This window comes from Polypterus senegalus, chromosome 11 (genome assembly GCF_016835505.1).
Source record: "Polypterus senegalus isolate Bchr_013 chromosome 11, ASM1683550v1, whole genome shotgun sequence".
Taxonomy (NCBI): domain Eukaryota; kingdom Metazoa; phylum Chordata; class Cladistia; order Polypteriformes; family Polypteridae; genus Polypterus; species Polypterus senegalus.
The window spans coordinates 115,012,038-115,156,216 of record NC_053164.1 but is presented as its reverse complement, the minus strand read 5'-3'; the positions used below and the strand labels follow the sequence as shown (position 1 = coordinate 115,156,216).

Here is a 144,179-nt window from a genome sequence, read left to right as displayed (position 1 = left end):
TCTTTTAATATTGTGGCTTATTAAATAATTAAACAATATCATAATATACCAGAAAAGGCGATATCCCTCCCATAGTGATTACGGTACAAGAATCACATGAGACAAAATATCTTTTAGCTTACATTTACTGACGTTTTACGCAGTTACAGACGGGGAGGCATATGGACAGACTTTATCCAGGTGGGAATCTGGATCAACACAGTCAGCCATTTTCTCCGTCCCTACGCTGGGAGGGTTTCCAACACCTATGTTGGCACAGCCTCGAAGGGTCTGGCCACTGTCCAGACCTTTTATATGGTTCTTGCTTCATTTGCTGGTCTTCTCCGTCTCCAAACAAGGGCTGAATTCCTCTCCCACAAAATACAGAAATATCATAGTGCTTACATGTCGATTCTCATTCTCCCAAGAAGGAAAGAAGGTTTGTGCTGATAGAGGACAGAAATACCCTAACCTGTGTTTAAGCTGACTATACAAGCCTCCAGTTGTCTTTGGCTATCTAATCCAATGCTTGGTCAGCAATTCTAACTGCTGAGCCTCTGTGTGCCACAGTTAACATGCACATGTGAATAAAACTCATAACAGTATTGTCCAGATACAGTGACATAAAGAAAAATGTAGTATTACAGGTGCAAATTAGTATTATTCATTAGATTCTAAATAATATCCTACTGATACATTTAGCTTAATTCGTAGTTGAAAAAAAAAAAACTATTTCAAAACTAAGAAATAAACTGGTCCACAATTTTACACATTTTATTCTGGAAACCCATGTAAAGGAAACGTATCATAAATGAAAATGTGAACTAGTTAAGAGGCAGAAGAGTGATTTTTTTAAAGGTTGTTGCCCCAGGGAGCTCACTGGGAAGTTCTGAGGCACCAAACGGGTCGCCCCATTTAATATGTACACTTAAGGGCGCATTTAATAAAGCAAAATGAAAAAAAGTAGGTGAACTACAAATCAAACAAGATACATCTTTAGACTTTTCTCAGGTGCTTCAATTTCAGGTAGGAGCTTCAGTCATCAGTAGTCTGCTCTCTCCTGAGTGAGACGTGTCATGCTGTGTCACATTTTTATAGCACAGAACACGCAGGAGGCGGAGTCGGTTTCTCTCCATGGGCAGTTTCTCAGGGCTGTTGGAGAAAAGGGAGATGTTACCATGCCCCCATATGCCCTAGAGTGGTAGTGCTTATCTTTGGTGACTCTGGAAGGCAAACCTTAGACATACAGTATATGCTTTTCAAGCAAGTTTTATTTCTGGATTGAAAACTAAACCTTGTGAAGCATTTAGTTATTGCAAATCATTATTATAGAGTTGGGATCTTGCATGTAACTTTGACTTATGACTTTTGGTAAACATTCAGAGCTTTGGTATCTTGGTATATTTTTGGTTTTCTGACAAAGACCCCTGCTTATTTTTGTCCATGATTTTTCTTTCCTCCCCCGGTCCATTCTTGTTCATTCTGATCTTACCATTGGCAGCGTGATGTTTAGCAGCTACACCACAGTAAGAAAATGTCCATTGAAACCAGCACTGTGTTAACACTAAAGGATGTAGTAAATAAAACAAATACAAAGTTAAAGTAAACAAAAAATACAAACTCATGGAAAATCTTGACAGCTTTGACCTGGCAAATGATGATTAAGCTTTGGCAGGCATTTTGGTTTTAATGGTTCAAGTAACGTGTAAGTACAGAGGCACAAATTACATAAAAGTCTTTTTGAAGGGAATGTTTTTGCAGATACTTATCTAAATGTAAACTGAAATTCCTTAGCTGCATCCATCCTGGAATGGTACTCTTTAGAAATTTTCTAAAGATATGTATGATAGTAATCTTTTACCTTTGTGGTAACATTAATGTAAGCAGAAAGACCTACCAAGAACAGAGCAAAAGTGCACAACCTTGCAACATTTTGAAGACAAAATTAAGTTATGGCCATGTTAACAGAAGCCTCAAGGACTTTAAAGATGAGTTTTGCAAAAGTATTTCTTTGATCCTCTTTGCTGTGCCAACAGTGAATCTTATATAATTGTTATCTTCTGTGTGTTTTTTACACAAAAAATTAAATGTAAATGTTTTGCAAGAAAGGTAAAGCCAGAGGTTCAAGGACAATTCCTAAGATGCTTTCAAAGTTACCATTTTTCTTAATGTCCTTTATTAATAATCGGGCTACTGTATGTAATGAATATTAATTGACCCATTTTGGGATTGTACTGGTTTTCCGTCTTTTTATACTTAACTACTTTAAATCATTTAAAATTAAATTTTATTTGTCACATACAAATTATACATACGGTACAATATGTTGTGAAATACATAGTTGCTCAGCTTCAATGACTGTGCCTTTAAGATGAATATAAAAGGACAATAATATATGACTAAAAAATATCAAAAATCTTTAACAAATTGTTAAACATGCGATAAATAATAAGTAATATCTACATTAATAACATAATAATGAAATTACCTTAATGTAAAAGAGTTAACAGTAGAGCATCATATACAATATTTATAGACATGTTCCTTATTCAAGATAAAAATGGACTGTGGAAAGATGTTCCTCCTCAGTCTCTCTGAACTGGACTTCAGGCAGCACTAGTGTTTACCTGACTACTGCACAGAATGGGATGGCTGGTATCTCTGGCAATTTTCTTTGCCCTGGTCTGACAATGTTTAGTTATCAACTGTGTAGAGCCTTATAATCCTGCTGTGTGCTGTTCTCAAACCAGGTAGCAATAACAAGAACATTTATTTGTATAACACATTTTCATACAAACAATGTAGCTCAAACTGCTTTACAAAATGTCAATATTTCAAATCAAGATACTTTCAATGGAGAATAGTAATTGGGAGGGCAGCCTAAAATCCCCGAGGCAACTGAGGAGGTAAAGACATTGTTATGTCTACTTTAACAAGGTAGAGGTGTGTTTAGATCAGGTTTGGTCCTCTGTGATGTGGACATCAAGATATCTGAGACTCTCCACTCTCTGCTGTTAATACTAAGGGGGTGGTAGTGCCTCTGCTGTTTTCTTCCACAGTCATCTCCATTGTCTTGGCCACATTCAGGAGTAGAATGTTGTCTAACACCAGTGTGACAGACTCTCCACTTCATCATCCTCCAGGAACACTACTGATGTGAAAAATCTATGAATAAGTAAGAAAAATACACAGTGAGATTTTAATGGCATAGTTGTGTACAGGTATACACATGTAGCAGACTAAAAAACCCAAGTAAGATTCATACCGTTGATAGGACGATGATTTATTTATTTTTTCGGTGGGGATCCCAGGAACGTGTCCAGCCTTGGCTCAACTCACACACACTCCCTCAGAGAGACAAAAAAGCAACTAGTAAAAAACAAAAACTGAAGACTGTATTAAACAATAATAATCAAAATATAGGCAAACTACAACGATCCCACCCCAGTTCCCTTCCAGTGATTATGCAATAAACACAAATTAAGCAATAATGAACCACAAACAAAAACCACACACGATGAAGTCCATGAAAAATGGCAAATGATGAAATGAAATGATGGAGGTAGATAGGCCAGAGATCAGCATGCTGTATATAAATGTAAAGGTCAGTCATACCGGTATTTTCTGATGAGATGATGACGTGTGAATGAGATCAGGAGCGCTCCTTTCTTCACAGAATGACAACAAATCCTCTGACAGTCCTCATGCAGCAGGAAGACACCAGACAGTCCATACACCCAAAACAGGAGACGATCCAGGACAAAACAAAAATCCACAGGTAGCAAAATATGAAGGCAAGCAAAGAGGAAACTCCAGACATGAAACACAAAAGACTTCTTCCTCTTCTCTGTAGAACTGGCCTCCTTTTAAATCTCGTGCCGCCTCCTTGTCACCAGCAGCCCCTGCACCCTCAGCAGATGACCAATCAGAGCCACTGCTGGGGCTGCTGGGAGTTGAAGTTTCATTCCCTAGTAGCACCGCTACAGACACATCCTTTAACTAAAATATTGTGAAAAAACCTACTTTTTTGATTACAGCATATCAAACATACACTTGAATTTTTCAATTTTAATTCCTCTCCTCTACAGAGGAGTTCAAATTTAGCTAAACTGGAGGGAGGTTTCAGGTACATCCACAGAATTTCTTCAGGAATCAGGTTTGGGCATTAACTGAGTTGTACTGGAACACCAGTAGTCCTTTTTTTGCCTGGGTTTGGTTAGTGGCAAGACTGATCGTTGTTGCATTGACAGATGAACTTCATTTTTGACCCTTCTTAAACAGACTTTCTTTTCCTCCGACAGGACACAGAATCCATTACATTTGGGATATTACAGCTTTCTGAATAATTAAAATACTGAGATGTACGATATCATTTTCATGATGATAGGAGTTAAAGCATGTTATTAAACATGGGAACAGCACGGTGGCACATTGATAGTGACGAGCTGGTGCCCTGTCCAGAGATTGCTTCTGCCTTCCACAAGATGCTTGCTGTGGTGTGAGTGACCCTCGATTAAATAACTTTATTGTAGCCTTACTGTCTCTTTCTCTTTCGCCAAGTAACCAATCGGCACACAATAACCTCTTTAAAAAAATGTCGGAACGCTGATTCTTCAAAACTTTGAAAGAATATTAATATCTTTGCAGTACATGTTTAAATATTCCATCCATCTGTCCATCCAGGGTCGCGCCAGTCCCAGCAAGCATACAGCATGATGCAGGAACAATCCCTGAATGGGTGTCAGCTCATCGCTAGCGCTGTCCACTGTGTCCAGACTGTTTATTAACAACAATTTACATTATTAAAATTAAGTTAAAAATATATCTGTATAATGTAATATACAGTATGTACTTTATTGCATTTCATCTTAAAAATAAAATCAAGAGCTCCAAGAAGATAGAAGAAGAAATCTAAATCGACTCGAAGGCAATCGTCATCATCTGTAAATACGTGCTCTCTTCTGTTGAACTGAATTGAATTCCTTTATTGTTATTGTATGGTAATGAGATTTGATATGCAAATCCTCCATAAACTTATTCTATAAAATGGTAAAATAATAACAATAAATTGTACTTAAAAGTACAAACAGTTCTACCGGGAGCACTTGATGGACTGAATGAGAGCGTTTCGAGCTCTTGGGAGGAGAGACAGAATATCAACCAAAAGAAAAAGCACATTACATAAAAGTTATAAATTGATTTGCATGTCATTGAGAGAAATAAGTATTTGTTCCCCTACAACCCAGCCAGAATTCTGGCTCCCACAGATTACAATCAATCAATCAATCAATTACAGATACTCCTGAATTAAACTTGTTATGTGTGTAAAGCACAGAATCAGTTTCTTCCATTCCATCCTCTACACCACCATGGGCAAGACCAACAAGCTGTCAAATGACGTCAGGAACAAGATTGTAGACCTGCACAAGGCTGGAATGGGCTACAAGACCATCAGCAAGAAGCTTGATGAGAAGGTGACAACTGTTGGTGTGATTATTCGGGAATGGAAGAAATATAAAATGACTATCAATCGCCCTCGGTCTGGAGCTCCATGCAAGATTTTGCTTGATGTCAATGATGTCATCAGGGTTTGACGTAAGTAGTGTCTACAGTGGGTGGACCAGTGGTGATGTCATTGAGAGGCAAGGTCTTTGGCTGAACTGCAGAGGAACAAGAGGAGAGAGGATCAGGTCCACCCCTGGTCTGGCTGACGATTAACGCTATTTGAGCCTGTAAACTGTCCCCCATGTGCATGTGTGTGACAACATTTACAAATAGTTAAAAGTAAGGTGGAAATTTGATGTTCAACATTGAAATAAAAAAACATGTGAAACACAAACACAACGTGTAATATGTACATATTTTATCAATATAAAGTTGTATACAGTATACTCATATCTATATAATTTATATTTTAAAAGGGAACCAAAAGCTTCTAATTGTAATATAAGTTAATAGTAATGTACGATATCAATACTGTGCATTCTTCTACAGCAAGAAGGTACAGACCAGGAGGTGAGTTAGGACATGGAGATGTAAACATTAGTTATGAAAACCAGTAGTTCAAATCATTTGTCGACACACCAAAAGGGAGTGGAAAATCAACAGTCAAAAAGACATGCTAACTTCTCCTGCCAGAATAATACTAAGCAGACAAAAGCAGATTATATTCAAGACTCCACAATTTCAAATAAAAAAATACCACAATTCAGGTTTTTAAACTATCACAACTTCATGACTTCTGAAGACATACCCCTGACTACATGAACCTGCATTCTAACAATGGACAACCAAAATGCTGTTGCCCATTAGCATATAGAATCGCAACAGTACAAAGCTAAGGCTACTAACAATGAAAGACCAGTGTTGCATCTGATTCTTCTTTGTTTTTTTTTCTTTCATTCATTATTTTCCACCAATTTTATTTTGGAAGTAGAAGAGACAAGTCTTAGAATCCAGTGTGTTATGTGTGTTATTTCCAATTGGAAAATTAGTCAAATTATCTGACCTACTTGTCGATGGGGTGATCATTTGGCTGGGTTTATGGAAATCAATTTTAAGGGAATGTTGAAAAAAGGGTGTGCCAAGAATCAGAATAAACCTGTCTGTCTCTTTCCCTCTTAGTCAAAAAACAAACAACTTTGAAGAGGAACTGTGACTCCAAGATGTCTGTGACTTTCAGCAACTACAGTAAAGCTTTAAAGAACTGTTAGAGTTAGAAATCTCAAAGTCATACTATCACTTTTGATCAGTGGTTCCCTAAAGTGTGGTATGTGCACCCCTAGGGGTACGGAAAAGCCCTCCAAGTTGTACGCAATTAAACAATAAATATAAGGGTGAATTTTACAAGATAACAATCATTCTCTCTATTTAGTTACAATTTTTTGCACATTAAGCTACACAAGGCATTCATCATGTAACATCAATTACAATTACACAAACCAGCAATCTAATTTCAAATGTACCAATAAGGAAAAATAGGGTGACTACTTACTGTTTGTACTGTATGAAGCATTTGGCAGACTAAGCTATCTAGTTTAAACAGATTGGATAGGTGGTTAAAGTTGTGTCTGGGAGTGAGAAGAGCTTCTCATCAGCTTCTGTCACCATTTCACAGCAAAAAAGATCAACATACAAGCAACTGATCGATAAACAGTCTGTGGCTAGGAGGCATTAATATTATGACAAATACAGTATTTTGAGCTGGGCTTCACTTGTATTGGTGATTACCCTCAACCACAGAGCGTGGTGTGTGGGAAGGTACTCTCCAATAATAGTATGAAACTGTCACTACTATGGAGACACCTGGAAACAAAACATCCGCAACATAAGCATATTTTTTGAAAACGCTCCGTCTCAGTTTTCCTTATATAGTTCCTCTGTGTTCCGAGACCAGTCCAGCATGCATGTCATTAATTTGGACCCCCAAATACTTGTAGGAGTGGAACACCCCTATATCCATCCATCATCCAACCTGCTATAGCCCAACTACAGGGTCATGGGGGTCTGCAGGAGCCATTCCCAGCCAACATAGGGCACAAGGCAGGAAACAAACCCTGGACACCCACACACCAAGCACACACTAGGGACAATTTAGTATCGCCACTGCACCTAACCTGCATGTCCATTGACTGTTGGAGGAAACCGGAGCACCCAGAGGAAACCCATGCAGACACGGGGAGAACATGCAAACTCCACGCAGGGAGGACCCGGAAAGCGAACCTGGGTCTCCTAACTGCAAGGCAGCAGTGCTACCACTGCGCCACCATGCTGCCCACACCCCTAAATCCACTCCTTAAATAGTGACCAGACATATAGTCTATTTGGTGTGGTGAAAGTCAATAATCAGTTCCTTGGTTTTGTTGATGTTAAGATGCAAACAATTTTCTTTGCACCAAGAAACAAAGTTCTCAACTGACACCTATACTCTGTCTCATCCCACTTATCAGTACACCCCATAAATGCAGAATCATCTGAGAATTCTGCAAGTGATATGACCTGGTGTTATATTTGTAGTCGGAGGTGTGTGGATTGAAGGGAAAGGGAGACAGAACTGTTCATTGTGGTACTCCAGTGCTGCTCACATCTGTATCAGAAACACAGTCCTTGAGCCTCAACACATTGTGGTCTGTCTGACAGATAGTCCATTATCCAAGACACCATAGGCTCATCCACCTGCATATCTCTGAGTCTACCCCTTAACAGGGATGGCTGGATAGTATTGAAGGTACTGGAGAAATCAATAAACATAATCCTCACAGTGTTGCCAACTTTGTCCAGGTGAGAATAAGCCTTGTGAAGCAGATAGAGAATTGCGTCCTCCACTCCAATCTTTGTCCAAGAGGCAAACTACAGTGGGTCTACATGGTGTACCACAGGAGGACTCAAATATTCCAGGACCACTCTCTCAAAGGTCTTCATGATGTAAGACATAAGTACCACTAATCTGTAGTCATCAGGTTAAATATATAGTTAAATAAAACACATCCAGAAAATGCTCGCAAATTTTTTCTCTGCCATCATTGCAAACCAAATAGGGTAACTAACATAAAAATATTTTTGGGTGGAGTATTCTTTTAAGGGTCTCAGATTTTCCTTTTTTGTTTTTTCAAACTAAAGTTACACATGATGTTCCAAAAAAAGCTATAAAAGACTATACATTTTTTAAATTGATTGATGCAATTATTTTCAATCTGTGTCATTCTGCAAATAACAGAAAGGCAAACTGTATCTCCATAGTATTGCTCTACCATACAATGAAACTGAGCCGGTACACAGGAAAGAAGAAAGCATGGAAACCATTTAAATGCATGTTGATCACCTAGTTTTAACTTTGCAATATACTGGGGAAACTAAATTCCCCAGCTATTGAAAATTAACGTCCTCCCCATTTTAAATTGGTGGGAAAGCCAGGTAAGAGAAAAAAATGAGATTACATTGATTTTTTCATTCATACAGTTTTAATTGCTTACATAGTAAACAGGAGATTGTGGGTTTGAGAATATTTTTATTATTTTTAACTATGGTTACATTATTTCTGTGTTGATGACCACTCTGTAATATCTGTCGTTTGAAGGGTAGGGCTAGGTTTTATAAAAGGATACCACCACCATACCAGGGATGCAAGTTCAACTGACTCTCCTTTCTTTTTTCACTGAACATCAGTTATACACATTCAAGAAAAAACCCTCACCCCCCCAGGCTTCATGGGTAGTGTAGTTCTTTAGCTAGAGACTTAAGATGCAATATTACATCCCAATTTTTTATAAATAACAAACAAAACATTATTTGAACCATACATGTTACATGCATTTCAGGCTAATTAAATATTAGTATATTAACTATAAAGTGGCAATGTTGCATAAATATTTTGTTAAGTAAGGTATACTAAACTCTGCGGTGGGCTGGCGCCCTACCCGGAATTTGTTACCTGCCTTGCGCCCTGTGTTGGCTGGGATTGGCTCCAGCAGACCACCATGACTCTGTAGTTAGGATATAGCTGGTTAGATAATGGATGGATGGATGGTATACTAAACTAAAATATATATATGTGTGTGTGTGTGTGTGTGTGTATTTCCTAAGATACTAATCCAGGTATACTTTTGCATTTAAAAATCAAGTACACATTTAAGACTGGATTGTGGTATTGGCAGGCATTTATGCATCTGTGCTGAGAGGGTTCTGTTGTTGGCTACTGCTCTGGGGCCTTATGTATAAATGGTGTGTAGATGCAAAAATGTTGCATATGCCCATTTTCACACTCAAACCAAGATATAGAATCTAAACTTGACAAAAGCTATATACATTTTCTCTGCAGCCCTCGGTTTTCTAAACAGGAGTACCGAACATCACTGTTTCTGTCCGGTTTCTCTTTCTTTTTCATATTTACATTCCATGATGTGGGCTTTATCAAATACACCAAAATTAATTGCATGTCATTTACAAATTTAACACTAGAATTACCAGAGCCTACGAAAAACTCGTAGATTCGTTCCACCTTAAATCGCTTCTCACCTCTCCATCAGCGTCTTTTGTCCTGTAAATGTGTTGATAAGCAGCAAGCAGTCTGCTATGACATCCCCCACCGGCGCACATTTTCCTCAGCTCAAGTCTGTTTACTTTCGTGTCAGTTGCTTGAAGTTGTATAGCGTGAGAAGTCAAGCAAAATCACACCTTTTATAAATACTATATCGTTATTTGGAACACATGCATTTCATGTGTGTTCCATGTCTACAACGATCTATTGAAACACATCGTTAAAAAAGAAACATTTTTCATGTTTTAGTAATAATTGACAAAATGTAGACATGAAGTTTATAATGTGTGAAGCCTGAAGTCCAAACACTTTCACAAAATATAGTACAAATATAACAGAACACGTGCACTTTTATTCAAAAATAAAATTGCAGAAAAAGAAACCATGTTAGCTGCAGGTGGAAGCTGCCGTCACTGTACTTTGTATATAAGAGCCAGATCGAATGTTATTTACTTATTTACCTTGGTTAATTTACTTACTTCCTACAGCATAAAGTCACAAGTACAGTGCAGAGCTATAGCGCGTGTCAGATGGGGGTATAGTGTATGATTGTGAATGCGACTGAGAGAATGAAAACAAAGCTAACCTTTACAAGTATCATACATTTACACCAGCTGTTACAGACTGAAATCAAATGTATGTTTTTATTCTAAAATAGTAAGAATAAGAACAGCTCACTTCTCAATACAGACTCGTCAGGGATCGAAATCGTGAAGTTTTGATTACCAGTCAACAGTTGATACCATTGCGCCACCAAAGCAATCATAGTAAATGCGTGCCAATGTCACACCTTAACACGGGTTCTTTTTCTGCAGTTATATTTTTGAATAAAAGCGCACTTGTTTCTTTGATATTTGGATTTCAGGCTTCACACATTATAAACTTCATGTCTACATTTTGTCAATTATTACATGAAAAACATTTCTTTTTTAACGATGAGTTTACATAGATCGTTGTAGACATGGAACACACATGATATGCATGTGTTCCAAATAACGATATAGTATTTATAAAAGGTGTGATTTTGCTTGACTTCTCACTCAATTCAACTCCAAGCAACTGACACGCAGGTAAACAGACTTGAGCTGAGAAAACTATGCGGGGATGTGATAGCAGACTGCTTGCTGCTTGCTGCTTATCAACACATTAAAAGGACAAAAGGCACTGACAGAGAGGTGAGAAGCGATTTAAGGTGGGATGGATCTACAAAGTTTTTTCGTAGGCTCTGGTAATTCTAGTGTTAATGTGCTTGATTGTAATCCGTCTGTAACAATGCAATGGTGCATGGAATGGCCAAACTATTCCAACTACCATGGCTACTATAGCATTGTTAGAAGACATCGCAAATGGAAGAATTAGAAGAAAGTGTGTATTAACAGATGATTATGAATGGCTATCCTCTTGGAGCTGTGTGCTGTTAGCATACACTTGATATCATTTTTATGATGAAATGTATTAAAGTATATTACATTTTACAGATAAATTGTTAACTTTGTTTAAATAATGTATAATGTCAATAGCATGTGGAGGTACAGTGACATCAATCAATCAATCAATCAACATTTATTTATATAGCACATATTCATACAAAAAAATGTAGCTCAAAGTGCTTTACAAAATGAATAGAAAAATAGAAGACACAATAAAAAATAAACATAAGTCAACATTAATTAACATAGAATAAGAGTAAGGTCCGATGGCCAGGGTGGACAGAAAAAACAAAAAAAACTCCAAAGGCTGGAGAAAAAAATTAAAAAAAATAAAATGGTAGAAGCACTACTGTCTGGGTGTTCCCTGTCTGGAATTTGAATGTTTTCCTGGTGGGTTTCCTCAGTGTCCTTAGGTTTCCTTCAAAAGAAATGCAGGATGGGGGATTTGGTGATGCTAAATTGACGCTACTAGTGTATGTCTGTGCTTGTATTCACCCTGTGATGAGCTGCCACTCTGTCCTGTGAATGTTCCTGCCCTGCACTCAATGCTTGTTTACCACCACTTGTTTAATACGTGCTTTAATACATTACGTCATGAAAATGATATCAAGTATACATCTTTGTATTCTAAAATGTTCAGAGAGCTGTAATATCAGGAATGTAATGTACTCTGTATGGCGATCATTGCCAGTGCGCTCCTGCCAGCCTAAGAGAAACCCCTTTTAAGAAGCATTTAACGCTTAACAACTGGGTTGGGGAACACTTAGTATACGAACCATTAAGTGTTACTTTAGTTAGAATGGGGTTTGAGAAACTCTAGTTCATTAAACATTGATTTTAACATGAGGTTTACAATGTTCAACTTTAATGAAAAAATAAACAATATTAACGATGAAATTTTTAGACTAAAATTGACATTTCAACTTTAATTTTGACATAGACCTTTTGTTTTTGTTCACTGTGTCCTTATTTTTATTTTCTTCTCTGTGGCCCTAATATGCTTCTGTGTTATGATGCGAATAGTCTTTTCATGTTGACTTTGATATATAACCACTTCTTTTTTATTTCAGGCACTGTGTGACTTTCTGAATTTGAACTTTTGAGCGTCTTTGCCACGCTGTGCCACTCCATCATTTTCCTTTTGCTGCTTATACCACTGCTTAAGCCACCAAATAGTACAATTTTCCCTTACCTCCACTTCAGTGAGCAAGATCTCCATTTTGCATTCACAAAAAATGTTTCTTTTTTAAACATTCTTTTGCCATTGTCTTTTAACAAAACACGGAATGGATGTATTTATATTGATTTGCATATTCACATAGGCAAAATTCTTGGAAGAGTTGGGGTGGGGCTGTTGGATCAGGTATATATGTTAAAATTTACGTTGAAAGTGCGTAGAATTTGCTTACGCACAGTTTTATGCATCTGAATTTTTTGTATGTACACACAATTTCTAGTTTTGTCCGTTTACCATGTTTTAGTATGATTTCTACGTACAACGTTATACATGAGGCCCCAGGTCCGATTCTTGAGTTATGGTGGGCTCATTGCATTTGTCATCAGGTTCTCTCTGTCTGACTGCCTTCTGTCTTCAGAAGATGGTTGAGGCAAAGAGCTTTTCTTCACTAATTTGAATGAGTTAAAACATTTAATCTGTCACAGGCGGTAGCAGGTGTGCACCTTTGACATGAGGAATTGAATGTAATCTTCTTCTTCTCATCTGTAGCTTTTTGTATGGATTTAACTGTTTGTACAGTGAGTCCATTACATTTTAGGGTTAAAAATATAATTTAATGGGAACTGAACTCAAACAGCCATTAAGCATAGCTTTTTCCATTTTTGAAAATATGTGCATATCTGCAGAATTTTATTATTTTCTGTATAAAAACAGGAACAAAGATATTTCACAAGTTAAGGCTACATTTGAAACTCTGTTTTAAGAAAAATTACTAAAAATTTACTAAAATATCAGACCTCTTGCTCAGTTTCATAAGTCTTTTAATACTATTTTGTGATGATTATTAGTGTGGTAAATACAATATCATTTTCAAACTGAACAATTCAAAATAGTGCTTATGTCATTTATAATTTTTATACAATGCTTATTTCCTTACTATGTTTTTACTTACCATAATTGTTTACAAATAAACTAGATTACAGTAACACTTTGAGTAAAAGCACTGTATAAAGATATAAATTATGCACATGCTGTACTTAACAGATTAATTTCTTTAGATGGCTATTAAATATTATATTTCCTGTTAATTTGTATACTTTAATATAGACAGAAATGACCACTGTAAAAGTTTTAGACAATAACCAGAGTGATTAACCAAGTAGAAATATTATGTGGATTTAAACATTCCCAGTAAAATAGATTAAATGATCATATAACTAAAGCTAGCACTCTCATGTTAGCTAGCCAGGCACGTAATCCAGTATCTGTTCAAAGTTAGACTCACAACTGCTATGTCCGTTCATGTTCAAATACTGCGTAATGTTCAAGAATTGCTCTGCTTGTACAAAGCACATTTGGCACCAAAAACACACTGTACACTTTTACAGCACCAATGGCCTGGATACCCAACACGGTTGATAACGGACCCTTAGCGCTTTGACTAAATTCTAGTCCTTGTGACGATGAGGGTTCTGCTCCAAAGCTCCCATCTCCCTTTTGGGAGCTCTTGAACCCAACACTGTTGGTAATGTAACCAGATGAGCTGGACAGTGAGGACACAATGAAACAAGGGGATTGTGCAAAAAGGTACAAGAGTGCTTTTATTAAAAAACAACAAAATCAACACAGTGATCAAAATAAAGTGCAGCACTCTTTATAAATAATCCATTAAAAACAATAAAGCAAAGTAGAGGTTAAAATCTAATAAATAATTCCTTTAAAAGCGAGGTTAAAACAACAGCCGGAAGCAGACCTTTCTTTAAAAACTAACACGGTGCCTTCTTCAACCGGTGGCACTCCTGCTTCTCCCATCCAGGCTCTGCATCAGGAGAGTCACCCTACCTGCAACTGAACTTCTCCTGTTGCTGGTCTGGAAGCCTTTCGTTCCCTGGATCCGTAGGGCTCCACTAGACTGAGACTTGGGTACCCCAGTGACCAGGGCACTCATGCTGGGGCATCCACCTTCCAAGCCTCCTGACTCCCGATGCCATATGCGGTGAGCCTACCTGCTTCTGGTCACTCCTGCTCCTCACTAACACTCAGCATAAGTGACCACTACCAACTTCCCCCAGGTGCCGGCCAAACACTCTGCTAGGGCTCACTTCCCAGCTGCCTCTTCATCTCACAGCAAGCCAGATCTCGCTCTCTTACTCACTCGCTCGCTCCTTCTCTTCCTGCCTCCTTCTTCTCCATTAACCTCTGTTTTTTTCTCAATTTTTTCTCTCCCTTCCGCACTCGCGCTCCTATCATATATAATAGGGACACTGCACAGGTGTGGCAATTAGCAGCTCTCTGCATCATTACGGATGCGGAAAATTCCTCACCTGTGCACTTAAGTGAGGAAATGCCCACAGTACGTCGCAACCGAGAACCGCTCTGGCCACACTACCACGCCCCCAAATAGCCACGTGTGCAGCAATTATTTATTTTAAAAACTGGGCTTTCCTTCTGAGCCGTGGACCCACTATACCACAGTCCTTCCACTAGTTTGAATCATTAGAAGTTGAGATTCATGAGGCTAAACATTGTTTTCTGGAGTGACTGAGAAGTTGGCATGAAACATTGGTTAGTCCTTTTGCTTTTTTTTACTTTGTCTTTCTTGTAATTCTGCCATTAACTAAACCAGATCACATATGCTTGAGCACTTTAATAAAGTGCCAGTTCAACTGGCATACAAATAAATAACCAAAAAAAAATTAACAAACATAGAAAAATAAATAAAAACACTCATATAGTAGTGAAAGAGTGTCATGGTAAGTCTCAACAATTCTGCGACTATCAGTTAACCATTTCCTATCTTTAACCTGAATTGCTTTCAGAGGGTAGTACCTTCCACATTAATTTTACCCTGCATGTAAGTCAGATATACTGTATTTTTAGATTTACACTTAACAATGTAGTCATCAACAGCATGTTAGGAAAGGTCGATCACTTCTGACATGCAGGTGCTGACATCTTTCTTGTCACACTGCTCTTGTTTATCAAGCACAAATACGGTATCTTGGCCACGTCCTAAAGTGTAAGCAATAACAGACTTACTGTATACTTAAAGTGATTGTTGAAAGAAAATAATAACTGGATTAGTCACCAGACTAAGATAAAAGAATATGGCATGTGTTTTTATCATTTATAAAACCCAAAAGATTTTTTTAGTGACAGCTTTGTAAGTTAGCAAGTACGACTAATAGGAAATATGAATTTGTCTGTTTTCTTGGGAACTTTAAAATGATTTCAAACAAGTGTCGACTTTTCACAGTAAGGCAAATTATCAGTTAGACATATTTAAGTCATTAAAATATGCATTGAGAAGAATGGTAATGTGGGACTGAATGTGCTTCAAATTCACACATGGGCTTGGATGCCAGCTGGGTATTATTTGCAGAATCTTTCCATTGACATGATTGGTACAGTTAAATTATCTTTGTGTGTTCCATGCACTGCTTGTTTATATATCCTAACATGTTGCAACTTAACGTATTCACAAGTAGTTAAAAATTATTTTCTGACAATCGGCTATTAAGTGCCACATAGGTAAACAGCAATTGATAAGTTGTGGACATGTAGGCATAGGGAGTGTCCTATGGACTTATACTGGGCAAATATGGGAACGGTGTTCAGGGCATGTCTGTCCCCTTAGACTGAAGGAAGAGAAAACCTTGAAGGACAAGTGATGCCATTTACTAGCTGGGTGGAGTCCCTTCCCATACAGTCCAGATGATGCAAAACAGCAGGTTCCTCTGGAAGTCAACAACCAGAGGACAGACCAACTTTGGAGTGATCTAGAGCTCAGAGACACTTTTTTTTTTTGAACAAGATGGTGAAACACAGAGGCTATCGTGAGGCAATCATGAGCTCATCTTAATTTTTTTTTCTTGCATACCGTCATGAAACGGAGGTTCCTTTGGGACCCCAACCATCATTTTCTTTCTTTGTCTTCTTTGTTGCATGAGCTAAGTATTGTAAAGTTGAGATTTCAAGGTCCAGAAAATATGACAATCTACTACATGTCTAGGTAACTGTAATATTTGTAGGAAATGTACAGTTAACTATGTTCTTCTTGAGTTACTTATTTTAGAGTCACAGTTCTCATCTATCGTACTAACAACCTTTACAATTTTAAACACACTTCCTAATCATTTTTGATGCAACCAACAACAATCTTCAGTTTTCCCCTAATGTTTCCGTTGCAAGGTGTGGACGCTAGGTGTCACTGTTGCCACCCTTTAACCCCAACAGATACAGAAACAGGTTAAAAGCACCAAGAAGTTATTTTTATTCTTCTTTCTTCTTGTACAGTGCTCCAAGCACCACATCCACAAATAAATAAGCACAATTCTCTCTCTCTCTTTCTCCACCACACCTCCCAGCAAGCTTTGTCCACTTCCACCCGACTTTGGCTCGCCTGTTGGGTCTTCAGCAGTCCCTTATAAAGTCCTTGACCTGGAAGTGCTTCTCCACTTCAGTTCACGTGCCTTGCCAGCACTTCCGGGTCAGACGGAGAATTCAAGTTCTTTGATCAGCACAGAACTACTTCAGGGTTTCCATCTTCGTAATCCCCTAGTACTTCCGGACTCGGAGACAACTTTGTCTCCCACCATTTTACCTACAGCTTCCCCTGGCGGCACCCACAGTACCCAGCAGGGCTGTATTGCCGAACTCCATGTCCCATAGTGCCCTGTGGGAATCCGGGGCACTGCCGCAGTTCAGGGAACTGCCATCTAACGTCTTTGGGGAGGCAGTGTCCTGGAAAAGCTGCCGTCCCCCATCCTTATATTTCAGGGACGTCCCAACCGTGTTAAGCTGCCAGCCATCTCCTACACCATATACCCCCAAATATGGATATCCACTCTACTAACTTCTCTGGTCTTTCTCTGGAACTTTTATGGCTCTTTTTGCAAAATAGAGATCAAAACCACTTACAGTACAGTTGTGCTTGAAAGTTTGAGAACCCTTTAGAATTTTCTATATTTCTGCATAAATATGACCTAAAACATCATCAGATTTTCACTCAAGTCCTAAAAGTAGATAAAGAGAAACCAGTTCAACAAATGAGACAAAAATATTATACTTGGTCATTTATTTATTAAAGAAAATGATCGAATATTACATATTTGTGAGTGGCAAAATTATGTGAACCTCTAGGATTACCAGTTAGTTTGAAGGTGAAATTAGAGTCAGGTGTTTTCAATCAATATGATGACAATCAGATGTGAGTGGGCAACCTGTGGTATTTAAAGAACAGGGATCTATCAAAGTCTGCTCTTCACAACACATCTTTGTGGAATTGTATCATGGCACGAACAAAGGAGATTTCTGAGGACCTCAGAAAAAGAGTAGTTGATGCTCATCAGGCTGGAAAAGGTTACAAAACCATCTCTAAAGAGTGTGGACTCCACCAATCCACAGTCAGACAGATTGTGTACAAATGGAGGAAATTCAAGACCATTGTTACCCTCCCCAGGAGTGTTGGACCAACAAAGATCACTCCAAGAGCAAGGCGTGTAATAGTCGGCGAGGTCACAAAGGACCCCAGGGTAACTACTAAGCAACTGAAGGCCTCTCTCACATTGGCTAATGTTCATGTTCATGAGTCCATCATCAGGAGAACACTGAACAACAATGGTGTGCATGGCAGGGTTGCAAGGAGAAAGCCACTGCTCTCCAAAAAAAACATTGCTGCTCATCTGCAGTTTGCTAAAGATCACATGGACAAACCAAAAGGCTATTGGAAGAATGTTTTGTGGACGGATGAGACCAAAATAGAACTTTTTGGTTTAAATGAAAAGCGTTATGTTTGGAGAAAGGAAACACTGCGTCCCAGCATAAGAACACGTGAAACATGGTGGTGGTAGTATTATGGTTTGGGCCTGTTTTGCTGCATCTGGGCCAGGACGGCTTGCCTTCATTGATGGAACAATGAATTCTAAATTATATCAGAGAATTCTAAAGGAAAATGTCAGAACATCTGTCCATGAACTGAATCTCAAGAGAAGGTGGGTCATGCAGCCATACAACGACCCTAAGCACACAAGTCGTTCTACCAAAGAATGATTAAAGAACAATAAAGTTAATGTTTTGGAATGGCCAAGTCAAAGTCCTGATCTTAATCGAGTTGAAATGTTGTGGAAGGACCTGAAGCGAGTAGCTAATGTGAGGAAACCCACCAACATCCCAGAGTTGAAGCTGTTCTCTACGGAGGAATGGGCTAAAATTCCTCCAAGCCGGTGTGCAGGAATGATCAAAAGTTACTGGAAATGTTTAGTTGCAGTTATTGCTGCAAAGTGGGGTCACACCAGATACTGAAAGCAAAGGTTCACATACTTTTGCCACTCACAAATATGTAATATTCAATCATTTTCCTTAATAAATAAATGACCAAGTATAATATTTTTATCTCATTTGTTTAACTGTTTCTCTTTATCTACGTTTAGGACTTGAGTGAAAATCTGATGATGTTTTAGGTCATATTTATGCAGAAATATAGAAAATTCTAAAGGGTTCACAAACTTTCAAGCACAACTGAATGCCAGATGAGTGCTTAGAAATGTAATATATAACTTAAAAACAACCTGTCTTGACTTGCATCCAACAGTTTGCTGTGTCGCACAACATCTTACTAGCTTGGGTATTCTACAGTACAATAAAGTCAATACTGGGCAACCTACTCTGATGACAGAATCTTTCAGTCTGTTGACCTCAGGGCTCCCATTGTCTCAGCTGTCTTTTTCATGGGCAGGAAAACAGTTTGGCAGTAGAGTAGTGGCACTAAGTGCCACAGCAGGCTCCCAAAGAAGAAAAACAGAATAGAAAAGGTTTAGTAATGGTTCATAATGAGATTCAATATGCAGAGCTAATCAGCAGCTATAATCCTGGTGTACTACACTAAAGAAATGATGCTTCATCTTGGATTTAAAAGCAGAGACCAAAGGGGCATCTTTTAATGTATATGAGCAGATTTGGTGGCCTGTAACTTTAAGCTTGACCTCACACTTATTTAGTAAGCAGGCATCTTAATGTGCATTCTGGTATGTAAATTATAGTACGTTCAGATAAGTAGGACGGGCCTTGACCATTTAAGGCCTTATATGTAAGAAGAAGGATTCTGAATTCACCCCTATGCTTAACTGGAAGCCATTGAAAACAGTTCAGCACAGGGGTTATATTGTCATAATTACATAGTTATTGTAAAGATTCTTGGAGCAGAGTTTTAATAAAAAAGTAATATGAAAAGAATAACATTGTAATAATCAATCCTACTAGAAATAAATGTACAAATACATTTTAAAGTATCCTTCATATTTTAAAAAAAGTGTTAAGTTTTCAACATTTTTAAAATGGAAGAACATGTTTTTTGGTAATTTTGTAATATGTGCTATAAAAGACAGGCTAGTGTCAAAGAAAATGCCTATGTTGTCTGCTGATTCAGTAAAAGTAATATTGATTTTATTCTATTAATGATTTTTAATATTTATATAGTCATGTACTATTATTGCTGGCACCCTGCCCAGGTTTGTTTCCTGTCTTGTGCCCTGTGTTGGCTGGGATTGGCTCCAACAGACCTGTAGTTAGGATATAGCACATTGGATAATGGATGGATGGATGGATGTATTATTATTGCCTTTTCATATTCTTAAAGAATGTCATTGGAGTTGAGCAACTAAGCATTTCACCACATATTGTACTGTATGGAAGTAGTTCTCATCCATCCACTCTTTTAATTCACCGTCACCCTTAATGGACACCATCACAGAAGCATCACTTGATCGAAAAGAAAGGTAAAATTGCATGTTGTCTGCAAATTAGTGAAAATTAATGTTGTGAATGCATTAGAAGTGGGAATGGTAAAGTCAGAGTAAGCCGTAAGAAACACCCTTTTTAAATCCTGAATAAAATGACGTTGTACTGTCAGCATATTTCTGTACGTACTGAAATTGATTTTATTAATATAAACTAAACTAGGCAAGGACAGTGCCTGAGAGCCCAATATCATTTCACAGCCTTTGTAATAAAAAAATGGTCAATGGTATCAAACACTGCACTTAAATCTAACAACTGTGAAATTTCCTTCTTTAGAGGATATCAGAATGTCATTTGAAACACAGCTTAGCACTGTTTCTGTACAGGGACTGGCGCAGAAGCCTGAGTGGAAATCTAAAGTAAATTGAAATTAAATTAAAATAATTTTTAGAAAAAAAGATAAATTTGGAATCAGTATTTAATTGTTAAGTGTATATGGATCTATCTCTAATTTAACTTTAAGTACATCAATATTTGCACTATTCAATAATAAGCAATTGACAATGCTAAAAATAGATGCTGCCAGAACAGCCACTAAGATTTTCACTAATTTTGTTGGGATTGGGTCTAAGGAACGTGTAATACATTTCATTTTCTACTGCTATCAAGGTAAAATTACTTAAGGGGTGTGTGCAAGGCGAGACAGGATTTGACAATGTAACATTTAGTTTTCGAAGTGTTGCTGAAATCAAGGATCTTAAATTGTTGATGGTGAAATGACTTGTTAATATGAAGGATTCACAGATCTTACACTAAATATGTAATGGCAAGAGAAATGTTTCTCAGTTAAGCCACCTCAGACCACTCCAAAGTGAAGTTTTTTTAGAAGGTCTCATTACAGAGATAAATAAACATTTAAGTGATGCTTTGTAAGTGGTATGAAGGCCCAAAGAAGTGTATGTTAAGGTCTTGTTACATTAGAGTAAATGAGTAATAGAAGCATTTTTCCAGTACCTAAACTGAAGTGTTACAGATTTCATGAATGTGACTTCACTTACCTAAGTGACTTAAAATCATACATAAGACCCTTTAAGCCCTTCATTCTAAGATATCAAAATCTTCTTTCTTTCCACTTTTCTCTTTTGTGACTTTCAGTGCCTATTTCAGGGTGGTATATTAACCATGGAAATTGTCCTTTCAGTTGTAATGCAGGCAGGTCTCCATGCTAGGCAGCAGATCTTTATGAATTCATCTAAATTCAATGTCTGGAAAGAATTAATGGGTGCTTTTCCTTTTTTGCTATGCTATATTACTACTTCATGGAGAAAATCTAAACAAACTCAAATCTCAACAGCCTTATTCTTCTTTTACTTTATTGGATGGACGGAGTTCTCTGCTTTCTGTTGGGTCAACTAAAAAAGAAAGAGCAATTCGAATTGTTTCCTTGTTGTACCCAGGATGGCCCAGGTTTTGTTTTGAGTGGTGTAGGTAAAATAACAGAGAACACACGGCCCAAAAACAAAGCAGCATTCCAATCAGTATTTTATTAGAAAGAACTTTTTAATTCTGATCAGAGAGACCTGTATGCTTTCACAAACAACTGGTGATTACAAATAATCAAGAAATATTTGGAAACACAGAAGACAGCTCACACTTAGATGTGACTGGGCTGCCATGCAAACAAACAGATAGGAAGCAGCTGCTAGTTTGTTGCGTTCAGAGGAATACACACACAAGAGTCAGACAACCATATTAAGCTCCACTGTTCAGATCTACAGTATATTACTAAACAAAGGTTGTATATATGCACGGATGCCAGATGCCAGAAGCACCTGTAAACTAAACTTCAGGTCACAATACAACCGCCGCCGCGAATGCGTACACCACTGCATATACAACCTTCGTTTAGTAATGCTTGTATATATGCACGGATAGCAGAGGCCAGAAGCAAGCTATGCATAATACAACCACTGCCCAAACACAAACGCCCATACCACCACAATACAACCACCACCTGAAGCGAACGCACACACCACCGGATATACAACCTATTGACGTTGACCAGTGTGACAAATAGGGGGCGCTATCGCTCCCTTGAACCCCTGTCCAAGACTCCAGACACCAAGTAAAAGTCCAAAAGTTGACTTTATTCTTCACCAACAGTGCACAAAGCCCCCTACTCTCCACAATACTCATACAATACACCAATAATCACTACAATAAATTCTCCACCACTCCCAGATGCTTTGCCACCCTTCCACCCAGCTCAGCTCACCTTCTGGGAGCTCCCACAATCCTTTTATAGTCCCTGACCTGGAAGTGTTCCAATCCCCAGTCCATGTGATCTTATATCACTTCCGGGTCAGATCAAAAGTCCTTTTCTTCACCCCGGAAGTACGTCACTTCTGCCGTTGCTCTGCCTATGATGCACTTCCGGGTTATAGGGCACATATGACTCTTTGCTCCTCCATGCAGCTCCCTCTTGCGGCCCCTGTGGTATCCAGCAGGGCTGTGGATGAAAACTCCATTGTCCATGATTCCCTGCTGGTCTTCGGGGCTACTCCATAATGCAGGGAGGGCTCCATCTGGCGGCCTGGGGGTATTGGCCGGGATGACAAGCCGGCCATAGACCACACCAGATAAATAACCAAGTGATTGGATTACTTCCTGGAGAAAGCCACGTCTTTCTAAGTACTGACAGTGTTGATTCTGAAGACGAAACTGAGCATCTTAATTTCCCAATAGAATATTTAAACACTATTAGCCCGGACGGATTACCACAACACAATCTTAACCTTAAAGTAGGGACATCCAGCATTCATGTGACGTTAAAGTGAAGGTTTTAACTACTCCATACCAAGGAGAGCTAATTCAAGGACAGGAAACCATCTTTACCAAAAATGCTGTTTATAAGTAAATTTTTGATTAACTATTTTGAATTTACCATTTTATGAATTTTTTGTTTCCAATTTACTTCATTTACACCTTTGCACTCCGATATTTTTTTTACTTATAAGTGCAGCAACTCAAAGATATTTTGGACTTAAATAATATAACAATTACATTTCAATTCTAGTTTTAATAAATTGGTTAATTTGAGTACAAATATATTTATTTAATTAAATGAAAACTTTCCCAGGACACTCCCAACCTCCATCATTTTTCATCCCTCCAAAGATCAGAGGAAACAGAAAGTGATTGCCATTCTTGGATTTGCGATTCTTTAGAGAATCGGGGGTTTACTGGTTAAAACCTAAACGGGACATCACCTTGCAGAATAAGCATCCAAGCAAAAAAATAAAAAAAAAACAAAACAAAACTGCAGAAGATGAGTAGGATAGCTTAAAATCACAGAATCTAAAACTGCCGTTACCAAACTGGCAAGCAATTTTACAGTAATAAAAAAGGGCCACTGGAACATCCCTCAGCATACTCAAAAGGTCTGGACTGCTGTTATTAATGCCGGCACAAGGGCAATAGCAGAAAAACTGGAGGGGCTCAGTTCAAAACACCAGCGCCCTCCAGCACTACAGCTGCCATTCAGCGAAAAAGAAGAGAACATGCTCTAAGAAAATAAAACAAACAAACAAAACAAAACAGAAGAGGAAATTGTTTTGAAACAAACATAACAAATCCAGATATGCTTGATTTTTAGTTTTGTTTATTCTATTTCAAACTAAAGATGTCTTTTTTACCTTCCTAAAGAAAAAAAAACATAACTTTGAAATTATTCTTCTAAGGAAAGACTTTCTACTTTTGTTAAGCAAAGTCTTTCCAAATTGGTGGCTTTTATTCAAAATGCTACCCGTAACATCATATGAACATCATATATGAACAACAAGATTCATTGTTTTGGGGATTTAGCAAACGAATAGTTAGAACTGAAGATGGAGTCTGTTACGTGGTTATTGTATTATCCTCACCAAGACCAAATCGCAAAACAAAGTTGTGAGTCAAAACAAAACAGCAGTTCAAAATCAGATCCGTGCACAAATCTTTCTCAGGTCTTCACAATAAGGATTCTTAAAGTTCAGACGTTTGCTTAACATACTGTATGTGGTCATACATTATGACCTCTATAATATCATGGGTCACTTGGACATTTGCATCATATGCTCAACAACCATGAAGAATCATGGCAACCAGACATACACAGAATGGTGCTGACAAGACAAACCCTCCTACTAAAAAAAACAACAAAACAAACATATTATATGGAGATATGATGGCATCCCCTAAATAATGATGACAAAAATGAAAATTACAAGTTAAAATGAATAGTAATGTAATAACTAGGGCTGGGCAAGTTAACGCCTTATTATCGCGTTAACGCATTAATTAATTTACACAGACAATTATTTTATCATGCATTAACGTGGTTTTTATTATTATTATTATTGTTCTGAAAGCCTCAGTCTTGCTAGCGATCGATAGAGAGCAGTGATCTTCTTGTTACAGCACTTTTCGATCCGCTTTTGGTAGAAGGAAAGTTAGCTGTGTTGATTAGACCTCGATTCCGTACGCATGCATGAGTAGCAAAGAGCAAACAGCTTCTAAAATTCTGATTTGTCGGACTCCAATTTTGATGCAAGTGATCTGGAGATGTAAATCGAAAACGAAAGCGAGGTACCGGCATCAGCTGATCAGTCCCCAGTATACTGTGGTGCTGAACATGTTCATGTAGCTGATGCACCTATGGAAACGTTCACCTGGAAGAACAGATACTTATGATGACAGGAGGTACAAACCATGTTGTGTCTCACTGCAACTGCCGCCCCCGCGCACCTGTCTCACAAAGACAGCCAGGCAGCCAGCACAAGGTGCATTCCTATTGGCTGTTCAGCCATCCCCCTTTGCTGCCGCAAACTGCAAACAGGCGCCCACAACAGGCAGCAACAGACTTTTTAATGCTGATTTATGTGTGAAACCATTGTTTTGTGCGCTTTTCAGAAAACTGAGTTTTTTTGGAAAAAATATTAGCCCTCAAAGAGTTGCTACTGAACATAGACTGTTTAGGCTGCTCCCTGATAAAAAAATGTTTCTGCTGGTATCTGTTCAGATAAAGAAGAAAACAGATTTAGAAATGTTAACTTGCTGTTGCACGGAAGGTGCCCGTTAAAATGTTATGGTCGTGGCTCTGGACTCTGAGGGTAACTTGTTTTTTTATAACAAACTAGATAAAACATTAATGCCCTGGCAGTGTCAAATAGCTTTGGTTTTATATTTGATTTCATTACATTAATGTTTAAGTTGAGATTTACAAGAAATATTTGAACTGCTACTTTGTAAAGGGAATACTGCTGTTAAAAAGCACCTTATTTGTTTAAAGTGTTTGCAAACCAAATACATGGAATACACTACTTTTGAGTTAATTATTGAATTTTGCACATAACAATGTGATTGTTGTGACAGTCTGCAATTAATCTTGCAGACAATCATGTGATTAATCACAATTAAAAATGTTAATTGCTGCCCAGCACTAGTAATAACTTATTCCTGACAGGCCTATGTTACTCATTGGTAACATAGTGAGTGCAATTTGAAAAAAATATTGAGTAAGAAACCATCATTATAAACATATTATTGTTATGTGAAAGTTAAAAAAGAATGTACTTTATTGACTTCTGAAAAATAAAACAGTCACCTTCAAGACAGATAGAGGCACTTTTTTCAGCTCACAGTCATCAGCTTGTACCATATTGTGTAACAAGACCATTCCTGTCTTTACCATCTGTTAAGATGTTTGTTTGCAGAAAACACAACAGGAAAAAGAAACAAATGTGGATAAACACTGGGTACTCAAGAATTTATTTTGTTTTATTTTAGATGGAAACATTAACCAAAAAATCCATCCATCCATCATGGGGGTCTGCTGGAGCCAATCCCAGCCAACAGAGGCCGCAAGGCAGTAAACAAACCCCGGGCAGGGGGCACAAACACACACACACTAAGGACAATTTAGAATCACCAATGCACCTAACCTGCATGTGTTTGGACTGTGGGAGGAAACTGGAGCACCCGGAGGAAACCCACACAGACACGGGGAGAACATGCAAACTCCATGCCGGGAGGACCCGGGAAGCGAACCTGGGTCTCCTAACTGCGAGGCAGCAGCGCTACCACTGCACCACCCTAACCAAAAAATGTTAAATGAAATTAAATATGAATTTTTAATAAAAATAATAATTTACATAGCAAAGAACAAAAAGGATCAGGTTTTGAAAATGCAAAGGCAAAATCAAATACTGTGGAACCTCGGTTTGTGAGCATAATTCATTCCAGAAACGTGCTTGTAATCCAAACCACTCGTATATCAAAGCGAATTTGCCTATAAGAAATAATGGAAACTCAGATACTTAATTTCACAATCCACAAACATTTATATAAAAATGATTAATACAAAATATAAAGTAAAAATATGTAAAACAAATTAACCTGCACTTTACCATTGGGAAAAGAATCGTGGCTGGTGTCAGGGAGACGAGAGAGAGAAGACGAGGAGGAGGAAGAGAGTTATAGTGTAGGACGACTTTCACTCTAACTAACGGAATCCCTGCTATCTGTTGGCTCACTGGAATCTTTTTCTTTTTGTGCGACTTTAACAAGGAAACCTATCCAATGACAGTTTCACTACTACTCTTGGACACAAAATAAAAAAAATGCTTTACGCACTGTAAGGTTTCTAAACTCTTTTGGGATTCCCCTCCAACGGGACAACACGCGGAATAGCATCCTGAAGCAGAAAAGATCGTGGTCAAGCTATAAGCGCCTGCCATCGATGGGTGATGCCAGAAACATTATAAATGCAAGAGCACAATATTACTTAGCCACTAACCTCGTCACGATTCTGCCGAATTGCTGTGTCTCTGTATAGGAGAGCAGTAGATCCCACTACAATAAATAACTGTGCTGATCCTGTTTCACGCTGAGTAAAGCTGGTTTTGCTAAAGAGACTCAGTCTTGTGTTTTGGGGTACATGACAGGGACTCACATGTTACAGCACACACACATGGTCACCATGCTATAATAAACAGTATACACTCATAAGGATGTTGACTATATGAGTGAGGCATGCCGACTCAAAGCGAAAATGGGAGTCGATTACCCACAATCCCCATGTGGCGCTCGGCAGACAAAGCATATACGTACAACTCGTATTGCAAGCCCTCACTCGTTTATCAAGTTAAAATTTATTAAAAATTTTAGCTCATCTTGCAAAACACTCGCAGACCAAGGTAATCGCAATCTAAGGTTTTACTGTAAGTTAGAAAATGTTCCATGGTGTAACATTCAGGTGTGATCAAGGGCTGTGGAGGCACTGTAGCCCTCCATGGATTGAGTTCAGGTGAGCTCAAGAACCTTCTCAATCCATTTCAAGGTTGCAGGAGCAAGAGGCTCTCCCACCAGGATTGAGTGAAAGGCTAGAAATAAGTCTGAACAGGATGCTATCCTATCATAAGGACCACTCTCTCCGTCTCTGCCTCTCTCTCACATACACACACACACACACCCCATTTCATACACAGTGACAATTTATAATTGCTGATTAGCATAGCCTAACAAATAAAATATTAATACCCTTTTTGCATGAGCATGTCTGGCACTAGTAATATTCATGAAATGGCACTTACATAGCTATTCAGTTATGACAAATTTGAGGGAACAGCAGAAGTGAAAGGCAAACTTTATTATAGTGAGTGACCATTACGGACATCAGGTGACTGTGGCATTCTGATGGTAAATTGTAGTTTCAGTGAAATAGTGAATCATTATAACCTGTAGATAATGGAGTTGTGAGATAGGTTTAGTGTAAGGTTCATACCAAGTTAAGTGTTTATTTACTCTACATAACAGCTCACATGCCACAGGGTACTTCATTCATATATAACCCTTTGTTTATCTTGCTTGCACTTTATACATTTACAGTTAAGAGATCGTTTAAGTTACTTGTTATGACTTAAAGCATTGGGAGGAGTGGAATGATGATGCACTAGTTCTCTTCTGTTTGCATTCAAGCAGCTGGGAAGACTTAATAAAGCAGAAACAATCTGCTGATGCAGAGGTTTCTGTGCACACCTTGCTGGATTTGAAGATAGAGGATTGCAGGATTGCTGCCCATGCACAAAGAAACAGCTCAAGACAAAGCGTTCCTGTTCAGTGCTTGCAGTCTGCTGGGGCCTCATGCATGGCGTGCCTAGAATTCACACTAAAACATGGCATACAGACAAAAGTGGAAATGTCCGTACACACAAAAAAATTCAGATGCCTAAATCTTTTCGAACGCCAACTTCCAGGTTCTTCCGCTTCATAAATCCTGGTCAGTGTGAAAAGTAACGCACATGCCTGCTGCTCCACCCAAACTCCTCCTAGAATTACTCCTCTTTGAATATGCAAATCAATATAAATAGCCCTTAAGCTGAGTGTTCTGTGAAAAGGCAATGGCAAAAGCCTGGGGAAAATACAAGAATTTCAGCGAATACCAAGTGGAGGCAAGGAAAAAGATACTATTTGTTGGTTTAAACAGTGGTATAAACAACAAAATGAAGTTGATCAAGTGACATAGAGTGTTGGAGAAACTCAAAAGCTCAAGTTCACAAAGTCGCACGGTGCTCAAAATAAAAAAGAAGTTGTCAGATATCAAAGTCGCGGTGAAAAACCGAGTCATAGCGCACCGTCTGAGTGTCATATGAAAGCTTATTAGGGTTACGGTGAAAAAGAAAAAAAATAAGGATGAAGTGAGAAAAAAGCTTGAAATGTCAACTTTAATCTTGAAATTTCCACTTTAATCACATAGTTTATTTTGTCATTATAAAACTAAACTTCATCTTTAAATTGTTTAATTTACTAGTTTCTCAAATACCATTGTAACTAAAGTAGCACGTTAAATGCTTTGTTTTGTATGTGTTCTTTTATGTGCTCTATGTGTGTGAATCACTACGTGCTTCTGAAACGGGCTTTTTTTTCCTCCGACAGGACACAGAATCCATTACATTCGTGATATTACAGCTTTCTGAATAATTTAAATATTGAGATGTATACTTGATATCATTTTCATGATGATAGGAGTTAAAGCATGTTATTAAGCATGGGAACACGGTGACGAAGTGATAGTGACAAGCTGGTGCTGGTTCCTGCCTCCCGCAAGATGCTTGCTGTGCTGTGCGTGGCCTTCGATGACATAATTTATTGCACCAGTACTGTCTCTTTCAAACATACTAACCTCTAATTCCTGTCCTTCCTTTTCTTTCTCCAAGTAACCAATCGCCATACAGTCAGCTCTGTAACAGATGTTAAGCCATCTGTAAGCTTAGAATGCAAATTCTTCAAAACTTTAAAGGAACTGAAATATCTTCATAGTGCATGTTTGGTTATTCTGTCCATCTATCCTTCCAGTGTCGCGAAAGCCCCAGCGCGAGGCAGGAACAATCCCTGCACTAGTTAGTGCTGCGACACTGTCCTCACATGTTTAATTATTAATAATATAGATTATTTAAATGATGTTAACATTTTATCTGTATAATGTAATAAACATATTTTTCTGCATTTCATCTTAAAAATGATATTGTCATCATATGTAAATACGCGCTTTATAAAGTGGCTCAGGTTGTGCAATATTATAACTGTATCGTAATTTTACAGTGAGGTAATTGTACTAATAAGTACAAACAGTTCTACAACTACAACAGTTCTACAACACTTGATAGGCTGATTGAGTGCATTTATAGTTCTTGGGATGAAACTGTTTCTGAACCACGATGTTCATACAGGAAAGGCTCTGAAGAGTTTGTTGTATGAGAGCAGTTCAATAGACTGCACGGGTGTCTTTGTTGTCAAAGCGCAAATGCCGCATGATAGTCTTATAGCGGTGATGGGGCATCGTATCTTTGATTGCCGGTACAACAAATAGTTCTGACCAGGCATCAGCCACAGCACCAACTGTAGTCATCGCTGCTCTTGTCAAAAGAATGGAGATAAATCCTTTGACAACAAAGGAACCCATGCAGAACGTGTGAAAAACAAAAGATGTGCTGCAATTTCGGACATCTGGCAACGTTTTGTTGAGAACTGTGTTCTGAGTTACAACCCAGGGCAACATATTACAGTTGATGAGCAACTGTTTCCAACCAAGGTCCGTTGTCCTTTCTTACAATACATCGCGACCAAGTCTGACAAATTTGGCATAAAGTTTTGGATTGTGGCAGATTTGGAGGCAAAGTACATGTGCAATGCCACTCCTTATTTAGGAAAAGATCCCAGTCGTCCCACGGGAGAAAGACTTTCCGAGTCTGTGGTCATAAAGTGGGCATGCTCAAAAAATACATGTGTAATGCCACGAGAAGTACACACAGACTCTTCAACTCGCAAGCCTCCTACAGCGTAAAGTCATAAGTACAGTGCAGAGCTATACCGCGTCTTTATGTGAAAACAGCAGTGTCAAATGGGGGTATTTTAGGATCGTGAACACTCAGAGAAAGCTAACCTTTACAAGTATCATACATTTACACCGGCTGTTACAGACTGGAAATGTATATTTTTATTCTAAATTAGTAAGAATAAAAGCAGCTCATTTTTCAAAAGGGAGTCGTGAAGTTTTGATTACCAGTCAACAGCTGATACCGTTGCACCACAGAAGCAGTCATAGTAAATGCATGTCAATGTCGCACCCTAATGCAGGTTTTTTTTTTTTAATAAAAGCACACTTGTTCTGTTATATTTGTACCTTTTGTGAAAGTGTTCTTCTGATATTTGGACTTCAGGCTTCACACATTATAAACTTCATGTCTACATTTTGTCAATTATTACTAAAATATGAAAAATGTTTCTGTTTTAACGATGTGTTTACATAGATCGCTGTAGACAAAGAACACACGTGAAATGCATGTGTTCCAAATAACGATATAGTATTTATAAAAGGTGTGATTTTGCTTGACTTCTCACTCTATACAACTCCAAGCAACTGACACGCAGGTAAACAGACTTCAGCTGAGAAGACTGTGCGCCGGTGGGCGATGTCATAGCAGGCTGCTTGCTGTTTGCTGCTTATCCATACATTTACAGGACAATAGCCGCTGACGAAGAGGTGAGAAGCGATTTAAGGTGGGACAGATCTACGAGTTTTTTCATAGGCTCTGGTAATTCTAGTGTTAATCATCTAATGTATGTGCTCCAAGAACTGAAGACAGACTTGAGGACAAACAAAATTGGTGAAATCTGGTGTTATTTGTAGGGTCTCTCATCGTTTCAACATCAGCATAATTAAAAATTCTTCTAATCTGTGCCAGGCATTAGTCTCTTAGAACAAGTTTTGAAATAACGTCAAAAAAATGGCAAAAGGTAGTGTGAGACTTCTAACAGATCTATAAAGTTGGCAGCAACCTTTACTGACCTGCCCAGAAGAGCTTACTATAACCCAGCCAGCCCCCAAATACTACTTGCTGGCTTTAGCCAAAGAAGCCCGACCCCCCCCAAATGTAAAAGTTCAAAATACAAGGATAATACCACACCATATTAAAATGTCTCATAGGAGAGAGAAAAACCATCAAACTCTGGCTTGTATATAGATATGTTTCTCAAGAAAATATTTATTAACAAAAACGAAAAAAAAAGATTCTCACTAGAGTAAAAAGGCAAATACACAGCAAACAAGACGCAGTAATCCCAAAGCAGAAGAATACATCCAGAAACCAGAAAAAAAAAACAAGAAATGCAATACTCAAGCAAAACTCCAAATTTAACTTAATGCTCCTCTGCTGAGACCCCTTCTTCTTCTAGTGTTGTATGGTGGTTGGCAGACCAATGTAAGATGCATTACTGCGCTGGAGTGTGGAGCAAGGTGCAAAGAAAAAATTCATATGACATTATTAAGCCCACTATGTTTCAAAATCACAAATAGACATCCATGTATTGGGTGATGGCAAGTCCTTTTTAAGTATCTCCATTGGACCTCATATGGTCTACATTCAAATAAAACATACTGCATAGTTTCTGGCTCATTACAGTTCCTGTCTCACATTTATTATTTTAAGTAATTTGTTATTTAATCCAGACTGTTCAATTCTAAGCCTTGTCAGTAATATGTTTTCCTCCTGTTATTCCACTCAACCACCAATATCTACCTCCTTTTAGATATTAAACAATGTTCTTCCTTTTTTTCCCTTTATTCTAATAATTCTGCCATATGTTCGTAATGGATTTTTTAATTGCAGATTTGCACCACAACATCACCCATCAATGACCTTACTCCTCAGAGACTGATTTGCTAAAAGATCAGCAATCTCATTTCCAGCCAACCCAGCATGAGTTGGCATCCATAAGAAATGCACACTTACACCAAGATCCTGCACTCTTCACAATTGCTGCTGAGTGTCTAATAAAATATTTGGTCATCCTTCTGATTGTCAAAATTTAAAACTTTTCAGAGGTGATAATGAATCAGAACATATTAACACAAAATTTGGGCATGCTTCATTGAACCCACCTAAACCTAAGACAATAGCAATTCTGCTGCTGAGTCTCTATCCTGACTGAATTTAGACAATGCAGTGGGGACATCAGGGTGGCACCGCCTCCTATATTTCCACCCACAAAGTTCACATTTAAAGTTTCAGGACACAAATTACTAAATCAGAGACAAACATAATAGAAATTACATAAAAACATGAAAAATAATAATTCAAACAATAACAAGAACAGCAATAATGCAAAATATACATAGAGTAAATCCATGTGGTAAAAAAAGCTGTGTTAAAATTCTTAGGCTAACTTAACCATATAAAAATCAGTGATTACTTATAAACTTTCAAAATCATTCTAACTATCATAGTAGCTGTTGGACACTACAGCAATGTAAGTACAATTTACATTTGTAAAATAAATGTTATTCAAAAATAACTTCATTATGTTTGTTTTCTTGAGTGTCATTTGAAATATTTTAGTCTTTATGCTGTAAAGTGACACATCAATCTTGATATATCTTTGTGTTTTTCATAATGAGAATATGTACAGCAGTTTAATTATTATTTGTGATTGTGCCAATCAATTTCTTTGATTAATTAACTTTCTTACAATTAGAACAATCAACTTTTCTCTTTAGAATAGGAACTTATTTAAATAATTTGTAAGCTATATCCAGGCAGGATTCATTAGGGCCAAGTGGAGCTCACCTGGCAAGGTTTGAAAGGAGCACCAGGCAGAATGAGAAGAAGCATCTTGAAGTACGGAAGGAACAAAGACAGATAAGGAGTGACTAGTGATGTGATAACAGATAGAATACATGACTGTTGATAGATATATTATGAAACATTTCTGCTGTACTTGCTTTGTGTTTCAGTGAAAGCCTCTGCAAGTTTTAGGGGCATGGCTGTATGTTACACATACCAGACGTGCAATATGAATGAGTAGAATTTTACACATTGTAACTGTCGAAATGGTACAGTTAAAACCATACTATAGGTATCTGTTAATACAGGTTCTGGTCATAATATTAGAATATCATTAAAAAGTTGATTTATTTCAGTAATTCCATTCAAAAAGTGAAACTTGTATATTAGATTCATTCATTACACACAGATTGATGTATTTCAAATGTTTATTTCTTTTAATTTTGATGATTATAACTGGGGGCGGCACGGTGGCGCAGTGGTAGCACTGCTGCCTCGCAGTTAGGAGACCCGGGTTCGCTTCCTGGGTCCATCCTGCGTGGAGTTTTCATGTTCTCCCCGTGTCTGCGTGGGTTTCCTCCGGGCGCTCCGGTTTCCTCCCACAATCCAAAGACATGCATGTTAGGTGGATTGGCTATTCTAAATTGGCCCTAGTGTGTGCTTGGTGTGTGGGTGTGTTTGTGTGTGTCCTGTGGTGGGTTGGCACCCTGCCCAGGATTGGTTCCTGCCTTGTGCCCTGTGTTGGCTGGGATTGGCTCCAGCAGACCCCCGTGACCCTATTTGGATTAGACAATGGATGGATGGATGGATGATTATAACTGACAACTAATGAAAGTCCCAAATTCAGTATCTCAGAAAATTAGAATATCAATTAAGACCAATGCAAAAAAAGGATTTTTAGAAATGTTGGCCAACTGAAAGGTATGAACATGAAAAGTATGAGCATGTACAGCACTTAATATTTAGTTGGGGCTCCTTTGGCCTGGATTACCGCAGCAATGTGGCGTGGCATGGAGTCGATCAGTCTGTGGCACTGCTCAGGTGTTATGAGAGCCCATGTTGCTCTGATAGTGGCCTTCAGCTCTTCTGAATTGTTGGGTCTGGTGTATTGCATCTTCCTCTTCACAATACCCTATAGATTTTCTCTGGGGTTAAGGTCAGGCGAGTTTGCGGACCAATCAAGAACAGGGATACCATGGTCCTTAAACCAGGTACTGGTAGTTTTGGCAATTTGTGCAGGTGCCAGGTCCTGTTGGAAAATGAAATCTGCATCTCCATAAAGTTCGTCAGCAGCAGGAAGCATGAAGTGCTCTAAAACTTCCTGGTAGACGGCTGCGTTGACCTTGGACCTCAGAAAACACAATGGACCAACACCAGCAGATGACATGGCATCCCAAACCATCACTGACTGTGGAAACTTTACACTGGACCTCAAGCAACGTGGATTCTGTGCCTCTCCTCTCTTCCTCCAGACTCTGGGACCTTGATTTCCAAAGGAAATGCAAAATTTTGTTTAATCAGAGAACATAACTTTGGACCACTCAGCAGCAGCTTTGTCTTTAGCCCAGGCGAGACGCTTCTGACGCTGTCTCTTATTCAAGAGTGGCTTGACACAAGGAATGCGACAGCTGAAACTCATGTCTTGCATACGTCTGTGCGTGATGGTTCTTGAAGCACTGACTCCAGCTGCAGTCCACTCTTTGTGAATCTCCCCCACAGTTTTGAATGGGTTTTGTTTCACAATCCTCTCCAGGGTGCGGTTATCCCTATTGCTTGTACACTTTTTTCTACCACATCTTGTCCTTCCCTTCACCTCATTATTAATGTGCTTGGACACAGAGCTCTGTGAACAGCCAGCCTCTTTAGCAATGACCTTTTGTGTCTTGCCCTCCTTGTGCAAGGTGTCAATAGTTGTCTTTTGGACAACTGTCAAGTCAGCAGTCTTCCCCATGATTGTGTAGCCTACAGAACTAGACTGAGAGACCATTTAAAGGCTTTTGCAGGTGTTTCAAGTTAATTAACTGATTAGAGTGTGGCACCAGGTGTCTTCAATATTGAACCTTTTCACAATATTCTAATTTTCCGAGATACTGAATTTGGGACTTTCATTAGTTGTCAGTTATAATTAACAAAGTTAAAAGAAATAAACATTTGAAATACATCAGTCTGTTTGTAATGAATGAATCTAATATACAAGTTTCACTTTTTGAATGGAATTACTGAAATAAATCAACTTAGTCATGATATTCTAATTTTATGACCAGCACCTGTATATTTGCAATAATCAATAACAAAACAGTGACTCCCAACCTTTTCTGTGCCCCTAGAAATAAATGTATGATTTATGTTTGCACCCCTTATAAAAGTACTAGCACATTTAAAGATTAAGAAGTCCAATTTCGAATTTTTGCACCACAAATTGAACCACATACCCGTATAGTACTGCAGGTGAACAAACTGAACTCAAAAAATAAGGTTTTAACTCAGTGCATAAATTTTAAATATAATTTGAGCAATTTTCCTTTATAAATCTCAGTAATCTTGTAAATGTGTCCCCAGTTACCCTTAGACACTTGATTGTAAATCCAGAGGTTGGGGTATGCCACAAAGTATGAAGCTCTCTGAGGAAATGAGACACGATCAACAATCAAGGGATTTGGGGAAGCAGCAGGTGCCAGCGCGCTGCTGAGCAATAAAACACAGTTGATGAGCTTTGTCTCCCAGTAACACCTGCACTGCAATTCAAAAACAGATGTGCCACACACTTAAAATTACTGCATTACTGCTAGACCGCCAGCAGGAGAGATGGGCTGAGTGTAAGCAGTAGTTGTTGCATTCAAATCAGTCTCCCATGACCCGACAAAAATGTCAGTCAGACATCAAAAACAGTGATGTTTCACGATGAGGACTTAAACAAAAATCAATACTAGAAATTGCCCATCTCTATGGATCATTGCAAGCTCCAAATTCCAATCTCTTAAAAAAAATCATTCGCCTTTATGAATGCTCCATTCGCAGAAATAAACCCATGGGAATTCACAGATGGCAAATGTTTCTACAATGCCTGATTCTTTTCATATCATATAACAGGAGCTCTAACTAAAAATTGCCATACAATGTTGAAAATGTCCTCAGTATCATGGACAACCCCTCTCTGCCCATGCACGCCTCCGTGAGGAACCATCAAAGCACATAAAGCAAAAGACTCATTTCTCCCAAATGCAGAACCGAATGCCACAGGAGATCTTTCCTACCTGTGCCAATAAGGCTTTATAACTCCTCTTTGTTCTGTAGGTGATCTTCTTCAGCCTTTATGGCGGTATGTTAGTCCCATCCTGTCATCACAAGCGGCTAGCTCATTTTACTCAGGCACAAGCATTAAGTCACTGTTCATAACCTACACTAATAATTTGTATTTAATAATAATCTGTTATATTTTTGTATATTGTACAATTGTCATATGCTTGTCATATGCTGTCATATTTTGTACATTTGCACAACTGTCATATTTTTGTATTGTTACACAATTTTTAAATTTTTTTTTTTATCTTTATTGTACTATTTTTATTTTTCTTGTTGCACTGAACATGCTAATGACATAAGAATATCCCTTGGGATGAATAAAGTTCTTATCTTATCTTATATTATCTTATCTTATACAAATGACAGCACACTTCAAAACACCAATTGCACTAAAATAAAGCTGGATGGTATACCTCATTTAATTATGCCTTCCTCTTTGTTGCACACCCTGAAAAGACATCTTACACTCCCTAAGGGTGCAGGAACCCCAGGTTGGGAACCCCTGATTTAAATTAATTCAACCATCTTCTTTTTAAGTGGTAATTTAACCTAGAATCAAAACAATGTTTACATATATCCAGCATGTTTTAAAGTTTTAATATTTTTTTTTACAGCCATGCTCACAACCTGGATAAGATTTCAGTCTACTGCAGGAAATGCATATATTGTCATCCATCAATTTTATGGACTGGCTCCCAGCACTACATGAAGTAATTTTTTCTAATCTAAGATGCACAAGGTTTTTAAAGAAATCACCAGTCCCCAGAAAAGATTCCAGTACACCATGAAGCACATACAGTACTTAGCCTATCATTTTCAAACCAGTCTTTTTCAAACCCACTTATTCATTCCATGGGTAACAGGGATCCAGAGCATAGCATCAATGGAAGTACAGGAAATAAAGTCTGGACAGGGTGCCACTTACACATCCATAGTCAATTGCACAAGGCCAATTTGAAGTTGTCAGTTAGCATAACCTGCACGCCTGTATGAGAAAACTCCAGTGAACTTCTTCTTCTTTCAGCTGCTTTTGTTAGGGGGTTGCCACAGAGGATCATCTTTTTCCATATCTTCCTGTCCTGTGCATTTTGCTCTGTCACACCCATCACCTGCATATCCTCTCTTACCACATCCATGAACCTTCTCTTAGGCCTTTCTCTTTTCCTCTTGCCTGGCAGCTCTATGTGGTATAGTGGGACTGCGGCTTCAAAAGAACGGACAGTTTTAAATAATCTAAATAGCCATGTCAGTCTCCGTGGGCGTGACTTCACAACCATGGGGAATTAATGATATTAGGGGTGAGTCGCACCTGCATGAGGGTGGAATTGTTCTCAATTGCTTCATCGGCTTCCTTCAGTGCTGTGTAAGTACAGGCTGGCACAGAGAAAAGGAGGGAAAAAAACAAAAATGAGAGAGAGAGCAGAGGTTAGAGAAGGAGGATGAGAAAAGATGAAGAAGAAGAAGGAAGCTGAGCGCCGGTATGGGAATGAACGAGAGAGCGAGAGTAGGCTTGCTAGAAAGCAGGCAGCTGGAAGAAGAGCCCCTGAGGAGGAGTGTGTTGCAGACACTCAGTAGAGGGACAGTTGGAAGCCGTCGCTCCAGCTGAACAGTCCCGAGGAGCTGGAGTGACCTGTAGTGAGGATAAATTGCCGCAGAAGGTAGCGGGAGTCGGGGAGGCTTGAGAGGCTGATCCCCAGTGTGAGCGCCCTGGCTGTTGGGGAAACCCAAGTCTTGGTCTGGCGGGAGTTGTACATAGCCAGGGGATGGAAGGATACTAGACTAGGTCGGAAGGCCAGCTGCACCTACGGTGATAGAGCCACTCCCCTGCTGCAATGCCTGTATGAGATGAGCAGGGGAACCGCCAGTTAGAAGGCGAAGGCACCAGATTTTTTTGAAAGGACAGTTTCCTGACTTTGTTTTAACCTTGTTTTAAAGGATTTTTGTTTTCAATTTTAACCTCAATTTTTTGCACCTGTCTTATGGATAATTTATGACTGTTTGTTGGAAGACTGCAGTATTTATGTGAACACTGTTTGGTTTTGATCATTTTTAATAAAAGCACTTTTGCACTTTGCACCTTCCCCTTGCTTCATTTGGTGTCCTCATTGTATAGCTCATCTGGTTACATTACTGATGGTGTTGGATTCGAGACGCTCCCTGAAGAGAAGTGGGAGCATGGAGCAGTACCTGCATCGTTACAATCTACCTGTATTCTTAGCATGCTTTTCCCAATATACACAGCATCTCTCTTCTGCACATGTCCAAACCAAGGCAATCTTGCCTCTTTGACTTTGTCTCCAAACAAAGTTTGGACCCTCTAATGTACTCATTTCTAATCATGCCCATCCTTGTCACATCCAGTGCAAATCTCCTCCAGTTCTGTTTCCTATTTTTTGGCCAGTGAGTTGAACTACTTGGGATAAACAGTGCAGAGTAATGGGGATTGGGGAAGAGATGTGAAAAAGAGAGTACAGGCAGGGTGGAATGGGTGGAGAAGAGTGTCATGAGTAATTTGTGACAGACAGGTATCAGCAAGAGTGAAAGGGAAGGTCTACAGGACAGTAGTGAGACCAGCTATGTTATATGGGTTGGAGATGGTGATGCTGACCAGAAAGCAGGAGACAGAGCTGGAGGCAGTAAAGTTAAAGATGCTAAGATCTGCACTGGGTGTGACGAGGATGGATAGGATTAGAAATGAGTACATTAGAGGGTCAGCTTAAGTTGGACGGTTGGGAGACAAAGTTAGAGAGGTGAAATTGCGTTGGTTTGGACATGTGCAGAGGAGAGATGCTGAGTATATTGGGAGAAGGATGCTAAGGATAGAGCTGCCAGGGAAGAGAAAAAGAGGAAGGCCTAAGAGAAGGTTTATAGATGTGGTGAGAGAGGACATGCAGGTGATGGGTGTAACAGAACAAGATACAGAGGACAGAAAGATAGGAAAGAAGGTGATCCACTGTGGTGACCCCTAACGAGAGCAGCCGAAAGAAGAAGAAGAAGATAGTGTGAAAGCAGGATTTTAGAAAATTTTACTAACATATTAAAAACTAGCAAAATACCCGCGCTTCGCAGCGGCGAAGTACTGCCTTAAAATTTTTATTAAGGCGAAAATTAAACCTTTTAAACTGAGGGAAAATATACCAATAATTATTTGTTAAGGATCTCTTTGTATACCACATTGTGAGTTCGGCCCTCTGGTTGTAATATGACCAAGCTGTGCGCTTACTGAGCTTACTCTTAAGCATGCAGTTTACAGTTGGCAATGTGAACAGTAATCTTGTTTCAAATCTCACAGCTTGGATTGCTGCTGTCATAATTGGTTTGAGTTTCATGGTTTGTTTCAATTACGACAGTATTTGTAGGACTTGTGTTGAAGAGACATTCAGCATCTGTCAAGCGTTGTAAGTATACAACCAGTTTCATTGATAACTTCACATCCAGCTTTTGAGAGATTAAACATTTCTAAACATCAAAGTGTCCACTACTGAAATCGTCACCTGTGAATCTAAGATGTTTAAGAGGCATTGGCAGTTGACCGCTATGTGTAGAATTTCAAAATGAAACCTGCTTAACTTTTGTAAGTAAGCTGTGAGGAATGAGCCTGCCAAATTTCAGCCTTCTACCTACATGGTAAGTTGGAGAATTAGTGACGTTGGAGAGTTCAATATGGCGGCTGACAGTGGCGTAATACCACCGAAATAAGTACAGTACGTACATTAGTTTCGGTTAGCGCAGGGAAGCCGCCTACCAAATTTCGTGAAGATGAGGCCATGAATAAGAAAGTTCAACATGGCGGACGTTGTTGACCGTTATGACCGTTACGCGTAGAATTTCGAAATGAAACCTGCTTAACTTTTGTAAGTAAGCTGTAAGGAATGAGCCTGCCAAATTTCAGCCTTCTATCTACACGGGAAGTTGGAGAATTAGTGACATTGAAACTTCAATATGGCGGCCGACAGTGGCATCATACCACTGAAATAAGTACGTACATCGGTTTTGGTTAGCGCAGGGAAGCCACCTACCAAATTTTGTGAAGATGGGGCTATAAATAAGAAAGTTCAACATGGCGAACATTGTCAACCGTTATGACTGTTACGCATAGAATTTTGAAATGAAACTTGCTTAACTTTTGTAAGCAAGCTGTAAGGAATGAGCCTGCCAAATTTCAGCCTTCTACCTACACAGGAAGTTGGAGAATTAGTGACGTTGGAAAGTTCAATATGGCGGCCGACAGTGGCGTCATACCATCGAAATAAGTACATACATTGGTTTTGGTTAGCACAGGGAAGCTGCCTACCAAATTTCGTGAAGATGGGGCCATAAATAAGAAAGTTCAACATGGCGGACATTGTCGACCATTATCGACCGTTATGACCGTTACGTGTAGAATTTTGAAATGAAACCTGCTTAACTTTTGTAAGTAAGCTGTAAGGAATAAGCCTGCCAAATTTCAGCCTTCTACCTACACGGGAAGTTGGAGAATTAGTGATGAGTCAGTGAGTGAGTCAGTCAGTCAGTGAGGGCTTTACCTTTTATTAGTATAGACTAGCAGAATACCCGCGCTTCGCAGCGGAGAAGTAGTGTGTTAAAGAAGGTACGAAAAAGAAAAGGAAAAATTTAAAAATAACGTAACATGGTTGTTAATGTAATTGTTTTGTCATTGATATGAGTGTTGTTCTCATATCTATCTATCTATATATATATATATATATCTATGTATCTATATATATATATATATCTATGTATCTATATATATATATATATATGTTGTTCTCATATCTATCTATATATATATATCTCTGTCTATCTATATATATATATACCCGCGCTTGGCAGCGGAGAAATAGTGTGTTAAAGAAGGAAAGAGAAAGAAAAGGAAACATTTTGAAAATAACGTAACATGATTGTCAATGTAATTGTTTTGTCACTGTTATGAGTGTAAGCTGTGATATATATATATATAGCAAAATACCCGCTTCACAGCGATGTCATGTGTTAAAGAAGTTATGAAAAGAAAAGGAAACATTTTAAAAATAATGTAACATGATTGTCAAAGTAATTGTTTTGTGTATTTGGTGGCAGCGTCACGAAGTTGTTTTCTGCAGCTGCATCAGAAAATGTACCACGACGTCTGATACGCCTCCTTTTTACTGTTTTCTCACAGCTTGTAATCCTGCTGTTATATATATACACACACACACACACACACACACACACACACACACACACACACACATACATACATATATATATATATGTATATATATACATATATACACATACATATCTTCATATCTACATATCTATATACATATCTACATATACACATTATATATATATATATATATATATATATATATATATATATATACTAATAAAAGGCAAAGCCCTCACTCACTCACTCACTCACTCACTCACTCACTCACTCACTGACTCATCACTAATTCTCCAACTTCCTGTGTAGGTAGAAGGCTGAAATTTGGCAGGCTCATTCCTTACAGCTTACTTACAAAAGTTGGGCAGGTTTCATTTCGAAATTCTACGCCTAATGGTCATAACTGGAAGGTATTTTTCTCCATTAACTGTAATAGAGTTTAGCTGGAAAGATGTGGGGGGCGGAGTTTCGTGTGACATCATCACGCCTCCCACGTAATCACGTGAACTGACTGCCAACGCAGTGCGTAGAAAATCAGGAAGACCTCCAAAAAGCGCTTAAGAAAACTTGCATTATATAATTGAGAAGGCAGCGAAAAACCTCATATTTTTTCATACTTCTTCTCAAACTAAGGTGGTGCGAGGGTAAAATGAATTGGGATGCGCTGATCAATGTAATCGGTGTACCAGGAAATCATGCATTGACAAAAGCTCCCCTTTGCTTGTAATGCAAAGTGTGATTAAATGCATTATTTTTAGCAGCGTTATGGAGCACATGCATTGAAGCTTCTCAGCTGTGCTTGTGCTAAGAAAAGGAAAGATTTTAAAAATAACGTAACACGATTGTCAATGTGACCTTTTGTAAGTAGTGCCTGGAGGATTCAGTGTGTAGAAACTCTAGAGACAGCGTGTGTATTAACTTGTGGATTTTTCTGTGAGTATTTGGTGGCAGTCTGACGAAGTTGGTTCGGAAGACAGCGTCAGAGCAAAATGAGGTGGGAGGGGAGATGATGACGTGACTCCCCCACCCGTCTTAACTGTCAATCCCCCACAAACACAGTCTCTCGGAATTTGCATAAGCACACCCCTTCACCTACAATTTTAACTTAATTACAAAGTGATCAAAACTCTCGTTTATATCCTGCGTCCTCTCATTAAACTTGTATCCTTGTTACCTGTGGGCATGTGAAACACCAGCGGTAGCCTGTCTATGAACTTAATTTAAAGTTTAGGTTTACACCTTGCTTTCTTTCCGAGCTGGCAGCGCTCATGAATATGGTATTATATGTCATTCGCTCACTTCTTATTGTTTCGCTGCCTTCTCAATTATAAAATGCATGTTTTCTTAAGCGCTTTTTGGAGGTCTTCCTGGTTTTCTACGCACTGCGTTGACAGTCAGTTCACGTGATTACGTGGGAGGCGTGATGATGTCACACAAAACTCCGCCCCCACGTCATTCCAGCTCAACTCCATTACAGTTAATGGAGAAAAATACCTTCCAGTTATGACCATTAGGCGTAGAATTTCGAAATGAAACCTGCCCAACTTTTGTAAGTAAGCTGTAAGGAATGAGCCTGCCAAATTTCAGCCTTCTACCTACACGGGAAGTTGGAGAATTAGTGATGAGTGAGTGAGTGAGTGAGTGAGTGAGTGAGTGAGGGCTTTGCCTTTTATTAGTATAGATTAAAAAACTGAAATATCATATTATTATCACATTATAAGTATTCAGACCCTTTACTCAGCACTTTGTTCAAGCACTTTGCTAGAGTGATTACATCTTGGTGTTTTCTGGATTATTAAAGGACAACCTTTTGCTCCTGAATTTGGGGATTTTCTGCCATTCCTCACTGTAGATCCTCTCAAGGTCTGTCAGGAGACTGTTGGTGGACAGCTATATTCAGGTCTCTCCAGAGATTCTGTTTGGATTCCAGTTTGTCTCCGGTTGGGCAACTTAAGACATTCCCAGAGTTGTCCTCAAGACACTGCTATGTTGTTTTTGCTTTCTGCTTAGGATCATTTCAGGTTGAAATGTAAACCTTCAGCTTTGTCTGAGGTCCAGAGCACTCTGGAGCAGGTTTTCATTAAGGATAGCTCTGTACATTGTCTATTCAACTTTCCATCAACTCTACCAAGTCTCTCATTTCCTGCTGCTTAAAAAACAACCTCATAGCATGGTACTGTGAACACCATGCTTTACTATTGGAATCGTATTCCACCAAGCATGACTATTACCCAGAGGGGTCTGGGCGGTCTCTTGGTCTGGAATCCCTGCAGATTTTATTTTTTTTCTCCAGCCGTCTGGTGTTTTGTTTGTTGTTTTTTCTGTCCACCCTGGCCATCGGACCTTACTTATTCTATGTTAATTAATGTTGACTTATTTTTATTTTTTATTGTGTCTTCTATTTTTCTATTCATTTTGTAAAGCACTTTGAGCTACATTGTTTTGTATGAAAATGTGCTATATAAATAAATGTTGTTGTTGTTGTTATTACAGGCCAGACAGTTCAGTTATGGTTTTGCAAGAATCTTGTTTCTCATAGTTCGAGAGTCCTTTAGGTAATTTTTTGTAAACTCCAAGCTGGCTTTCATGTGTCATTTGGCCACTCTGCCACAAAACCCCGATTAGTAGAGTGTTGTATTGGTGGTTATCATTCTGAAAGTTTCTCCTATCTTCTCCCATCTTCAATCTCACAAGTTCTCTGGAGCTGAACCACAGTGACCATTGGCTTCTTGCTCTCCTCTCTTACCAAGGTCCTTCTCCCCAGATTGCTCAGTTTGGCCATTGTTGTTCCAAACTCCATTTAAGAATTATGAAGGCCACTGTACTCTTGGGAATCTTCAGAATCTGCAGAATGTTTTGTAGCTTTCCCCAGATCTAAGCCTCAACACAATTCTGTCTCGAACAACAATAACAACAACATTTATTTATATAACACATTTTCATACAAATAATGTAGCTCAAACTTCTTTACATGATGAAGAAAGAAAAAAAAAGACAAAGTAAGAATTAAAATCAGAGAACACTAATTAACATAGAATAAAAGTAAGGTCCAATGGTCAGGGAGGATAGAAAAAACAAAAAAGAACTCCAGACAGCTGGAGAAAAAATAAAATCTGCAGGGGTTCCAGGCCATAAGACCGCCCAGCCCCATCTAGGCATTCTAGGCATTTATAAAAATAAATCTAAGCTCTGCAGGCAATTCCTTCAACCTTATGGCTTGGTTTTTGTTCTGATGCACAGTATCAACTGTGGGACCTTCCAAAGACAGATGTTTGCCTTTCCTATTCATGTCCAATGAATTGAATTATCCACAAGTGGACAGCAAACAAGGTGTGGACTAATTTAAAGATTATAAATAGAATGGGATGCATTTCACCCAAATTTCAAGTGTTATAGCTCTGTCTGAAGACTTGTGTCAATGTAATATTTTATTTTTATATATTTTAATACATTTGCAAAAATTCCTTTTTGTATTGTCATTCTTTGGGTATTAAGTGTTGTTTGATCAGGGAAAATGAATGTAAATGATTTAAAACTAAAATGCTTTCTGAAGGCACTATAAAACTCTTGATCCAAAATAATTACATTCACCAAAGTATATGATTATTCCTTCATCCAGCTTTCATTCTTTTCTTTTTATTCATTTATTTACTGAGCCCAATTTTACCAGAGTTACAGGGGTCACTGCCTATACCAGAAGAATCACGTGAAGTTAAGAACCAATCTTGGACAGGGTGCCAGTACATCACAGGGTGCACTCGTTCTTGCAGAATTAGTTCAGACCCACCATTAGACCCAACTTACTCAACTTCAGAACATAGGATCAAATATCAGTATGCACATAAAAACGTTCATGAGCTTGAGGAGAACGTGGAAACAGCACACAATGTAATGACCTGAACACTGTCTGTCTGTTTCATATAGTCCAAAACTAGAAACAATTGCTTTTTTTGCATTCAATAAAGAATAATTATTCTTTTGGACTAAAGATATTTATTTATTTATTAACTGGACTAAACAGATTCAGGAAGCTGATTAATGAAGGACAACTAAGTGTCTTGTGTTTCTGTCTTATTAGAATCAGAGTATTGGCAGATAAAGCGCAGACTGAAACATCACCCTTGCGGCTTGCAGTCCAGGATCTTCCACACCTGTCTGGCTTTGATTCAATTCTGTGTGTTGTGAAATATATTTTAAAAATATGAAAGTACCTTTATCATTATTATGATAATCATAATTTGAGGATTAAACTCAAAAGCATGATAGTAATTTGCAGACCTTTAATAAAACATTCATGTTTCATAGTTAAAAGAAGCTAACGCATCTTACTGTTCGAGTGGCGTTCAAGTCGGGTTTGAAGCTTTAATTGTTAACTTTCACATGCCTTTTTAAAGGCCTCCTGCTGCAGCAACAAGTAAAGCATAAATAAAATATTGCACCCCAGAGGAAATGACTGTAAAAAAAAAGAAGGTTCCAAAAGCCCAATGGAAAGGGAGTTGTAGCATACACATAAATATGAATGTCTCAAAGATACTTCTCAAGATAGTCAAGATTATTCAACACAGATGATGGCTGGTTTTACAGGAATGAAAATAATGGGCATAAAAACAATCGAAGTACTCCTCTGATTAATTGAATTCTTCCCTTTTCTGAAAGCCTAGGATGACTTGTACCCACATGCTACAAAGTGATATTTTGTCTGATTATGTTGGAGTGAAGGGCCTCTGGGGAACCTCTTAAGTGTGTTTATGTTTAAGAGGAACAAAGAAAGCAAAACCGGTGGGAGTCTGTGCCAGTGATGTGTCAGAGATGGGAGATAAGTTATCAGGTAAACAACATCCGTGCGGGACCACCAGCAACGTCTCAGCATGTTGGAGCAGCGCCCCCAGGGAAAGGATGTGCCAGAACCACCACAGCATGTTCTAGAAGGGGTGTGTGTGTAAAAAACATAATCATTTACATTTAGGTTTTCACTTGTGGCTTCCAGAGTGTGTAGCCTGCTTCCTCTTAGTTGAATTTGTCAGCCAGTATTTTGCTAAGATAAAAGAGTTATGAAAAATCTCAATAACTGCTAAAATCTTTTGTACTTTTTGGCTAATATAAGCATATGTTGCAGGTTTTATGCTCTTGCCATTTCATTTCAGGCTGAATTATGTATCAGATTATGAATGGCCTTGGTCAATTATTTTTTTTTGGTCAACTGGTTTTTTTTTTCTGTTTCGTTATAGAATGTTTACTTTAAATGGCAGAAGAAGCAACAGCCTTAAACTGAGTGATATATAGCACAAGTTCCTTCGCTGTATGAAATGAATTCACTTCCTCAGCACTCCTAAAAGATCCCTACACTGATGCACCCTTGCCTTCACGACATGCTGTCATGATCTAGAGTCCGGACTGTATTGAAGAAGCTCTCCCAGTACTGCCTGAGTTTGTGGCCTACCTAGGGCCAGTACTGGAGAAAGCAGCTTTAAAGATCAAAATGCCTCTGAACATTTCTAAAATATATTTGATGTCTCCCAAGGGAAATGGAACCGTAACAAAACCTTTCGCTTGGAAAGAATTTAAAAATATCTATTAAAAAATTGAAAGGTGAAACAAAAATGCTCCAAGAGAGGACTTGCCTAACAGTCAAAGTCAGATACACAAATCCAACAAACAATGAATAAAACAAAATAGAATACATACAAAATAAATAAATAAAACAGGGAACACAGTACTATAACTCAACAGACTTCAATGCACCATGACTGAGCTCTGCTTTGTCTTTGACTTGAAAAGTCTAAGGGAGGGGTCAGCAATGGTGACATCAGAGTGGACCCGCCTCTTGGGGGCTCCTCCCCCAATAGAGCATGGAGCTTATCTACATTTAAAGAAACAGTACTTTATTATAAACCTAACAGAAAAATATAAAAAAAAAAACACATAGCAATTCAAACACAATAAAATACATGTAATACCATAAAATGTCTATACATTCCAGACATTTTACAATAGAATCCTGATATATTTTGGTGTTAAAAAAAATGTACACTATCTGTGTGGTTGTATCTTCAATGTAAAATGCAAATCTGTTTATTTTACAACATAAAAACTTAAACTTGCAATTACCATTATATTTGTATCAGTAATGCTTCTTTGAAGGGCAAGGATAGCAGGAATAGATCAGTAATAGACAACAGTAGCTTTGGACAGTCTTTCATCAGCAAAGTGTCTGAGGCCATTGACAGAGACAGCATCAGGGTGATGGGCTGCAGCAGGGAGAGGCTGGATGTTGCATGATCCTCAGCAAAGTATGTTATGGTGGCTGGGATAATGTTCTCTGCTTAGCATGATTGCACCAAAATGAATGGTTCAAATTTGATACAACATAATATGCATAAGATACATTAAGACAATTAAACTGAAGGCATATGACAACATATACAAAATCAGAATTAATAGATTATAAATACTGTGCAAGGTATTAGAAAACATATGCTGTAGACAGCATACATACTTATCATTACTTACAAACCAGAGTGTGCATTAAGACCTCAAGATGCCAGACTATTACACACCCTAAGAATGAATAAAATAACATTGTGAGGTTGAGCTACTTTAGTCTGGCATACCTCAACTACAGCTGCTAATATTGTATCTCTGTTTGTTAGTCACTTGAACAAAAATGTATGTAATACAATAATTCTGGTCAGTACATGTAAAGATTGTATTGTCAGATTAGGCAGCCCAGCAGAGACTTATTCTGTAGACTACTCTGGTGGGGATGGGCAGACAGTTGGCCAAGGTCTCTGATTCTGCCATTGACTTTGTCTGTTATGACAGACTAGGAACTCCCCAGACATGTATGTTTTTCTAGGGATGCTGCTAATTGGAGTTTTTGTTTTCCTCCCCTCCATTATCCTCTGGCCATAGTACTATATTTATGGTAATAGGCAGATATTGCTGGGATATTTTATTACCTTTTCTTGGATTATGAACCACAATGAGGCTAAATTTTCACAGTTCTGAATACCAAGAAAGGGATGAATTTCAGACAAGGGCTGGATTATCATCATTCTCATTCCAAGTAAGCCTTGCTCAAGCTGGCAGCATAGAGCAGGGCTGGGTGTTTGAGGCAGAACTGGATATTGGTGATGTGCAATCACAGTCTCTGTTATTCTCACTGTGGATGCTGCCTTCTCCTGCTGTATTTCAGACAGAAGGTCATGTATTTTTTTATGTGCCTTCTGGAAATTATCTTGATTATTCCAGCTCCAAAAAAAACAGTGAAATAATTAGAAAAGATAAAGAACTACGGAGAACACTGTCTTTGAATTTAAAAACTTGAACTGACAATGCACACCAAGCAGTATTTAAAGAAAGGGACTTATTAGGGCTTGCTTTGATTACTACTATTACTATTAAACTAATTATGCCATGTTTTTAGTATTTCAGTGTCATCTGAGTAAAAATTAGGAACATTTTTTTGGGTCCTGGGAATGCTTGAAAATGTTTTCCATTGCCATTTATGGTAGTCATGAGTTTGCATTGCAACAATTAACCTTACCTTTTTTGGAACAGATTATTTTCATAAAGTGGAGGAAACAGATATTTTATTTATTTTGATATTTTCCCCTTTTTTGTTTTATAAAAATAAATTACAGTAAGTTTATTATCACAGTGGGAGGTCTGAAAGTCAAAGTACACCTTATGAGAAGGACTTCTGATCATGGAGCTCAAATCATTATGCCCTATGTACTTGTCTCGCAGCTGGCATCTTAACCCTCTGTTATTAGCTGATAAGAACTGTACAGAATTTATTTCCAAGCAAATTGATTTTTTTAGAGACAAATACATACTCAGAGGTCTCTGCAAAAATACTCTGGGAAACTCTGAAGGCATTTTAAAGAGGACAGATTATTTCATATCTTTCCTACAAAAATAACTTGTAACCAAGAAAGCATCAGAGTTAATTAGTGAAATTACCAGAATGCATCAAGAACATGCCAGGTTTTCAAACGAGGCATTTTATAGAAAAAGACAGGTTTTGCAATCAGAACTCAACCTCTTGACAACAAAAGAAATGAAACAACTCATTTTTAAATTGCAACATCATTACTATAATAGTAATAATAATTCTTTGCACTATAAACATGGAGAGAAGGTTAATACGATCTTAGCTCAACAAATCAACAAGTAAGAAGTTCGTAATGCTATACCAGTAATTACTAACACAGATGGAGACAAAATAATTGACTATAACAATATAATTCAGACATTTAGAGACTACTGTAAGTCCTTATATTCTGCCTAGTTTAAAGAAGACAATAAACAATCTAATGCATTTTTTGATACATTACAGATACCACAGCTAGATACTCTCATTACAGTGGAATTGGATAAACCTCTCACACTATCAGAATTACTAGATGCTATAAACTCACTTCAGTGTGGGAAAGCACCAGGGGCCTCATGCATAACGCCGTGCGTAGAATTCATACTAAAACATGGCGTACAGACAAAAGCGGAAATGTGCATATGCACAAAAAATCCAGATGAATAACTCTGTTTGAACCCCAACTTCCACGTTATTCCGCTCCATAAATCCCAGTCAACATGAGAAGTAATGCACATGCCTGCTGCCCCACCCAAACTCCTCCCAGAATTACGCCGCTTTGAATTCGCAAATCAATATAAATAGCCCTTAAGCTCAGCGTTCTGTGAAAAGGCATTGGCAAAAGCACAGAAGAAAATAGAAGAATTTCAGCGAATACCAAGTGGAGGCAAGGAAAAACGTACTATTTGTTGGTTTAAACAGTGGTATAAACAACAAAAAAAAGTTGATCGAGCGACATATAGTGTCGGAGAAACTCAAAATTTCATGTTCACAAAGTCGCACAGTGCCTGAAATAAAAAAAAGTTGTCAGATTTCAAAGTTTAGGTTCTATACATTGTGATTTGATCATGGAAATGGGTGTATAAAACATTTTTGTGCATACACACCATTTCTACATGAGGCCCCAGGTCCTGATATGAAGTTAGCTTTCCTTTTATTAACAACACATATAGAATTGTACCTCAAACTTTTCTCCAAGCATTAATTACCATTTTTTCTAAGAAAAATAAGGACTTATTACAATGTGCATCATATAGACCAGTCTCACTTCTGAATAATAATGTAAAGGTACTCTCCTGGATTGAGTAAGTGTTCCTTTCAGTAAAATCATAAGACCAAATCGGATTTATTAAAAGTAGACATTTAGCTTCAAACCTTCTATGTCTATTTATGTAATATATTTATCCATAAAGTCTAACACTCTGGAGATCTTATTATCTTTAGATGAAGAAAAAGCATTTGATATGGTTGATAGGGACTACCTTTTCATCACATTGCAAAACTTTGAGTTTGGCCCGAACATATGTGCATGGATCAAACTACTGTCTACTAGTCCAGAAGCTTCAATTTGTATTAAAAACATGATTTCAGACCACTTCAAACTAGAGTGCAGTTCTAGACAAGAATGGCCCTTGTTACCACTGCTATTTACATTTGCCATTGAGCCATTGGCTGTTCACTTTTGAAATGCATCAGAGATAAAAGGGATTTTCAGAGAAGGACTTGAACAGAAAATATCACTATATGCAGATGATATGGTAATATATATATCAGGCCCACAAAATTATGTGCCTCCAGCCCTAAGTGCATTAGCAGAATTTCAAAAGATATCTGGACTCAAAATGAATTTGAACAATAGCGTACTTTTTCCAGTGAATTCTCTAGCAAACAACATTAGATTGGGAACCTTCCCTTTTATCATTGCATATCAGTTTAAATTCCTAGGGGTAAACATCACAAATAAATAAAAGAAGCTTTTTTTTCAACAAAATTTTGCTGTGTGCTTTGGAAGAACTTAACAAGAAGTGCATAGATGGTCTATCTTCTTACTTTAGCAGGAAGAATTAACACTATCAAGATGAATATCCTCCCTGTATAACATCATTAAGTCTTTGTAAATGTTAGTTTTCTCTTTTGTTTCTCATTTGCTGTATCATGTTTTTTAATATTGCAGAGAGAAATTTGTTATAAGTGTCACAGGAGGCTGGGGGGCAGACCCAACCAGGACACTTGGAAGGACGGGGAGGCGGTTTATTTGTTCCCCGGGCCACGAGAGGGCAACCACCCTGGATAAAGAAGTGACCATGGGGATGGAACCAGGAAGCTCAAACCCACTGGGACCCGTGGCCGCCGCCAGGACGTGCCCCAAGCATCGATGAACCCAGGAAACCTGCACTTCCGCCACACCTAGGCAGGTGGAAGAAGGACCTTCCAGGAACGCCAAGAGTGCTTCCGGGTGCAATGAAGTGCTGCTGGAAGAACATCAGCAAGTACCTGGAGCACATCCAGGTGGGGATAAAAGGGGCCGCCTCCCTACAATCGGGAAACTAGAGTCCGAAGTGGGAGCAGTACGAAGCTCTCGTGAAGAGAGGAAAGGTGGCCCACGGACAGTGAATGGCCCTAGGGAAGGGTGTTGTGGTGCAGGAGCATTGTGCTGTGTAAGGGACTGGTGTTTGGGACCTTTGTAGAAATAAAAGCGTGTGTTATTATGAAGAGCTGGTGTCCATGTGGTTGTGTCCGGGCTGAACCCCTCACATAAGATAACTGTGCGAGTAATAACAAGGAGTCATTTAATTTTTAAATGAAACAGAATCCTGGAATTTTAATTTTCTGTTCCTCCTATTTTTTACATTTGTCCAAACTTTAATTTTCTGTGTGAAATCAATCTTGTCAGTTTTACATTAATCAGTTGCTACTCATGTAAAACACCATTTGTTATACTGTTTTCAAAGTATCTTATATGATTTTAAGACCTTTTTATTGCTTAATCAGAATAAGATAATTAACTGGATCTGCAAGGTAACTCGTAAACTGAATTACATTTGCCAATGTACCTTTCAAATATATGATACGTTTACTTTCACTGGGTTTCTCAAATTTTTGGGCCTATACTAATGAACATGAGTGTCACAAATTTAGTGTGTATTAGGAGGGCGGCACAGTGGTAGCACTGCTGCCTCACAGTAAGGAGATCTGGGTTCGCTTCCCGGGTCCTCCCTCTGTGGAGTTTGCATGTTCTCCCCGTGTCTGCATGGGTTTCCTCTGGGTGCTCTGGTTTCCTCCCACAGTCCAAAGACATACAGGTTAGGTGCATTGGCGATTCTAAATTGTTCCTAGTGTGTATGTGTGTGCCCTGCGGTGGGCTGGCGCCCTGCCTGGGGTTTGTTTCCTGCCTTGTGCCCTGTGCTGGCTGGGATTGGCTCCAGCAGACCCCACGAGACCCTGTGTTAGGATATAACGGGTTGGATAATGGATGGATGGATATCTGTATTAGCAATAAAGTATGACTTTTGCCCATCCTGCTAACTGACATACTGACAATGGATTGTGCTTCAAAGCACTAAATAAATTTCATTTTGGCATTAACAAACCAAATAGCTCATTTAATCAGTGGTGTAGACAAAAAAATAAAAGTAGAAATAATGAAAGCATATTAAAGTGTGTGATTTTTTACTTTTTTTAAGTAATAATGAGCATAATTCCTGCAGTGGTGAGCTGAATTTGTCCTGCCGTGAACACAAAGCATTTCCAGATATGACCTCTGCCGTTTTTTCTTTTTGATGTGTGTTGATGTGATGCTGAAGCATCCACACTGTGAGCCTTATTTAGATCACATTTTTATTCAGTTTTTATTATGTATCATTGTTCCTTCTGCAGTAAGTTGTCTACTTGCTGTCATGCTGTTCTAACTTTCACTTTGTACAACCAAAACTGTAGAAAAGACAGTACAGTTATGTTTTTAGTAGCACAGTGCTATCAAAGTATCTGTTCTTGCGACATCCCTAGTCTGCTGTGGCCTTCCAAGCAAATTGACTCCCAAAACAGTGATTTGGGTTCTCCAGTACAGTGCTGTTGTCTTTTTGCCAAAAGATCAGACTGTACTATGTCTTGCTACTCGTTCTGACCATCAAGCCACCCCTGGAGCAAAGCTGAAAGTTCTATGTCAAAAACTTGCCTTATGGTGACAAGTGCCTGTGTGCCAAATTCCAAACCAGTGGTTGAAAAACACAGCTGTGCTTAGAGAACAAACACAGCCTGAGATTGAGCTTTATACAGTAAATACAGAGATTCAGCCTTCTTCTCCTTTTGAGAAGAGACGAGCCCTGAATCCACCTCTGAATGGCTGAAGAAAAACAAAATGAAGACTTTGGAGTGGCCTAGTCAAAGTCCTGACCTGAATCCAATTGAGATGCTATGGCATGACCTTAAAAAGGCGCCTCATGCTAGAAAACCCTCAAATAAAGCTGAATTACAACAATTCTGCAAAGATGAGTGGGCCAAAATTCCTCCAGAGCGCTGTAAAGACTCATTGCAAGTTATCAAACGCTTGATTGCAGTTATTGCTGCTTAGGGTGGCCCAACCAGTTATTAGGTTCAGGGGGCAATTACTTTTTCACACAGGGCCATGTAGGTTTGGATTTTTTTTCTCCCTAAATAATAAAAACCATCATTTAAAAACTGCATTTTGTGTTTACTTGTGTTATATTTGACTAATTGTTAAATGTGTTTGATGATCAGAAACATTTTGTGTGACAAACATGCAAAAGAATAAGAAATCAGGAAGGGGGCAAATAGTTTTTCACACCACTGTACATTATTGAATTCTTTGAAATATACAATTGCCTGGTAAGTGGAACATTACAATGTAAATATATAAATATAGCAGTAGAAGACAACAAGTACTTCATGAATACCTGTCTCCAAAATAAATACTGGTACCACTTATTTTATTTGAAAACAATTTTAACGTTTCACATTTTAATGTTATTTGTATTGGAACGTTCCCAAGGACATGATGGATACAGTCTTCTTAAGTTCATTTCAGGTATGGTTGATTGTTGTCAGACATCAGCGTGTTATTTTCATAATCACCTAACAATGGAGTTTGGAGAATTCTGTTGTGTGCCCCTTAATAAACAAACCTTTGATCCAAGGTTGCAAACCTTTTCCAGGCCATTGTCCATTCTTCAATGAAAAAAAAAGAAAGATTTGGAGCAAGAGCAAAAAGGTCAAGGAAGAGTGGTTTAGCATTAAAAAATTCTCATGTTAATTTGTCAATTTCCAAAGAAACGAATTGTTTAAAGTTTCTTGGGTTTTCAGGTACACAAAGCATTAGTTTTGTCTTTATATTTGATACTACACACTACACTACACTACTACTAATGACACAGGGAGGTACAGTTGCCATATGCTTAGTGTTGCATCTTCATAGACACCATGGGCCAGTGCTGTGTGGAGTTTACGTGATTTCCCAAAGGGTTTTCTTTGGGCTTCTCCCAATGTCTTAAAGGTGTGTTGTTAATTGTCTGTACATCAACGCCCTGTTTCCCATTTAAATAGTAACTGTAAATAGGCCCAGTGTGGACCCACATTCCACCCTTCCTTGCTGTCAATGCTACTAGGAGAAGCCACCAGCTTGGGTGGCACTGAGGGTTTAGACAAAACAAATGAATGGATAGATATTAATAGACTATTCATTAAAATGTGTTCTAAACTGTGCAACGGCATCAAATTTTCATCATCAAAAAAGAGAAGCACTTTGATAGGGCCCCATCAAACCCAGCATGACACCAAGGAAGTCAAACCTATCCAGAATGTTTCCTTCAGAAAAGTAAAGCACACAGGCCGGGATGAACAGATACGACCATAAAATAATAAAATAAACAACTCAACAATAAACCATGTACTTTCTGGGGTCTGCCATTATAGGTATAGCATACATACCTTCTAGACTAATTTTCTTTTCCGCTAGCCCACTGAACCATTGTCAAAGCACTGACATTTTTCTCTCTTTCTCTGTCTTCTTGTCTCCTTATTATAGACTGGCCCAATTCCTTCAATTATTATTATTGCACCAAATCCCCATCCTGATGAAGACTCACATACAGTACAATCCCTCTTAACTGGATTTGCATTAACCGGCCGACGGATTAACCGGCCTATTACAATAAAATAAAATAAATAAAAAAATTTTAATCCAGAGTTCTTCTTTACATGTATGCATTTCCTTCTTTCCTGGAAGGTGTGAGGTATTTTAAAACCAGTAAACAACAAAACAGTGTTCAAATTAAATAAAGTACACTGTATCAAAAGTCTTCTTTGAATAAATAATCCATTAAAAGAAGTGAATTAGTGGAGGTTAAAATCCATTAGTAAAAAAAGTCCTTTAAAAACAACGCAAACGAGGTTAAAACAATGGCTGGAAGCGGTCTCTTAAAATCCAAAGCACGGTGCCTTCTTCTTTCTACCTGGCAGCTCCCCTGCTTCTCCCTTCGGGCTTCGCAATAGGGGAGTCGCCTTTCCTGCAGATGCAGCTGCCTTCCGCACTGGTCCAGTAGCCCTCTGATCCCTGGCTACGTTGGGCTCCATCCGGACCGAGACTTGGGTTCTTTCCCCAGCGGCCAGGGCGCTCACGCTGGGGTAAACCAGCCTAAAGTCTCCATGACTGCCGCTGCCTTTCGACGGCCAGTTGTCTTCAATACCAGTCACTCCAGCTCCATGATCACTGAACCGATCGGCCACACATACCACGCCCCCTCGCTAAGCCACGAGTGTGGTGATTATTTATTTTAAAAGTGGCCTTTTTGACTTGAGCTGTGGACCCACTACACCACACTGTCCAATCGTACGAGAAAAAAACCTGTGTGCGAAATCGTGGATGAAGCCTTGTGGATATGGTTTCTTAAGGAATGCCGAAGAGGTACAGTACGCACCTTAGAAATATTTTTCTACATGAAAATAGGTATGCGTCGGATTAACCGGCCAAATGGCAACCAGCTAAGCTATGGGTCCAGTCCTGAGGTGACCAGTTAAGAGGGATTGTACTGTAGCTGCTGATCTGATGCAGCTCTAAATTCACTTCCTGGAGTGCTTTGGTATAAGTCTGGAATTCTAGGATTGGGAAATTTGTAAAGCTTGGTATAGCAAATCACAGTGTCCTGTGTTGGTTCCTCATACCACTGTGCACATTAGCCTTCTGCAGCCCTAAAAAGGTCTGTTAATATGTTTTGAACCCACAGGAACTTCGTTTTCCGGAACCAATGAGTTCTAGTACAATGTAAGTCCTGGGCCACATGTGGTTCCTGACCTGCTTTCATGTGTTGTGTTCCCACCACACAAAAGGAGCTGTAAGCTTCACGCAAAATATGTGATGTTCAGAAAAGAATAATGTGGTACGAAGTGAGGAGTGTTTGGGTATTGATGGGGAACCCCCTGCATATTTTTGCTTCAAAATTATTGCTTCAATGTGGTGCATGGCGCGACGTAGCAATGAGGCAGCTATGAAGAATAACAGCTAATTTACTAGTGCCCATGGATACAATTTCCTTGAAAAGGACACTAAATGTTAGGCTTACACAAATAATATTTATGTAGTAATGACATGAATATCTATTTAATATATTTTGTTATAAGATCTTCATAGAAAATACCAATGAAGTAGGGCCCTGATCAAAGAGAAGCCAGCCTGCAACGCTGTGTGTTTGTTCAACTAGTAATTAGTAGAGGAGATGATCTTGTGTAGTGAAAAATGAGGAACCGAGTCTGACCTGGATGGAGACATCCACTGTCAGACAAGAAAACAAAAAAGTAGACTGGGCTGCAACTTTCAGAGAGTTGCAAAGACCGCTGCATAAAGATTTGTGATTGTACGTGAATTTGTACCAATAATATCTGAAATAGTTATTCAGTGTGAAGCACTCTTAAGGCATCATTAAATGTTCTAATAAACTGACTTGACAGAAACATCTTACAAGAGGATTGTGGGCCTTTACATATATTGCAGTGTGATGCATCAGCTAAAGGGAAATGTAAGAAGGAGTTAGTGATAAAAATTATTTCTGATTGTGTTTTAGTAACATCCAGGAGCTTGTGTGGGCTGCATGAGAGAAAATATGATGAAACAGAAGACTGTTTGTACTTCCCAGGTTGAGAACCCCTGCACTAAGCTGATGCCTGGCAATTTCCTTTTCTTAACTGGTGCCACTAAAAGAAGTACAGAAAGACGGAATTGAACATTATTTTTGTGTGATCCTACCAGCGAGCGTACATGAGAACATGCATGCAGCCATCCCGATGAGTGTGAGCTCAGTGTTTACTGTTTAGGGCTTTTGCTAAAGGTGCTCCCCAGGTACTGATGTACACCAAATTGTGCATATGGTTAATCTGCCATTGATGGTAGATCATCCCTGCTTAAACAAAGGTAAAATCTCTGTAGGCACATGGAGGGTTGACCAGATCTCCCAGTCATTAGCTTGTTGCCTCTTCAAGATGCAGGTTGAGGAGGACTGACAGGAAGTGCTTAGGTGAGGATTCATGTGGCTCCGACACATCTTTTTATACCTGGGTGTTGTCCTCTAATACAGGGGTACCAGTTGTTACTGCTTAATAATTTCATTACCCTTCATTTTAATTGCCTTGTTTTTTAAGACTTAGTCCTCTGATTTTTTTTTTCCTTAAAAGGCCAACAAAAAATAAGGTATGAAGTGAGTCAACAGATAACCAACTAAGCCAAAGACACACTTCAGACAATTTCTGGAGTTCTTAATTCTTCACTAGAAGTCAATTGTTGTTAATTAAACCTGTTTTTTAATTCCATAGCTTGTTTGTGGTCTCGTTCTGCCATAGCAGGCATTTCCAAAACTGTTGATTTTCTTTTTTCCAAGAGCAAATTGTTTTGTAGACTTGAACAGATCAACATTACTGAGACCTTCATTTTTCTTTATTTTCAGATATAGTATGATGGACACATCTTAACTGGTTTTGTGTTAGCAAGTTTTGTATCTCAGTTTTGTTTTACTACTATTTAAAGATAAAAGGGATAATTAGGGGGTCTGAGTCTTAAAGAACAAGTCAATCAAAATTAAAACAAAAGAAATTAATTAGCCTGTGGTGGGCTGGCGCCCTGCCCGGGGTTTGTTTCCTGCCTTGCGCCCTGTGTTGGCTGGGATTGGCTCCAGCAGATCCCTGTGACCCTGTAGTTAGGATATAGCGGGTTAGATAATGGATGGATGAATGGATGGAAATTAATTAGCAAGAAATACTGGTCTCTATTTAAGTGAATGATTAGAATGAAAACCTGTAGCCACTGCACTCTGACAGGATCAGAGTCCTGTGTTTGCATTTATAGTTTCCTTTGAAACTGCATATTAAGAAATCCATGCTGACTTTTTTAGAAGTATAATACAGTTACAATATAATCAAAGAAATTTGATTCTCTGTGATAAAGGAAGTTCAACTCTAATACCAGTTCAGGATGGCATCAGGGAGACAGATGTTCTTCTAATGCTGTAACTTATATGAAACTGCCAGAATTCCTGCTTCTTTATCATGGTGTGACTCTGAACAAGTTACTTAAGCTGTTTGTATTTAACTGTAAACAAATAAAATGCAAGCATTTAATGTATTGTCACCTAATAAGTTATCTTGGCTAAAGAAGTCTATTAAAGTGAAAGAATAAAATCATCAGTGTGCTCCCCTCGACTTTCTCATATACTCAGATAGAGGAAAAGGTCATCAGAACCCCTTCCAATTGTGCATTATTTCTCAAATATCTCTTTGTTGCTCATCATAATTAATTGTTAATATTGATACACAATCATTTATCTCTATTTATAATCAGATTATATTTTCACACTTAGGGAGGTCGAAAATGGGTGGTAGAATTTTTTTCAAGATTACATATACATTATCTAGATAACATGCAAAGTAAAAAGATTTATAGTCACCTAAAAATGTAGAAAACATGTTAGTATTATATAATATATGTTGCAATAAATTGCAATAGATAAAACTGCGTATAGCTACATTTAATTATGATAATGATGGTGGGAATAAAAAAAAATCATAAAATGAAATATTACCTGGAACACAACAGGGACGTAGCAGCTTATTGTTCCCATTACATCTTTATATTTACATGACATTTTCAATGTTTACACATTATTGTTAAGCTGATGTTGGCTGGGATTGGCTCCAGCAGACCCCTGTGACCACATGTGGTTCATGACCTGCTTTCATGTGTTGCGTTCCCATCGCACAAAAGGGAGAGTTAGGATATAGCAGGTTGGATAATGGATGGATGGATGGATGGATGTTAAGCTGATGATGTATAAATTAAAATATAATTAATAATAGTTATTGAAAGAATATGATTTATATTGAATACAGTTTTTAATATCATGTACACATTTATATTTCCCTGATACAAAAAATTTGGATGGCTGTTTAAATAAAATACTACAGTAATCCCTCGCTATATCGTGCTTCGACTTTTGCGGATTCACTCTATCGCGGATTTTAAATGTAAGCACATCTAAATATATATCACGGATTTTTCGCTGGTTCGCTGATTTCTGCGGACAATGGGTCTTTTAATTTATGCTACACGCTTCCTCAGTTTGTTTGCCCTGTTGATTTCATACAAGGGACGCTATTGGCGGATGGCTTAGAAGCTACCCAATCAGAGCATGTATTACATATTAACTAAAACTCCTCAATGCTATAAGATATGCATCCCGCGCGTAGCTTGATTGTTTGCTTGTCTCTGCCTCTATCTCACCCTCTCTGACATTCTCTGCGCCTGACGGAGGGGCTGTGAGCAGAGGTGCTGTTTGCACAGAAGCTGTTTGCCTAGTGGATACAGACTTACCTCTAAGAAATGCCGCTTTATTGCGGTGCTTACAGAAGCACACTTATTGATTTTTTGATGGTTTGCTTTAATCTCGCTCTCTCTCTCTGACGTTCTCTGCGCCTGACGGAGGAGATGTGAGCAGAGGGGCAGTTTGCTTAGAAGATACTGACGCTCCTCTAAAAAATGCCGCGGCAAACTTAAAAGCACAAGTATTGATTTTTTGATTGTTTGCTTTTCTTTGCGAGCGCTCTCTCTCTCTCTCTCTGACATTCTCCGCTCCTTACGCGCACTTTGAAGAGGAAGATATGTTTCCATTCTTTTAATTGTGAGAAAGAACTGTCATCTCTGTCTTGTCATGGAGCACAGTTTAAACTTTTGACTAAAGGGTGTTATTTATTTTCTAGAGGGCTCTAATAATGTTAACAGTGTGGGAGAGTTTACAAGGGCTTAAAATATATAAAAATAACTACACAAACATATGGTTTCTACTTCGCGGATTTTCATCTATCGCGGGGGGGTTCTGGAACGCAACCCCCGCGATCGAGGAGGGATTACTGTACTTCCCACTGAGTAATTTTTTTCTCAAATTTCATATGTTTGCTTTTTATCATAATAAATATCTATACAAAATTTGAGTCATCTGTCTGTAATTATAACCATAGATTACTTAAAAATTTGTGAAAGTATTTAGTTAAAGTACCACTTCCAGCTGCCAAATGCAGCCCAAAAGTTGAAAGGATTCCTTATTTTTTATATAATGCAGGTATACAAAATCTCATTGACCTGGGTCAAAGCGTTTTCAGGTTATCGTGTTGTCACGCACGAGCGCATGGGGAGCAGCTTAAGGACCCGAAGTGCATCGCGACAAGTTGTGCCAGGGGACAATGGCGGGGTACTAACCTCTCTCTCTCTTTATCTGTAGAAAAGACAAAGCACCGCCACCATAATCCTACCCGGACACCCAAGAAAGTGACACTTTCGGGTCCCTTTCTCTTCTCTGGTCCCCCACTTATGACGTCTGCTACCCATCTACCACCATGCCTTCCCAGCATTCCAGATTCTAAATTTCCGGTCCGGCTCTTTAAAATATCTATCCACCCATTCCTTTTTTGTCTAATGATTTGTTGCAATTGTTTGACCTTTTTTGTTGCAGTATATGGGGCTAAACACCCCAAACCTTTATGAGTATTTTGGCTTTTATTCCACAATGTTTACACACAGACAGACAATTTCAAAAAAGGTATTTTGGACTCAGGGTCTAAAACGTCAAGATTCATCAAAATCTCAAGGTTGAATTATTTCACGATTTGTATACTTTCTCTATACTATGTGTACGAGAAAGTAAAAAAAAATTCTGTGTGCGTATGCACTGTTCCAGAAAAAAAAAAATTTTGAATCAAACGTGGGGAATGGGAAATATGAAGTTGGAATGTATCCTAAAAGCCTAGAATAACACAGGTAAACAAGAGGCAGGATCCAGAATAAATTTACTGTCAAGTGAGACAAATGCCTGCTCCCTGTCTTAATTTTTACCTTGATACTTGGTCAAGAGGAAATACACCAAATCAGCAAAGATACAAAGAGTGCATTCTGTAGCAAGCCACAGCTTCTGAAGGAAATCTCTGGTTGGCATCATCCATGATAATAGAATTCATTTATTTGTGTCTTGAATTTCTGGCAAACTTCCCCACAGATCTCCAGACTGTTCTTTAGAAAAGTGTGCCATAAAACATTGAAGTGTGCCATTTAATTGACTGTTGTCTGTCTTCAGATGGATACATTTATGGGGGACCTCCATTTGCTGTCTTCTTTTTGTAACCTCACAGCTAATCTTCATGCAGTCTTTCAATATATTGCCATTGCCATAGAAGAACCACATGCAATTCATTTCTAATAGTTGTTCTGGTTTAGTATATATCAATTACATTTCCGTGCTACTTTTTAAGTTTTATATAATAATTATATAATAATATTTACTATTCTAAGTTATGCAAAATAATTACAAATATATAGATACAGTGAAACTTATAACTTTTTGTTCAGGTGGGAGAAGGCTGTCTTCTTTCAATTGTATCCTTCCTAAATAAAATCACAACTTCAAAATAAAAAATCTTAATATGAGCTGCTTTGAGCCTATGGCATTATATGAAATTATATCCACTTGAAGTTTGTACAGTAAAACATTTTTACTTTCTAAAATAACTTTAATAACTTTGGAAACATCAATTAACATTTGGTATATTCATAAAAAAATATGGAATAGGAATGTTAGATTACTGGCCAACAGCATTCATGCAGTTCACTTGTTGTGTCATTGGCTTAATCTTGTTTTTTTCATGACATTTCATTGGCATTCTTTAAAAATGTGTTGGAATATCCCAAAACACTTGATAAAATGTGTTTTTTTAATGAGCTTTTGGACATCTTTATCAACAAGAGCTGATATTCTTCATTCAAATGTGCCACCTAGTGGTGAAATAAAGTTTAGCCTTTTCCCTGTAATACTTTAGTTTCAGGTTTTAATGTTTTCATTTATTAGGACTGCAATGTTCAGTTGTCTAATATAAAGAGATTTGAGGCACATTGAGAGTCTGTTGACTGATTTGAAAATGGCGATCGACAAACACAAACTTGAATGAGAAACAGCAAATCTTACAGGAGGAATAGAAAAAAATAACACACATATTCAACACATGCCACAGACAATAAAGTGTTAGAGGCAAAATTGACAGAAGCAACAAGAATCTTGAACAATCTTGTAGAATGATTAAGATTCTGAACTAACAGCTCATGCATAAAAAGATTGTTCTAGGAATAAGAGACACACAAGGAGAATTATAGAGACAGTAGACATGACAGCCTTCCAAGAAAGAGGACCTATCTATCTATCTATCTATCTATCTATCTATCTATCTATCTATCTATCTATCTATCTATCTATCTATCTATCTATCTATCTATCTATCTATCATGACAATTAAGATCATGTGATTATTCTCTGGAGCAGTGGTTCCCAACTTTTTCTGTGCCTCTCACACCTAGAAAATGTTTGCTTAATGTTCGCACCCCCTACAAAAGTAATATCACATTTGAAGATTAAGATGTCAAATTTCTCATTTCTCACAAATTGAGCCACATGCAGTGCTGCAGGTGAAGAAATTGAATGCAAAAAATTAACTTTTAACTCAGTACATTCAAATTAAATATAAATTTAGCAATTTACCTTTAAATTTCAGTAATCCTGTAAATGTGTCTCCAGTGAAGCTTAGACACTCGATTGACAATCCAGGGGGTTGGGGTAATCCCATGAAGCATCAAGCGCTGGGAGGAAGTGACACACGATCAACAATCAAGGGGTTTGGATAACTGGAGACCCCCGTGAAGCAACAGGTCCCAGTGCAAGGCAAGGCAAAGAAACACAGTTGACAAGTTTTGTCTCCTAAAAACACCTGCCCAGCAGTTCAAAAACAGATGTGCTGCACAGTTAAATTGCTGTGTTACTGCCAGGAACGCCAGCAGGTTGGTTTTTTACATATGATTGCAAAGTCCAAATTTCATTGCATTGGAAAGTTATTCCCCTTTACGAACACTCCGCCCGCAGCAAGGAACTCACAAGAATGCCTATTTCTGCAGCTCATTCACAGGTGACAATTGCGCACAATGCTTGATTGCATGAACTAATAAATAATGGCACACTGCAAGACATAAATTGCAGCCAAAGAAAGTCGGACAACATGCCTCACACACAATTTTGTGAATCATAGACATACTGGTTGACACCTTAATTCTAAAGTTCTTCCAACAACAACAACAACAACAACATTTATTTATATAGCACATTTTCATACAAACAGTAGCTCAAAGCGCTTTACATATTAAAGAATAGAAAAATGAAAGACATAATTATAAAAAATAAATCAACATTAACATCGAATAAGAGTAAGGTTCAATGGCCAGGGGACAGAAAAACAAAAACTCCAGGCGGCTGGAGAAAAATAAAATCTGTAGGGATTCTAGACCATGATACCGCCCAGTCCCCTCTGGGCATTCTACCTAACATAAATGAAACAGTCCTCTTTGGATGTAGGGTTCTCACGGAAGGGCTTGATGATGATGATGGTCACGTAGACTTCTTCCTTTTAATCCGTCCATCATTGTTGGAGCATCATGAAGCTTTGAGTAGGTGGAGGTGGCGCAGGCCACCACCACAAAGAAACCGGAAAAAGAAACAGAAAAGAGAGTAGGGGTCAGTACCGATTTTAGAGCCACCATGAATAGTTGTTATGATGAATTGAACATACAGAGTATCAGGATTAAGTTAAATTACGATTAAAATGAAGTTATAAAAGGCCATGTTAAAGTAATGTGTTTTCAGCAGTGTTTTAAATTGCTCTACTGTATCAGCCTGGCGAATTCCTATTGGCAGGCTATTCCAGATTTTAGGTGCATAACAGCAGAAGGCCGCCTCACCACTTCTTTTAAGTTTTGTTCTTGGAATTCTAAGGAGACACTCATTTGAGGATCTGAGGTTACGATTTGGAATATAAGGTGTCAGACATTCCGATATATAAGATGGGGCGAGATTATTTAAGGCTTTATAAACCATAAGCAGAATTTTAAAGTCAATTCTGAATGACACAGGTAACCAGTGTAGTGACATCAAAACTGGAGTAATGTGTTCTGATTTTCTTTTCCTAGTTAGGATTCTAGCAGCTGCATTCTGCACTAGTTGCAAACGATTTATATCTTTTTTGGGTAGTCCTGAGAGGAGTGCGTTACAGTAATCTAGTCGACTGAAAACAAACGCGTGAATTAATTTCTCAGCATCTTTCAGTGATAAAAGAGGTCTAACTTTACTTATGTTTCTTAAGTGAAAAATGCTGTCCTAATGATCTGATTAATATGTGATTTAAAATTCAGATTACAGTCAACAATCACCCCTAAGCTTTTTACCTCCGTCTTGACTTTTAATCCTAATGTATCCAGTTTATTTCTAATAGCCTCATTGTATCCATTATTGCTGATCACTAAAATTTCAGTTTTCTTTATTTAACTTGAGAAAATTACTATTCATCCATTCTGAGATACTAGTCAGACATTGTGTTAGTGAATCAATAGAATCAGGGTCATCAGGTGCTATTGATAAGTACAGCTGTGTGTCATCAGCATAGCTGTGGTAGCTCACGTTGTGCCCTGAGATAATCTGACCTAACGGAAGCATGTAGATTGAGAATAACAGCGGACCCAGGATAGAGCCTTGTGGAACACCATATTGGATATCATGTGTCTTCGAGTTGTAATTCCCACAACTAACAAAATATTTTCTCCCTGTCAGGTAGGATTCAAACCAATTTAAGACACTGCCAGAGAGGCCCACCCATTGACTAAGGCGATTTCTAAGAATGTTGTGATCAATGGTGTCAAATGCAGCACTCAGATCTAAGAGGATGAGAACAGATAAATGGCCTCTATCTGCATTTACCCGCAAGTCATTTACTACTTTAACGAGTGCAGTTTCTGTGCTGTGATTTGTTCTAAAACCTGACTGAAATTTATCAAGAATAGCATGTTTATTTAGGTGGTCATTTAACTGCATTCCTGATCTCTCTCTCCATTATCTTATTTTGTCGAAAATCACCTTGATGTTGGTGTTCATCATTTTCCCATAAAGACATTCATTCATGTATTTCTTTGGATGGTTAAGCAATATCTGGCATACTTGAGCTGCATATTGCCCATAATAGTATACAGGGGGTCCTTGGGTTATGACACAGTTCTGTTCTTACAACAGCGATGTAACCCAAATTTTGGTGTAAGTTGAAACACACTCTAGCCTAAGTCACTTACCAATCTTAACACATGTGCAAAATCATAATCTAGAACATAAAAACACAAAATCTAAGCCACAGAAAAAGGAAAAGGACATAAATATACTGTACTATACACTGTACTGTGGTAACGGAAAAACTGAGTGCAAAAAAAATCCTTACATTTATTCCTTCTCATGTCTCAATTTTTCAAAGTTTTTATGGGAGTGAGCGTTGTAAACTCGAGACGTAACCCGAGGACCCCCTGTACACTTACTTGACTTAAATAAAGGAGAATCACATTTTCTTAGCTTTATTGAGATCTGCATAAGTGAATCAGGAAAGAGAATTAAGAATATATGGAATCCATCTGAACGTGGATTTTACTGGAAGATGAGGATTTAAGTAAAAGAGAACTAGTTTACTGCTTCCTATATGTTGTGCCATTTTGAAATTAAGAGAAAAGAATTGAGTTCAAGAGTGAACATTTGATAGTCCAAGTACTTATAGATTTGGTGCCCATAATAGCAGATTTTGTGTTACCTCCTCTTGTGATAGAGAGCTACTTGTTCAATCAAAATGTATCCAAATAAAGTGGCATGGGTCTGAAGAAGACTGTAGGCCATTGCCTACTGAGAACACAAGCATTTACTTATTATATACAAGCTCCCATGCGGTCCTAATTGAATATGTGTCAGCGTATTTAGGAATAACAGCTTGTATCTATTTAAGACTACACCATTCAGCTACAACATTAAAACTACTGAATGGTAAAGTGAATAACATTGATTACTTCATAACAATCACTCCCTACAAGAGGTAGGATATATTAGGCAGCAAGAGAACAGTTGGTTCTTGAAAGTGAAGTGTTGAAAGGAGGAACAATTAGTAAGTGTAAGGATATGAGTCACTTTGACTTGATGGCTAAATGACTGGGTTAGAGCATCTCTAAAATGGCAGGTATTATGGGGTGTTGCCGGTATGCAGTGGTTAGTGCTTACCAAAAACAGTCCAAGAAAGGACAGCTGATGAACTGGTGACAGGATCATGGGTACCCAAGGTTCACAGATGCGCATGGAGAGCAAAGGCTAGCCCGTCTGATCTGACCCCATGGAAGAGCTACTGTAGCACAAATTGATGAAAAACTTAATGCTGGCCATTAGAAAAGCATGTCCAAGCACACAGTATATGTCAGCTTTCTGCATATTGGGCTGCGTAGCTGGAGACCGGTAAGAATACCTATGCTGATCCATCAGCAAAACCCTCTACAGTGGACTCATGAGCAACAGGTCTGGACCATGGAGTAATGGAAGAAAGCTGCCTGATCTAATGAATCACATTTTCTTTTAGATCATGAGGATGGTCAGATGTACCTGTGTCATTAACTAGAGAAGAAATGGCAGCAGTAGCACTATGGGAAGAAGGCAAGCCGGCAGAGGCAGTGAGATGCTCTGGGCAATGTTCTGCAGGGAAGCCTTGTGTCTTGGCATTCATGTAGATGTTACCTTGACACATACAACCTACCAAAAGATTGTTACAGACCAGGTACACCCCTTCATGGCAGCGGTATTCCCTGATGGCAGTGGTCTCTTTCAGCAGCATAATATGTACTGCCACACTGCAAAATGGAATGCTTTGAGGAATATGACAAAAATTTCAAGGTGTTAACTTGGCCTCCAAATTTGCCAGATCCCTATCCAACTGAGATCTGTGGGGTGTGCTAGAGATGGAAATATGATTAAGGTCCCATGTTGCAACTTAAAGGAGTTACAGGGTCTGCAGATAATGTCCTAGTGCTGGATACCACAGGAAACCTTCAGAGGTCTTGTGGGTTCCATGCCTTGATGGGTCAGAGCTGTTTTGGTGACATTAGGGGGACCAAAACAATATTAGGCAGGTGGTTTTAATGTCATGGCTGATTAATTATATGTTCAGCACATAGTTTCTGTCTGTACAACATGATACCCTGAAAGATATTACAATGTTGCATAAAGTCTACAGTTCAAAACAAAACACAGTGTAGGAAATAAAAGAAATGCTGCCTATGTCTTCTGTTCATTTGTCTCCAATTTCTTCTACAAGAAATAACCTCAGGCTCTTTATACGAAGCCACTGAAGCCAGTTCTCTACTGGAGTTTTGACTGAGTATGTTCAATTAAGCAGTGTCTTGGATCCCAAAGGTTATTATTCATTAAGTTAGATATATTTAAATACATTTATATATTTAACAATTCCAATTCTGAGGCGAGTTGGAATTTCTGACTGTCTCTCGATTTTGTTTCTGATTATTTTTTGGATAGTGTCTACTGGGAATTGTTCTTGTTCACTTAGTTTTAGGGATTTTGTACCGTTTTTTCCTTTAGGTCATCACTATTATTTAACTTTTTTTCTGATCTTTACTTTGTAAAAGGAAACTAATCCACTTATAATTTGGGTTGGTTTAGTTTTAGTTAATTATTTATTTTTTTTATGTGTTTTTTTTTTCTTTTAGGTTTAATGTATTAAAGGTTTTTAAAATCCAAATTTGTTAAATTAAGAATTAATTAGATGTGTAATTAAATTTCACTTATGTTTTCTATTAGCCATTCCTGAATTTGATAATACTTTCCTCAGATTGTTTAACCTTAAGGGGGATGATGATTGTTCTTTTATGTTTAGGGCTTATTTTAAGAATCAGTGTTAGAACATTAGAACAATCTAGAAGGCCATTAAGGCCAACAAAGCACTCCAGTCCTATCCATTTAATTCTTTAAAAAATAACATCAAATTTAGTTTTGAAAGCCCTAAAGTCCTACTGTCTAGCACACTACTTCTTCCATGCGCCTGTGGCTCTCTGTGTAAAGAAAGCTTTACCCTTAACACATTTCCAACTGTGTCCCTGTGTTCATGATGAACTCATTTTAAAGTAACAGCCTTGATCCACTGTATTAATTCCCTTCATAATTTTAAAGACTTCAATTATACTTCTCTTAATCTTCTTCTGCTTAAACTGGAAAGGCTCAACACTTTTAATCTTTCCTCATAACTGTAGCCTTGGAATCAGCCTAGTTTCTCTTTTTTTACTTTTCCCACCTGTTATTTTCTTTTTTGTAGCCTGGATACCAAAACTGTACACAGTATTCCAGGGTGAGGCCTCACCAATGCATTTATAAAGCTTGAGCATAAACTCCTTTGACTTGTACCATACACATTGTGATATATAACCTAACACTGTGTTAGCCTTCTTAATGGCTTCTGTATACTGTTGATAGTGTTGAGTCCACTACAACTCCTAAATTCTTCTCATAAGGTGTACTTTTGATTTTTAAACCCATTATGTATCAAAATATATCTTTAAATTTACATTTACTTACATTAAATTTCACCTGCCCCAAATCTGCTCTGCTTCCTGCTGTGTCTGAGCCAGTTTTTCACCCATCTACACATTACACCCGGAACTCCCACTTTTTTAGTTTGTTGTCTAATCTCTCTTATGTCATCTAATCAAATACTTTCAGAAAGTCAAGATAAATAATATCATATGCTCTATTTTGTTCATATCCTTTTGTTTCTTCCTCATAGAATTCCAGCATGTTAGTAAAACACGACCTCCTGCTTCAGAACCCCTGTTGACTGTTCAGTAAATCTGTTCTTGCCATGTGTTGCTCATTCTTATCCTTAATAATTCCTTCCATTAATTTACCTGTCGGAGTTTGCATGTTCTCTCCGTGTCTGCCTGGGTTACCTCCAGGTACGCCGGTTTCCTCCCACAGTCCAAAGACATGTAGGTTAGGTGATTTGGTGATTCTAAATTGTCCCTAGTGTGTGCTTGGTGTGTGGGTGTGTGAGCGTGCCCTGTAGTGGGCTGGCATCCTCCCCGGGGTTTGTTTCCTGCCTTGTGCCCTGTGTTGGCTGGGATTGGCTCCAGCAGACCCCTGTGACTCTGTAGTTAGGATATAGGGGGTTGGATAATGGATGGATGGAATTTACCTGCCATACACGTTAAGCTTACTGGCCTATAGTTGCTTGTATCTGTCTGGTCACACTTGTTATATAATGAGATAATATTTGCCATTTTCCAGTTTTTCAGAATTTTGCCTGTGCTCAGTGACTTCCTAAAAATATGTGCCAAGGGTGGGTATATGTACTCACTAACCTCTTTAAGAATTCAAGGATAAATATTATCTAGTCATGGAGATTTGTTTGATTTTAGCCTGTTTAATCTGAGCAGTACTTCTCCCTCTACAATTTCTAAATCACTTAGTACCTCCAATCCCTTTTACCTCTGAAAGCCTATCCACTTCCTCAAACATGAAGACCTCTGAAAAATGTAACTTTAGGGCATCTGCTATTTCACTGACTGTATTTTTTAATTCCCCTTTGCTATTTCTGATTCGCTTGAACTCCTCCTTGACTGTTTACTATTAAAATACTGAATGCATCTCTTTGGATCATCTTTCACCTTATTTTCTGTATTCTTTGTTAACTGCCTTTTAGCTTCTCTAATATCCCTCTTAATGGTTGCTCTCATGTTCTCATACACCCTACGATTCACATTGGAGTTATTAGTCTTATACAGCTGTTTTATTCTTTGCAGCTTCTTTTTTCAACTCTTTATTAACTCATTGCAGAGTTTTTTTAAATATCTTACAATTTCCAAATATGATAGATAGATAGATAGATAGATAGATAGATAGATAGATAGATAGATAGATAGATACTTTATTAATCCCTATAGGTATGTAGCTGCCCTACATTACATGTAAAACATTTTTAAACCGATTCCACTGCTCCTTGACTGTCTCCACACTTATCCCAGTATATCCTCCTTAAACTTTGCCATATCTACTCAATCTTTGCCCTACCAAAATTAAATTTAACAGGTTTAGTCTTTGCATCCACAGTCTTTCAAACCACAGACAACTGTATTATATTAAAGTCACTTGACCCCAGTGGTTCAATCACTTCTACACCTTCAATTCTATCTTGATTATTACAAAATACTAAATCCAGACTAGCTTCTCCCCATTTTGGTGCTTTAATATACTGTGTTAAAAAAGGGTCACTGATTACTTCTAAAAATTCCTGCTTTTGTGCTCCACTGTTTGAAAGGTTTTCCCAGTTAATATTTGGGTAGTTAAAGTCCCCCATGACTATAACATCTTCCTGTAAACTTGCCTTTTTAACAATGCTAAAAAGATGTGAATTGAAATTACTGTCTGCATTGGGGAATCTCCTAAAATAAGGTCACTTTCCGTAAAGCTTTCCAGACGAAGCCAGATGTCCTCACTAAGATGGGGCTCATTGTCCATTTGAAGAGGACATTCATTTATGTTCTGTTTGACATAGTTAACAACCCCACTTTCCTTTCTGTTCTGTCTATCCTTCCTAAAAAATGTGTATCCCTCTGTGTTATACTCATCCCTTTTTATTTAGCCAGGTTCCTATTATTGCTATAATATCATAATTGTGCTCCGCTATATACTATATATATAAAACAACTCACTTGTTTTATTTTTGATACTTCTAGTATTAAGGTAAGCTATTTAGTGAGGTTAGGGGTTGATGTTGAAGTGGAGATTTATACACTATAGAGGTAACTGTCTGTAATTTTGGATCTCACTTAACTATTGTTTAAAGTCACAATAGAAAATGTTTGTAATCATATTGTAAGAATGAGACAAGAAAATGTACAGCTTTGGGTGTAATAATTCATCATTCCTTCCATTAATTTAAGCTTACTGGCCTATACAGTAGTTGCCTGAATCTGCCTGATCGCCTTTGTTATATAATGGGAAAATATTTGCCATTTTCCAGTCCTTCAGGATTTCCCCGTTGTGCAGTATTATGCAAAGACACTTAAGTCTCAGGAAAGAAAGGGGTAAAGGCTGCGCTATCAGACCTGGATCCCTCAGCATTGCTCTTGTCCATATGAAGAAGTCCTTAAGGGAGTTGAAAGGGTGGAGTCAGTGAGGGCCAGAGGTGAGGTCAGGTGTCTCTGGGTGGGACCTCATCTCTCCTGGGAATGGGAATGGAAGTCCTTATTTTAGGCAGTTTAACCTTCTCCCCAGTCCCCTGCTTCACATTTAAACTAGTCCCGGTGAGACGCTCACAAAGCTACCGTGTTTGACAATATGTATATGGAGCTGAATTGCATTCTCAGCATTCATTTGGCACTGTGCCTCATCTATGGAATGGGAGGATGGAGGGATGGAGTAATGCAGAAATTGGTTCATGGTCCACAATTACTTTTATTCTCATTTAGAAAATTTGATTTATTGGTTTTCAGTGAATGTTTAACAAAAATACAATGTCACTCCTTAAGGTGTGCTGTCTGCACAATTTAGTCAGCTATATTTTCTTTGTATTTTTTACTTCACAGTGATTGTCATTAATACTTAAAAGCATGTTTAAAAATTTAAAATAAAATCTTGTGGAATGTATGGTACACCAACAGTATTATTTAAAGCCCATTTCAGTTTTGAAAGTAAAGTTTTGATCAGCTCAAGATTTAGTAGGTTTGCACCTCCTGTGGCATCACTTCCAAGAGAATCTGTAGCTTCTTAGTGAGGATGTCTGCAAAAAAATAAAACCAACATGTCACACTTCTTACCTAGTGAAAAGCCATTCACCACAACTTCTCTGTTTTCTATATTGAAATGAGCTAATCTTCAGGTACAAATTAAAAACTATTTAAAGAGATGACTGAACAAAAACAAGGCTTTTAAAAATAAATACTAATACGTAAGTCTAGAAAGATTGCTAATATACAGCTTTCAGCACACAAAACTAAGTAACCCAATATAAGTGCCTATTATTCAGTTATTATACTATAATTACACAATTCATCTCAGGGATTTCAGACTGCCCTTCCAATTACTTAAGTACTTGTACACATCCACCATTGATAGTATCCTGAAAGGAAGTATTACTGCCTGGTTTGGGATCAACACACAATAGGCCTGCATAGCTCTATAGAGAGTGGAGCAATCATCTGAACGCATCAGTGGGTGTGCACTCTGTAACCCTAACCCTATTTCATTGTCAGAATCTGATTTTTCATTTCAGGGCTATTAGAAATGAATATATCTCTTGGGATGATCAGGGACCAACAGCGGATGGAATGCTAGCTTACTGCATGCTCACATGGGGCCAGTTTAGAGATTCCAAGAAACCCTAGTATATCACATACACACACACACTATCGATTTATGATTTTGGTATGTGGAAAGAAACTAACATACTAGAAGACAACTCATTTGAACATAGCGAGAACATGCAAATGCCACATACTCAGTGACCGGGAGATGAATTCAACCAATGTGCTCAAAATAGTGTGGCAACAATTCTAACTCTGTACCACTGTACTGCCTACAACACAGTAGTCATTATTCATAACCTCATATTAGGCTGTAGCTTCATTTGAGACAAGACTGCTGCACATTTTTGCTAAGGACTTTGATATTTATGGATGGAATAGGAGATGGTCTGAATTTTGAAATACAGAAAGCCCTGTTTCCACTTACGAAAAGCTCTGATGACGCATAAAGGTAGTCTCTGCTTCTTAACCACAAGGAAATAAACTGGGATACCAGTCAGAGTGAGGGCAAAGCTGATGCCTGTGTTGACTGGATCAGAGTAAAGGGACATCCCCACAATGAAAAAGCATACAACGGTGAATACAGCAGGGACGAATAGATATACCTGTGCAAGAAGAGAGAGAGAGAAAATATTAGCAGCATCCAGAAACACTGCCCTAATTCATTTAAATTTCAGCTGAACTATTAATGAATAATTCTTCATCTTCAATAGCTAAGTTTGCAGAACCACAAAGAACCTGTTTGAGAATACCTGAATAACTTATCCATGGAAGTTAATGCGGGTGATATAGTGGCTAGTGTTGCTGAATTAAAGATACAGAGATTCTGCTTTCATTCCCCACCCAGACACTCCCTGTGTGCAGTTTGTACATTTTTCCCCAGTTAGTATTATTTTTCTTCTATGTGATCCATCTTTCCTCCCACAGGAAAAATACATGATTGTCTGATGAACTGGTAACTTTAAAATTGGCCCAATATGAATTTGCATGTTTTGAGTGTGCAATGTAATGGACTGATAACTCATGCCGGGTTGGTGCTAGAATAGATGCTGACTCTGCATAGCCGTGAACAACAATAGACAATTGATGAAAAGTGTTGACCACTGAGGCTTGGTGAGTCTGTTATGGGGATTGACAGAGGGTCACATTGGTGGAGGGGCTATGATGTGGGTAATTAATCATGCAATTTCTATTCCCCTCTCCAGAATAGAGGACTAGTACCAGGAGGAAGAATGGTGTCTTCTCAATAGGAATAAAAATCCATGAAGCAAGACATGGCCATCATTTGACCCACTGACCTCAGAGACAGACATTCCATTACAGCTGGATTTTTATACATACTTGGTGTCAAGGGTCATCCTTACACCCCCATTTATTTTCAGAAGAAATTTTACTTTATACCTAATACATGGAATTTCATGGTTGGAACTCTTTCTGACATCTCTCTATTCATTCCGGTTTACAACAGAAGAAACACATAGCAAAACTGATTCATACTTTAAATCCATTTTGTTTAACCAGCTCAGCCTAATGCAAGGCTTTTACAAAGATATAACCTATCGAGGTGACATTGGATGCAAAGCAAGAATCAATCCTGGAAGGGGGAGCTGGACATGTTTATATAAACAAGAGGCCATTGTAGGGTCACGAGATAGCAAGACATCAGCATGTTTGAGATATGCAAAGAAAGCAGAGTAGCCAAGGAAAAACAATGTGGATACTAAAAGAACATGCAAAGTCAACACAGAGAGTCAATTTGAAGGAATTTTAACTCTGTCTTTGGAGCTGAGAGGCAATCACAGTGCTTCCTTCAAAAATGTACTCATTAACTTTATCCTCACATGAAACAACACTTTCAGAAAGTAATTTTCACCTAAGGCTCTAAACAAACACCGCCCTGTGGTATAGCAGGTCCACGGCTTAGAAGAAAAGGGCAGTTTCTATATAAATCATCACAGCACTCTTGGCTTATAGAGGTGGTGTGGTAGTGTGGCGGATAGAAAGTCTCGGATGAGACGTGGTGCATGTGTTTCCTCGCTTAAGTGCACAGGTGAGGAATCATCCATATCCGTAACTGATACTAATCGTTGCATGTGTGCCACGTCTCCATTATAAATAGGAGAAGTGCGAGTCTGTAGGAAAAGAGAAGAAAGACTGGAAAAAATGAGAGAAAACAGAGGACAGAGGTTAAAAAGGAGAAAAGGCAGGAAGCGAAGGAGCTGGTGTGAGCGAGAGAACTAGAGCAGGCTCATTGTAGAAGGACAGGTAGCTGGGAGAAGTGAGCCCTAGCAGGGTGTTTGGCTGGCACCCGGGGGCAGCTGGATTGGGTCACTCCTGCTGAGTTTTGCAGAGGAGCAGGAGTGACCACGATCTAAGACGCCTTGCCGCATAAGACCGGGAAGGCAGCAGGAGTCAGAGATTTGGGATCAGAACCCCAGCGTGAGCACCCTAGCCATTGGTTGAACCCAAGTCTCAGTCCAGGAAAAGTGCCATACAGAGCCAGAGGACGGAAGGCATCCGGATGTGGAGAAGGTCAGCTGTAGGTAGGGCAACCTCTCTGTTGCAGAGCCTGGAATGGCGAAGCAGGGGAGGCGCCAGCTAAAGAAGGCACCGGGTTTTAAAAGATTACAGTTTCCAGCCCTTATTATTGTTTTAACCTCGGTTTTAAAGGATTTATTTATTGGATTTTAACCTCCACCTTTTCACTGTTTTTTAAAGGATTATTTATTTAATGACTCTTTGATTGCATTGCACTATTTGAACACTGGTTTTGTTGTTTGTAATAAAAGCACTTTTGCGCCTTTCACCCTTGCTTTGTTGGTGTCCTCATTGTCCAGTTCATCTGGTTGCATTACCGACGGTGTTGGGTTCAAGAGCTCCCAAAAAGGAAGAGAGAGTATGGAGCAAGAACCCGCATTGTTACATGCCCATGTAAATAATTCAAGAAGTCGGGACGATACATGACTGTGGGAGGATCTGATAGTGTTAGGTAAGTGTTGCTCCCAGAATTGTCATTTCAGAATATTTATTTACGTCCTGAGGTCAACTTGGTCCCTAATATCACAAAACAGGCACTGCTAAAAAAGGCTTGTAAAACCCCATAAAGAAAAAAAAAAACTTCCTTCATAATTTATGAAAGCATACGGCGGTGTAAGAATAGGAAAATGGTGAGAAAGGAATTCAGTATAACAAAGGCTCAGGAAACCACCGTCACAGTATAACGAAAATAGCAAGGAGCGAAACCAATGCCAATGGTCGAGAGAGTACCTTCCTGTAGCAGGCTATGGAAAACATAGAAATATATAGATAGACGCTGCATTCACTGTGTTGCCCTTTCGACACGATAAGTCAGCGCATCCGCACTATTGCGAGTGGTAAAAGTGCCATTTAAACTAATACAGGTAGATGTGGAAACTGGGATTTCTGATGAAAAAACAATAATGTTTTAAGCAATATCGTTTACATGCAACAGATTTTGGCGAATCGTTTACATGCAACTATTTATATACATTTATACACTAATAATGGCAATTATTAAATAATAATAATATTAATAATAATAATAATGATTATAATTATTATTATTATTATTAAATAATTCCTCCTGTATAAGTAACATTTCTCGGACTGCTTTCTTCCATCTCCGAAACATTTCTAGACTTCATCCTGTTCTTACGCAACACAGTACTAAAGTATTAGTTAATGCCTGAGTCACCTCACATATAGATTACTGTGATGCTATTCTATCTGTCATCCCACAAAAACGTATCCATCGCTTACAATTTATTCAAAATTCTGCTGCCAGGATAATAACCTGCTGTTCTAAATCCACTGAACATAATACACCTATTCTCTCTCAACTTCACTGGCTCCCTGTTAACTACAGAATACAATACTAAATACCGCTCTTAACATTTAAAGCTCTCCACAACCTCACTGATCTCCTACAGACTGACACTCCTCTTGCTCACTCAGATCCTCATCTGCAGCTGTACTTTCTGTACCACACATCAAACTCTGTGCTATGGGAGCTCGAGCGTCTGTCGTAGTGCTCCTCAACTCGGGAATTTTCTTCTCTCTCATATACATTAGCTCGATTCAATAACACATTTTAAAACTACCCTCAAAACTTATCTTTTCAAACTGGCATACCAATTGTGAATTTTGCACTGTTACTGCCAGTTATCTTTGTTTGTTTGCTAATTATTGCAGTTTGATCGGAGGACGAGGAAGAAGGATTAGAGATGGCGGGCGGGGCTCTGTCGTGCGTTCCCCATGACACGGGAGGGGGTTAGAGTTGATGGGTGGGGCTCTGTCGTACGTATCCCATGGTCTTAGAGTTGGTGCTCGTGGCTCTCTGTCTTGCATGCACTGTCTATCTTGCTTGCACTCACTGTCTTGCATGCCCTTAGAGAATTATATACAGTGCATCCGGAAAGTATTCACAGCGCATCACTTTTTCCACATTTTGTTATGTTACAGCCTTATTCCAAAATGGAATAAATGTATTTTTTTCCTCCGAATTCTACACACAACACCCCATAATGACAACATGAAAAAAGTTTACTTGAGATTTTTGCAAATTTATTAAAAATAAAAAAATTGAGAAAGCACATGTACATAAGTATTCACAGCCTTTGCCATGAAGCTCAAAATTGAGCTCAAGTGCATCTGGTTTTCCCTGATCATACTTGAGATGTTTCTGCAGCTTAATTGGAGTCCACCTGTGGTAAATTCAGTTGATTGGACATGATTTGGAAAGGCACACACCTGTCTATATAAGGTCCCACAGTTGACAGTACATGTCAGAGCACAAACCAAGCATGATGTCAAAGGAATTGTCTGTAGACTTCCGAGGCAGGATTGTCTTGAGGCACAAATCTGGGGAAGGTTACAGAAAAATTTCTGCTGCTTTGAAGGTCCCAATGAGCACAGTGGCCTCCATCATCCATAAGTGTAAGAAGTTCGAAACCACCAGGACTCTTCCTAGAGCTGGCCGGCCATCTAAACTGCGCGATCAGGGGAGAAGGGCCTTAGTCAGGGAGGTGACCAAGAACCTGATGGTCACTCTGTCAGATCTCCAGAGGTCCTCTGTGGAGAAAGGAGAACCTTCCAGAAGGACAACCATCTCTGCAGCAATCCACCAATCAGGCCTGTATGGTAGAGTGGCCAGATGGAAGCCACTCCTTAGTAAAAGGCACATGGCAACCCGCCTGGAGTTTGCTAAAAGGCACCTGAAGGACTCTCAGACCATAAGAAACAAAATTCTCTGGTCTGATGAGACAAAGATTGAACTCTTTGGTGTGAATGCCAGGCGTTACGTTTGGAGGAAACCAGGAACCACTCATCACCAGGCCAATACCATCCCTACAGTGAAGCATGGTGGTGGTAGCATCATGCTGTGGGGATGTTTTTCAGTGGCTGGAACTGGGAGACTAGTCAGGATAAAGGGAAAGATGACTGCAGCAATGTACAGAGACATACTGGATGAAAACCTGCTCCAGAGCGCTCTTGACCTCAGACTAGGGCGACGGTTCATCTTTCAGCAGGACAACGACCCTAAGCACACAGCCAAGATATCAAAGGAGTGGCTTCAGGACAACTCTGTGAATGTCCTTGAGTGGCCCAGCCAGAGCCCAGACTTGAATCTGATTGAACATCTCTGGAGAGATCTTAAAATGGCTGTGCACCGACACTTCCCATCCAACCTGATGGTGCTTGAGAGGTGCTGCAAAGAGGAATGGGTGAAACTGGCCAAGGATAGGTGTGCCAAGCTTGTGGCATCATATTCAAAAAGACTTGAGGCTGTAATTGCTGCCAAAGGTGCATCAACAAAGTATTGAGCAAAGGCTGTGAATACTTATGTACATGTGATTTCTCAGGTTTTTTTTTTTTTAATAAATTTGCAAAAACCTCAAGTAAACGTTTGTCACGTTGTCATTATTGGGTGTTGTGTATAGAATTCTGAGGAAAAAAATGAATTTAATCCGTTTTGGAATAAGGCTGTAACATGTGGAAAAAGTGGTGCACTGTGAATACTTTCTGGATGCACTGTATAGAGATAATTTAAATTACTAAGGTAAAAACATTATTAAATCCTGTGATATTATTTGTTTGTGCATACAGTTGCTTATTTTGTGATGCCAGAAGCTAACCTTAAAGATGATTGGTTGAAGTGTAATGTGTGATAAGAATACACAAAAGACATCATAAAGGTTTGAGGCATCCACCCGTATATTGTTTTTCCAAGCTGGAAAAGTTTATGTTTTGAAGCGCAAAGTGCATAGAACAGAGTCCATAACAGAACTGGTAACAATAGCCCAAGATGGAGGCTTTAAAGGCTTGTAGAGGAAATGATGTCAATCAAAATGGCCAGAACGAGAAGTGACGTCAGTAAAGGGGCCGGCCTTCGGAAGTGACATCAGCACAGAGGCCGGCTTCGGAAGTGATGTCTTGCAGGATTTCCTGGGAAAAGTCTGTAGGGAACTGAGAAAGACAGTGCACTCCGCCGCCACCGGTCGGATGTTTTATTACAATTACTCAGACCCTTTAGCTGCCTCCTACTCGCACGTGTGTGACAAATGGTTGCCCTGTAATTCATCCAAATATTAAACCTAATGATATTAGATGCACCAGGTACACTATAGGAAAGTGTAACAAAAAGTAACACTGAAGTAGAAGTAAACTGAACAATTCTCATTTCGCTTCAAGGTCAAAATGAACAAAGCTACTGTGACAAGTCACCTTCTTCTGTAACACTTCTTCCCAAGCAGGCCCCCAGACTGATATCTACTTCATTATGTTGACCTCTTTAGTCACTTTGGATAAAAGTGTCTGCTAAGCAAATACAGTGCCCTCCATAATGTCTGGGGCAAAAACACATTTTTACTTGATTACCCCCTCTGCTTTACAATTTAAAATGACAAATCAAACATCTTATACATGATTAAAGTGCACATTGTAGACTTTTATTTAAAGGTATTTGCATACACTTCAGTCACACATTTCAGAACATCACAATGTTTGAATATAGCAATGGTCGATATATTAAAGCAATCATATTTACTGTATGTACTAATTTAGTCCCTCACATGTAATGACTGTTTGAAGTCTGCAGATTCATAGATAACACCGGGTGCGGAGTGTGTTCTCTGGTGGTGCTCTGTCAAGCCTCTAATGCAACCATCTTCAGCTCCTGCTTGTTTTGTAGAACTAAATTAGTACTAAATTTGACTGCTTTAATATACCAACCATTGCTATAACATTATGGTGCTCTGAAATGGGGGGAATCAGGTAGAAAATGTGTTGTGATTTCTACCTGGTGTGGCTGAAGTGTATGCAAATACCCCTAAATTAAAGTCCACACTGTGCACTTTAATTACGTCTGAATGTTTGATAATTTTAATTTCAAATGGTGGAGGAGAGTGTTAATTCAGGGAAAAATATATCTTTTTCCTAAACATTATGGAGGACACTAAATGTAAGTAGACCTGTGATTATATGAACAAATCCTGCAATTTAAAATGATTGATGGAGCTGCTGCTTGTGGTGTTATGGGTCCACAGCTCGTTGAGCAAAAGGCCATTCATTTTAAATAGATAATCACCGCACCCGAGGCGGCTTCGTGAGGGGCGTTGTTAGCGAGCAGCGGGGCGTCGTCGATGTGGGCGTTTCTCACCGTGTGCACAGGTGAGGAACTGCCCACATTCGTGATTGCTCCCGTGGCTAATGCTACAGCTGTAATGGCCCCTCACGTTTTAAAAAGAAGCGCGAGTCGGTTGTGGGGGGAGAGAAAGAAACGTTCGCGGTAAAAAAATGGAGAGAGGAGAAAGGAGATGAGTAAAGAGGACGGAGGTTACAGGGAGCGAGGAAGCATGCGGTGCAAGAGAGACGGACAGGCGGTGTGTGCGTCTGGTGAGCGCGATCGAGCGCTCGTGGGCAGCTGTATGGAAGCTGGGTGTTAGGCCAACACCTAGACGTTTGAGTTGAGGTTGCTCCCGCTGAGTGAGCAGGTAGCGGGAGTGCCTAGAGGAAAGCGACGAGCCGCAGAAGGCCGTGGAAAGGCAGCGGAAGTCGGGAGGCTTGGTGGTGGAGTCCCTAATGTGAGCGTCCTGGCTATTGGGGTAATCAAGTCTCGGGGACTGGGATGAGTGCCAGACCGAAGCCAGGGATCGGGAGGTCTCCAGTCTCGGGTGTGTTGTAGGAGGGCAGCTGCAGAGAGCGTCTTGCCTGCTGCTTGGCCCAAACGGGATAAGCAGGTGAGACGCTAACAGAAGAGCACCGGATTTGTTGTTGGTTTTTAAGACTGCTTCCTAAAAGAAGATTTTAACCTCTCGTTTTTAAGGATGTGTTTTTTTTCTATTTATTGATTTTTAACCTCCACGTGTTCTTTTTATGGATTATTTATTTAATGAACTGTGAAGAACTGCACTATTTATTTGAACACTGTTGTTGTTGGTGGTTTTAAATAAAAGCACTACTCATTTTTGCACCACCCCTTGCTCAAGTGTTTATTTGCCTCCACTGACTAGCTCACTCGGTAACATTATCGACGGTGTTGGGTTCATGTGCTTCCAACAGCAAAGGGAGTGTGGAGCCAGAACCCACATCGTCACACTGCTATAAGCATAATAATAAAAAACTGTTGTTAAGAAACACTGGAAAAAGAAACCACATAAATTGTATATCTTTTGTGATATAATTTGGGTGTCAGCGAGACCCAAACCCCAACACAAACACACCTTCACAGTCCTGGGTGAAAATAATGGAAGGTTTTATTATAAATACCTCTAAAATTTACATAAGCACAATCACAAACACAGGTCTTCCTCCCCACAATACTTTCCTTGTCCCTTCCACACTGCCCTCCTCCACTCAAGCGTTGCTCCACTACCTCCCAGCTCTGACTCTCCTGGATAATGGAGTGTGGTCCCTTTTATTACAGACTCGGGAGTACTTCTGGTGACAGGGCGATGAAGGCACTTCTGGGTCGAATGGAAATCAATTAAAATAGGGAGCTTGTCTCCCTGCAGCACCCTCTCGTGGCACCCAGTGATTCCAGCAGGGCTGCTTTGCCAGACTACATCTTCCAACATGCCCTTCTGGTTTCCTACTATGCACCGACTTCCGAGGCTGCTGCCATCTATTGTGCTCAGGGAATAAAAAGCATCCAGCGACGTCTTTCTTTTCCAATGGGGTCTCTGCTCATCTCTTTTGGTTCTTCCCTCTGGGTCTGATCCCTTCTTTCTTCCCAGCCAGGATGCCTATATGCTTGTTGGGAACCTCCTGTCCGGGTAAGAAACCATCCCCTCTTCTGGCCAGGATGCCCGTCCAACCCATGTGGAAGCTACACTCTCTGTACTATACAGAATATAGGGCTGTTGGTATAATACATATAAGACTGATGTTTTGCCTTTTAAAACAATTTGGTAGTAAATCAAATGCATATTTATTACCCTTCTTTAGTTGCCGAAAATCAAAAAGGAGCTGGAAATAAGGACAAATTTAGGAGGAATTCAGAAGTTTTATCTTTTGCCCTATGATTCAATAGTAAGGAGATCTGGTAACATCAGCATGTGTGTTAATTTGAAGATGGTCAAGAAAGCAAGTGAGCAGGAAACAATTACTCTACCCACATTGACATTGCTGCTCTCGAAGCTGCAGCTAATTTCTTAGACACAGTAATGGGTCTGGATCATTTGGCACCCTTAACACCCCTGCTCCTTTCATAGACACAAACTCTACTCTGTGGCATCAGCATCCTGTTTAAAATTCTATGAGAACAAACACAATTACGAAGTGCAGTAACATGCTTCCCCCACTAGACAGCAGTGTCTGTGTTCTTATATCTTATAATAAATAAAATAAATAAATAACATTAATACAGCATTAAAACAGGAAAATATGGCACACTGTTTTTTTTCTGCTTTTAATTACATTACTACAGAATGTCATTATGTACATCAAGCTTTCATGTTAAAAAAGAAACATTACATTAGAGTTAAATTAGCTATAAAGATGCCTATAGAAATCAAAGTGAAAACTGAGTTTTACTTCTGACAAATTGATGTAAATAAACGGAAGAGCATCATGTAGCCAGCTTTACAGCCTTGCCTTTTTACTGTAGACTGCTGACAACATTTAAGGAGAAAATTCAGGCATATGAGGATATGTAACATTAGATAATGACACCATGCTCTGATCCTACCCTCTTTCCGCACTACTGTTACTAAACCCAAAACCTAACATAATATTATGAATATTTCCTTCTTGTAAAGTTGTACAGTTTGGGACTGTATTTCTTTCTCCCATTTTTTACTCTTGTTATTCCCTGGATTTATTCCAAGATTTTGCTATTTTTATATTTATTAGTTAAGCCAGCTCTTTATTTCAAGTTAGAGTAAATTCTCTAGTTATTCATTTTCTTCCATTGCTACAAAGTTTTTTTTTTTTTATGTTGTTGCTTTAGTTCTGAATAACCTAATTGTTTGAAAATTGGTTTCAGTTACTTTTTGTTTGTTTAACAGATATTTAGTAATAGCTATTACCAATAATTTTAATAATTATTATAAAGAAAATGAAAAACTTATTTGGGTGGAGGCAGGCTTTGTTTGTTTTTGTTTTCCTTCTGAGAGAATTACAGCATAGATGTGTAACCTGATGTAAATGTCTAACCATATAAAATAACAAATCAACACGAGGATGTTAATTATTATTATGCTCCCTGAAGGCATATTTGGCAATGGACGTCCTGCAAGACGTCACTTCCGAAGCCGGCCTCTGTGCTGATGTCACTTTCGAAGGCCGGCCCCTTTACTGACGTCACTTCTCGTTCTGGCCATTTTGATTGACATCATTTCCTCTACAAGCCTTTAAAGCCTCCATCTTGGGCTATTACCAGTTCTGTTGTGGACTCTGTTCTATACACTTTGCGCTTCAAAACATAAACTTTTCTAGCATGTCAATCTGAGGCTCTATTTGCATTAATGTAAATGACCTTTGGAGTGTAGTTGCAAACTTGGTGAATGTTAAGCTTAGACATTTCATATTCATCAAAAAAACTGGCAGTAGCTTTAGAATTAAACAGCAAAAGTGGACACATTACTATGCAAATAACTATAAGACTGACTGCAGTAAATGTTAATATTTGTTAATTTCCCAATATCTAGAAGACTGCTTACACAGCTGGATATCATGATGTCAGTGTAAATGGAGTTGCCGGTGAATATCTGAATGCAGCAATGAACTGATTTTCCATCTAATGTTAATAAATGCCTTTCATTTGATGTTGCTGGTGTCACACACATACACATGGGAGACAGCTAAAGGGCTCAAATGAAGGGAATTCCACGCCAGGCTAGGGGGTGGCAGAGTAAAATAATCCTTTCTCTGTTATTCCTGCAGATCAAACATTTAAAATTCTGCCTGGGTCCGACAACATCACTTCCAATTCTGGGTCAGATGACCTCACTTCCCCTGACTAACTTAAAACCTCGCCATCTTTCCTCTGTTAATCAGTTCTGTTTTGGACTCAATCTGTACGTAACTGCACAACCTATTTTCTCTTTTTGCAGCCAAATCTCAAGTATACGGGTAGCTGCCCCAAACCTTTTTGTGCGTGTCAAGGCTGATTATTTCACACTGGGCTAAGCTCTGTCTTTCTACAGCCAAGTAATTTGTTCAATGATATCTAAGGTCCTAAGGAAGACCAAAGTTTCAAAGTGAAATAATTGTACTCACTAATCATGGTTCTGGAAAGTGGCTACATAATGCATATTGATAAGCCCATGCAGGTTAATGTGCTTTGAACACATGACAATAATAACCCCATTGACCTAGAAATAAAAAAAGAACAATAACTAACATTTAAACTGTAGCAAATGTCTCAAATGTCTCATAAGATTCCATAACAGGTTAATAGCTCATTCCACACTGGCCCTGTGTGAGTGTTGCTGTGTGTGTGTTCTGCACTGGGCTGGCATTCTTCATACAGTTGTTTCCTGCTTTCCAGCCTGATGATGTCTGAATTCGATTAAGCAGATTCGAGAATGTTAATTACATTCTACCACTGTATAAAAATTTAAATCCTACTTGATTACCAGACCGAATTGAGTTTCATAATTATAAAATCTTTGACACACTTAGAAATCTGTTTCCTTGCCCATTCATAGTACTAACTGGTAAAAAGCAAGTTTATGAAAGTACTCAAATTCAATAACCTAGACAGAAGTAAGGAGCTGCAGTCTCACATTCTGTGATAGAATGACATTCTGTACAGCAGACAGAGGTGCTTGATTTCAGATTTACACAATTAAAATTATTTATTAATTAATTTATGGACTTACACTCCGTAGTCTCTATAGGTTTAGCTCTTGACTTTTAGTTATTATTTAATTATTTTAAATAAGCAAATTCAAAAAGTTATTAGATTGATATTTATATGCTTAATGAATATGCCTAAGCAGTCATTAAATAGCATCGTGAAACCTGGTGAGGCCATGAGACACAGGACACCATAAATAGGCGAGTTGCCCTCTTAATTTTAACAATCCTACAGGATTCATTTTTGTGAATGTTTAATTACCATTGTAAGAGCCATTTGCTAGTTATCTAAGTTATATTAAATGTTTGCCTGTATATTAGTGCATAGTCTATGGGAGGTTTTTATAATCCCCACAAGGTGAATTGAATTGGTATATTCTAACTATTTCTTGTCCCTCTGACCACAGATTAGTGTCAGTTATTGACCTGCCTTTCCGTAGGTAAGGCAACAAGCCATGCTTTAATGTACTCAGTTGTATGTGCAGAGCCATATATTTAGAGCATACTGAATGTGAAATAAAGCATAGTGAAATAATTCATCCTTAAGTATAGAAACAACTGAAGTTTAACAAGACAAAACATTTTTCCTTTTTTTTTGCCTTTTATTCTACGTATGTAACAACTTTTCTCTATTTTTGTGTGGACTGTTTTCTTGAATTTTCACTAAACCTTATTATTTTTTTTCTTTTTTCTTTTTTTTTTCTTTTTATATTTTATTTTATTAAAATCAAAAAACATTCCATACATGCAAGTCATGTTTAACAAAACTGGTTTGAAACAAATCGAACCCCACCCATGAGAAAGAGAGCAAAGTCAGCAGAGTAGCACTTTAATAATAGTGAAAATATGTAAATAAATAAAAATAGATAGAATAGAAATAGAGAGGAGAGAATCTGCTTCCTCAATTTAAATGTTTATTCTAAAATGGTATTGATTAGATCCTTTAAGTCAGAATTCGATTTTTTCCAATTTTTAGATAATATATAATATCAGTTATTCACTGACTTAAAAGAGGTGAGTTAAATATTCGGGATTAAATCACTTAGCGATCTGTACATACTGTAGATAACGTCTTTGTATCCTATAAACAATTACACTCCAAATTTAACTTTCCAGCAACACATTTCTTTCACTACCTTCAAATTAGAAACTTTGTTAAACAAAACCTGCCCAATTTTCCTCACCAAGATAAGACTATGTGCCAATAATGTAGTAAATTGAATGGATTTTAGGAGGCCCAGGCCCCTCATGGACCCTGTGATCATCAGAGGTGACTGTGTGCAGAGGGTGCAGACCTATGAATATCTGGGAGTGCAGCTGGATGACAAATTGGACTGGACTGCCAATACTGATGCTCAATGTAAGAAAGGTCAGAGCAGACTATACTTTCTGAGAAGGTTGGCATCCTTCAACATCTGCAGTAAGATGCTGCAGATGTTCTACCAGACGGTTGTGGCGAGTGCCCTCTTCTATGCGGTGGTGTGTTGGAGAGCCAGCATAAAGATGAATGACACCACACGCCTGGACAAACTTGTTAAGAAGGCAGGCTGTATTGTAGGAATGAAGTTGGACAGTTTAACATCTGTAGCAGAGCGACGGGCACTAAGCAAACTCCTGTCAATCATGAAGAATCCACTGCATCCACTGAACAGTGTCATCTCCAGACAGAGGAGTAGCTTCAGTGACAGACTTTTGTCACTGTCCTGCTCCACTGACAGACTAAAGAGATCGTTCCTCCCCCACACTATGCAACTCTTCAATTCCACCCGGGGGAGTAAATGCTAACATTACTCAAAATTATTGTCTGCTTTTACATGCATTTTTATTACTATTTAATTTATTTATTTTTTTTTTTGTATCAGTGTACTGCTGCTGGATTATGTGAATTTCCCCTTGGGATTAATAAAGTATCTATCTATCTATCTATCTATCTATCTATCTATCTATCTATCTATCTATCTATCTATCTATCTATCTATCTATCTATCTATCTATCTATCTATCTATCTATCTATCTATCTATCTATCTAAAGGCAATCACAGTTTGCTTGTCCTTCTCCACTTTAAACCCATCTGGAAGAACACCAAACACAGCTGTTAATGGGTTAAGAGGGATTGTGACATCAAGGCTGTCTGAAAGGCGTTTAAAGATTTTGGTCCAGAATGATGTTAATTTGGTGCAGGCCCAAAACATGTGACCCAGTGAGGCTGGAACTTGATTGCAGCATTCACAGGTTGGATATTGCCCTGGAAACATTTCAGATAATTTTAAACGAGAGAGATGCACTCAATATATAATTTTAAGTTGAATAATTGTATGCTTTGCGTATATGGAGCTCGAGTGAATTCTGTGCATTGCTACATTCAATTCCTTCTCTGAGATGTTGAGTGAGAGATCATTTTCCCACTGTACTCTGGGATCTTTGAAAGAGAGGGACTTTAAAATATTTTTATATATTACAGAAACACTGTTTGAGTCCTCAAGACTAATCGATATTTCAGTCAGTCAGTCATTTTCCAATCCGCTATATCCTAACACAGGGTAACGGGGGACTGCTGGAGCCAATCCCAGCCAGCACAGGGTGCAAGGCAGGAACAAAACCCGGGCAGGGTGCCAGCCCACCACAGGGCACACACACATACCCACACACCAAGCACAATTTAGGATCTCCAATGCACCTAACCTGCATGTCTTTGAACTGTGAGAGGAAACCAGAGTACCAGGAGGAAACCCACGCAGACACGGGGAGAACATGCAAACTCCACGCAGGAAGGACTCAGGAAGCGAACTCAGGTCTCCTTACTGCGAGGCAGCAGCACTACCATTGCGCCACCGTGCCACCCCAATATTTCACTAAACCTTTTTAAAAGGAACCTTTTTAGACTGAGAGGTTTCTTTTGGCATGCTTCTGACCCATGCTTGATCCTACCTTACTTACTAGCAGCTACAACCATCTATAATGAGTGTTAAAAAATTCAAAGCAAGACTAACATTGTTGCTTCAGTATACAGTAGGTCTTTTGTCTGTGTTTATACATAAGGATACAAAACTAATTTCTCTGTAGAGAATTTTAAATTTTTTCCTGTACCAAAGTTGCCTGAATAAGGGGCCCAAGCTGCCTCAAAACTTGAATATTGTTATCTGTTTAGTAAGCCAATAAAAGGTGTCATTTTGCTTGACTTCTTATTGGTTAAGATGGTACAACACCCTACTACTACAAAATGTCTCCTTGAAAGATTCAACTGCTTAGTCAGGACTGATCAGCTGAAAAGACATTTTGCACCCTGGGCTGTACTCGAATATGCTCTGAAATCAATAAAGTTATGCCTGACAAGGTATGTTACTGAACCAATAAATTAGGAACTGCTTTCCAAAACAATTTATCTTCCATTCACATTTCTTATAAGCATCTTTCTTAATGTTAGTTAATTAAACTATAACTGACTTACAGTAAGTAAGGGACCTACTGGCAGCAGTCTGGAGTTAACCCAAGGACAACTGCTGTCGGTTGTATGTGCAGCTTGCATCAAGCCTGAAAATAAAGACCAGTGTTTCCCACATAAGTCTCTTTTATCTTGACCATTTTCATTGCACAGTAGTGGATTGGGCCCCCTGTTTTCATAGCAAAACAGAAACACACATAGGCATCAGTAACATCATGGACCACTGTGCTCCTGGGACCCCCGTCCAGAGCCATTTGTGCCCTGTGGTCCACCAGGGGGCGTACAGCTCCCTCAACCCTGACACAGACAGGCTGAGACACAAGTTGAACACAGCATGTTTTTTATTCATCAGTGAGAAAGTGATTTTCTTTTGCTTCCCACTACACATCACAGTACAAAGCACCAAATACAAATAAACACAGTCCTTTCTTTCTCTCTCTCTCTCTTCTTTGCCTCCACTCTTCCTCACAAGCTTTTTCCTCCACCTCCCAATTCTGTCTCTCTAATTGGTGGTGAGGTGGCTCCTTTTATAGTGTTCCAGGTGTTTCTTGACCTTCTTCTGGCTGCACTTCTGGGTGTGGTGGAAGAGGTTCCTCCAAGGACCCTGCAGCACCTCCTGGCCCAAACTACAAGTCCTGGTATACCCTATGTATTCTGTGGTAACCCAGGGAGGCTGACCTCTAGCATCTCAGGGGTCCCAAATATGTTCTCTCCCTCAACCCTTCCACCCAGCTGGCTTCCTGGCTAGGTAATGGTCCTGGCCATACTTCACAGCCCATATGTTAAGACAGCCCTGACATTGATAAATAAGTTAACACATAAATTTCTGAATCAATAAAGATGAAAGAACAGCTTAAGTATGACCAATTCAAATGAATAAATTAACAAACAGATTATATACAGTACACTTTTTCTGCATCATGGGAAATGCTAAATTGCAACTTCAAATTATCACACACTAAAAGTACTTTTTGCTGATGTTTACCCATCTTAGAAATCAAATCTTAAGTTACTGAGGCATATTGCATGACTACCTTAATTTTATCTGGTACAAAACACATTAAAATTGTAGTCATAATGCTACATGCAGCTCCATATTCCACATCCACATGACAATGTGTGAAAACCCAAGTTTAACTTTTTAATCTGTTATTTTAATGAGTCCAAAACATTTGTTCCTGTGACACTGTGCATCACGATGCTGTAGCAAAGATGCAGGTGCAGTTTATAGAAGGACTGTGGCGACTTGGATTGGTAGTGTAGGTGAGGTGAGGTCTTAAGGGCCTGCTGGCAAGCAGTGGTTAATGGTGGAATTAACAGTTCCCAGTGTCAGCAGCCATGGGCCTACACTACCGCTTAAAGGATTAGAGTTCAGAGAGAGAATAAGAAAAAGAAAATGAAATGAAAAGAAATCATTTACATGCACTTTGATAACACGGTTATTCAGAAATGCCTTGAAAACCCTTATTTCAAAGAGAGAATTTGTCATTGGCCTTAGAGAATCTTGAACAATAGAGGTTGATTTTACAGCGAATAATCCGATTATGTGGTCACATCAATCTTTAGTTGGGTTACCAGTAAGGATTTTGTAGTCTGTGAAGTGTCCATAAAATACATTTCCAGAGGCAAATGCTCAGGTGATTGCATTATTCCTTGTCTTACTTGAAATAATCGGTCTCAATATTTCAGAAATTGCTAAATTTGTTTTGATGAGCTGAACATAGAGAGCTAAACTCCGCAACACAAACTTGAGAGCAGTAGGGTAACACATGAAAAGTAACATGCGTTATGTAGTTATATTACTTTTTAAAGTAACGAGTAACCAAACAGTGTCGATTTTACAGAAGTCAAAATACCTGCATCATTATTATTCCAGCAGCACTGGGTATAAGGCAAGAAGCATGTGTACCAGGTCCTTTGCAGGGCTCAATCACACAACCAAGCTGAAAAGAGTTTGCTGCGTGCATTTTGGCAAAAGAAACTTATAACTAAGCCACCAACTTGACTAAACATATCTATAAAATACAAGAAAATTACAGGCGTTATAATTAATTTAGGATTCACTTAGGACTCCAGGGGCCTCATGCATAACGCCGTGCATAGAATTCGCACTATAGCATCACGTAAGTACAAAAGATGAAATGTGCTTACGCAGAGAAAAATCTAGATGCAGGAATCTGTGAGTACTCCAACTTCCTCGTTCTTCCGCTCCATAAATCCTGGTCAGCGTGAAAAGTAACACTTGGCACGCATCTTCTGTCCCACCCCGACTCCCCCCAGAATTATGCCTCTTTGAATATGCAAATCAATATAAATCGCCCTTAGGCTCAGCCTTCTGTGAAAAGGCAATGGGAAAAGCATGGGGGAAAATATAAGAATTTCAGTGAATACCAAGTGGAGGCAAAGGAAAAGCATACTATTTGTTGATTTAAACAGTGGTATAATCAACAAAAGGAAGTTGATTGAGTGACATAGCGTGTCAGAGAAACTCAAAAGTTCAAGTTCACAAAGTCGCACAGTGCCCGAAATAAAAAAGAAGTCACATATCAAAGTCGCTGTGAAAAGGTATGTTGTAGCCCACCGTCTGAGCTTATTAGGGTACAGACAAAAAAATAGGCACACAGTGGGAAAAAAGCACAAAATGTCAACTTTAATCTCGAAATTTCCACTTTAATCACGTAGTTTATTTTGTCATTAAAGTAGAACATCATAAACTTTATCTTAAAATCATTTAATTTACTAGTTTCTCAAATCCCATCATAACTAAAGTAGCATGTTAAATGCTTTGTTTTGTATTTGATCTTCTATGTGCTCTATGTGTGAATCACTACGTGCTTCTGTTCTTTCTCTTTCTCCGACAGGACACAGAATCCATTACATTTGTGATATTACAGCTCTCTGAATAATTAAAATACTGAGATGTATACGTGATATTTTCATGATGATTGGAATGAAAGCATGTTATTAAGAGCACGATGGTGCAGTGATTGTTCATGTCTCACACAAGATGTTGCTGCGCCATGTGCGACCTTCGATGAAATAATTTATTGTAGCAGTACTGTCTCTTTGAAACGTACTAACCTCCAATTCCTGTACTTACTTTTCTTTCCCCAAATCCCAAATACCCAATCGCCACACAATCAGCTCTGTAATAGACGTTAAGACATCTGTAAGCTTAAAATGCCGATTCTTCAAAACTTTTAAGGAACATTGAAATATCTTCATAGTACGTGTTTAATTATTCTGTCCGTCTATGCTTCCAGTGTCGCGCCAGCCTCAGCAAATATACAACGCGAGGTAGGAACAATACGTGAACTTGCTAGCACTGCGGCACCGTGTCCTCACGTGTTTAATTATTAACAATACAAATTGTTTAAATTAAGTTAATGTTTTATCTGTATAATATAATCAACATATTTTGCTGCATTTCATCTTACAAATGATACCGTCATCATATGTAAATACACGCTTTATAAAGTGGCGCAGGTTGTGCAATATTATAACTGTAGTGCAAGTTTACAGTGGGGTAATTGTACTTATAAGTACAAACAGTTCTACAAGGAGCAATTGATTGAGTGCGTTTATAGTTCTTGGGATGAAACTGTTTCTGAACCGTGAGGTCCGTACAGGCAAGGATTTGAAACGTTTTGCCGTGGCTGAGGCAGCATGGGCTTGATGCTGTATACCGATAATTCTTTTTCCGATCAGCTGCTGCTGTGATTCCCCACTCAGATACAGTGATATAAATACTCCGAGTGGTGCAATGAGTGTAATATGGAAAAAGATGATCCGCTGTGGCAACCCTTAAAGGGAGCAGCTGAAAGAAGAAAAAGAAGAAGAAGAAGATGGTGCAGTGAAAGTAACAATGCTAAAGCAGTTATGGTATTTGGAATACTATGGCTATTCCCTGGACCATTATATTGTTACAGGTTAATTACAATCAGATACATTACACTAATAAACAATATGCGGTTAGTTTCAGTGTATTTATAAAGCTGCGTCAGGAAAATAAAGAGTAACCACACAGGAACAGTAACACTGCTTTGATGCTGGGTGCCACCAGTCTGCAAAACCGAGCGGAGAATTTGCGTACGACAAGGCATGAGGTACCGTGGAAAACTGCGTAGCTTTACGTCAAGTGTAAGTTTTATACATTGCGATTTGAACATGGAAACGTTATTATGCAACGTTTCTGTGCGTACGCACCGTTTATGCATGAGGCCCCAGCAGATTACTTGCTTGTGTAAAGGTTTCTACATTAACCAGGTTATTCATCTTAACTAGTTTATGTGTGTCCATGTAAATGCATTAAATGCATTCAAAAGCCAGCAGGAGAACTACAGTGTGAGCATGCTAGTTGGATGAAAGTCTTCATGTCAAAGCAAGTGAGGAGTGCCATCAAGAAGAGGGGGAGATCAAGGGTTCCAGGGTCATTGTGGACACTGACAGAGGTGGCAGTGAATACAGCGGGCTCCGAGAAACTGTCAGAGGACACCAAAAGTGGTGGATGAAGGGCCCTGAAAATACCAGCACATTTGGCAACTTGAAACTGTTGAGTTATTGTTGAACTGGCACAGGTGGGACAGGACTTTTGCTGGTGAAGAGGAACAATAGCTGCCAGAGATTTTACGTTTTTGTAATTTATTTATTCTCAATGTCACTGTTGTAAGACTGCGGGCACCCAGGGCATCACAGCACAATGTTGAATCAAAATAAAATACTGTAATAATAAGTCACAGTGTCTTTTGTCTTCCTTCTTGAACATGCACTATTTACAAAAAATACATCCTGATGGATGGTTGTCATTAGAGGAATGTTAAGTTGAAAAAATGAAATAAAGTTTCAGCAGGATTCTGTTTAAAAATGAAAGCAGCACAGTAGTACATCTAAAGTAACTCTTCTCATCTAATCTGCCCTGTGATCAGACAGTTGTCCATGCATTCGCATTTGTAGCACTAGCTGCCATGGTGGACATTTTTAAAGTGGCAGCCTGCCATTAAATTTTCTATATGCGGGATACACTGGTAAAGATCCTCTCACTTCTTTGAGCTGGTACAGGATGACTTTGCCAGCCAAATGAGTCAGGGCTATTTCATTACTTTGGGCACCTTCAGATGATTATCATTATTACTAAAAGTGTAAATATTTACTAGTAAATTAAATATCTTTTGTTGTCATATCCTTTTACACGTAAGGGTGGGTGCTGTTACAGTAACATTCCCCTTCCACCAGAGAGGCAAGATGTGCTCCTAAGTCATCACTGTACAGAGCTTTTCTTCCTGTTAAAAACTGAACATTTTTCTAAGGAACACATTTTTACTCCCCAATAAAGAAACGCTTCCAAAGTTATATTTAAAAACTTTATCTTAACAATGAGGATTTGTAATATTCACTCTTTTGGAAAATTAATGAAAAAATGCAAATTAATAAATATTTATTCAATAACATGTGTAATTTATTTTTTAAAATGTTAACATACATCTCTCCCCCATTAACTACTAATCATACCATCACAAGTGTTTAGTCAGTGCATTGACCTGATTACTGGGTCACATCTTTAAATTAAGTTGCAGATTCAGAGTGCAAATGGTGAAAATAAGCTTTTAACTATAATGAAAGAACTGGACCCAAGAAAAAAAAGAGAATCCAACTTGGTATGTTTTCCGTTTGTTAAGAGGAAATAATACAGAGTGAATAATAAAAGACAGTACCTTAAAAGGACGTGGAAGATCGGGATTTCGATATCGATGAACCATGAGGCCCATAGTAGTCAAGCCAATAAACAACCATCGAGCAAAGCTGTAAAAATTTACAAGTCCAAAGAGTTCACCAGCCAAGATCATGAAGACCACCATGGGGTACTGTGTGGAAGTAATGGAGATCATTAATACTACATCACAACATCATCATATAACACAAGACAATGCACTAACAGAAACTCCAAATGCAATCATCCTTATATGCAAGTCTGCTTCTATAAAAATGATCATAGCTTTGTTACAGTTACCATTAGAAGCAGTGCCGGCAGAGGAGTGTGCCTTCGAATGTGAATCATGGCAAAGAGAACGGGCCACTGTCCCTCCCTGGAGCCAGAAAACAGCATCCTACACATTCAAATGAGTAAAGAGTGGAAATAAGAATGTTGGAAAGATAACAAAAAAAAACACACACACGTCCCAGAAGAAACCATTATGAGCTTGTGAAGTTCTGAATAATAAATAATCATAACTGAAATTATAATCGTGGGGTGGTCGGAATGCATTAAAACATTAAGGGCTATCATCTTCTGCAAGTACATAATACTAACAGAGATGTTTAAATGAATGTTTGACTTGTTCTATTATTTAAATTATATTGTTTGTAAAAGCCACAGTACTGTATATCCATTGTTTCCTTCTGCCATATACATTTGTAAATGGTTTCACCCCATTTATTTTCCAGAACTCCTTCCTTTAACTCAGAACAGACACAGAGATCAAAATATGCCAACATTCTTACAGCTTATATGTATAATTTAAAATACTGTAGGACACAGAATTTTAACTAGAGTGCCTGCAAACCTTGGAATCAAATACGTTATTTTAACAAAAGAACAGAAACATCATTGATTTAAGCATTTATTTTTGCATACACTACTCTTATCAGAGGCAATTCATATTGTTCAGAGCATAAGAAGTCTGACAAACAAGAGGCAACCACTTAGATACTCAAGCCTGTGTCAATACCTCATAGTTAAGTTACCCAAATACCTCCAGGAAATTTTTAAATGATGTCAAACTATTCTTAGACCTGCTTTTTGTAATTCACCGTCACAGGGGACTACACCAGTCCTGGCCACATCAGATGCAACCCCAGATATGAGGTTCTCTTACCATTAACCTTCTACTTGGCTCCCCCAATTCAAGACCCAGGCTAGCTAGGATAAAATAGTAACCACAAAATGAGCCTTTCCCCCTAACTCAAGAAATATGCTAGCTACCTACACAGACTCAACAAAAAGAGCCAAAAGGCTTTAATATAAAAAAACAAAGTTAGAAAGGAAAGGCAGAAACCAATGAAGCATCTGGCCCAATCTTACCTTATATTTAATTTTTTTTATTAACAGAAGAGTCAAAATACTGAAAGTTGCCTAAACAATAGACACAAACTCCAAACTCCAAAAGTAAAGAGTCCAAAAACAGGCACTTAGTAGAAAGCTAGTAAGTCAAGAGATAGCAGGTTCTTAAAAAGTGCCAGATTCAGTCCTCAGCTGCAGAGTCAGGTGGCTCTGCCCCTCTCGATTCAATATATAGTGCACAAAGTACACAACAAAAAGAATAAATAACATAGAACCTAAACAAATATATGCAGATAAAACATAAGCATAAGTAGGTAAAAATTCAGATAAAAAGAAAACACACTTGAGCCAAGGATGAAACTGTGATAGCTCCATTGCAGGGTTCACTCAAGCACACACACTAACAGGAAGCTATTTTAGAAATATTAGTTTAACTAACACACGTATTGTAAGTCTTTGGCCCCATCCACACTACTACATTTTTGCTTACACTACCCCAGCATTTTCAACCCCTGAAAATTGAGACTTTTGAAAATGGTTTGCACAACCTTATACTTTTGAAAAAGCAACCTCAGTGACGTGGTGTGGATGAGCCAAAATGCAGATTTTTGAAAATGCAGACTAATCACGCTCAGGTTGGCTTTTACTTTTTAGGTGGCCCTCTCCTGATTGGATCCTGCCTATTGCAATGTTTCTTTCCCTGAATGGTCACCCTTCATAAAGAAAAATATATTCCAAAATAGCAGACACAGAAGAGCTGCTTTCTATGATGCTTGTTGTGTAGCTTATCTATATGAATCTGTATTGTGTTTTGTACAGTATGAATTCTGCATATACTGTATGCACTAAAGGCATATACAGTTTACAATAAATCCTGTTACTATCACTTAAATCTTTTCTTCTATGTTTTCTGCATGCCCAGTAAAGGCAAACATTTAGCTCATATGCATTTTTGGTCATCTTAGTGTGACAGGAGATACTTTTGTAAACAATGTGAAAACATTAGTGTGGACAGAGAAAGCTTTTGTTTAAAGATGCTATTTTTATTAGAAAACATAGTAGTGTGTTTATAGCCTTTAGAATGTGAGAAGAAAACTGGAATACCCATAGAAAAACTCCTGTAGACAAGGGAGAGAACATGCACACTTCCCAACAGACAGCAACTGGGATTCAAACCAAGGATGGTGGACGTACTATCCCACCATAACAGGGAGGATGAAGTATTAGATGAAGTAAAGGCATTTAACACAATACATCTATTTTCTCTGCCTGAATTTGAACCTGGTAGACTACAGTATATAGGACACGGTTGTCAGATTATCAATGTGATTGGCAATAACTATGTTGGATACTCTTAATATTTTGTTCCTGTTATTATGATTTGCTGTTTTTTAAACAAGTTTTTGTAATTTCTGTTTCATTTTCTTACTTTTGTTCAAGGACTTTGCTGTTTTGGGTATCATTTTTATAGCCTTGGCCATGTTATTTAGGGTTGCCATTGCAGGTCCATTGCTACCATGTAACCAGAAGTTGTCATGGGCATGATATCACAGACCATTCCATATTTAAGTTGAAAGCATGAATCAGATTCAGATATTTAAATCAGATAGACCAAGTATTAGAGAATACAAATGAATGACCACTTAAAAATAGAAGGAATAGGTTCTTGCTATTCTGTATCACATTACTCTTCTACTTTTGAACACAGATCATTTCTTGGCTAAATAAGTTTTATACTCACCATTCTTTTTTGGTTTATGAGACTTAAGCTATTTTTCTGCTCTTTCACTTTAACTTGTAGCTGTCTAAAATTCTACTTTTCCATAATTTCATTTTTAAAGGGCGGTTTTGTTGCCTCTGAGGGTAATTTTAAAGAACTCTGCATAACACTGCTGTATAAAATCAATTTGACATTTTTATAACCTATTTAATCATATTGAGGGAAATGAAAATGATACGTCTTTGACAAAAGTCAAAGAGCCCCTTAAATGTAACATTTCCTAGCTTTATTTTGCAAATACCCCTTCAAGTAGCTACCACTGTTTTACATGCAGATAGGTTTCTATGGTATTGCTTAAAAATGACCATAACTGTGAATTACTAATTTGTTTCCTGAAACATGTGCCCACACATTTTATTACTCCATCATCTAGTAAAAAAAAATATGCTTTGAAAACTAGCATTTTTTTTTTACCTGGGACCAGCAAAGTAGCCTCCCATCACAGCTCCCAAACAGGACATAGCGACAAGGATAGGAATGACAGAGGAGAAACCTTGGAGTGCCCTGTCAGCAAAAGTCTGAAAAAGAATATATATACTCACTGTATAACTTATATAACATTATTACATACAATATCAAGTATGCTATAAGAATTTGAAAAATGCAAGTATAATTACTAAGTATGATGAGACACTTCTCAAAAAAGTGAGTGATACAGAGTAAAAGGAGGAGACCATTACTGAAATTAGCTCATCTGTAAAAAAAATGAGTGGGTGTTAATCTGAAAAACATTATAGGCCAGGTAGTTAATCATGAAATAAAGTGATGGGATTAAGAGAAAATTATTGTCTGAATTTTCAGAAGAGCAAATGTCAAACATGAGTGAACTATCGTTAATTTCTAGTAATGTGGAAAATTCTTGAGGAAGTTATCTCTGGTGTCACTCCTCTAAGCAAATACCCATGCGTCCCTGATTTATAATCATATACTACAGACTTTAGCACCATTACAGTCTTTCCATCTTGACAATCTGATGATTTCTTTCTTTTTGATTCCCCTAACAATCTATGTTGCATCCTCACATCTGCCTGGATTCCTTTGTTGCTAATATGTTCAATTCTACTGTCATCCCATCTATGCCAATACACAGTTGCTAGTATCAAACATTCAAATCCCTGCTTACCTTCCAGTCACTTAGCTGTAACTTTGTATGTCTTCCTGACAGCTTCTGAGATTTTCTTCTTAGTAGACTGTGATGCTCAGATGTGGGTCTAAAAGCAACTTATGCTGTAAATCTGTAAGGAGGGTAACTGACATGCTGTGGGTTTTGATCCAGGCAGCATAATGCAGAACCTGGAAAAAGGCAATGAAACCTTATTAAAACTTTACTGACTTCATTTTTTTGTTGTATGACCTAAACCTTCAAAAATGGCAACAGATTACACAATGTATAGGTGTGTGACCAAACAGGATTCAAACTACCATGCAGTCGATTTTCCAAAAATGAGGGGTATTTTCTATACGGCATAGCTAAGACCTCTTAATATTGTTTTGTCAAGTTAACCTGTGCCGTTGAAATACTGTAGTTATTCTCTGCAAAATACAAATTTGGTTTTATACCCAATGCATGTAATTGGTTGAAATTACTATATTTTAGCCTAAGAAGACTGCCTTCATGTAAGCACTACAAATACTGACTATTTTAAATTTGAACAACTTTAATAAGTATTGCATATGGAGCCCATGGGGGGGGGTTCACCAACAAAAGCGCGATAGACATATGCGCCCCGACAAAACCGCGATGGACAAATGAGTGCCGACAAACCCGCTAACTGGTTTTCGACAAATGCGCGCTGACAAAATTGCCACGACGAAATTGTGAGAGAGGCCAAGAGAGTGGGACACCCTTGCTGCAATTCTTCCTACATATGCAGGGTGTGATCTTAAGGATTATCTGCGTGCCATGCAGATGGCATGCTTCGTCTCATAATATTGACTTCTAAAATAAACATTATTATATATGCTTTAAACTAGTAATTCATATTTAATGAAACATTCGCGATTTTGTCAGGGCGATTTTGTCGGTGTGATTTTGACGGCGCTATTTTGTCGGCGTGTATATATCTATCGCGCAAATGTCGGGTCACACCTGAGGGGACATTGTAATTTTTTTTTCTAGGCATTCAAGTGAATTCAAGTGAATTACACTAGCGCTCGCTTGATACTATCTAGTGTGCTCCAGAAAAATCCACAGAAATGTCCACTCAGGGGCTCCGTAATTGCACCATCATTTTCCTTTAATTAATATACAGTAGTACCTCGGTATACGTCTGCTTTGGAATAAGTCCAACTTGGTATACGTCCTGTTTGGACACAAAACATTTTGCTTGGTATACGACCTTTGTTTGGAATATGACTCGCGTGCTAACCTTGTTTACCTCTCTCGAGACAAAGCCACGACTGCTGACGAGCGTTAGTGCGCCAGCTAGCATTCAGTGAACAACCCGAGCTATAACTCTCTGTGAACTTTCACGTGTGTGTTATAGCGGGTCCACAGTCCAGCTTTAAAATAAATAATCACCGCACTCGCAGCTTGGTGAGGGGGCGCGGTGGTTATGTGGCTGAAGGTTGTCAGGGCGATTAGCGATGTGGGCGTTTCTCACCAAAGTGCACTTGTGAGGCATTCATGATTGTTCCTGGGGCTGCTTATCTTGATAAACAGAAGCAGTCAGCTAGAAGGGGAGTAAAAAGAAAAAAGGACGGGAGAGAGAGAGAGAGCGAGCGAGCGAGCGAGAGCGCGCATGGATTAAGTGGCTGAAGCAGGCAGTGCGAAGGTCAGCTGCAAGTAGGGCGACTCCCCAGTTGGGAAGCAGGCACCGGGCTTCTTCTTGTTTTTTTTTTTAAAGAATGCTTCCTGCTCTTTTTTCTATTGTTTTTAACCTCCACGTTTCACTTCTGATTTTATGGATTATTTATTGGAAGTTTGGAGACTGCACTTTAATTTGAACACCTTGTTTTGTTAATTGTTTTAATAAAAGCACTTTGCATTTTTTCACCATCCCCTTGCTTTGTTGTTACCGATGAGGTTAGCAGCGAGGCACATTACCGGGAGCATACAGCAAACCTGCATCGTCACAACGTGATTTTGTGTTTTTTTCATGTAAATTTGAATTGATTGTTGAGAAGTATGAAGGTGGCATGCGTATCCGGGACATGGCTGTTGCATACCGTTTGCCGAGAACAACGGTATCTACGATTGTGAAAAACAAAGATGTTATTAAAAAGTAAAGTGAGGTAAAATTTTCATTTATTTCATCTAATTGCTTTTGTATGTATGTATTTTAGTATTAAGCAGTGTTTAAATTATTTTAATCAACCCCATCAATGTATAATATGCCAATAGCAATAGGATTTTTTTTTTTTTCATGGGAACAGATTAATCATTTTCCCATTATTTCTTATGGGAAAAATTTGTTTGGTATACGTCCTGTTTGGTATAAGTCAAAGGGTCTGGAACGGATTAAGGACGTATACCGAGGTTCCACTGTATTAACCAATGACAATAATAGACATATTTTCATATTATATTTGTCTGTTAATGACAAATATGTTCTGAGATTTTTCTGGTGAAGAAGTAAGTTAGTTATAATCAGCACTCATGATGCTGGAGAGTGTGGTTGTACTGCATGTTGATCAGCACATACAAGTAAAAATTTTTACTGTACTCTATACATTTGACAGCGATGACTCTACAAATCTGTAATGACTAGGTACTCTTCATCAAGGGCCTAGATTCTTCATTGATCCTTGTACTGAATCTATTGGATGAAATTTCACAGTATCTCTTTGTTAAAAATTAGTTTAGATAAGAGCATACACTTCCAAGTGAGCTAAATTATCTTTTTTTGCTAATTGTCTCAGAATAATTCAGATATGTAGGGTGTGGTGAATGGCCGGCCCTTTATCCCGGCCAATACCCCCAAGCCGCCAGGTGGAGCCCTCCTTGCAGTATGGAGGTCCCCAGAAGACCAGCAGGGCATCATGGACAATGTAGTTTTTATGTGCAGCCCTGCTGGATGCCATGGGGGCCACTAGGGGACGCTGCAGGGAGGAATAATGGATATTTTCCCTATGCCCCGGAAGCACACGTGGATAAGAGGAATGACGTGCTTCCGGGGTGAAGAAAAGAACTTGAGATATAAAAGGACTGTGGAAGCTCCCAGACAGTGAGCTGAGCTGGGTGGAAGGGTGGCAACGTGTCTGGGAGTGGAGGATCATATTATTGTGTTTCTTAGTGATTATTGTATGAGTATTGTGGAGGAGAGGGTGCTTTGTGCACTGTGGTAGATAGGGGGCGCTCTTGCTCCCTTGAACCCCTGTCCACGACTCCAAACACCAGGTAAAAGTCCTCAAATTGACTTTATTGAATCTCCAGAGTGCACAAAGCACCCTCTCCTCCACAATACTCATACTCAGCATTCCACAGTCCTTTTATATCTCCTGACCCAGAAGTGTTCCTAATCCCCAGTCCCTGTGACTCTCAATCACTTCCGGGTCAGGTACAAGTTCTTTTCTTCACCATTATTCCTCCCTGCAGCGTCCCCTACTGGCCCCCATGGCATCCAGCAGGGCTGCGCATAAAAACTACATTGTCCATGATGCCCTGCTGGTCTTCTGGGGACCTCCATACTGCAAGTAGGGCTCCACTTGGCGGCTTGGGGGTATTGGCCGAGATAAAGGGCCAGCCATTCACCACAAGGGATTCAAAGGGAAAAGAAAATTTTAACATCCATTTCAATTTAATTCCCTGCGGGGGGCTGGTGCCCTGCCCAGGGTTTGTTTCCTGCCTTGCACCCTGTGTTGGCTGGGATTGGCTCCTGCAGACCCCTGTGACCCTGTAGTTAGGATATGGTGGGTTGGATAATAGATGGATGGATAAATTTAATTCCTGCAATATAATGGACAGCATTAAACAAGGTATAAATAGATGGCTATCTCTTCACTGCTATTTAGCTGGGGTAGTAAATATTGTTTTGGAATTTTTCTAATGTATTTGTTTTTTTTGATCCTGGTCCATCTTTAGTTAATGATTTCTCAGCTGCTGAGTCAATCTGCCATATAAAAAGGAACTTTTTATTCTATTTCTACCATCCAAGTCAAAGAAGAAAACATCCAGGAGTAAGTTCTTCTTTTTACTTATTGCAATTTCTGTAGTTGTGTAGTTCTAAAATGGTCACTGTTAAAAGTAATTACATAATCTTCCTTATACCTTCACTACTGAAACAAGTCAGGCCGTCCACTTTTTTTTTTTTTTAATAAGACCTAAATTCTAAATCACAGTTTAATACCAACCTGTAAAGGAACTGAGCAGAAAAAATTAATATTTCAATACAATTATCTGTTTTAGTAAATAAAATATGTTAAGTTACAATAGGATAAACTATTGTATAGTACTGTAATAGTTGTGCTGCACAAATGAGACAGGTTGAAATCTAAATTATCAGCGTAGAGTTCAGTGTTAATGTTTGCAGTGCACCATATATTGGAATGTAGTATGTAATAAAATGCATTTCATTTGGCATTCCAAAAGATTGGGTATCCCAAATATTTGTAGTAACATGATTCTGTTATATGCTATTTGGTATATGGGGTTCGTAAAAACAGTGTTAATGTTTGCTATGCGGCATCTGTTGGAATGTTTACTACAATAATACAAATGTTTGTGATGTGCCATCTGTTGGATTGACACAGACATAACAACTGGACAGACATAGAGATACACAGACACTTATTCTTGTATTAAAATTAATATTTAAAATAAAGAAATCATTATCAAAAACTGAGAAAATGATTAAATATCTTAAGAGGTATTGTTAAGATTAAGAGAAAACCACCTATCTGCAAGAATGTGATAGTGATATTACTGAATACTGATAGTGACACCCAAGTTCTATTACCAGTAATGCATAGTCCATCCTTTCCTATATAAAAAAACTAATAAAGTGTATGCTCAAAACTACGGTAAATAAACATAAATAAATGTAACAACACTACTCAGTCAAAATAAAAAGAAAGAATAAAACTAAGAAAAGCTCTAAAATAGTCAATAAATCCTCACACAGTCCTAGATAGAGTACCATAACAAGAATCTGGTCTGAAAGAGTAAAACTGAAAGAGAGCAAGAATGTTAGTTATCTTCTAAAAGTGATGAACTGATTCCTGTTTTAACCACTGTCACGAATTTTAGGTTTATATAATTCTTGCCATGGAAGATGCCTAGTGTGCTAGATTTGTGATAAACACATTTGGGTTTTGATATATTGCATATGATTTGACATTTGTCTGTACTCCCTCAGTCATTCCATCTCCAGCTTAAACAAACGTTAAGAGATGAGATCCAGTCAGAAAGATGACACAAACCATGCAGTATACATAAAAGACAAAGACCTCACAGTTGGCTAGTCCTATCACCTTAGCTGAACTCAAAGAGACCTTGAACTCCATGGCTGCATGAAAGACTCCAGGTTTGGATGGAACTCCATTAGAGTTAATTGTCTTCTTTTAAAAGCTTTTATCAGTAACCTTATTTTTGGCATGATTAAAGATGCAACCTCATCTGGTCATCTAAATTGAAAAGTTAATATGGCTGTCATACTGCTTTTAAAACAAGGTAAGGATCACACATTTTGTCAAGGTTTTAGGCCTCTAATCTAATAAATTCTTAATTTATTAGATTATCTGTTTTGGAAAGTAATTTAATATAAGCTAAAAACTTTTTATTATTGTTCTGCGGTGGGCTGGCACCCTGCCCGGGGTTTGTTTCCTGCCTTGCGCCCTGTGATGGCTGGGATTGGCTCCAGCTGTCCCCCGTGACCCTGTAGTTAGGATATAGTGAGTTGTAAAATGGATGGATGGATGAATGGATTATTATTGTTTCACTTTCTTAGATTTTGGACGATTTTAAAGTTTTTAGCCTTCTTTTTTGAGAAGTAAATCGTAAACTATTTGCTCTAACATAGCACATTCTCTATTATCGAAACAATTTAACAAGAAGAGAAACATTCAGTCTTTTCACAATAGGAGACTTTAATTTATTACCCATGGTAATATGTTTTACATTTTATCTTTACATTTCTGATAGAGAAACTCATTCCCACATATTGGTCTGCTTTTATTTATTTTAATCACCCACATCAATTCTTCCCAAATTCTACTCCATAATATTTGACAAAAACAAATCTAGAAAGAAAGTTTAACCCAGTGATTCTGGAAAGCACCCATGATCTTCTTAAAGCAATGTAATTACGAAGGACGTTCAAAAAGTTTCCACACTTTCATATTTTCCTTGGAATCGGTGAAGGTAGGAAGAGAAGTAATTGCGCATTAAAAAGTTGGTATGACGCTGGGAAAATTGCATCGCAAACGAAAGTGACTATGTAGAAAAGTGATGTCATTTGTTTTTGAAATTCTTAATAAATTGAGTTAAAATAAAAGTGCAGCAACTTTTTGAACGTCCCTTGTAATTCACAAAATATATTTTGGTCAAACATCTGTGCCTAGTCTGGCTGGAGTGATCTGTTTCATTAAAAGACCTGATGACATCTTAAAACAAAGTCAGCAAAGTTTTAACAAGTTGTATTTCTTTTTGCAAGTTTTGTCCATTGGTTTATGTCTAAGGATCAAATCTGATAATATGCTTAGTGCTAATTATGGTAAATGTATTCATTTTTTTGTGTAGGACATTTCAGCATAAACATCCAGCATGAATATCTGTCAAACAGGATAAAGATATCTAAAGTTGATGAGTTAGCATCAAACAGTTACACTTTTGGAGGTTAAGCAGGCATGAGGTCATCTGAATTTTTTCACTGTTGGCATCAAAATCTGAATATAATTAGGCCTGAGTGATCAGCTGCAGGCAGATGACAGACTGTAAAGTTTAGTAAGCAACATTTGGCCTGAACATGTGGCTACCATCCATTTTTCACATTTTCACTTCAGAAAATTCATAAAGTTCTTGGTAACAAAGGTACATCAGAGTAGAATGGAAATAAACACGTTAGTGGAGTTAGTGGAGCAATGCAAGCTCAACAGTGTCAAAGCATAAAATATAGGGCTTCTTTATTGGGAAAAGAGTTACTCTGTTCAAGTAAAATGACTGACTTCGCTACAGCTAGTAATAATTGAGTATAAGGAATTTATTTTCAAAAAGATAACATCAATTCATGTGAATTATTTTTATTCCAATTTTTATCTTTGGGAAATTTCCTGTAGTCATTTGGTAAAGGTATTCTATAAATGTATCCTTCCATTCATTTACTGAACCTGTCTCATTAAAATCATGGAGTTATGGAAAAACAGCAGAGCTCATTCCAGCAGTACTGACAGGTATTAATGTTTCACAGAGCACCCTCATACACATATGAACTGTCAGTCACGCTAAGCTGATTTAGACTGATCAGTTAATCTGGAATGTGAAAGAGCCACAAAAAATACCTAAACAAACACAAGAAAAAAAAAAACCTGCATATTACATACTAGGATTCAAATCATGTCTCCTAATGCTGTGATGCAGAGGTGGTAATCACTGTGCCACTATTCAAACATTTTAAACATATTCAAAATTATCTACCCATTCATATATATTATAAATTGAATTCACAAACCACAGCCACAGCATTTGATTCCAAAACATCTTGAGAAGTCATCACTGTGTAGTATGAAATGTTCGTCAACACATAAGCAATCGTCACTGTTACCATGGACAATATAATCGAAAGAGGGATGTTTCTAAAAGAAAAAAAAATCAAGAAATGCTTATTATTTATCATTCCATTCAAAATAAATACTACTAAAAAATGGCTTTGAAAATTATTGAGACTGATGAGAGAAAACCAACAATAACAAGCAAACTCAAAGATTTAACTGCATGGAAACTTTAAATATTGAACCTGTGCCTTTTTTCAGGTCTTAAGTTAATGAAATATTTATCTTAAAGAGAATTTTTCCATGCATCAAAGCAATTTCATACTCCAGTAGACAGATCCGTCTTGGTAACGATGAGCACAAGAAAGGAGCAATTAGATAGATAGATAGATAGATAGATACTTTAATAATCCCAAGAGGAAATTCACATACTCCAGCAGCAGCATAGTGATAAAGAACAATATTAAATTAAAGAGTGATAAAAATGCAGGTAAAACAGACAATAATTTTGTATAATGTTAACGTTTACCCCCTGGGTGGAACTGAAGAGTCGCATAGTGTGGGGGAGGAACGATCTCCTCAGTCTGTCAGTGGAGCAGGACAGTGGCAGCAGTCTGTCACTGAAGCTACTCCTCTGCCTGGAGATGATAGTGTATTCTCCATGATTGACAGGAGTCTGCTCAGCGCCCGTCACTCTGCCACGGATGTCATACTGTCCTGCTCCGTGCCTACAATACAGCCGGCCTTCCTCACCAGTTTGTCCAGGCGTGAAGCGTCCCTCTTCTTTATGCTGCCTCCCCAGCACACCACCGCGTAGAAGAGGGCACTCGCCACAACCGTCTGATAGAACATCTGTAGCATCTTATTGCAGATGTTGAAGGACGCCAGCATTCTAAGGAAGTATAGTTGGCTCTGTCCCCTCATGCACAGAGCATCAGTATTGGTAGTCCAGTCCAATTTATTATCCAGCTGCACTCCCAGGTATTTATAGGTCTGCACCCTCTTCACACAGTCACCTCTGATGATCACGGGTTCCATGAGGGCCTCCTAAAATCCACCACCAGCTCCTTAGTTTTGCTGGTGTTCAGGGGTAAGTGGTTTGAATCGCACCATTTAATAAAGTCCTTGATTAGGTTCCTGTACTCCTCCTCCTGCCAACTCCTGATGCAGCCCACGATAGCAGTGTTGTCAGCGGACTTTTGCACGTGGCAGGATTCCGAGTTGTATTGGAAGTCCGATGTATATAGGCTGGAGAAAGCACAGTCCCCTGCGGTGCTCCTGTGTTGCTGACCACAATGTCAGACCTGCAGTTCCCGAGACGCACATACTGAGGTCTGTCTGTGAGATCGTCCACGATCCATACCACCAGGTATGAATCTACTCCCATCTCTGTCAGCTTGTCCCTAAGGAGCAGAGGTTGGATGGTGTTGAAGGCACTGGAGAAGTCCAGAAACATAATTCTTACAGCACCACTGCCTCTGTCCAAGTGGGAGAGGGATCTGTTATTATTTCAGATCAATTATGATCTGTATGCACTGTAATGTGTTCTGGCTTCAATTAGTGCAAAGCACACACACTAGCGTTATAAGTGGAATGAACATTATTAACATTACATTTAATAAATCAAGGTTATAATTTACTGAGAAGAATTTAAAGAGGTTAAAATTGCTGATGGAAAATAGAAAGGAACAAAATAAGAAAGTGGTATGGCGCAGCACACCACATTTTCAAAAACTGGATTCATTTACTTATTTATTGTTAGCTTCAGATTTAGCTTAAGTGTGGTTAGCAGAGTATATATGCACTCCCACATTTAATTTTATGCTGTGTTAACAAAGAAAACATTTTCCTTTACCCATGTTAAACAATACTGAAAAATACAATACTATTACTCTAATGATTAAGGTTACATTCACCCTCGATCAGCTGATACTTCAGTTCATTATTTTTTCACAGTCATTGAGTACGTTTGTCGGTGAGTGCCATCCTTTAAATAATTCCAGCAGAGGAAGATATTCTTTGGGATCTGTGCTCCATGCCAATAAAAAATGATTTGGGAAAAGTAACCGTGAAATTGGGAGGGGAGCCTTTAGCTCACACTTGATTTTGCAATATAGAGTGGAATGAAGCATTAGGCATCAATTATTTTATGATCTGATTGTCTTATGTATTGTTATCATTATACAGGTTAAGTCAAAATTATTTTAACACTAATGATACTGCTATTTATATACTTCCATACAATATTTGTGGACTATTTATGTGCTACATATGTTACTTGTGTTGAACATGATGGTGAACAGGTTGAGACATTCCTGTAAATCATCTTACACATATGAAGTATGTTTTGTGAATAAATTGTTTCCACTGTTCAAATGTTAACATAAATTTGACTCACCCTGTATATTTAGGAAAGAAATGTCACCTTGTGAGGTGAAGTGGAATATTTGTCTAGATTTTATTTGTCAAGTGACAGCTGGTGGGGTATAAGAGTCTGCTCTAACTACATTTTTGGGGACCGAGAAAAGAAGAAGGGAATTGGTGTTTGTTTCTCTAAAATGTAACTGAGTTACAGTCATTAAGCCTTTCAAAATTTATTCTTGATTTTAGTGTGCTAAGGAATAATAACTTTTTTTAATGCAATTAGTTTCTGTATTTTGTTTTCCTCCTGCTTATTAAGGGCTAAATGATTATTAGATTGGAATCTTTTTAGTTTGATTTTTGTAGTGTCTAAGGTAATCATTTGGACTTTTCTATTTTTTCTTTTTTTATTGTTTTACTCACTCTGAAAAAAAAAATCCTTTTTGGAGCTCTTGGTGGTGGGGTATCAAATTACCAAGCTCACCTTTCCCAGCTACAAGGGATTTATGAATTATTAACAGATCCAGAATACAGATAAACTGTGAATCCAAATGTAGCCCTAGCTTTAAGAGGGCAGTGACATTCTCATCAGAAAAGCGCCGCTCTGAAAATGCAACTTCGAAAATGTTTAATCATGAAAGTAAACTGCAACATGCCAGAAAATGCAACCATACTTACCTTGTAGTTGTGAACTTGTATTTGCTTACTTGGAACTCCAACTTTTACAACATTAACACCACAGTATTAAAGAAAGTTGCTTCTGAATTTGGTGACATTAGAATTACAGAGTTAATATGCTTATACCTGAAAGGCTGGCTACTCTGTTGTTCATGAGTCTATTCAATAAAAAATTGCAGCAACAGCATGACGTTATACAGGCACTCATACAAATACAACAAAGGAGTTCACCTTGAATTCATAAAGCTCCACTTCTCTAAATTATAGTTATACTCACAATTCTGAGTAACCGTAAAGAGTTGTTCAAAATAAAAAGATATTACATAAAACAGTTATGCAGTTCCAACTAAAACAGTGAATCTTTCGAACAAATTGGGTGATTATGTGACATGATTTAATAGGAGCATGCATGTTAAGGCTAATTCAATTACATTTTGCATTGCTATTTATTACTAAATAAGTTACCATGAATTTTAAGGTGCTGGCTCCTGTTTGACAAAATTATTTATTTTACTTTGAACCTCAACTTGTTAACAATGTTCTAATGCTTATATCCTCACTACAACCCCACCCCCAAGAGATCAGGTTTGTATATATGTGATCATGTCTCAGTACCTTTTGGGATTGATGACTTCTTCAGTAACAAAATTCAAATAAAACCTGTTGAAATAATGCAGAATTCTGTCAGTTTTGAAAAATGTATTACACTACAATAGTAAAGTACAAGATGAAATTCAGAACTGAGGTGCAAGCGTGACCAGATGCAGTGGTGCATGTCAACCACAACCCTGCACCCTGATGAAATTTACTGCATAACACCATACAAGTATAAATGAATGAATTTAGAGCAAAGGTGCAAAGGAATAACATGAGTCTTAAACTTTGAAAATGCCCTTGTTAAGACATTCTCATTACTGTCAACACACCGTTTCTAATGTCACCCCTGGTGGATGTTTCCGTACGTACACCATTGTGGTTAAAGTTGATTAAAGAGAGCAAGATGCTGTATGTGTTCATTCTAGGATCATTTACATACTGCTTGGCTACATTTGTCATTTATAATAAGAACATAGGAAAACATCTAATTAGAACAATTCATTCAGTAGGTCACTCCAATCACAAGAAAACAACAAAGGTTATATTTCTTGGACTGAATGTGCTTCTAGGTATCTGATAACAGGATATATTCTTTTTGAACACCACTGTATCATTTATACCTCTAAGACTTTGTAACTTTCACTTCTTCTTCATTAACTGTCTTCTTATTATTGACCTCATAATTCATTCTAACTAAATTCTCATTTTATTGTGTTGAAACTCTTGTCACCTTGACACTTTTGATAGTTTTCTGGCTCGTCTCCCTTAACTGGTGGTAAGGAAGGGACTCTGGTATTTTCAATTCTTATTCCTTACCCACTTATTACTTTTATTTGAGGTTGTTGTTGTTTTTCCTCCTCACTGATGTCTGCCATCCTATTCCACAGACAATGTTCTTATCCTCGATTAACTTATTATCAATTCAAATTTTCATTTTGCGGCCCTAATTTCACATAATTTCACTCTTCTAAACTTTAACCAATTGGTATTACCAGTTAACTTATCAACATTTCCTAGTGCCTATATTCCTTCATTTTTTCAAAATGTTCTTTCAACTCACATGTCTTTACCCATGTTCAATTATATTTTGCTTTGTAAATCTAGTGATGGTGTGAACAGTGGAAAGTGAGTGAAAAGGTGCCATGATGGCATTCATTGCTCTCTTTTTTTTATCAAGAATTGCTTTTCATTGATCAAAAAGAGAAAAATATATCTGAATTACATGAAACCCTGCTGATTACTTTATACTGAATGAAGAAAAAATAATTTGGGAAGGATTTTTCCTTTAACAAGAGATCCTAAAGATACTTATATCAAACCTGCGACCTACACATCCCAGATTTGCTAAATTGAAATAAGCAAGAGACAGAAACAGAAGGGGACTGACCATCCTGCGTAGGCATAGAGTCCTGCATAAACAGCCAAAGGTAACTTGTCCAGTGTCAGGGAACTGGTGTCAAAGGCTTTGTGGAAATTTTCAGTTTGCCCTGCAAAGATGAAAATACAAATATGAGGAAACATTCTTGTTGTTTACTAGAAGGTTGTTGCATATATGCAGTAAATCCCCTTTTGCAAATGGAGGCTGAGCTGCTGCAGCTATATGATTAACTAAAGCACCAATCTCTGTAAAGTAGAATAATCTGATGTGAATTTTGAATGTGGTGAGGCAAAAGAAAGGCAGAGAAATTGACACTAAAGAGCCAGGGAACATTTATACTAGGAGGATCTCAGTTCAGCACCTTGCTTGAAATGTGTATTCTACAACGCTAAAATAGTAAGTTTCCAAAGATTACATCTTCTGTGATACAAAATGTGAACAAGTGTGTGTATCTAGCTATAAAATCAAGTCAGCATGGTTCCTGAAAACCACAAAATCAAGTACTACGCTGTCACTGAATTTTCATCTCTAAAACATAATTTACCTCCAGAGATTCATTCTTGTTTGGTTGATACGAAGAGAGCCACCTGCCAACATGCAATAAACAGCTTATGCCAGCAAAAGATCTCCCAAAAACAAGCAGAAACCATTTTGGACATTTAACCGCTTACTATAATTTTCTTGTCAAGGGCTGATAGGTTTTGCACAAGATCAATTGGAGACATCTCATGATCAGCCCTGGGAAGTGCGAAAGCAAGATGCTGAATTAAACAGTCGTAGTAATCTAACAGGTAGAGTCAAGACTTTGGGCTTTCTTTCAGTATTTTTCAAGGTTTTATTCATTCATATAACACACAATTAAACAGTGCAAATATACTAATTAAGAGTACTATGGTGCTTTATGTAATAGTGATTACTGTGCCATTTAGGCAGTAATGGAATCTGTCTTTCCTGCATAGTTCAGTACTGCAAGTTAACAGTCATCTACTAATGCTAGACAAATTACTTCCTCCATCATAGAAGGGAAACTGAATGGTGGTAACACATGGAAACACAGAATTGCTTTGTGAATATATTTTTTACTATTTTTATCTATAGTGCAGTGTTACCTTCTACAAAGTTTGGTTACATTCTGCTAGCTGTGATATTTCTGCTTAGGTGGTGTGTGGAACAGACAGTTAGACATGATTATATGCACCACAACACGTTTATTTTACAACTATTTACAACAGTTAACACACACATCCCAGTGCCACAGCACCAATCACCCTCAAAAGTCCAGGCCTTCAACAATGCCTTACTCTTCAGGCCGCCACCTTGCCTCTCCTCCCAAGTTCTGTCCTCTTCCACCCAATTCAGCACGGAATGAAGGGAGGCGGCCCCTTTTATAATTCCCTGGATGTGCTCCAGGTGCTTCCTGGCAATCTTTCACCGCCATGCCACCATGTGGCGGAAGTGCCGGCTGTATACCTGGAAGCACTCCGGGCGTTCCTGCTCCTCTTCCCCCCCCAAGCACTTCTGGGTGTGGCGGAAGTACTGAGGTCCAGGACCCCAAAGACATCAGGGCACCCCTTGGCACTGAGCACGGGCCCCTACAGGGTTGATCTTCAAAGCTCTCTACCCGTGGTCCCCAAAGCAACCAGGGCGGTCGCCCCCTCGTAATCTGGAGATGGCATAAAAAGAGACTCCATCACATCTGCGTCCTGGTGGAATGATGCAAGGCCGCCATTATACAGTATATAGTATATATACAGTAATCCCTCCTCAATCACGGGGGTTGCGTTCCAGAACCCACTGCAATAGCTGAAAATCCGTGAAGTAGAAACCATATGTTTGTATGGTTATTTTTATATATTTTAAGCCCTTATAAACTCTCCCTCACTGTTAACATTATTAGAGCCCTCTAGACATGAAATAACACCCTTTAGTAAAAAGTTTAAACTGTGCTCCATGACAAGACAGAGATGACAGTTCTTTCTCACAATTAAAAGAATGCAAACATATCTTCTCTTCAAAGGAGCGCCGTCAGGGGCAGAGAATGTCAGAGAGAGAGCACGAGAGAAAAGCAAAAATCAATACGTGCTGTTGGGCTTTTAAGTATGCGCACTGTGATAAAGCAGCCACAACAGAAGGGAACAATGTGAAGGTAGTCTTTCAGCATTTTTAGAGTAGAGTCCGTATCTTCTAGGCAAACAGCCTTTGTGCAAACAGCCCCTCTGCTCACACCCCCTCCATTAGGAGCAGAGAACGTCAGAGAGAGTGAGAGAAAAGCAAACAATCAAGCACCACGCGGGAAGCATATCTTATATCATTGAGGAGTTTTACTTAATATGTAATACATGCTCTGATTGGGTAGCTTCTAAGCCATCCGCCAATAGCGTCCCTTGTATGAAATCAACTGGGCAAACAAACTGAGGAAGCATGTACCATAAATTAAAAGACCCATTGTCCGCAGAAATCCACGAACCAGCGAAAAATCCGTGATATATATTTAGATATGCTTACATTTAAAATCCGCGATAGAGTGAAGCCACGAAAGTCGAAGCACGATATAGCGAGGGATCACTGTATATATATACAGTAATATATACAGTATTTCACTTCACTTTCTGCACACTTTATTTTGTTGCTGGTTTAATTTTAATAGATAAATTAACTTTTCTTACACTCCGTACACCACAATGATAAAGTGAAAACATGTTTTCAGAATTATTTGCAAAGTTAATAAAAAAACTCACATAGAAAGGCAATTATAATCTTCTTATGGAAAAGAGATGGCCCATAATCTTTCTAAAATACCTTACCCTTTAAGGAATACAGATGACTTATGAGATCAAGTTCCTCTCTCATCAGATACCCTTCAGTTTTTGTTGCGTGTTTCCAGCTCTAGTTTGTGTTTAGTGATTATGCTGTCTGTTTTTGTAGATAGATTAAATTTGTTCTGCTTCTTTTCTTTTTTTGCTCAGTTTGTCTGCCACATATGCCAGTCTTTTGCTTGTATAGGACATCAACTATCATTTCTGCAGCTGCCCAAACCATACCATTGTCTGCAAGCTGATGAATGGATGCAAGTGGTACACCTAATGTGTGAAGGATTAAGAAGTAAATTTAAGAGGGCTCTTTGTTGAGTATTTATAAGCTTTAACTTTGTTTTAAATTAGCTGTGTATTGCTAGTTTTCTGGTTTTCAGCAAATTTATGAAAGGCTATGTCCTCACTCTTCAGGGAAGTATCCAGTAAATAACCAGGAAATTGATGTTGGATGCCTTGAGTGATTTGGTTGGAACACATACAATAATCATATCGCTGACATAAAGTGAAGCAAGACCATACTGATGTTTACAAATTAATAAAAAGAATTGTAAATTCAGTACTAAAGTATGCATATTTAAGTGCTGGTCCATTCTTTTTTTACTTTTTAGGATTCTTCTGGCATCACTCTGCAAACTTTGAATTGTTCTTGGGCAAGTCAGTAACAGGGCATCAGAGTAAACCAGTCAGTGACACAAAAGAACATAAAGGTTTCTCCTAGTCGGCAAAGGAGATAATATCATGGACCTCAGAGATATTATGTAGTTGATAGCAAGCCTTTTACAGGGATTGCTAATATTATACTTAAAACACCTTAAAATTTACTAAATATTGTATATAAAATCATAATTATTACATGACTGTGAATAATACCCTAACATTAACAACCTGTTATGCTTCTTGCTTTACATTAACAACAATAGCAAGCCATTCCTCTTCAGCAATCTGCACTAAAAACCTCCTGAGGTTGTTGTGCACAAAATACACTTTCTTAAGCTTTTCTTAAATTAAATCATTCAGTACATATTTGTGACATTACCTATTTGAACACTTTGATAAAGGACTTACGAGATATTTTAAATAACCTCTTTAAATCCTAAAAGGATCACCATTTGAACATACTATTAGAGTCAACTGGAGAAAAACTGATAAATGGTTGCTCCTTTTTGGAATGCATTATTATTGCATATTTAGTTGATACTTATATCCCATATTGACAGAGTGATGGCTCTGAGGCTAGGGATCTGCACTGGCAATGTCGTGAATGCCAAAAGGGACTTTGCTCTGTTGGGACCCTGAGCAAGGCCCTTAGCCTGCAATTGCTCCATCCTGGGTATGACGTTAATCTGCATCCAGCCCTGCATGTAGGCCCTCCAACATGCAGGGAAAAACTTGGGGGTTGGTGGCAGAATTGGCCCTCCAGCTACCATAAAAAACCTCACACTGATTCCACTCCATCTGAGCTAGTGTGGTGCTGAGGTGTCACCCGTTGCATGGCTGCACTCGGGTCCTAATCTTGGATCCTGAGTTGGTTTGTCGTGTGATGGGTGCGGCAATGTGCCGTATCAGTGTGTGCTCCTAACCTCTCTCTCTATACATCCCACATCAATTATAAGGTCAGGAAATGTCTGTTTGTTTAATTCTTAAGACTGAAGTGACACAAAGGAAGTCAGTCAGAGACATCAACCTTTGTGTCTCAAAACCCTGTCCCTAAGCCACTACACCATAGTACAAGTCAGTTTATCATCTGGAGGTAATTGGGTTCATAAATGTGTGTAAGAACGGAGGTACTGTATATTACAACTGATAAATAAGTTTGTTTCTCAGGGTTTTAAGGTGCATAAAATTGGCAATCCATTAAATCTGATATATTTGAACAAGAACATATATAAGGTTAGGCCAGTTCTAAAAGTAGAAGTTTTATTTTATTTCTGTTCACATGCTATAGCCTTTACTCTTCTCTACCGTATGCTTATGAGGTTGTCATTATTTATAATTTGCATTTTATAGTGCTATTAAGCATTCAGGTAATACACAAGTGCAAAGCAAAAAGGTCTCTGACCAGGATCAGTCTGCCTGGATAGAGCAAGGTGCCCTGACTCGCAATAAAAACCTACACAGTACACCTAGCTATTCTCATTCTCTCTTTCTTAGAACATAGCAGCATTAACAGCAAGTGGAACTCTTGTTCAAAGCTTCTGCACACCACAAGTTCAAATGGGCTTCTGGAGTTGGTACATTGTCTTGGCATGAACGATCAATGCATACTTGTTGTACCACTACTATTGATGATGTTAGCTAAAAACAACAAACAAAACATTTCCGTTACCTGAAGAAAGCTTGATCATTCCTGGCACAATAATTAAAACCAAGGCCCCCAGCTTGATGGATGTCAGCAGTATTTGTAATCGTGAGGTCCAGTTCACACTCCAGCAGTTTACAGCAACAACAAAGGCTTGGCATAGAAGAAGGAAAAGAAAGCTAGTTTAACAAATATGAGAAATGAACAAGAAATGGGGAGGGGGGGTAAAGAAACATCATGAAAAAAATCATATCAACAGATTTTTATTGCAACTTAAAACGGTGATTCCATGAACTGAATGCTTACTCACAGACCTGATGAAGATGACCTAAAAAAGCCAGACAACATAAATAGCCTAGCTAATGAGCTACTGTACATCTTTTGCCCTTGTCACAAATGCAGTCATTAAATTCTCTTAACACGGGAAGGCTACAAATGTTCCAGTTCTGTACTGGAAGCCTATTGTTTCCTTCTGTACTTCTTGGAAATGAAGGTGTGTTCTGCCAAAATACTCAACTGTAAATGGCTTCAACTGCCTAAAATACGAGGTGTTGCAGAAAAGTAATGAGACTGATTTTTTATTTACCAAAGTTTTTATTTTTTTCAAACATCAATGTTATCCCCTTCAAAGTAGTTCCCTTGGGCAACTACACACCGATGGAGACGTTGTTCCCACTGTTGGTAGCAGCGCTGGAAGTCTTCAACCGGTATGGTCTTCAGCATGTCCGTTACACTCTTCTGGATGTTTTCTAAAGGTCCGAAATGACGTCCTTTGAGGACATTTTTCAGTTTAGGAAAAAGGAAAAAGTCACACGGACTGAGGTCAGGTGAATAAGGGGGCTGGGGAACCACAGGAATGCCTTTTGTGGTCAAAAATTCTGTTATGGAGAGGGCAGTTTTTCTGCACCATTTTGGCACAAACCTTTCGCATGTGCAAATGTTCAGTCAAAATTTGATGAACGGTAAATCTGTTCAAATTTAATTGTTTACTCAACATTCTTAATGTTAAACGACGGTCTGATCTTGCAAGAGCGTTCACACGTTCGATGTTTTCATTGGTTTTCGAAGTTGAAGTCCTCCCTGAACGATGTTCATCTTCAACGTGTTTTCTGCCTTCCAAAATGATTTGTGCCAGCGAAAAACTTGAGCTCGGGATAAAGAATGTTCCCCATAGGCCTGTTTTAACTTTTCAAACGTCACACTTGCCGTTTAATGGCACAACGTTGCTCCAAATTCCGCTGTTCCATTTTGCGTGACGCACAACCAAAAACACAACTTCGCTAATAGCAGTCACAAAAATCACGTAGTTAACGGAAGGAGTTGAAACTCGCACTGAGCTATGGGAGGGTACTGATACACGTGCTCTATCACCTCTTTTCTCTTGTTCAATATGTCTCCAGATACTTTCATAACTAAGACAAGATTTATGAATGGACTAACATGGGCTGTGACCTGGGACCCTGAAAATAACCAAAATGTATAAATAAATATTTTATCTTTAAAGAAATATTTATGCCTGTATACCAGTTAATCAAGCCCTCTTTAATCTCAAGATATAACTTGTTGAGCATTAGTTGCCTGGTCATCACTGAGTTTAGTAATCTACAGTGAATAGTAGCTAGTGACAAAGTGCAGGCCTTGCAACAGCGGGCTGGAGGGTGATCTGAATACAGACTGTCAAAACATAAACTGTTCATTCTTGTGAAGAAGAAGGCAATTTATTGATGTATTAATAGTGACAGTACTTCAAAACCAGACAGAAATAAGTTCTAGTTTTAGTGATAGTGAGTTATACAAAGATGATAGTTTTAATCAAACAGTAAACTATGATGCCATTTCTGAATGTTTGTGACATATATTGGGCAACTTTCAAAGCTACTGTATGTCAATGATATTTGAACAAAAGATGGCATGAAAAGAGATTAGTAAGTCAAATGACTACTTACAGAATCCCATTATGCTGAGCATTTTAACGAGTACTTCGGGTGCTGGACAGGGGTTGAAGAAAGGTTCAACAATGTACCGGCCAAATGCCAAAGACACCACAGATGAGACAGCAGGCCTAGATTGTTCACAAAACAATAAACATTTTAAGGAAAGAAACAGTGTTGCTTCTCTTCTACATATTCTCTTAATTCTTTTTCTCTTCAGTTTATTTGAGATGATATGTAACTATTCCCAAAAATGCACAAGTACTTTGAAATAGCATTTTAACATCAAAACTATAGTATGTGGTTAACACTTTAAAAGTTCAGCAAGGTTCTATGTGCACTGTACCACTATGAAGTGCATTTGTAGTTAAAGAAGAAGTATTGTTGTCACTAGTGGCTAACATCATGATTTTTTAACAAAAAATGTATGACAACCAAAAATGACCAGTTCTTTCGTTTATGAAATTATGAAAATAATTTTATTTAATACTAATGTTAGAAGAAAATTTCAAAGTCACATTTATTGAATATACTTACGACATTGCATTTTACTATATGACTAGATGTGAGGAAATAAATTGCATTTGTTCTTCAGCAACATGAAAAGGTACATTTATATATAATTAACACATAAATTACTTAGTAACTTGAAGGTTCCATTTGTGATTACGACTGTTATGTATTGTAATAAACTACATGTTGCACGATGCCGAATAGTAACCAGTAGGTAGCACCAAGCAATTGATATGTGGTGCACACTAGAGAGTTTTTGTAATGCAATAAAGAAGTGTGAGTGGTCGGATACTCCGCACCTTTACGGAAAAAGTCTGTGTCGGTGTGACTTGGTGAGTGTTTGTGAAATTAAGTAGCACGCAACATAACATAAATTGCCGATGAGTGTGTAGTTCGGAACCCTTTGTTATCATCTGCACGTGGACTGCAGGTGTTGGTTGTGTCAGAGAGAAGGTCACAAGATGCTCAACAGAGCACTGCCAACCAAGCTCCAAGGACAGACAGTTTGATGTAGGAGAGCCTGTCCTCGTGCGTGATTATAGGAAGGGGGAGGAGAAGTGGACCCAAGGTGTTGTTATGGAGAAGACTGGACCAGTGTCATACAAGATAAATGTGGGACAACAAGGGGTATGGAAACGCCATATGGACCAGATGCTGACATGTCCCGATCCAGAGCTTCAGCAGGCTGCAGTGAATCCTCCTGTGGACCCCCCGGTGATACTACCCCAGAGTGATAGTGGTAAAACACATCACCCTAGTGCATCTCATCATGACAAGAATGATCAAGTTCCAGAGATAGCTACACCACCAAAAACACCACAGTCCACTGAATCACGACACACTGAGCATACTCTGGTAACAGAGACTGTCAGACATTATCCTATGAGAATCACTAAACCACCACTACGCTACCATGATGAGTGAACACCCACTGAGATAAAGAACATAAAAGTGCGTGACTGTTCAAGGTCAGAGACATATTGTTTTTCAGAATTCTGAGATATATTTATCATTTGAAAAAAAAAAGATAGAGAAATGTATCTCTATACCATATTAAGGGCCCTTTTTTTGTGTTATGTTGTGTTATGAAAAAAATCCTTGTGTTATTAACAATCAATCTTAGCAGGGAGGAGATATGTTATGTATTGTATTAAACTACATGTTGCACGATGCTGATAGTAACCAGTAGGTGGCACCAAGCAATTGATATGTGGTGCGCACTAGAGAGTTTTTGTAATGCAATAAAGAAGTGTAAGTGGTCGGATACTCCACATCTTTACGGAAAAAGTCTGTGTCGGTATGACTTGGTGTGTGTTTGTGAAATTAAGTAGCGCACAACATAACAAGGACAGCCCCTCAAACTGATCTTTCCACACACAAAAAAATTAGAAAAGCAAAAAACTAGACCACGACACTGTATGAAACTATCATCAACATTTGTAGACCTGTGAGCATATTTTACATCACTAGCAGCTCAATGTCTTGTAAAATCACTAATATCTATTAATCTCTTAACAAGCCCAGTTAATGCAGTTCAGAATTGTAGGCCTGACGCCTATTTTGACATCAGTGGGCACAATGCAGGGACCAAACCTGCAATAATGAAAACTGAAAAAAATAGCTAAAATGAAATGCACATTCTTTTTTAAATACTTTTAATAATTAAGCCAAAATACAATACTTTAAAATAAATGAGTTTTCACAACACTCAGTGGTCACTTTATTGGTGACGCCTGCTTGTTCATGCAAATAACCTGCTCCTACAAAAAGCCAATCATATTTCTGCAACTCATTATGTACAGCATGCTGCCATGGTCAAGATACATTGTTGTTCTTTAAACAAGAAAGATGTGTAATCTAAGTGATTTTGACCGTGGTATGATGCTAGTTGGGGCAGTTCCAACATCTAAGAAAGAGCTGGCCTTTTGGGATTTTAACACACTACACACTCTAGAGTTTATGAAGAACTATTGCTGTGGGGTACCGGTGCTGGCTTTCTGCCCAGTTGCTGTCAAGTTCTGGTTTGTCTAGACCCTAGAGCAGTGGTATTCACATTCAGTTCTGAAGGCCACCAGTGGCTGCAGGTTTTAATCCCTACTAATCCCTACTAATTGCTTCATCTCATTAGACTCTAACATTAATTAAGCAAACTGTTACTTCCAGTTTATTTCTGTTTTTTGTATCAGTCCAAAAATTACAAACTGGTTATGCTTAGCTTGTACTGAATAAAATGGGAATATAGATGTATAAGAATTCTCTTTTGCTGTTTAGAATTTTGTTCTTTACAAATTTCTAGCTATTCATGTCATTATGTACTAAAAAGCACACAAGTGGGTAACACTAAAATAGCTTCCCTTTTGCAGTCAGTGTCACTTACCCTTGAGTTTGCTATGCTTGTCATTAATTGTCAGTATTCAGATACAACAAAGACAGCAAACACCACAGAACAATGTCTCACTTTTTTAAAAGAAAATAACAGAACTAAAAACAGAATAAATATTTTCTATTTTCTATTCTAAAATGTAACCAAATCTCATTGGTTAAACGTTGGGAGACAAAGAATACAGAAAAAGGAGAATGCTTCTCGTGGAGTGAGGTCACCAGTGGAATCTCTCAGGGGTTGGCCTTGGGACCTTTACCTTTTCTGATTTAGAATAATGACATCAGTTGCAGTATAGTTAGTAAACTTGTGAAGATACTAAAATTCAAGCAACAGCAAACTCTGAGGAGACAGTAAAAACAATTCAGCAAGACATGCTTCAGGACTGGAGAAACACTAGGAAAATGCAGCTTAATGTAGAAAAGTGTGAAGATTTACACACGGCCAAAAGGAATATCAGTTATAATTACAAGATGGAAGTCACAGTCCTAAAGGAGGCAATCTCTGAAAAAGATTTAGGGGATTACGTTAAAACAACATTTTCATCATTCAAGCAGTGTGCACAAAGAATTAATAAGGCAAATCAAATTTATTTGATTATTAAAATCAACTGTAAAAACCGCTGAATATAAATAGAGGGATGTTATGCTCAGATTATACAGGGCTATTCAAAATAAAAGAGCAGATTTTAAAAATTCATTTCAAACAAACTGTATAATACAGAAACACATTCCACGCATCACTGGATAGAGGAAAGTTCAAAGTTTAAAACCTCGGCTAAAAGTACCAGTGAATGAAACCGAGTGCTGTTTCTCGTCGTCGAACATGAAAGAGACTCACTGAAGGTAAATGTATTTTGTGCCATTTCTGCAAGCAAGTTTATGGACCTTTTTTTTTTTTGCGGAGCAAACAATGACTGGATTTTCATACCTGGACATGCTACAAAACTGGTTGTTTCCCCAACTTCAATAAGATTTGAATGACTTCATTCTCAGGCAAGATGGTGCCCCGCCTCATTTCCACTTGGAGGTCCGGCATTACCTGAACGACACTATCCCAGTGCAATGGATTGGAAGAGGTGGACAACAAGATCTTAATCATTGTCTATGGTCTCCCAGGTCTCCAGACCTTATCCCTTGCGATTTTTACCTATGGGGTTACATTAAAGAAAGAGAGTTTGTTCCACCTGTGCCTGCTAATCTTCAAGATTTGCGACATTGAATTGAGAAAGCTGTGAATTTAGTAACTAGGGACCAGCTGACTCGTGTGTGGCAAGAAAAGGTCTACCGTTTTGACATTTGTCACACTACACATGGTGCTCCTGTTGAGTGCATGCAACCTCAAGGACCATAGGACCTATCCAGTGATGTGTGGAACGTGTTTATGTATTATACAGTTTGTTTGAAATAAATTTTTGAAATCTGCTCTTTCATTATGAATAGCCTGATATAAGGCATTTGTGAGAACGCATCTGGAGTATAGTGTGTGGAGGGTGGAGGGTGCAGTACTCCAAGGTGAGAGTGGGTTAGGCTGGTCAAACCTGTTAAAGAAGTTGTTCATTTGGTTTTCTCTCTCCACATCTCTCTCGATGGTGGCACCCCGCTTCGAGCTGCAGCCAATGATGATCTTCATCCCATCCCACACTTCCTTCATGCTGTTATTCTGCAACTTCTGCTCCAGCTTTTTCCTGTACTGCTCCTTCATCTCCCTGAGCTGAAAGGAGTTCCTTCTGCATGCAATTGAGCTCATGCTGATCACTGCCTTTAAAAGCCTTTTTCTTCTGGTTCAAAAGGCCCTTGATGTCACTTGTAATCTATGGCTTGTTGTTTAGCATAGCAGCGTACTGTTCTTACTGGAATTACAATGTCCATACAGAAGTTGATGTAGTCAGTAGTGAAGTCAACAGCCTCCTCAATGTTCTCTCTATGTGACCCCTGCAGGATATCCCAGTCTGTAGTTCCAAAGCAGTCTCTCAGAGCCTGCTCTGCCTCAGGGGACCACTTCCTGAATGAGTGTGTGGTTGTAGGTAATGCCCTCACTCTTGGTTTGTAGTGAGGTTGAAGCAGAACCAGGTTATGATCTGCTTTCCCAAGCGCAGGCAGCGGGGTGGTGCTGTATGCGTCTTTAATGTTTGCATACAGTAGGTCGATAGTTCTATTTCCCCGGGTGTTACAATCCACATACTGGGAGAAGGCAAGTAATGTTTTGTCCAGAGTCATATGATTAAAGTCTCCAGTGATTAGCACAAGCGAATCAGGGTGTTGTGTTTGTAACTCAGCAACCGCAGAATGGATGATGTCACCCGCTATCTCCATGTCCGCCCGAGAAGAGATGTGAACAATAACAACAATGACGTGTCCAAACTCTCTGGGCAAGTAATAGGGACGCAGACTTACGGCCAACAGTTCGATGTCTCTGAAGCAAGTGGAGATTTTGACGTTTATATGTCCAGAGTTACACCACCTTATAATTACATAGAGAGCGATTCCTCCTCCTTTCCGCTTTTCGCAGGTGTTTGCATCTCTGTCCGCTCTAACTGTGCTAAACCTAGGTAGCTCCATGTTAGCATCTGGGAGGTTAGTTGTTAGCCACGCTTCACAAAAACAACAAACTGCATTCTCTGTAGGTTCTGACATTTTTCACCAGCGTGGCCGTTTCGTCGATCTTATTTGGTAGTGATTTCACATTTCCCAGGATCACAGAAGGCACCGAAGGCTTGAAACGCCACTTTCTCGCAAGTCCCTTCACTTTTAGCTTAGCTCTGGCTCTGCTGCCATCGTCAGGTAGATAGGGAACCACACTGGCACGGGCATTTGTTCTCAGCACTTGAAGTTGACTACTTGAATAGACAAGTCTCAGTGTGTAAAAATCCATGTCCAAGTAGTAAAAAGTGTCCAGGGAACAAATCCACATAAAAGAAAGTGATAGGAGTGATCAGTAAAATAGTGAAAAAGGTAGAAAAATAAAGTCATACACGGAGCTGCTAGAAAGGCTGCCACTTGCGGCTGTGCCCGAGTCATATTTCATAGTTAATCGCGTGAATGTACATTCTAATAAAGACTTGACAATATGAATTATTAGAGACATGAGTCATCATTTACCTTTACTGGTTTAGCTGCAATTCCATACTTGATCAAGAATGCCATAATTTCCCAGTTTCTCTTAAATGCTGCATACTGAAAGGTTGGCATTGTTGTAAAAATGTGAAAGTTCTTCCGTTAAGTTCTCTTTTATAAATCCCAACCTTTGTATAGAAAATTACATTAGCTTATTTCAGTGCTCTTTTTGTGCGTATTCAAGTTTTATAAATCAGACCTCTGGTCACCATACTACTAGAAGGACATAGCAGCACATGAAGCTATTTAAAGGAAAGCAACCAGGTGCATCCCAAGATTTAAGAACATTTTGTACTCTGACAGACCCAGAGAAGTAAACCTGTTTAGTCTCAAGCAGAAGTGACTACGTGAGGACCTATTCCAGGTTTTTAAAATTCTCTAAGGCATTGGTAAAGAAGTTCCAGTAGAATTCTTTCAGCTTAACAGTAAATCTTTTACTTAAGGACACCACTGGAAATTAAGGGGAAGCATATTTAAGATTGGTGCCAGAAAGCACTTCTTTACGTAAAGAGTTGTGGGAATCTGGAACAAACTGCTAAGCTATGTATTTTAAGCCGAAACCTTGAAAACTTTTAAGAAGTATATGGATGAGATATTGGGACAGCATAGCCATTAGCTAAATAAACAAGCTTGATAGACTAAATGGTCTCTTCTCATTTGTCAAATTTCTTATGTTCTTATAAAAGCAAACCTAACACCAGTGTAAAATAAAAGATGAAATAAAAAGGACAGCAAATTGAACAATTAGGGGTACAAAATGACTTTCTAATTGTGAAACTGGTTGGAACCAAAACCTGCAGCCACAGGGGGCTTCCAGGTCTGAACTTGAGAACTAGAGCACACTGAATAGTTTCTTCTGGGCCACACTGCCATTGGACTATGATGTTTTGTCCATCACTTGGGCATTTTTTTTTTTACCAGAGCAAGGCACTATATTAAAAAGGTTGTTTCCCATACAGTTATTGAGTGTGTTTATCTGGTTGCTCTTCCCGTGACAACACCAACAATGTTCTGACATTTCTGCCAAGTTACTCTTGGTATACCCTCAGAAAAATAAATACATAAGATTTAATAATTTGCACTGTTTATTTCCTAAAAATTTGGCTCCATATGTGCAATTTGGCTTATTGCCATAACAACATAAAACCATTAAAAAGCAGGAATAAGATTTTCAAATTATTCACTGCTGCATTTTAACAAGATCCCTAATGTGAAACTAATGCAAATTGTCATACCCTACTATTAAAAAAGCAACACCGAAAGCCAAACTTTCAAATTGAATACAATTTTAACATGACTAAAATAAAGGAAATAAGTGCTTTTATTCTAAAAAGTGGGTGTAGATGTGTATTAGCACAAAGATTCAAAAGTACTCTATGAAGAGCATTATTTTCATGAGCATGCAGATCTGGGGCACTTTTATGATCCCAAATGTGTAGCTACATGATATATTTATGTATAAACGCACCAACTATTGCAAATATTTGGAAGCGGAGTATGTCAAATTGTATATTTTATTGGGTTCATTCTGTAAATACTATTTGAATAAGAAGATAGGAGAGCCTGCTGCTGCTGCTGTTGTTCAGTCATTGACTGTCTTACTGGAAATTATTGAGGTATCCAGTCTTTGAAACATTTCAGTGAATCAAGCAACCTGAACAAGCTGAAAAGCCAGCAACAGAGGAGAAACTTGCCCTGTTTCCTGTTTGATGTTCTTGGTTGGTTTTAGCCACTAATGTTGCTTTCAGATGTTGTATACTTTCTCAGTATATGGAAAACAATTTTAAAGAAAGGTAGAGAAGCTTAAACATCTTGTAGATGTTACAGTGGCCTAGCTGGTATGTGTTTTTTCAGTTGTGTTTCTAATGATGTAAGATTCTTATCCTGGAGCAAAAGTCACTGCACAAATGAAAGTCCTGTGTTTTGCCTTTCCCTCCTTGAACCGTCACCTTATCGTCGTGGAGGGGTTTGCGTGTCCCAGTGATCATAGGAGCTATATTGTCCGGGGCTTTATGACCCTGGTAGGGCCACCCAAGGCAAACTGGTCCAAGGTGAGGGATGAGACAAAGAGCGGTTCAATAAACCTCTGATGAAGAATAAAAACCTTGGACCACATTTTCTCTTGCCCGGATGCGGGTCACCGGGGCCCCCCTCTGGAGCCAGGCCTGGAGGTGGGGCTCGATGGTGAGCACCTGGTGGCCGGGCCTGCACCCATGGGGCTCGGCCGGGCACAGCCCGAAGAGGTAACGTGGGTCCTCCTCCCCATGGGCTCACCACCTATGGGAGGGGCCAAGGAGGTTGGGTGCAGTGTGAGTTGGGTGGTGGCCGAAGGCGGGGACCTAGGCGGTCTGATCCTCGGCTACAGAAACTGGCTCTTGGGACGTGGAATGTCACCTCTCTGAAGGGGAAGGAGCCTGAGCTAGTGCGCAGGTCGAGAGGTTCCGGCTAGATATAGTCGGACTCACCTCGATGCACAGCTTGGACTCTGGAACCAATCTCCTTGAGAGGGGCTGGACTCTCCACCACTCTGGAGTTGCCCCCGCTGAGAGGCGCTGAGCAGGTGTGGGCATACTTATTGCCCCCCGACTCGAGCTCCCGCCTTCGGGTGGGGGGAAGGGTCCTGACTGTTGTTTGTGCGTATGCACCGAACAGCAGTTTTGAGTATCCACCCTTTTTTGAGTCTCTGGAGGGGGTGCTAGAGGGCATACCTTCTGGGGATTCCCTTGTTTTGCTGGGAGACTTCAATGCTCACGTGGGTAATGACAGTGAGACCTGGAAGGTTGTGATTGGGAGGAATGGCCCCCCCGATCTGAACCCGAGCGGTATTTTGTTATTGGACTTCTGTGCTCGTCACGGATTGCCCATAACGAACACCATGTTCAAGCATAAGGGTGTTCATATGTGCACTTGGCACCAGGACACCCTAGGCCTCAGGTCGATGATCAACTTTGTGGTGTAATCGTCGGACTTGCGGCCATATGTCTTGGACACTCGGGTGAAGAGAGGGGCGGGAACTGTCAACTGATCACCACCTGGTGGTGAGTTGGCTTCGATGGTGGGGGAAGATGCCGGTCAGACCTGGTAGGCCCAAATGTGTTGTGAGGGTCTGCGGGGAACGGCTGGCAGAGTCCCCTGTCAGAAGTAGCTTCAACTCCCACCTCCGGCAGAACTTCAACCATGTTCTGAGGGAGGTGGGGGACATTGAGTCCGAATGGGCCATGTTCCGTGCCTCTATTGTTGAGGCGTCTGACGGAGCTGTGGCCGCAAGGTGGTCGGTGCCTGTCGTGTCGGCAATCCCCGAACCCATTGGTGGACACCGGCGGTGAGGGATGCCGTCAAGCTGAAGAAGGAGTCCTATAGGACTTTTTTGTCCTGTGGGTCTCTGGAGGCAGCTGATAGGTACCGGCAGGCCAAGCGGAACGCGGCTTTGGTTGTTGCTGAGGCAAAAACTCGGGCATGGGAGGAGTTTGGAGAGGCCATGGAGAACGACTTTCGGATGCTTCGAGGAGATTCTGGTCCACCGTCCGGCGTCTCAGGAGGGGGAAGCAGTGCAGTGTCAACACCGTATATGGTGGGGATGGTGCACTGCTGACCTCGACTCGGGGCGTTGTGGGTCGGTGGGAGGAGTACTTCGAAGACCTCCTCAATCCCACTAACATGCCTTCCAATGTGGAAGCAGAGCCTGGGGACTCTGAGGTGGGCTCTCCCATCTCTGGGACTGAAGTCACCAAGGTGGTCAAAAAACTCCTTGGTGGCTGGGCCCCGGGGGTGGATGAGATACACCTGGAGTTCCTTAAGGCTCTGGATGTTGCAGGACTGTCTTGGTTGACACGTCTCTGCAAAATCGCATGGACATCGGGAACAGTGCCTCTGGATTGGCAGACCAGGGTGGTGGTCCCCCTCTTTAAAAAGGGGGACCGGAGGGTGTGTTCCAACTATAGAGGGATCACACTCCTCAGCCTCCCTGGAAAAGTCTATTGGGGTTCTGGAGAGGAGGTCCGTCGGATAGTGAACCTCGGATTCAGGAGGAACAGTGTGGTTTCGTCCTGGTGGCGGAACAGTGGACCAGCTCTTCACCCTTAGCAGAGTCCTGGAGGGTGCATGGCAGTTTGCCCGACCGGTCTACATGTGTTTTGTAGACTTAGAAAAGGCGTTCGACCGTGTCCCTCGGGGAATCCTGTGGGGGTGCTCGGGAGTATGGGGTACGGACCCCTGATAAGAGCTGTTCGGTCTCTGTACAACGGTGTCAGAGCCTGGTCCGCATTGCCGGCAGTAAGTCGAGCCCGTTTCCAGTGAGAGTTGGACTCCACCAGGGCTGCCCTTTGTCACCAATTCTTTTTTTTTTTTTTTTTATTTATTAATTTTATTACAATCAATACATAGCAATCAAGTTTTTACAAAAAAAATTATGCTAAGAACAGATCGATCCCCACCCTTGGAGAGAGAGCAAGCCAAGCGGTGTAAAATTTAAGGCTTTTAAAAATACCTAAATCAACAAATTCTCTGTGCTTTATAAAATCATTTCAAAATATTACTGATTAGATCCTGCCATGTTTTGAAAAAGTCTGCACAGATCCTCTAACTGAGTATTTGATTTTTCCAATTTTAAATAATATAACACATCAGTTTCCCACTGACTTAAAGAGGAGAGTTTGGGTTCTTCCAGTTTATCAGAATAAGTCTGCGTGCCAACAGTGTAGTGAATGCAATCACAGTTTGTTTGTCTTTCTCCACTTTAAGACCCTCTGGAAGAACCCCAAACACAGCTGTTAATGGGTTAGGAGGGATTGTGAGTCCAAGACTGTCTGAGAGGTAATTAAAAATTTTTGTCCAGAATAATGTTAATTTGGAGCAGGCCCAGAACATGTGACCTAGTGAGGCTGGGGCTTGGTTGCAGCGTTCGCAGGTTGGATCATGCCCTGGAAACATTTTGGAGAGTTTTAGTGAGACAGATGTGCTCGATATATAATTTTGAGTTGTATAATTGTATGCTTTGCATATGGAGCTTGAGTGAATTCTCTGCATTGCTACTTTCCACTCCTTTTCTGATATATTAATTGAGAGGTCATTTTCCCAGTGTCCTCTTGGATCTTTGAAAGGAAGGGATTGTAAAAGGATTTTATATATTGTAGAGATGGAGTCTAACTCCTTGAAATTGAGCAATAATTTTTCCAGCGTGGATGAGGGTGCAAGATGAGGAAAATCTGGAAGGTTCTGTTTAACAAAGTTCCTGATTTGAAGATAGTGAAAGAAATTTGTAGCTGGAATGTTAAATTTGGAATGTAATTGTTCATAGGATGCAAAGGCGTTGTCTATATAAAGATCTCTAAGCAAGTTAATTCCAAATTTTTCCAGATATTAAAAACTGCATATGTTTGTGAGGGTTGAAAGAGGTGGTTCTTTTGCAGGGTGCCACAGAAAGAAGCTTCTCCGTCTTAAAATGCTTTCTACATTGGTTCCAGATTCTAAGTGAGTGGAGCACAATTGGGTTATTAGTGTATTGCCGATAGCGTGTGTTTATTGGAGCACAAAGCAAGGAATACAAAGAAGTACTGCAGGATTTTACTTCTATTGCGGTCCATGCCTGTGTATGTTCTTCTATTTGTGTCCAGGTTCTTATCGACTGTATATTTGCGCCCAGTAATAAAACTGGAAGTTAGGTAGAGCCATGCCGCCTTCTGCCTTTTGTCTTTGTAGGGTCGCTCTTTTGATGCGTGGATGTTTAGAATTCCAAATAAATGAGGTTATTGTTGAATCTAATTGCTTAAAGAACGATTTATTAATGTATATTGGTATGTTTTGAAATAAAAAAGGAGCTTAGGAAGAATATTCATCTTAACAGTGTTAATTCTTCCAGCTAGTGTGAGATGAAGGGTTGACCATCTATGCAAGTCTTGTTTAATTTTTTCCATACAGGCACGAAATTTTTTGATAAAGAGCTTTATGTTTACTTGTGATGTTTACGAGGTATTTAAACTGTTCTGCAATGATAAAAGGAAGGGTGTCTAATCTAATATTATATGCTTGCGAATTCACGGAAAGAGTACACTTTTATTCAGATTAATTCTGAGACCAGAGAGCTTTTGAAATTCTGTGAGTGCTGCTAAGACTGCAGGCACAGAATTTTCTGGATCCGATATATACAGTACCATGTCATCTGCATATAATGAGATTTTCTGTTCCAGTCCTTCTCTGCTAATCCCCTTTATCTGATCAGTATTTCGACAATGTATTGCCAGTGGTTCAATGGCAATTGCAAACAGCAGTGGTGACAAAGGGCATCCTTGTCTTGTGCCACGTTCTAGTTTAAAGTAGTCTGAGCAAATGTTATTGATGCAAACTGAAGCTTCTGGGTTAGTATACAGTAATTTAATCCATGCACAAATGTTGGGCCAAACCCAAACTTCTCCAAAATAGTAAAAGGTATTTCCATTCAATCATGTCGAATGCTTTTCTGCATCCAATGATAATAATATTTCTGGGGTGTTTGATTTAGTTGGTGAGTATATTACATTAAACAGGCGTCGAAGATTTGAAGATAAGTGTCGGCCCCTAATAAATCCAGTTTGGTCTTGTGATATTATGAGGGAGCGCTTTCTCCATCCTTCTAGCTATGATTTTAGAGAGTATTTTAACGTCGTTATTCAGAAGTGAAATTGGTCTGTATGATGCACATTGTAATAAGTCCTTATTTTGTTTTGGAAAGACAGTGATTAGTGCTTGGCGAAAGGTTTGTGGAAGAGATTGGTTATCTCTGGCTTCTGTAAATGTTGCTAATAGGAGGGAGCTAGCTGAGCGGAGAATTTCTTGTAAAACTCTGCAGGGTAGCCATCAGGGCCTGCTGCTTTTCCACCTTGGGTGACTTTATAGCATCCAGTAATTCTGATAATGACAGAGGTTTATCGAGCTCCTCCACACTAATAAGCGTCAATTTGTGGTATCTGTAATTTATCCAGAAATGCATTAGATTGTATATTGTCTTCTTTAAACTCAGTAGTATATAGGGATTTATAGTAGTCTCTAAAAGTGCACATTATATTTTTGTGTTCGATGATTTTATCTCCATTAGTGTTAGTAATTACGAGATTGCGTTGCACTTCTTGCTTGTGAATTTGTTGCTAAAAGCTTATTAGCTTTCTCTCCATGTTCATAATAATGATGTCTGGATTTGTAAATTAGTTGTTCGGTTTCTTTAGTTGTCAAGAGGTTTAATTCTGAATGTAGAGCCTGCCTCCTCTTATGTAGAGTCTCGCTTGGTAGTCTGGCATGTTCTTCATCTATTTTAGTAATTTAGCTTTTTATCTCTGCTACTTTCTTAGCGGATTTATTTCTGTGGGAAAGATATGAGATAATCTGTCCTCTTAAGAAGGCCTTAAGAGTTTCCCAGAGTATTCCTGCAGAGATCTCAGGGGATGTATTTGTCTCTAGAAAGAATTCGATTTGTTTGGATATAAATTCAGTACAATTCTCGTCAGCTAATAGAAGCGGATTGAGGCGCCATCTGCGGGGTGAGTGTATGGGGCTTAGTAATTTCAGCTCCAAGATCATTGGAGCATGGTCTGAAATAACAATAGCATCGTATTTACAAGATTTAATCTTAGGCAAGAAGTTATTATCTATAAAGAAGTAATCAATCCTTGAGTAGCAATGATGTACTGGTGAGTAGAAAGAATATGTTCTTGAATTTGGGTTTAAAACCTCCAGGGATCTGATAAGTTGTGATCAGTTATAAACTTTGTAATTATCTTTGCGGTGTTAGTTGCGTTCCCCTGTGGAGGAAGTCTTATCTAAAAGTGGATTTAGAACACAATTAAAGTCCCCAGCCATTATAAGTTTATGAGTGTTCAGATTGGGAATGGATGCAAATAAATTTTGTATAAATTCCTTATCATCAACATTAGGTGCATAAACATTTATCAAAATCATTTTACAGTTAGATAAGTCTCCCATGACCATCACATATCTCCCTTCAGGATCCAATACTACATCTGATGCTACAAATGGTACTGTTCTATGTATGAGAATTCCCACCCCTCTAGTTTTCTTTGTAAAACTAGAATGGAACATTGGCCAGTCCAGTCTTTTTGCAGCGGAACTGATCCTTACTTAGTAAGTGGGTTTCCTGTAAAAATACTATTTTAGCATTTAGACCTGTTAGGTGAGAAAGTACTTTCTTTCTCTTTAATTCGTGATTCAGGCCTTTAACATTCCAGCTTACGAAGTTAACTGTCCCATCATGGAGACACTGATTCTGAGTTTTTGGTGTCATATTATAGTCTTAACTGGAAGTGAAATAGTTTAGGTCTTAATTTCCTATTCCCCCAAGAGTTGTTGCCATGCAGCTTATTATTACGTTGATAGTTATAATTATAAAGATTGAGATGATAGATTAGATATAGATCAAGCCTGCTCTCTTTCTCTTCCCCTTAACCCCCACCCTCCCTTTTTGCCTCCCCAGGTGAGGCTAAAACCCACTTCATGCAGTCCCAGTCCTCTGACATACCCAGAGACAGAGCACGTCCAAAGCACATCAAGCCCCCATGCAGTGGCGCTTTAAGGTTAAAAGATAGAGATATCTGTTACCAATATAGTCTTTAAAGAGGAAAAAGAAAAAAAAAAGAAAAGAATTTTGCACTTAATATATATATATATATATACATATACACATATACATATATATATATATATACATACATACATACATATAATCTTCATCAATTTTAGTGATTTGTCACCAATTCTGTTCATGACTTTTATGGATAGAATTTGTAGGCGCAGCCAGGGTGTTGAAGGGGTCCGGTTTGGTGGACTCAGGATTGGAGTCACTGCTTTTTGCAGATGATGTTGTCCTGTTTGTTTCATCAGGCGTGATCTTCAACTCTCTCTGGATCGGTTCGCAGCTGAGTGTGAAGCAGCTGGGATGAGAATCAGCACCTCCAAATCCGAGAGCATGGTCCTCAACCGGAAAAGGGTGGAGTGCCCTCTCAGGATTGGGGGAGAGATCCTGGCCCAAGTGGAGGAGTTCAAGTATCTCGGGGTCTTGTTCACGAGTGAGGGAAGAATGGAGTGTGAGATCGACAGGCGGATCGGTGCGGCATCCGCAGTGATGCGGGCTCTGCATCGGTCTGTCGTGGTGAAAAGGAGCTGAGCCGTAAGGCAAAGCTCTCAATTTACCAGTCGATCTACGCTCCTACCCTCACCTATGGTCATGAGCTATGGGTAGTGACCGAAAGAACGAGATCGCGAATACAAGCGGCTGAAATGAGTTTCCTCCGCCCAGGGGTGTCTGGGCTTTCCCTTAAAGATAGGGTGAGAAGCTCAGTCATCCGGGAGGGGCTCAGAGTAGAGCCGCTGTTCCTCCGCATCGAGGAGTCAGATGAGGTGGCTCGGGTATCTGATCAGGATGCCTCCTGGACGCCTCCCTGGTGAGGTGTTCCGGGCACGTCCAACCAGGAGGAGGCCCCGGGGAAGACCCAGGACACGCTGGAGGGACTATGTCTCCTGGCTGGCCTGGGAACGCCTTGGGATTCTCCCGGAAGAGCTGGAAGAAGTGGCCGGGGAGAGGGAAGTCTGGGCCTCTCTGCTTAAGCTGCTGCCCCTGCGACCCGACCTCGGATAAGCGGAAGAGGATGGATGGATGGATGGTGGGATATCTCAGTACTGTATATACTGAGATGAAAATAATTCATGTTAGAAAAATGCTGAAGTTGTTTATAAAAATAACGATAACTGGCCACTGAAGGAATCATTCGTTAAATTCAGTCACACAATTCTAGCAAAATACCAACAGCCTTAATTTTCTGATGCTCAAAGAAAAAATGCATACAAAATTCCATGTTTTTTACAGGAAACCCACTTACTAAGTAAGGATCAGTTCCGGCTGCAAAAAGACTGGACTGGCCAAATGTTCCATTCTAGTTTTACAAAGAAAACTAGAGGGGTGGGAATTCTCATACATAGAACAGTACCATTTGTAGCATCAGATGTAGTATTGGATCCTGAAGGGAGATATGTGATGGTCATGGGAGACTTATCTAACTGTAAAATGATTTTGATAAATGTTTATGCACCTAATGTTGATGATAAGGAATTTATACAAAATTTATTTGCATCCATTCCCAATCTGAACACTCATAAACTTATAATGGCTGGGGACTTTAATTGTGTTCTAAATCCACTTTTAGATAAGACTTCCTCCACAGGGGGAACGGCAACTAACACCGCAAAGATAATTACAAAGTTTATAACTGATCACAACTTATCAGATCCCTGGAGGTTTTTAAACCCAAATTCAAGAACATATTCTTTCTACTCACCAGTACATCATTGCTACTCAAGGATTGATTACTTCTTTATAGATAATAACTTCTTGCCTAAGATTAAATCTTGTAAATACGATGCTATTGTTATTTCAGACCATGCTCCGATGATCTTGGAGCTGAAATTACTAAGCCCCATACACTCACCCCGCAGATGGCGTCTCAATCCGCTTCTGTTAGCTGACGAGAATTGTACTGAATTTATATCCAAACAAATTGAATTCTTTCTAGAGACAAATACATCCCTGAGATCTCTGCAGGAATACTCTGGGAAACTCTTAAGGCCTTCTTAAGAGGACAGATTATCTCATATCTTTCCCACAGAAATAAATCCGAGCGAAGAAAGTAGCAGAGATAAAAGCGAAATTACTAAAATAGATGAAGAACATGCCAGACTACCAAGCGAGACTCTACATAAGAGGAGGCAGGCTCTACATTCAGAATTAAACCTCTTGACAACTAAAGAAACCGAACAACTAATTTACAAATCCAGACATCATTATTATGAACATGGAGAAAGCTAATAAGCTTTTAGCGCAACAAATTCACAAGCAAGATGTGCATAGCGCAATCTCGGTAATTACTAACACGACGGAGATAAAATCATCGAACACAAAAATATAATGTACACTTTTAGAGACTACTATAAATCCCTATATACTACTGAGTTTAAAGAAGACAATATACAATCTAATGCATTTCTGGATAAATTACAGATACCACAAATTGACGCTTTTAGTGTGGAGGAGCTCGATAAACCTCTGTCATTATCAGAATTACTGGATGCTATAAAGTCACTCCAAGGTGGAAAAGCAGCAGGCCCTGATGGCTACCCTGCAGAGTTTTACAAGAAATTCTTCGCTCAGCTAGCTCCCTCCTATTAGCAACATTTACAGAAGCCAGAGATAACCAATCTCTTCCACAAACCTTTAAGCCAAGCACTAATCACTGTCTTTCCAAAACAAAATAAGGACTTATTACAATGTGCATCATACAGACCAATTTCACTTCTGAATAACGACGTTAAAATACTCTCTAAAATCATAGCTAGAAGGATGGAGAAAGTGCTCCCCTCAGTAATATCACAAGACCAAACTGGATTTATTAGGGGCCGACACTTATCTTCAAATCTTGACGCCTGTTTAATGTAATATACTCACCAACTAAATCAAACACCCCAGAAATATTATTATCATTGGATGCAGAAAAAGCATTCGACATGATTGAATGGAAATACCTTTTACTATTTTGGAGAAGTTTGGGTTTGGCCCGAACATTTGTGCATGGATTAAATTACTGTATACTAACCCAGAAGCTTCAGTTTGCATCAATAACATTTGCTCAGACTACTTTAAACTAGAGCGTGGCACAAGACAAGGATGCCCTTTGTCACCACTGCTGTTTGCAATTGCCATTGAACCACTGGCAATACATTGTCGAAATACTGATCAGATAAAGGGGATTAGCAGAGAAGGACTGGAACAGAAAATCTCATTATATGCAGATGACATGGTACTGTATATATCGGACCCAGAAAATTCTGTGCCTGCAGTCTTAGCAGCACTCACAGAATTTCAAAAGCTCTCTGGTCTCAGAATTAATCTGAATAAAAGTGTACTCTTTCCGGTGAATTCGCAAGCATATAATATTAGATTAGACACCCTTCCTTTTATCATTGCAGAACAGTTTAAATACCTCGGGGTAAACATCACAAGTAAACATAAAGCTCTTTATCAACAAAATTTATGTCTGCATGGAAAAAATTAAACAAGACTTGCATAGATGGTCAACCCTTCATCTCACACTAGCTGGAAGAATTAACACTGTTAAGATGAATATTCTTCCTAAGCTCCTTTTTATTTCAAAACATACCAATATACATTAATAAATCGTTCTTTAAGCAATTAGATTCAACAATAACCTCATTTATTTGGAATTCTAAACATCCACGCATCAAAAGCGACCCTACAAAGACAAAAGGCAGAAGGCGGCATGGCTCTACCTAACTTCCAGTTTTATTACTGGGCAAATATACAGTCGATAAGAACCTGGACACAAATAGAAGAACATACACAGGCATGGACCGCAATAGAAGTAAAATCCTGCAGTACTTCTTTGTATTCCTTGCTTTGTGCTCCAATAAACACACGTTATCGGCAATACACTAATAACCCAATTGTGCTCCACTCACTTAGAATCTGGAACCAATGTAGAAAGCATTTTAAGACGGAGAAGCTTCTTTCTGTGGCACCCTGCAAAAGAACCACCTCTTTCAACCCTCACAAACATATGCAGTTTTAATATCTGGAAAAATTTGGAATTAACTTGCTTAGAGATCTTTATATAGACAACGTCTTTGCATCCTATGAACAATTACATTCCAAATTTAACATTCCAGCTACAAATTTCTTTCACTATCTTCAAATCAGGAACTTTGTTAAACAGAACCTTCCAGATTTTCCTCATCTTGCACCCTCATCCACGCTGGAAAAATTATTGCTCAATTTCAAGGAGTTAGACTCCATCTCTACAATATATAAAATCCTTTTACAATCCCTTCCTTTCAAAGATCCAAGAGGACACTGGGAAAATGACCTCTCAATTAATATATCAGAAAAGGAGTGGAAAGTAGCAATGCAGAGAATTCACTCAAGCTCCATATGCGCAAAGCATACAATTATACAACTCAAAATTATATATCGAGCACATCTGTCTCGACTAAAACTCTCAAAATGTTTCCAGGGCATGATCCAACCTGCGACGTTGCAGCCAAGCCCCAGCCTCACTAGGTCACATGTTCTGGGCCTGCTCCAAATTAACATTATTCTGGACAAAAATTTTTAATTACCTCTCAGACAGTCTTGGACTCACAATCCCTCCTAACCCATTAACAGCTGTGTTTGGGGTTCTTCCAGAGGGTCTTAAAGTGGAGAAAGACAAACAAATTGTGATTGCATTCACTACACTGTTGGCACGCAGACTTATTCTGATAAACTGGAAGAACCCAAACTCTCCTCTTTTAAGTCAGTGGGAAACTGATGTGTTATATTATTTAAAATTGGAAAAAATCAAATACTCAGTTAGAGGATCTGTGCAGACTTTTTTCAAAACATGGCAGGATCTAATCAGTAATATTTTGAAATGATTTTATAAAGCACAGATAATTTGTTGATTTAGGTATTTTTACAAGCCTTAAATTTTACACGTTTGGCTTGCTCTCTCTCTCAAGGGTGGGGATCGATCTGTTCTTAGCATAATTCTTTTTTTTGTAAAACTTGATTGCTATGTATTGATTGTAATAAAATTAATAAATAAAAAAAATAAAAAAATAAAAAAAAATTCCATGTTTTTTGAATTTCACTTCAGAATGAGACTCTTTTACCTAAGAGGACACCATCATCTTATTTCATTTGTTCTCCATCCTGTGACGTGCCTTACACATTATCTCTTTTTCCACTTTTTTTCATGAGAAATGTGTGCATTTTTAATGTGAAGTAATATAATCTCTACGTGCATGGAGTAAACATCGCTCAGGAAAAGGTGGCCGAATTTTAAATAGATAATTAATCAGCTGACTCGATCTCCATGGGTGGGTGTGTGTGCTTGAGCAGCTGTGGGATGTTGGTGTGGTAATTGGGTCGAGAAGCACCTGCACATGAGGGTGTGGTCTGTCTCAATTGCAATGCATTAATCATGTATGAATCAAACCATTCATACATGATGTGGCGGATGGCCGGGTCCCCTGATCAGCCGGGACGCCTCTTAAATGTATGTTCCATGGACTACTCAATACCTCCCCTGGGACGCTTGGTGGCAGCCTCCCTGGCTGATGAGGGTGCCTCAGTTTCCCGCAGGGCTCCTTGGGAGATGGAGTTCTCCACAGACCTGGGGGAGTTGCATGGGTCCCGGAGCCCGGCTGGACAAATCTTTAGCCCCACCCGGAAGTGCAATTGGAACCAGGCGATCAAGCACCTTAAACACTTCTGGGTGGGCTATAAAAGAAGCCAGCCACAACCACTCAGAAGCTAGAGTTGGGTGGAGGAGGACGAAGCTTCAAGGGCGTGTTTTGGTTTACTTTTGTGCTTTACTTGGGACTGTGTTGTGCCTGTGGGGTTCACGGGGAAGACGTGCCCCACAGGTGAAGAAAAATAAACATTTATTTGATTTTTATATGTGCCACTGTGTGAGTCTGTGAAAGAAGGCGCTATTGTTACAATGATTAAATTGCATATTGTACACTTTCATTTAAGGGTATTTGTATACTTTTCAGTCTCACAGTGTAAAAATGACAACACTTTTCCTACATGGTCCCTTCTTTTCAGGGCACCATAATGTTTGGGACACAGCAATGGCAGATATGTTAATGCAGACATATTTAGTACGTTGTTGCATATCTCTTGCGCACAATGACTGCTTGAAGTCAGTGATTCTCAAACATTACCAGGTGTCGAGTATCTTCTCTTGGGGTTCTCTGCCAAGCCTCAAATGCAGCCATCATCAGCTCCTGCTTGTTTCAGGGGCTTATTTTCTCTTCTTTTCTCTTCTATGGAAGACATGCTCAATTGGATTTAAATCAGGTGACTGGTTTTGGTCATTCAAGAAGTTTCCTTTTTTCAGCTTTGAAAAACTTCTGTGTTGCCTTAGCATAATAATCGCGTACTCCTGTAATTAAATTACTGTGTATTTAGTAAGTGTAATCAACAGATGTTATTCAGTCGCCCCCTTTATGGTACTGTGGTGACTCCAAGTGCATGTCTATATAGGTATTGTCATCCTGAAACAGCTCTGTGAATGTGACTTTGACAAAGATGTTAGTCCATCAGTCTATCTAGAATTTCCCAAAGCATAATCAGTAAGACGGAATACAGTATTCTCTTTGTATAAATTACTCACAGGACTGTGCAAAGCCACAGGCAAACATAGAAACTTACCGGATCATGATAAATTCTGCCCAGAGGCGAAGAAATGCTGGCAAGGGTCCCAAGGTTTCTAATAGATAAATGTAATGCCCACCAGACTTCTTAATGCTTGTACCTAACTCAGCATAGCAGAGCGCTCCTAGAAAGCAATAAGAAACATAAATGTAAATAAAAGTGAACGATATTCAAAAATCTAAAATAAACTAATGAATCATGAGTTTGAAGCAAGGGCCACCAGCATAAGGCATCAGGTAGGGACCCAACCCTGTTAAAATATTTGAATAAGGTTTTGGAACACATTAGCTATACGTTGTGATCTTGACAAACTGAATTGTTTCCTCTTACAGGTAATTTTTCTTTGCATCATATGTCGAAGCACATTATTTATAGTGTAATGTTATTACACATTTGACAGCATTTAACAGAAAATGTACCTATGTGATTTTGAACTGTGTAAGCAATTTGGATAAATTAATAACAGCCAGTTCTGTTTGTCTTCTTAAATTATAAGTTCACAGCAACAGCTATAGCATTTTAAACTATATAATTTTCAGAAAGGCTCCTTTTGCGTGATCTCTAACAAATCATAAAATATTTTTTACAAAATAAAGAAATGATTATTGATGATTTACACTCAAGAGACAAGCATGAAGGACCAGGCACAAGAATTGGTTTAAAAAAGTTTAAAATTAAAAACTAACCACCTCAGAACACAGAAGAAATTTCCAAGAGAAGAGTCTCGTGCTGGTGTCACACTACACAACTTTTCCTACAATTTTCAGTTGTTGTTTTTAAGTATGTAATTTTAAGAAAATCACAGCAAGTTAACGTCAGTCACAGCATGCACACATTATCAGGGCCATCTTAACAGCATCATAAGCCCCCTTGCAAAGTAGTGCGCTGGAGCCCCTGTTTTGACAACAAAACAGAAACATACATAGGCATCAGAAACATCCTGGGCTCCTGTACCCCTGGGTCCCTTGGCCAGTGCGCATTGTGCCCATAGGTTAACACTGTCCTGCCTGTTACCAACAGTGGTGTAGTGTAACACCCCTAATGATTCAATCATAGCGCTCGTATAGAGCATTGGTCATGAATATAATTCTATATGCTGCTGTACTGCTTTGTGGAGTTAATGTGTAAAACTTAATATATCACCATTACTGCTTTTGTATATAATGGAGTGGTGATGTCACACACAGTATATTGTACTTTTTATTTGGTATGTTTCTAAGGTCATTATGGTTAAATGTTACTATTGTTATATTTATGGCTGTAAATACTAAGACAATTTCTAAATAGCTGTGTTGCTTGCCAGTAACATTTCATTTGTTTATTCGTTTAATTTATTTATTCTCTGACGTTCATTGTTCTATGTTAATCATTATACATGATAAGACGTTTGATTGTTGAGTTTTTGTGTTATATTAAAAAGCCCTCCTGGCTATCCCAATTTCCATGTTGAAGCAATACAAATTGGACTGGTGCCACAGCCTGGAAACTCTAATTTTGCAACAAGTTGTTTAGGAATATGCCAAAATTAGAGAGCTTGATAATGTTCCAGGTTATACAAGTGAAAGTGGCTTAGAGTTCAAGTTCAAGTTCCACAATGACATTACTTTTTGTGACAGCCCCATGGTGCATTTAAAGAAAAGTCAAATAATAATAATAATGTTGTATACAGTGTTAAGTGATCAAGTAACCAGAGCAAATTATTATTGCTCAAAGTACAGCAGCATAAATTGTTATTGCACCTGTTAATGAATAGAACATTACACATTACATATTGTATTACATTAGTATATTGAACATCACCAATATAGCTTATTTCACACGTTCAATTAAAAATGATCTCAGACTGAGGAGATTCAACGTTCAGAAAGTTTATGGCAGATGGGAAAAAGCTGTTTTTTAGTCTGTTTGTGCATACAAGGATTGACCTAAAGCGTCTTCCTGACGGGAGGAGCTCAAACAAAGAATGGTTTATCAGGTTTTTCAAATTTGTTTAATCTAGACCAGGATCGCATAACTAACTTACTTCTTTTAATTTATAAAGTAATGCTCCTTGGTTTCAAATTCCATGCCAGGTTGCTGTTGGTATGGAGGAGTTTAAAAGATCCGCTGTTTTTCAATAATGTTTTCCCTCTAGGTAGAACAGTTTTCCTCAGACATCCTGAAGACTTGTGGACATCGCAAGTGGACGCTATGCAGATGTGTTACTAGTCTGACCTGAAGTGGATTACTGCCCTTTTCAGGGTGGTTTCTTGACGCTCCTGGAATATACACAAGCTCCCCCACAACCATGAATTGGATTAAATGGGTTTGAGAATATTATGTTTTATAGGTTTCCATGAATACTAAACAATTTGTCTGATTCCAGAAAGATGACAAAATCTAGACTTGAAATGTCAGTGTGAGACAGGTGAATAATTAGTATAATATCATTTTTATAGACAAACAAAAGGTGCTAAAAATATAATAATGATTTCATCCCTACTTAATGTGGCATCTGCCTGAAATTTAACCCCAGCCTTCTATACTAGAAAGTTACTTTACTTACCAAATGTGGAGAAAATTCCTGTGGCAAACCAGACGACAAGAGACAGGCCCACATTGCCAGAGTTTTTCAAGACACCTTTTGGAGCAATGAAAATCCCGCTTCCCACCACTGTGCCTACAATAAGGCACACAGCTCCTAGGAGATTCACTTTTTTCCTTAAGTAAACAGTTTCTGTGCTTGCCATTTCTGAATGAAGCTACTCTCTATGCTAACAGTGTTTTTGGTCACTTTATCACCCCTCCTCTTTCTCTTTCTCTCTCTTTCTCTCTCTCTCTCTCTCTCTCTCTCTCTCTCTCTCTCTCTCTCTCTCTCTCTCTCTCTCTCTCTCTCTTTCTCTCTCTCTCTCTCTCTGTCTCTGTCTCTGCAGCATATGTGTAGCCCTTCTACACACTGCATGCCTTGTAAAGAAAACGAGAAGCATGCAGAGAAAAGGATATTAATTACAGAAGTGAAAAAGGGTCTCAGGAACACCACAAAGCTAAGTGAAACTTTTCGGAGGCATCCATTGTAATTGAAAGATTAATAATCCAATTCAGAAATAACCAGAAAATATGAAAAATGGAATTGAATGACACAATACAACTTCACTCAGATCTTCAAACCATTTACTATAATCTTTCCTTTTATGTGATATGATCCATTTATCCATTTTTTTTTTTTTCATTACCATATATCTAACAACCTAAGCCTATCCTCACAGCAGCACTCACAAGGTAGGAACCAACCCTGGCTGGCTTACAGTCTCTAACACCAAGAAAATGTAGAGCGGAAATATAATGAATTTTAAATGGAATACGTTTTACTAAATACAGACATTGAGAATATGTGCTAGATTCCTGGACCTGTAAGGCAGCAGTGAGCTGCCATGTTTGGCAATTGAGATGTTTCTGATTCAAATATTGAAACAGCTTTTTTTCATGGCAATGTATTGTTTATTTTAAGACTATAATGATTGTAACGTAAATCCATAAACACATCCAACAGAAAATAAAGTGATAAACAAAAGAAACGAAGTGACATGGCCCCTCCTGGAAAGAGTGTTTTACCTGAGAAGTTAAGGACATTTGCCTTCTCTGGGGTATCAGAGGCAGCAGATCAAATTATTTTCTGGTTAATTCAGCATCTTTTGCATTTATTCCTGGTTTTACTTTCTGTTTGCATTGTGTCCTTTGCTGTATCAGGAAATTAAGAATGCAGAACTAAAGAGTATTCTAGCAACCAAAGCTACACTGAATACAGTCCAGTCTAAACAGTAACATATGTAAAGAAATAACATATATACAGTACATATGTATATAACCCATTGAATTAAAACTTTAAAATATGTTATAAAACCCAATGATAAAAATACCTCTTATAGCAACCTGTTCCACAATTTTAGTCTTCTGTCCTATAGAGGATGTGACCCATTGTTGATAATAGGCAGCATTTTAACCAACAACGTCTCTGGTAGAACAAACAACAACAACAACATTTATTTATA

At 38.7% G+C, this 144,179-nt stretch overlaps 1 protein-coding gene across 1 annotated transcript; it reads right to left on the bottom strand.

Annotated features, from left to right (window-relative positions):
• Positions 1-71,963: 71,963 nt before the first annotated feature.
• On the bottom strand, positions 71,964-142,944 carry LOC120539459 (cystine/glutamate transporter-like). Its single transcript, XM_039769532.1, has 12 exons — positions 142,697-142,944; positions 140,149-140,275; positions 118,905-119,020; positions 116,986-117,111; positions 111,856-111,955; positions 110,487-110,531; positions 106,793-106,916; positions 98,601-98,704; positions 95,357-95,453; positions 95,061-95,210; positions 74,012-74,189; positions 71,964-73,061 (listed from the first exon to the last, which is right to left on the bottom strand). Exons 1-12 carry the CDS (start codon positions 142,878-142,880, stop codon positions 72,997-72,999), a joined length of 1,416 nt encoding a protein of 471 aa, XP_039625466.1. The 5' UTR covers positions 142,881-142,944; the 3' UTR covers positions 71,964-72,996.
• Positions 142,945-144,179: the final 1,235 nt, after the last annotated feature.

Bases quoted from the DNA above. Each gene is read 5' to 3' on its own strand.
- LOC120539459 (XM_039769532.1), bottom strand. From the start codon at position 142,880: ATGGCAAGCACAGAAACTGTTTACTTAAGGAAAAAAGTGAATCTCCTA. The intron at 111,956-116,985 runs GTAACGGAAATG...TCATCTTTGCAG, and splicing joins AATGATCAAGCTTTCTTCAG to GGCAAACTGAAAATTTCCAC. The intron at 98,705-106,792 runs GTTTGTGAATTC...ATTCTTTTTCAG, and splicing joins AATCAAATGCTGTGGCTGTG to ACTTTTGCTGACAGGGCACT.